At 36.4% G+C, this 144179-nt stretch overlaps 1 protein-coding gene, 2 long non-coding RNA genes and 2 pseudogenes across 5 annotated transcripts; 3 read left to right on the forward strand and 2 right to left on the reverse strand.

The window, feature by feature from the left end:
• Positions 1–11960: 11960 nt before the first annotated feature.
• On the reverse strand, positions 11961–12721 carry LOC138327287 (uncharacterized; annotated as a pseudogene).
• A 25370-nt stretch (positions 12722–38091) lies between these two features.
• Positions 38092–71268, forward strand: LOC138326967 (uncharacterized). The gene is made up of 3 exons (XR_011208992.1): positions 38092–38331; positions 70593–70813; positions 71073–71268. It is a non-coding gene; the product is annotated as an uncharacterized lncRNA (long non-coding RNA).
• On the reverse strand, positions 49052–54119 carry LOC138326722 (uncharacterized). Its single transcript, XR_011208946.1, has 4 exons — positions 53984–54119; positions 53007–53113; positions 52435–52550; positions 49052–51484 (listed from the first exon to the last, which is right to left on the reverse strand). It is a non-coding gene; the product is annotated as an uncharacterized lncRNA (long non-coding RNA).
• LOC138326721 (uncharacterized) lies at positions 54085–60294 on the forward strand. Of its 3 annotated transcripts, XM_069272738.1 has the most exons (6): positions 54245–54378; positions 55674–55835; positions 56027–56112; positions 56401–56492; positions 56780–56889; positions 58181–60294. In XM_069272738.1, the coding sequence occupies exons 4-6, from the start codon at positions 56426–56428 to the stop codon at positions 58502–58504; spliced, it is 501 nt and encodes a 166-aa protein (XP_069128839.1). In that variant the 5' UTR covers positions 54245–54378; positions 55674–55835; positions 56027–56112; positions 56401–56425; the 3' UTR covers positions 58505–60294. The 3 variants fall into 3 exon arrangements, with proteins under 3 accessions (XP_069128841.1, XP_069128839.1, XP_069128840.1); XM_069272739.1 differs by having other exon boundaries at positions 54341–55835; XM_069272740.1 differs by lacking the exons at positions 56401–56492; positions 56780–56889; positions 58181–60294 and having other exon boundaries at positions 54085–54378; positions 56027–56113.
• A 3249-nt stretch (positions 71269–74517) lies between the features above and the next one.
• Positions 74518–76900, forward strand: LOC138327288 (uncharacterized; annotated as a pseudogene).
• Positions 76901–144179: the final 67279 nt, after the last annotated feature.

Consider the following 144179-nt stretch of genomic DNA (forward strand, 5'->3'; position numbering starts at 1 on the left):
GTTCTTTCTCTTCATTTCATACTAATGGAGTTACTTGTCAAATTACTACACGAACGAAGCTGGCATTACATGTGTGTATATATTGTAGTCACTAGTAAATATTTTATATTGCCTATGTAGAAATACAGTTTGAATTTCATTGTTGTGATATTGACAAGGAACGAATTTATTGTGTCTTGGTTCTTTGTAACTTTTAATAGAGATACTTACAATAAACGGTATACGTGTTGAAAGGGGAGCAACCATTATTCATAGAACATTCCATATTTTGCGTCTATTGTATTCTCTCAAGTTCTGATCTCAAAATAATAATCAATCGTTGTAATACGAAACAATCGTGTACTGTTAGCATGCAAATTAAATATTCAAAAACTATGAAGAATAATGGTTACCCCCCTACCAATACGTACATCGCTTATTGGAAGTATCCTTATCAACGAGGCAATTTACCTTTTTTTCATTTGGTTCCTTTTGTCAAGAAGAATACATAAAACGTTTTCTTTTGTAAGAAATAAAAAGAACACATGATTCATATATCCATTCACGCCAATAAAAAAACACAGTGTCTAACAGTAATTCCGTGTGACTCGTGAAACTCTGGAAGTCTTATGACACAGACAACAGAGAGTGCAACGGATCGTGTCAAGTCACGTGGTATAGGCGATACCACTCTGACCATGACAAATCCATTTCTTTCGCCTCTCAATGACCCAACATTTTGTGTAATTATAGTCTTTTTTTTTGCTATAAAACCGGTCATTTTCTTCATATTTTTACACAGAAAGTAAAGAAGACTAACTGAATTGTGATGAAATATTTCGCTTTGTAATTGAGGTCTACGGACGGCGAAATAAGGTAAAGTATTTTTTTCATTCATATAACAAAATAAAGGAACTTTTACGAAAGAAAAAAATCCAGACAGAATTGAATATTATTTTTTCATCTTTATTTATCTAATTACTATTGTTTTTCCCCATTGGATTAACACCTGGATAACCTGTATAAATTTTCATTAAAAAAAACACTATTTCACCAAATGAGTAATAAATACTTTTCTTTATGAACAAAGCAGATATTACATAACTTATATTATTTTACCTTCATGTGGACTGTAGCACTGATTATTCATATGCACTAATCCAATGGGAAAAACACTACGAAACACTATATATCATCCAGTGAATAAACATCCATTAGTTCTTCAATAGTCAATTGGAGATATCTTCTGTGATCTCCAATTTCCTGTTCATGGAAGTGGATCTTGTCCATTAGAAGTTGCTTATAATTCGTCCAGACAATGCTGAAAAAGACAAAAAAGCATTGATAAAAAAGGATATTACGACAAAAAGATGATGAAAGGAAAATCAGGAATTGAATGAAAAATAACATTCATTACTTTTCCGTCCAATGGACTTTGGTATCACACTGCTGGCCTTCTTCCACCATTCCAGCTGGAAATAACATGTCACTGAAAAAAATAAAAATAGCATGTGAAAAAAAACCAAATGTTACTAAAAGGAAAATATCATTATGATAATAAACAGATGATTTTAAAAGATATGAATAAGTTTATAAATACTTACACTGCAGCTTCATTTTGGCGCTCCTCCTCAGTGTCGTCGTCGTAATTTTCATCCTCGTCATCAGATATACTGCAATAAAGAGTACATTGGAGAAATACAATTGATATTTTACAAAGTATAATCATAATCAGAAGATACCATGTGATAACTGAACTCATTACATAACGAAAATGACATTGAAATACCACATAGGGACAAATATACTTACTCGAAGTAATCCATATCGTTTATATATAAAAGGGCACTCGTTTCCTCATCAACAGATACCATTCTGAAGTAAATACAAATGGATGCATATAAGTATACGGAAACAACAGCTGGACATTGCACAAATTATATAAAAAAAATCTTGTTCTCCATAGTATTTACAAATTTCTTTATAGTATGTAAATGTTGCGTGACCTGTAACATGCTTATCATATGTATACATATACTCTGTTATTAATTTAAATGTATTGAGTGTATACATGTAGACTTAATGTATATTATCCTCCTCCGTAACACCGTTATTGGTCCTTTTTCTGAAGTGAAATTAAAGTAAGTATAATAAACTTCAAAAATATAACAGAATATAAAAATAAAGTCAGTAGGAATACCATACCACGTATACTTACACATAGTCTACATAAGCCTGTGCCATTTTGTGCGAGAATTGAAGAATATGATACGAGATATATTCGTCAGTGTAGAATTTTTGGGGGAACCTCGAGCTTTATACCTTCTACACAAAAGCAATGCAATTATTTCTAGCGTTGGGTAGGGGTGGGGGGACGCTACTTAAAAAAAGACAACACAAAGCCCATACAATTATTACTAGCGTTGGTAGGGAACCCCACTTAAAAAAATTCCTACTACAATGTTAAAACCAGAATAAGACGATAGTTGAACCGTAAGGTTAATATTGATAAGTGAGGTAATGGATGAAAAAATCTGTAACACGAAACCTCAAAAGACTCGCTTTCTCAAGATTCATCTTGTCCGTTTACGTTACATGTTGTCCTCTAACGTTACAATAAAATTGACAACGGTGAAACTATAGGTTAAAATAGAATTGCAAATTGATGGCGAAATCCTTAGGGTCAGGATAATTTGGACATGATATCCCCGTGCTAAATAAAATTTCAGAAATACACAGGTAAAACAAAATACAAATATCAAAAAGCGAATAAAGTTTACATTTATAAATGACATGATTTCATTCATCTGTTTCAATTAATCACAACACGAGATGAAATTGCGTAGATTGCCAAAAATGATATTTAAATTAACGGACATCACATGACCAGTCGCTGAATCAGCCTCGTCACAACGAAACAAAAATGGATACCTATAAATGCATCGCAGTAATCGTAGTTATTGGAGCGGTCCACGGATGCGCAACACCCGATGATTGTTGCATCAGCACAGGACTGCAGTCCATCCAATACGATGTCAGCATCGAAGGTTGCAGTTGCATGGACATGAAGACTCTCCACAAAGAGGTGATCTTCATTACACTGAACGAATATGCAGAGGCCATGATGGGGACAGACGGGCTTGATCTACAGGTGTACACAGACGGCATCGATCAGCCCCTATCATGTCAACCCGGAATCACCAAGATATCATGGAGATCGGATTATGTTTCATGCAGTAAGTTTTGTAGCTTGTTTTTCACCCTCTTTATAGCCCAAAAACAATTTTACTTCGTGTTTATTAAGTTGACTGATTTTCCCTCCATGCATTGTCAACTTATCCTATCTCATTTTAAAGACGTATTTAAAGTTATAGTACAACAATCTGTACTCATTTGACTGTACTGGCATTGTAAATATCATGATTTTAGGCAGTACTGTCAAAATTCATTTTGAGCTCATGTGTGTGTGTAAAATCAAAACCTTCACTTTGTAAGTATTTAAAAATGAGTTGAATAACACATTAAAAGCTGCTCTTGATTTAAGAAAATTATTTTTTTTGTGTCATGATTAGCTGTAAGAGATGATCTTTTCCCTTTATAAAAAAATCATCATTACATCAATACAATCAGTTTTCTGAGATTTTGACAATATATCATATATTTATCAGCAAGATCATGTTACACAGCTGTCCAAACTCGCGAGTGCGTCTCCGTTGTTATATTACACACCAAGCGCAAATTAGCCTAATCGGTACACTGATCTTTATGTATACCTGAGAACGAATCCCACTTAAAACGGCCCACTGTAAAAACGGCCCCAGTCAAAACGGCCCCGTTACAAAAATGTTTAAAAAGGGAAATGTTTATTTCAACTGTTTATTCAGCGCTGATTTTGTTTATTTTATTTTTGAAGAATTTGTGTATTATCTTGTACATTATAATGATAGAAAAATACGAAACACGGCACTAATTTGTAACTTATCATTTCATTATATACCTGTAGAATTTATGCCTAGATATTCTACAATGCTTGTTACATTGAAATTGTTTAATATCTTTGATAGTTTTTCTTGCTGTGTTTTGTTCTTTCTTTCGTACAACGTTTTTTTGTCAAATTGGAAACTGTTTATTCTAACAACACTACATTGTAAATTATACACCTCTTTAAAACGTTTCTTTGACAGAATAAATGTTAAATTATGGATACTTTTGTTTCTGATATTTTATTATTAGATCAACGAATGATCAAATTAGACGAAAATAGCCGTGAAATTGGTCAAAGTTCTAGCGATTTGTACATTTAGTCTTTTAACATAGTCAATGAAATATACGTGTTTATCACGGAGACTTAGAACGGACTGTGGGTCATAAACAAAAAAACTTTCGAACACAATCATATTTCATTCGAAAGCTTTAATTTTATTTTCCATAGCCTCGGTAAAAAAACAACTTTAATACAGATAGCTTTTGCTGGATATACTTTCGAATTAACTTCATACAAACATCTTATTATTGCATACATCTCGGTTATCTGCATAAGGTGTGAATATACATGTATATAGAAAGGAGAAGAAATCAGAGAATATTGCATATTTGCAATAACGATAGTGAGGGTGAATTTTATTTCCTTAAAAATGCAAAGTGTATGAAGATTTCATATTAGAAAACCATATTTTGTCCGATATCCCAACATGTTAAAATTGGTTCATTTACTTGTATAATCTTTGTAACTATATTCCATTAGCCCTAGAAAAGAACATTACTGTTATTAAGATTAAGACTAAGTTTTGTGATCTCTTTCTCTACTACTGTACCAGTACATTTCAATTTTATCAAGAATGTGTATTTTTATCAAAGTTGTGTGAGTGTGTGTGTGAAAGCGTATATTGTCGCTGTGATGAAAAAGCCGTGGTCAGTGTATACATAATTATATTTAAGCGTACTCCTCACTGTAAAAACGGCCCCAGTCAGAACGGCCCCACTGCAATAACGGCCCCAGTCGAAACGGTCTCACTTTTATATAGGCAGATATAAGACAAAGCTTCTGACGGAACACATTGAGATTGATTAAAAGTAAATTTAAATGAATGAACGTGTTTGTTCACAATCTTATTAAAGATGGTTGGTTAGGTTAATAATTTATACCTACATATACAAGTAAGTAATGTTGCAAATGTTGATTTTTTTACGTTCACGATCTCAAGCAGCGTTTGATAGATCTAATATTCAAGTAAGAAATCAATTTGAAATGTCCTCAAAATACTTTTTTAGTATTGATTTCTCATCGACTCATGTATGCTTGAGACGAAGATATTGTTGAAAAGGGAAGTTCTAGCATTTAACTCGGAAATTACTTGTACTTGTTTAGTAGGAGTTTTTGATATTTTGACAAACGAAAAAATGTTGAGAATGCAGTTAAAGTAATAAATATATTCAAATCTTTAATTACTGCAATATTTTTAAACATGTTCAGTGTGTTGATTATATACATTGGTCTTCTAAATGTTCACTGTAAAGTATGTGGTAAGTTTTGCTTGTAACATTATCTTACGTACAAAACGAACATGTAGCTCACATTTCAGTATCTAAGAAATTACAAGAAATAAATTATCTTTCTCATCAATTTAGATAGAAAACGTCCAAATGTTAGTATGTGAAACATTTGTTAAACTATTAGAAATCATATGTACATGTGTCAAAAATTTAGTGAATTTGAGCAAAGGTATTGTTCTTAGTTATGAAAGACGTTAAAATAAGTTTTAATTATGTGAATTATGATGACATGCACTGAAATTTCGAAGAGAACGGCCTGTGTTTTAGATGAGCCTACCAGAATGTATGAGGCAGAATTGAATTGTATCCTATATATATATATATATATATATATATATATAAACATGTATTGTTTTACTGATATTCATGATTTGATTTGTTCTTTCCCGTACAGTTTACTGTAATTTTGTGTGATATCAGCGCCTTTTCAATTTAGCGTATCTAATGGTCATTTTTCGCACACACATGACTGTATGTATACGGTCCGTAAGTGCAAATTATGTACAACATATGTAAAATACACAATTTATATTACAAAAGAGAGGGAGAGTGATTCATGATTCCATAGAAATTAAATTTCCTGCCAAACATCTCAACTTTTCAAGCTTTTCTGAACTTTTCTTAATCTTTCATTTTGTTGCTATCGAAACAAAAGGCCTATAAACTACATGTATATGTAACATACACTTTTGATATGCATCTTTTTATAAATCCCGTAAAAAACCTATTGATTGAACATCGCTAATATAATTGTGACATATATCATTGTTTTCTTCTGATGGATTGTATCTTTATTTTTATTGTATTTGATAACTTAATAAATAACTATATACTTGTATGTGTATATTCTTAATCCTTTCGGCTATCCGTTGCGTAATAGGAATTACTACACAGTATACACTATAAAATTACCATTAATTAAATACGTATACACTGACCACGGCTATTTCATTTTTTGGTGACACCTGTCAATCATAACTGGTTATAACTTCATATTCTCTATTTTCTTTGGGTTTACAGCGACAATATACGCTTTCACACACACACTCACACAACTTTGATAAAAACACACATTCTTGATAAAATTGAAATGTACTGTAGTAGAGAAAGAGATCACAAAACTTGGTCTTAATCTTAATAACAGTAATGTTCTTATCTAGGGCTAATGGAATATAGATCTAGTCACAAAGATTATTTTATTTTTTTTTTTGATGCATTCAGAAATTGAACCAACTTAATCATGTTGGGATATCGGACAAAATATGGTTTTCTAATATGAAATCTTCATACACTTTGCATTTTTAAGGAAATAAAATTCACCCTCACTATCGTTATTGCAAAATGCAATATTCTCTGATTTCTTCTCCTTTCTATATACATGTATATTCACACCTTATGCAGATAACCGAGATATATGCAAAAATAAGATGTCTGTATAAAGTTAATTCGAAAGTATAACCAGCAAAAGCTATCTGTATTAAAGTTGTTTTTTTACAGAGGCTATGGAAAATAAAATTAAAGCTTTCGAATGAAATATGATTGTGTTCGAATTTTTTTGTCTATGACCCACAGTCCGTTCTAAGTCTCCATGATAAACACGTATATTTCATTGACTTTGTTAAAAGACTAAATGTACAAATCGTTAGAACTGTTACCAATTTCACGGCTATTTTCGTCTAATTTAATCATTCGTTGATCTAATAAAAAAATATCAGAAACAAAAGTATCCATACTTTAACATTTATTCTGTCAAAGAAACGTTTTAAAGAGGTGTATAATTTACAATGTAGTGTTGTTAGAATAAACAGTTTCCCAATTTGACAAAAATACGTTTTATCAAGAATGTGTGTGTTTTTATCAAAGTTGTGTGAGTGTGTGTGTGTGAAAGCGTATATTGTCGCTGTAAACCCAAAGAAAATAGAGAATCTGAAGTTATAACAAGTTATGATTGACAGGTGTCACCACAAAATGAAATAGCCGTGGTCAGTGTATATAGGTAATTATATGGTAATTATATAGTGTATACTGTGTAGTAATTCCTATTACGCAAGTATATAGTTATTTATTAAGTTATCAAATACAATAAAAATAAAGATACAATCCATCAGAAGAAAACAATGATATAGGCCACAATTATATTAGCGATGTTCAATCAATAGGTTTTTACGGGATTTATAAAAAGTTGCATATCAAAAGTTATGTTACATATACATGAAGTTTATAGGCCTTTTGTTTCGATAGCAACAAAATGAAAGATTAAGAAAAGTTCAGAAAAGCTTGAAAAGTTGAGATGTTTGGCAGGAAATTTAATTTCTATGGAATCATGAATCACTCTCCCTCTCTTTTGTAATATAAATTGTGTATTTTACATATGTTGTACATAATTTGCACTTACGGACCGTATACATACAGTCATGTGTGTGTTAAAAATGACCATTAGATACGCTAAATTGTAAAGGCGCTGATATCACACAAAATTACAGTAAACTGTACGGGAAAGAACAAATCAAATCATGAATATCAGTAAAACAATACATGTTTATATATATATATATATATATAGGATACAATTCAATGCTGCCTCATACATTCTGGTAGGCTCATCTAAAACACAGGCCGTTCTCTTCGAAATTTCAGTGCATGTCATCATAATTCACATAATTAAAACTTATTTTAACGTCTTTCATAACTAAGAACAATACCTTTGCTCAAATTCACTAAATTTTTGACACATGTACATATGATTTCTAATAGTTTAACAAATGTTTCACATACTAACATTTGGACGTTTTCTATCTTATTGATGAGAAAGATAATTTATTTCTTGTAATTTCTTAGATACTGAAATGTGAGCTACATGTTCGTTTTGTACGTAAGATAATGTTACAAGCAAAACTTACCACATACTTTACAGTGAACATTTAGAAGACCAATGTATATAATCAACACACTGAACATGTTGAAAAATATTGCAGTAATTAAATATTTTAATATATTTATTACTTTAACTGCATTCTCAACATTTTTTCGTTTGTCAAAATATCAAAAACTCCTACTAAACAAGTACAAGTAATTTCCGAGTTAAATGCTAGAACTTCCCTTTCCAACAATATCCTCGTCTCAAGCATACATGAGTCGATGAGAAATCAATACTAAAAGTATTTTGAGGACATTTCAAATTGATTTCTTACTTGAATATTAGATCTATCAAACGCTGCTTGAGATCGTGAACGTAAAACAATCATCATTTGCAACATTACTTACTTGTATATGTAGGTATAAATTATTAACCTAACCAACCATCTTTAATAAGATTGTGAACAAACACGTTCATTCATTTAAATTTACTTTTAATCAATCTCAATGTGTTCCGTCAGAAGCTTTGTCTTATATCTGCCTATATAAAAGTGAGACCGTTTCGACTGGGGCCGTTATTGCAGTGGGGCCGTTCTGACTGGGGCCGTTTTTACAGTGAGGAGTACGCTTAAATATAATTATGTATACACTGACCACGGCTTTTTCATCACAGCGACAATATACGCTTTCACACATACACTCACACAACTTTGATAAAAATACACATTCTTGATAAAATTGAAATGTACTGTAGTAGAGAAAGAGATCACAAAACTTAGTCTTAATCTTAATAACAGTAATGTTCTTTACTAGGGCTACTGGAATATAGTTACAAAGATTATTTTATTCTTTTTTTGTGCATTAAGTAAATGAACCAATTTTAACATGTTGGGATATCGGACAAAATATGGTTTTCTAATATGAAATCTTCATACACTTTGCATTTTTAAGGAAATAAAATTCACCCTCACTATCATTATTGCAAATATGCAATATTCTCTGATTTCTACTCCTTTCTATATACATGTATATTCACACCTTATGCAGATAACCGAGATGTATGCAATAATAAGATGTTTGTATGAAGTTAATTCGAAAGTATATCCAGCAAAAGCTATCTGTATTAAAGTTGTTTTTTACCGAGGCTATGGAAAATTAAACTAAAGCTTTCGAATGAAATATGATTGTGTTCGAACGTTTTTTTTGTTTATGACCCACAGTCAGTTCTAAGTCTCCGTGATAAATACGTATATTTCATTGACTATGTTAAAAGACTAAATGTACAAATCGCTAGAACTGTGACCAATTTCACGGCTATTTTCGTCTAATTTGATCATTCGTTGATCTTATAATAAAATATCAGAAACAAAAGTATCCATAATTTAACATGTAAGTATACGTGGTATGGTATTCCTACTGACTTTATTTTTATATTTTGTTATATTTTTGGAGTTTATTATACTTACTTTAATTTCACTTCAGAAAAAGGACCAATAACGGTGTTACGGAGGAGGATAATATACATTAAGTCTACATGTATACACTCAATACATTTAAATTAATAACAGAGTATATGTACACATATGATAAGCATGTCACAGGTCACGCAACATTTACATACTATAAAGAAATTTGTAAATACTATGGAGAACAAGATTTTTTTTTATATAACTTGTGTGCAATGTCCAGCTGTTGTTTCCGTATACTTATATGCATCCATTTGTATTTACTTCAGAATGGTATCTGTTGATGAGGAAACGAATGCCCTTTTATATATAAATGATATGGATTACTCCGAGTAAGTATATTTGTCCCTATGTGGTATTTCAATGTCATTTTCGTTATGTAATGAGTTCAGTTATCACATGGTATCTTCTGATTATGATTATACTTTGTAAAATATCATTTGTATTTCTTCAATGTACTCTTTATTGCAGTATATCTGATGACGAGGATGAAAATTACGACGACGACACTGAGGAGGAGGGCCAAAATGAAGCTGCAGTGTAAGTATTTATAAACTTATTCATATCTTTTAAAATCATCTGTTTATTATCATAATGATATTTTCCTTTTAGTAACATTTGTTTTTTTTTTCACATGCTATTTTTATTTTTTTCGGTGACATGTTATTTCCAGCTGGAACGGTGGAAGAAGGCCAGCAGTGTGATACCACAGTCCATTGGACAGAAAATTAATGAATATTATTTTTCATTCAATTCCTGATTTTCCTTTCATCATCTTTTTGTCCTAATATCCTTTTTTATCAATGCTTTTTTGTCTTTTTCAGCATTGTCTGGACGAATTATAAGCAACTTCTAATGGACAAGATCCACTTCCATGAACAGGAAATTGGAGATCACAGAAGATATCTCCAATTGACTATTGAAGAACTAATGGATGTTTATTCACTGGAGGATATATAGTGTTTCGTAGTGTTTTTTCCCATTGGATTAGTGCATATGAATAATCAGTGCTACAGTCCACATGAAGGTAAAATAATATAAGTTATGTAATATCTGCTTTGTTCATAAAGAAAAGTATTTATTACTCATTTGGTGAAATAGTGTTTTTTTAATGAAAACTTATACAGGTTATCCAGGTGTTAATCCAATGGGGAAAAACAATAGTAATTAGATAAATAAAGATGAAAAAATGATATTCAATTCTGTTTGGAATTTTTTCTTTCGTAAAAGTTCCTTTATTTTGTTATATGAATGAAAAAAATACTTAACCTTATTTCGCCGTCCGTAGACCTCAATTACAAAGCGAAATATTTCATCACAATTCAGTTAGTCTTCTTTACTTTCTGTATAAAAATATGAAAAGAAATGACCGATTTTATAGCAAAAAAAAAAGACTATAATTACACAAAATGTTGGGTCATTGAGAGGCGAAAGAAATGGATTTGTCATGGTCAGAGTGGTATCGCCTATACCACGTGACTTGACACGATCCGTTGCACTCTCTGTTGTCTGTGTCATAAGACTTCCAGAGTTTCACGAGTCACACGGAATTACTGTTAGACACTGTGTTTTTTTTATTGGCGTGAATGGATATATGAATCATGTGTTCTTTTTATTTCTTACAAAAGAAAACGTTTGATGTATTCTTCTTGACAAAAGGAACCAAATGAAAAAAAAAGGTAAATTGCCTCGTTGATAAGGATACTTACAATAAGCGATGTACGTATTGGTAGGGGGGTAACCATTATTCTTCATAGTTTTTTAATATTTAATTTGCATGCTAACAGTACCCGATTGTTTCGTATTACAACGATTGATTATTATTTTGAGATCAGAACTTGAGAGAATACAATAGACGCAAAATATGGAATGTTCTATGAATAATGGTTGCTCCCCTTTCAACACGTATACCGTTTATTGTAAGTATCTCTATTAAAAGTTACAAAGAACCAAGACACAATTAAGTTCAGTATCTTTAATTCGTTCCTAGTCAATATCACAACAATGAAATTCAAACTGTATTTCTACATAGGCATTATAAAATATTTACTAGTGACTACAATATATACACACATGTAATGCAAGCTTCGTACGTGTAGTAATTTGACAAGTAACTCCATTAGTAAGAAAAAACCTCGCATATGGTATTATTAATGTTAGTCCCACTCGGTGATAAAAGTTTTCTTCATAAAATCACTAGTTCAGAACCTGATTTGGATTGCATTCAAAACACCTTAACATTCCTTCTTGGTTTTGATGGTCATCTCTCGTTACACAAAACTCAACATTGTCAAGAGTGTCTCTGATGTATTCAGGCATTATTAACATACAGTCTTTCAATCTTCTCCATTGTTCGAAATTTAACGCCACGCCCGATTTAGTGGGTTGAATTCTTGAATTGTCGTCAAAGATGGGCATGAACCAACGTCGGATGCATATCCAGTCTTCAATGACACATAATTATTACGCCCCAGATGTATCATTAAGTCAATGTCTTCACCCCTAAGGTAATTCTCTATGGCTTCATCAACGTCTTTACAGTGCCAAACCTGTAGTTTTTTTTTCCATTGTTGGGGACTGAGAGTCACGCCTTTCTTTGTAGGAAATAATGTCCCTGATTCTGACGTGTCATACAGCCTGACGTGAATAAGGATTTTCTCTCGGAATTTGTTTGCGACTACATAGCAGTCGTTTCCTAAATCCAATCTGCAATAATCACCATTGGATTGTCTCGATGATCTGTCTGTGTTATCCTGTTGAAATGTTTTCACAGGGTCATCTTCGTCAGTGACCAGTGGAATATTTTCGTCAGTATTTCCACATTTTGTGTCCATGCTTTCAGAGCGCACTAAAACGCTATCTGCCATGTCTTATATGCTTTTTCAGTGATAACTAATGGGTTTTTTTTCCTCAGAGAGAAAATGATGTGTTCATTTAGTAAAGTACGACTTTTATACATCATATAATGACGAAATTCTGTGATCAACCAATGAGATATAAGGCACCATTTTAACATGTGATATGCTTGGTAGTACCATTATAATTATGATGGCACCGAGGAGTACCCTTGTAACTATAACGGTACCGTTATAATTATGATGGTACCCGGGGAGTCGCTCTTACGACTTTTTATACACCATATAATAACGAAATTCTGTGATCAATCAAAGATATATAAAGCACCATTTTAACATTTAATATGCTTGGTAGCACCCTTACAAATGCCATCCTATATGTCAACTATTTGCATTTTTATATCTGATACCCAGCAGTGCTTTTTAAAGCTAGAAGTGCCATTATAATTATGATGGCACCTAGTAGTACCGTTATAATTATGATGGCACCGGGGAGTACCATCATAATTATGATGGCAGTGGTACCATCATAATTATGATGGCAGTGGTACCATCATAATTATGATGGCAGAGGTACCATCATAAAGGGGTACATGCTGCTATTCTTGGTCATATGCAAATTTCTACTATCTGGCAATCGACGACATCGTTATATTAGGATGTGTGATATGGTGATGTAAGAGAAATATTGTTCTAAAGTACGCAATTTCATAACTTTCACCTGGAATTAAAATCGAGATTGGGATGTTTTGTTTTATACGTAAAAATTTATGAATTAAATTGTATTTTGGTCGAATGCAACGTTTACAAGCTGCTCCTAAGACGGTTAGAGTTATCTGCCCTTGGCACCGGTTTCTATCTAACATGTCTGGCTAGCAAGTTCTCGGCGAGGACTTTTTTAAATGTTAAATCGGCAAATATCAGCGAAACATGGCTACATCAGGCGATTACAATTTGAGAGAACAATCCAACAAACTCTTAACTTTTATGCAAACGTGTGATAGAGACGATTCAGAAGGCGAAAAGGATAATGAAGTGACTTTGAATCGATTGACTACACCAAGCGTTGAAACAGTGCGTGAACAGCAGTGTTCGGGGAATTCTACAGACGACAATTCTGAAGCAGAATTAGAAAATGAATTATCTACACTTCAGTCACAAGTTCGTAAAATGTCATTGCGAAGAAAAATCGAGTCGTGTAGAAAAGAAATACACAAAGAACAATTACGTAATGAAACGGAAATGGGGACAGCGCCAGTCAGACCACGTGGTGATGGCGTGTTCGTGAATGGAGTCGGGGGACCACCGCGTGGTGGTAGCATGGTCATGAATAGTGTCGGGGATCTTCATGATGTTATTAGTCAACAACGACAGGAACCCCGTGCAGGTACGGATCTTAATAACTTGATACTACAAACGCTTAATCCCCACAAAACGAGCAAACTTCGTCTCGTACATTAATATCTTTGGCAAGACCCCTTACTGTTAGCAAACGAGGAGGACATGTGTCACTTTCACAAATACAGGTGTCAAAGTCAGTAAAAGATCAGAGAAAGACTACTATAAAATTAGCGTTGAACAGTGGGGCTATGGCAACAGCAAGATACTACAGGAAATGATTGAACATAGAGAAATAGACACACAAGGTATTAATGACTAACTCGAGTACACAGAAACTGTAAACCGTCTGTTCTCCAAATATATGCGAGGGAGTGTACTGCTTTTTGATCGTGAGTATCGAGAGGCCCAACATAAGGAGCAGTTTCGATGGGGTACACCACAGACGGGGATCCAAGACTTTCAGCTCATACTCAAGCCTAACAACATGACGACCCAGGTCCTACAGGGAACAACGACAAAACGCGAGAACTCGTCACGTGTAACAAGAAAAAGTGGTCCATTTACTCCAGATAATCGTGATATATGTCGTAAATTTAATGCCGGCACATGTGACTACAAAATGTGTAAACTGGCTCATGTGTGCTCAATGTGTTACGCTTCACACAGTGCATCATCTCATGAGGAATAGAAAAAGTGACATGTACCCCCACCCGGGGGTTTGGTACTGTTCCTGATAGTGATGATAACAAATGACCAGTGTAAATAGTGTTAATAAAGACAATTGTTTAAACTTTGAGTCCTGGCAAGCCCTTCTCCCTAAAGACGATGTTGATAGAAAATTCATATTGGAAGGTGTGGCCAACGATTTCCACATAATAGATTCTAATATGGTGGATCAAGTTCAACCAGCAGAAGTAGAAAATTATAATTCGTGTAAACAATACTCAAAATTAGTTCAAAAACAGATCAAGTGTGAAATATCAAATTGTAATTATGTAATTACTGAGGAAAAGCCGGTCATTATTAGTGCTCTAGGATCTATACCAAAATCCAAGACTAAAGTTAGACTAATTGACGATGCTAGTCACCCTATAGACAAATGTGTAAATAATTACGTTACCAGTGACTGTTCATGTTCTTATATGGACTTGCGCGAGGCAGCCAAGCACATAACACCTGGGTGATATCTTGCAAAAGTTGATTTGAGCTAAGCTTATAGATCAGTTAAAATTCATCCGTCTAATTATAAAGCCACTGGTTTGAAATATATTTTTGATGGCGATACATCCCCCACTTTTATGTATGATACTAAGCTCCCTTTTACAGCATCAAAAAGACAAAATTGAATGTAGCAAAACAGATTGGTTTTTCACTATGTTATCTTGTCAAGGTATTTCTCTAATGTTAAGGTGTTACTGATCAGTTCAAAATGAACTATAACATTGATTTCATTATTATTGTTATTATTATTTTTTTTTATAATTTTCTTTTTATTCAGGTTTTTCATCATTGCAATTTACAAATTATCATAACTATCAACTCGTTAACTCTCACTCTTATATATACAAGAAATTCACTTACCCATCTGATTCACATAATAGGTATTACATTAACAAGTAGGACCATATACCCATCCGTACAAACTCATGCATGCATGCACACCTACTTTCATACACCTACAAGATGCTTTGTTATATAAATTTTATTCTTGTAAATCTATAAGAAAAGGACCAAGAAAAAAGCCATAGGAAGAATGTTCAGTAAATTGCAATGTTTTAGAAGAAAGAAAAATTAGATAAAGATCAAAGAAATTTAAGAAAATGAAATAGAAAAAAAAGCAAAGAGGTTAGAAGAAGGGAAAGATAGTTGATGACAAGATGGTAGCGACTAGAAACAAAAAATGGAAACTGAAGAACAGATTTCAATATCTAGTATAAATACTTCGGCTTTTGTGGAGGGCTTTATAAAGAAATTGAATTATGAATAAATCAAACTTGTAGCATAAACAAAAGGGCATAACTGCTATAAAGAAAGGTAAAGAAAGATATGTAGTAAAAGAAAAAATTATAACTATAAAATGCACAGTTTTAATATACATGTATCACAAATTATTAAGTGAATTCCATTTGTCCATTCTTTATCAAAATAACTCTAATTGTTTTCGTCCTTACCATAGGCAATATATTTTTGAATTGTATAGTTGTCTTTTATTATGTTTACAAGAGCATTTATATTCAATGAATTGTGTAAACATCTTGTTCTGTAAATATACTGTTTGATGATTATGATTATTTCATTATCTACTCTGTTACTGGGAAGAAAATTATGATGAAGAAGGCCGAAAATAAAATATTGTTTGTTTACTGAAAAGGGGATTAAAAGGACTTCCAATAGTGTATCAAGACTACCTAATAAGTTTTGCACTTCTTCACACTCCCATAAAATATGAGTTATTGATTCTGGTTCAGAGTTACAAAATGTACATAGAGGGGAGACAACTAATCCAATTTTGGATAAAAATGAGTTAGTTGTAAGAATGTGATGATTTACTCTATATTGGAACCACTGAAGCTTTGAATTAGTTGTTATACAAAAGGGCAATTGATGTATTTTACACCAGGTCACTTTGTCTATGTTGTCAAATGTAGCATTCCACTTTCTGGTGCCGGATGGTATTATATCAGATTTAACAAAAATATTGTAGAAAATTTTTGAACCCTTATTATCCCTAAGAAAAATCTGTAAATTGAGAGGTATGTAGGGATAAAAAATGTCGTGTATGTGTGTATTGCATGATGCAATAAAAGTTCTGACCGCTGCGACAAGACCTTGATACTGTAGAAAATTTGTGTTTACTCGATATATTCTAATGAATTCCTCAAATGTGTAAAACAATAATTTGTCACTCTCCTTTATTATGTCATTTATAACAAAAATGCTTTTCTGGTAATAATGTTTATAATAGACAGATCTCCCTCCTACCTTGATTTTACTATTGTACCAAATAGGAGCTTTCAAAATGTTTTTCTCCAGAACATTCTCAAGGTATTTTGAATTTAATAAATACCAAGATTTTAATACATCAATCCAGAATTTATTTTTAGATTTTTAGATTTTGCATGATGCATTAAAAGTTCTGACCGCTGCGACAAGACCTTGATACTGTAGAAAATTTGTGTTTACTCGATATATTCTAATGAATTCCTCAAATGTGTAAAACAATTATTTGTCACTCTCCTTTATTATGTCATTTATAACAAAAATGCTTTTCTGGTAATAATGTTTATAATAGATAGATCTCCCTCCTACCTTGATTTTACTATTGCACCAAATAGGAGTTTTCAAAATGTTTTTCTCCAAAACATTCTCAAGGTATTTTGAATGTAATAAATACCAAGATTTTAATACATCAATCCAGAATTTATTTTTAGATTTATCTATACATATCTTAATATATTCCGAGCCACAATGTGCAAGAAGATCTGTGTCAATATAAGTTTTAAGTGCAATCTGCCATTTCTCATTACTCTGATAAATTCTTCTGATCCATGTAAGTTTAAGTGAGTTTATGAAAGCAACAAGATTGATCATCTTCAAACCACCATCAACATAATTTTCCCCCTCTTTATTTTATCTGGCTTTCCAGCCCACAGGTAATCAAATAGGATTGAATTAAGTTTGTTTATGAATTTAGTATCTGGATTAGGCAATGAGATGAAAAGATGATTAAATTGAGAAACGAGCAATGATTTGATAATGTTAATCTTTCCAATAGGTGTTAATGATCTTCTCTTCCAAATTTTAATTAAAGATTTTAGTTTTGTAAGTTTTTTGTCAAAGTTCAATTTTGGTATTTCGTGAAGATTTACACTAAATTTGATTCCCAACAACGTAAATTTGTCTTTACCCCATTGTAAATTAAGTTCTGGTAAATAACTATCTTCACTATACTTTTTGCTACCAATCCAAATGACCTGAGTTTTATCAATGTTCATTTTCAAACCTGAAATATCTGCAAAATTGTTTAATTCTTTTACCGATTCCCTAAGTGACTGCTCAGAACCATCAAGTATCAGTGATGTGTCATCCGCATATTGCGATAATAAAATGGGGCAGTTTTCAATATTTATACCTATTATATTTCTATTACTTCTTATTTTTATAGCCACGACTTCTGCACAAAGAACAAACAGATATGGTGCAATAGGGTCCCCCTGCCGGCAGCCCCTCCTGATATCGAAAAAAGATGAAATATTTCCCCCCTGATTTATAGCTGAATGAACATTATTATGCAAAGTTTTGAACCAGTTTACAATACTATTACCAAAACCAATGAAATGCAGAACCTTTTCAATAAATAGCCAGGACACTGAGCCAAATGCCTTTTCAATATCAATCATCAGGAGCATGCCAGGTATATTGTTTTCCTCTGTATAGTTCATAATGTCACATATAAGTCTAGTATTAACCCCTATCTAGCAACCCGATAGAAATCCAGTTTGGTCATCATTTATTAATTTATGAAGAACAGTCTTTATCCCATTAGCTAAAGTTCCTGATGCAATTTTGTAAGAAATATTTAATAACGAGATGGGTCTCCAGTTTTTAATGAAATGTCTAGGTTTATCTGGTTTAGGAATACATGTTATTATACCCTGTCTCTGTGTTATTGAAAGTTGTCCTATATTGTAACCAAAATTAATAGATCTTACTATAAACTCTCCCAATTTTCCCCAAAAAACATTTTAAAAACTCTGTAGTAAATCCATCCGACCCGGGGCTTTTATTGTTTTTCATTAGCTTTAGAGTTTTTCCTGACTCTTCATAAGTAATTTCTCCTTCTAAACAATAAGACTCTTCCTGAGATAGTTTTGGAATATCATTATTATTAAGATAACCAGACAAATTCAAATGCTGTATATTGTTGTCAGTATTGTTTGAGACACCATAGAGATTTTTATAGAAAGAGCAGACTTCCTCTAATATATCTTCCTGTTTTGTTATCATGATGTTATTGTCATTTTGTAATTTTGGGATTATTTTTGAGATATAGTTTCGATTTTCCAAATTAAAAAAATATCTAGTAGCCTTCTCTCCTTCTTCTGCCCATCTTGCCCTTGATCTAATAATACTCTCTTTAATCCTATACGATCTTATCTTCTCTAACTCCTCTTTTTTTCTATTAATTACTTCTAGATTAGCATTTTTCTAGGCTTCAAGATCTTGTATTTCTTTTTTAAGGTTATTTTCTAAAGAATTTCTATTTTTTTTCTTATAAGAAGCAGATGAAATTGTTTTTTTATCGAATTTCCATAAGCACTGTTTCCAAGAATAACTGGTCATTAATGGTAAACTGAATTTCAGAATTTGGAATATTTTCAAGATTAGTTATATCATATATTGGTATTGCATACTGTTTCTTCATATCATCAATACAGTTGTTCACAATTTTCAAGTATTCCGAATCGTGTAAAAGCGAATTATTTAGTTTCCATGTCCCTCTTCCTCTTTTAAATTCATTTAACGTTATCAGTATCTTGGGAAAGGAATGATCGGAACGATAGCTAGGGTCTATACCTGTGTAATTAATACTAGAAAGTAAACTCTCTGAAACAACAAAAAAATATAAACTATATAATCTAATTATAAAACATGAAAGTATAAAATTTTGTAAACAAATATCAAAAACAACAAAGACAAATGTTTATTATCACGAAAAGAGATTAAGAATACTAAGTGAAAAAGAAAATATTAATGAAATTGAAAAACAAGAAAAAGATGAACTAGAGACAACCCTAAACAAATTTTATGAAGAAAAAGCGAAAGGATTCCAAATTCGTTCAAGAATCAAATGGGTAGAAGATGGTGAGAAGAATACAAAATTTTCTCTTGGACTTGAAAAATCAAGACAAACACAAAAAATAATACATGAAGTAGAAAATGAAAATGGTCAGGTTGTAAAAGAACCGATAGAAGTAATGAATAGGATTAAAGAATTTTATGAAACTCTATATCGCAGCGAACATCCAGATATAAATAAGATAGATGAATATGTCAATGAAGTTCAAGTTAACACACTGACTGAAAAAGACATAAATTGTTGTGAAGTTATGCTTACATTAAACGAATGCACAGAATCAATACATAAAATGAAAAGAAATAAAAGTCCAGGGATGGACGGCTTAACCGTAGAATTTTACATTAAATTCTGGATAAAATAGGGACGATTGTAACAGAATCTTTAAACGAGGCTCATTTGAAAGGGGAACTAAGCGAAACACAAAAAAATGGATTAATAACGTTGATTCATAAGAAAAACGAATACACCAAGTTAGAGAACTGGAGACCGATAACATTATTAAATGTAGACTATAAGATAGCGGCACATGCACTAGCCACAAGGTTAAAACAAGTGATGCCAAAAATAATACACACGGACCAAAATGGGTATATAAAAATAGATTTATTGGCTTTAATATTAGACAAATTCAGGACATAATAGATTATTCTGAAAAATTCAACCTCGACTCGTGCATATTATTTTTAGACTTCAAAAAAGCTTTCGACTCAATTGAATGGGATTTTATTTTTGCATGCTTAAAAAAATTGGTTTCGGAAACTCTTTCTCACACTGGGTTTCAACTCTTTATACAAATATTAGGGGTGTCGTTAAAAACAATAACTGGTTAACTGCCGATTATCCGATCTATAGAGGAGTAAGACAAGGATGTCCTTTATCCTGCCTACTCTTTGTTATAGCAGTCGAAATAATGGCGATCTAAATAAGAAATGATAACAATATTAGCGGATTCAACATTAGAAACAAACACATTAAGAGCCCAACTTGCGGACGACACTACACTCTTTTTAAAGCATAATGAAGTTACTAAGGCAATTCAGAAAATTGAGCGTTTTGGGATATTATCTGGCCTAAAACTCAACAAAAGTTAAACAGAAGGATTGTGGTTGGGCAGAAATAAGGGAAAACAAACAAATAAATTTGGAATAACTTGGAAGACAATAATAAAATCACTTGGTATTTACTTTGGAACTAACAAAAAGGTATGTAATAATCTTAATTGGGAAAGCAAAAAAACTTCAATCGATGAAATGATTAAAAACTGGAAAAAAAGAAAATTAACTTTACTCGGAAAAATAGTAGTAACAAAGTCACTATTAATCCCAAAAATCACATATCTTGCAAACGTTCAAGCAATAAGTATAGGCTTATTAAAGCAATTAGAAAAGGCATCATTTGAATTCATTTGGGAAGGGAAAAGGGAGAAAGTAAAAAGGAAAACATTAATAGGAAAACATGAATATTCCCAAAGCAATTTATAACACCTTTGGACAAAACTTACTCATATTTAAGATGAACATGGGAAACATAAATAATATTCCTAAACATATGAATATTCCTGACTTCTATCAATCAATTTTGAATTCGTGGTTGAAATTAGGAGGAGGTAGTAAAAAACAGTGTTTAAACTATGCGGATATTCGAAGAGAAATTATCTGGGGGAACAAAAATATGAAATTAAATAATAAAGTGCTAATTAACAAAAATTGGGCAGATAGTGGACTAATAACAGTTGACGATATCCTTAATGAAGAAATGAGGATAGACGAAGTTATTATTTACACAAAATTATTGGATAAACGGAACTGGATTAGTGAAATAACCCAAATAAAGAAAGCAATCCCAGCTGAATGGAAAATAAAATTAATCAGTGAAAACTCTGTAAAAACAGCGTTAAATCATCAAGCAAAATATACCCTGTTTCAAAAAAAAAATACCCATGCCTCATCGAAATTTCAAGTCTAAAAAATAGAGAAATATATGAGATAGGCATTTCAAACAAATTCATTCTCCCTATAACTAATGAATTATGGAAAAGAGACTTTAATATTGAATATACACAACCAGGTTTAGATCTTATGAAATTTATTTTCAGTCAATTAAAAGATAATCAACATAAGATATTTAGATGGAAACTATATCATAATATTATACCATCTAAAACACACTTAAAACAATGGAAGATTGAGGAAAGTAATCTTTGTAATGTATGTCACGTAGAAGAAAACTATCTTCACTATTTCATTGAATGCAAATACTTTGACGAATTTTGGAGTAATATAGAAGAATCAATTAATTCATTTGGATACACAGTAAATTTGAAGAAATTAAAATATATCATAACTGGATATAAAATTAATCAATCAGCCCACTACGAAACCAATATATTGTTTACTCAATTTATAAGGCATTTCATACCAGTATCAAAAACGTAAAAATGTTAATGTAAAAAATGTAATATTTGAAAACGAACTAAGGGTCTTAAGTCATACTACAAAAATCGCACGGAACGGACTGCTTAAATATGTTATATTGAGATTAAGAGTAGGGATTTAGTTATATTAATTTATTAGAGAATATTGTAACTATATATATACCTATGAAGGGGGATTTTTGACCCTCTAGCTTCTACCTGCATTAGGCCTTGATACATACTGTGTATGTACATACAATGTAATGTTATATTTATATGTAACACAAATTAATATGCCATGAGTAGAATGTTGGGGGAAGTGCAATCTGTCGGTAGGGGATCGTCCAATCACTCTTGCACTTCGCCCATCATCATTTTTACTGGATGCTTTTCTTAACTCGTTAATCATACTTTTCATATTATATTAGCCGAATATGGCAAGATCCACCATTGGCTACATTGTACTAAAAGGTCACATAGAAATGAAATAAAAGAACGACGAAAAGCACTATGATGAAAAGAGACTAAAGACAGAAAAGCAAATTTTCAAGGTCAACACATCGAAACATTTAACAATACAAAAGGGGGATAAATGAGAAAAAAACAAAACAAAAAAGAAAGAAAAACGATAAAAAATAGTGGAAATATTGTATGTAAGGTGTTAAGCATGGGAGTATGTGTTTATGTATGAGTAGGTATGAACTCTGGATATAAACGCGAGAGAGAAAACATGAGTGAAAGTGAAAAAAGAGAATATTGAAATTTAAAGAAGATTATTTGTATGAAGTAATTGCTAATGAAAGGGTTGAAGTGAAAAGAAAAAAAAAACAGTAGTGAAAGGAAGAATATTTGAATAAAGATATTTGGTGATGTAATTACTGATACCAATAAAAAAGTTAAATAGCTTATTAGATCTGAAAGTGACGAGAGAAGAGTCTTAATCATATGCAAAAAGGGTGCGAATGACGGACGAGAGTGAAAGTATTGGTACTTAGGGTTTAGACAACGATGCTGACGACACTGAAAACGTCTGACATGTCTGATGTCTCATCTCTGAGTAAAATACCTACAATGTATAGTTCTCTGGATTCTTTATATAATTATGTGTATGGATTGTCCTTCGCCATCTTGTATAGTATAATTATGTGAATTATGATTATATTTAATAACATTGTATTTATATTGATATCTGTATGCTGTATCGCATTTGGTTATAATAAAACTTGTAGCAACTTGAAAAAAAAAAAAAAAAAAATCTAAACGTGCTTGTTTTACTGGGTTCTTTTTCCTCCATGTATATCTCCTAACATTTTCATGTTGTTCTCTAAAAACATCTACAAGACCAAATTTATCAATTATATCTAAAACCTTATCTCTGGCTTTTGGATTATTTATATCTTTATATGTGTTGTCATAGTCGAGTTCGGCTTTCAAAACAAGGTTAAAATCACCACAAATAATAGTATGGGTACAATCAAAGTCTTCTATAACGTCAGATATTTTAGACAAAAAGTCTGCACTATCTTGATTCGGGCCATAAATATTTATAAGTGTAATGTGTGAACCTTCTATTTCTATGTCTAATGCTAAAAAAATTCCTGACATATCTTTTTTTTTCTTTGTGAATTTTGCATTCAAAATTATTATTCAGAAGGATAGCTTCCCCTCGAGAATTTGCAAGAAAAGACGAAATATAAGACTCATACCACCATTCATTCCTAATAAAATCCTCGTTATCCTGTAAGAAGTGTGTATCTTGTAAACAAAAGATATTATAATTGGTAACTCTCAAATATGAAAAAACACATCTTTACGCTTTTCTCTGTTCGAAAGCCCTTGCACATTTGCCGAAATACAGCTTCCACTTTACCGTTGTACAGTTGTAAGTTTAGATTCTACCATCTCGGATCCAAAGGAAGAAATAAGGAGTTAAGAGAAAGAAGAGAACCACAGGGAAAGGAAGAAAGATGAGTAATAGAAAGAACATAATAAATAAAATCATTCAATAAGGTGAGGTCTTTGACCACTACCCAACTCACAATCTATCCTTATTGTGTCGGATCTCCAGCACCCGCCATAACACCGGAAGTCATATACTAACAAAAAAAAAAAAAAAAAAAAAAAATCTACTCGGAACATATCATTAATTATATATGCAACACCTAGATCCTGTCCGTGTTGTTCCGAGTGAGAGAAATTTCCGGATTTTACAACTGATAACTACATGTAATAAAAGAAACATACGCTACAAAAAACCGGCGTTTACATTGATTTTTTAGTAGGAGGATATTACGCTATATTCAGAAAAATATTCTGATTCATATATATATACTTAACAATATGAAGGGATACAACATAAACGCTGACCACTAAGCAGTCAAATTATACAATATACTGTATCCTAAGAAACAATACAATAAATAAATAAGAATACGGTACCGTATTGAGAATAAATTAATGAAATGTACGTAAATATGTACACTTACCGGTTGTGTCAGAGAATTTCCATAATTAATCCATAGGAATCAATCACTATCTCACATTTTTCACACAAAATTAAAACAAACAAGGAAAGAACACGTTTAATATATGAATTATCCGATATGAAAAGAAACTATGATGTTCAATGTACACGGGTTGGCGGCACCTCAAAATGCCTTTAAATGTCTTTACCAACCTTCTTCAAAAGCCAGTTAATTATCTTGAAAACACAATCACAGTCTCCTAAAGTTTCCCTTGTTCATGAGGTATTCCTCGCTCAATGGTGTGTCCATAAAAAGTCTGCGGTTTTTTCCGTTAGTTAGTACCGCAAATAATTTCCTATTAATACTGTATGTATTTTTGACACACTTCAGACGAAACGCGTCTTTCAGTATCTGCTGGTCATTCCGCGTAAGATCCTCAAATATGACTTACCCACTACCCCGAAATTTCTTACGTGCACGTATAATGTCATGTTTTTTCCTTCCTGACGTGAATTTCACAATTATGTTCCTAGGCTTCGTTCGAGTGAAATTTCCCAGTCTGTGAGCTATATTAATGTCATTCTTATTCAGACTGACTTCTAATTTGTCCGTTACAAATCTCACTATTTTCTCGACACATTCTTCCACGGATTCATTTTCTGATTTATCCTCTAGTCCAAGAATTCTAAGTGAATCTTTTCTTCCATGCTGCTCCAGGTCGTTAAGCTTGATTTCTGTCTTATCTCTCGCTGCATGTAGACTTTCTATTTCTTTCTCTAGACTGACCACTGTCTTCAGGAGATCTTCATTGTTCGTTTCTAACTCGTAAATTCTTCCTTCTAGACGTTCAGTGATTTCTTTGTTTTCTGCGTGTATGTCCGTTTTTAGTTGTTTGATCTGCCTATCAAGGTAATTTCGTGTTATCTTTCACTTTGCTACCACATCCACTTTGGCGTTTATCAGGTTTACTTGTAGAACCTCCCCTCGTCGTCATTCCTCCAGCTTTTTCTTGAGTAGGTAGTGGCATAGTTAAGCTGACAATACTCCAAAACAACTTTACAGGTATATAGAGATCCAGGTAAATCTTTGTAGCTACATGTACATGTATAGTGTGAGGTGAGTAGTAGTCACCGTAGCGATTCAGTCCATATTCAAAAAGTTAGTTGCTTCAAATAACACTTTTTAGAATATCACTTCCAAAATCAATCCAATATTCCGAAAGTCTGTTCTACATAACAAAACAAAGCCAAACATGAACTTTTGAAGTCATCTCGAAAAGGTGTTTTGTTATAGTTTTTGCAGAGCAAAAAAATCTTCGACTGTCCACTCACTACGTGACGTCACCTCATCATTGTTATTATTATTATTATTATTATCATCCTTTTCTTTCTCCCATACACCAAACTACCTGGGCTGGGGTAAAGTTATTTGTATTTTTTTTCTCCAATTATATCACTATTACTATCAGGTTGTATTATATACTTCTTGGTGGTTTTGTGGATTTGTATGTACCTTTCTTTTCATTGGTTGAGATAACCTAATAAATGTATCCGCCCAGTTGGTTTGGTATTTTGTTGCTTATTTCTATACATTGGGTGAAGTGATGATCAAAGTGAAAATTTATGAATTAAATTGTATTTTGGTCGAACGCAACCTTTACAAGCTGCTCCTAAGGCGGTTAGAGTTGGCACCGGTTTCTATCTAACCTGGCTGGCTAGCAAGTTCTCGGCTACTCCCATAACATGAGAGTCGACTGGTCAGCCGTGTTTTTATCGGACGTTATTTTGCTGACTGTCGACTCCCATTTCCGAAGGGTCATTTCTTTGATGTAGCTTCCGACGTCAGATGAAGGCGGAATAAAAAGTGCAATAGTATCAATATTTATAGCTCTAACAGTGATAACATTGATGTGTACTTACAGTTTAGGAATTAATTATCCCATTTGTCAAGGAAACTCATAACTTGAGGCCTCATAAAATAGTATTTTAGCGGATTAGATATGATGAATCTTTTCAGTAACATTTTGACCTAGTTTTACATATGGCGGCTGGTTACTACAAAAAACGGAACGTGAATTCAAGCGGGCAGAATGCAAGTAAAAGTAAAGGCAGATCAAGCGTTTTGGGGACTATGCAATTCGTTTTTTCTATTTACCGGGCGGATCGCTTTAATCATGAAGTTTTGTCTGGGTCATGGAAGTTTACGTTAGGAGATGTAAATATTTGTTTTAGATGGATCTTACGGCTGATTTTGCAAAAAAAACTTGTTGATTTATGAAAAAGAGGTAGGTATTTGACATTTATGACGATTTAAATATGATTTAAACGTTTTATATTGTCGCAATCCAAACTTTGAAAATGTTATCAGCATCGGGTAAATGGCCTATCGGAAGTTAGAGGTTAGACACGACGTAATGATCCAAAAGTGTCTCGTCGTGCTATACCTCTAACATTGTTGGAGTAGTTCTCGGCGAGGACTTTTTTTTACCTCCCTCCCGTCCATAGAAATCATAGATCTAAGACTCTAGATTTTATGTAGTTCACAATTGACAGCATTTGGCAAGGTATTTTCATTGTTATACAGACAATCACCACTTACCTAGGTCTTTTCAATAAATGACTAATTTATCTACTCATAGCCATCCATTTTATCATACTTGCACATTCTATGGTGTCAACACAGTAGTTTCTTCTTTGCAACTTTAATTTCCCGTCGTCAGCATTTTCTAATAGTATTTAAAATTGCCTTAATCTCGACGGATTGCTATATTTGGGTAAATGATTATTTCATTTGTTGAAAAAAACAAAGTTAGTGGTGCTTCTCTGTGGTTAGTCTGAATCCGAAATGACCGGCCCGATACCAAACGGTGTCGGCTTATTCCACGTTTTGATATAGCAGTGCACTCCGGCCCTAAACCAAAGGCTTGTGTCAGGGCCAGAGTATCTCGGGCTATTGTTATTACATTTCAATTTTGCTTGTAACGAGCATTTCCATTGGCTGAAAAATTCACTTTATCAGCCCATAAAGGAAAAGATGGCGTCGCCGTTTGTAATGTTGCTTCAGATTAGCAGAGATTACGTCGTAATAACAAATTGAATTAATATGAGGATTAATTTGAATAGATTTTTTTTATTTAGAGAACACTAAGATTTTTGTGTTATAGCTCCATAACAGGAAAAAAATCTATTAAAGTTAAATAATCTTTAATTATACAATGTATTTACATGACCAATCAATATCACCCTCCTTTCAGCTTTCATACCGAATACTAAAGGGTGGCATGATATGAATACTTGAGGTTTGAAATGATATGTGATATACTTACAAATGGTCATGTCATATAATTTTCATTATGCATGTATAGGGTTAGACTATGTTTTTCCCGTCTTACATGTAAAAGCAAAAATTTGTTTGTTTTTTACATAACAAGTAACACCATTTAGTTAAAATTTCTCTACTTGTTTTGCTTGAAAACAGACAATTGAACCTCAAAGATTTGATAATATCGGTATTGTATGTATTGATACGTGTTATTGTATACTTTTCGGTACCCTGCGCGACCATACAGGGGAAATTAGACCGACACATCAAGTCTTTGTCGCTGTATCTCTCTCCTCAATGTTGTCTGGAATTAAGTCTGGATGCCTTACAGCATGCAGAAAACCTTCTTTTAAAGGTAAAAAGTATATAATATATATATATATATATATGTTGACATAGTTATTTTATACATGTTAATAAATTGTTAAATACATGAGATTGTTCAGGTAAATATATTATCAAATCCATAATGAGATAGTAAAGGTAAATAGGTTATCAAATACATATTGGGATAATACAGGTAAATTAATAATTAGATCCATATTGGAATTGTACACGCAACTACATGATCAAATCCTTATTGGGATAGTACAGGTAAATACCGTATTTGACCTAAAGAGGAGGCAGGGTGCGGGTAACTGGTGATTGTGGCCCCCTTACTAAGTTTATTATTTCTTAAGTTATTTGAAACAGACTATAGCCATAAAGCTTGCAGCTAGGCAGTGGTCTCTTCAAAGGGAACTGTCACAAACTTTAAAACATACTATAGCTAGTTTCCCCACGAAAATCCTTTAATGTTTTATAGCACGTGGACCTTGTTGTCTAGATAGAATACTGGAGTGAAAGGGAATGCGTTAACCTGTCAGCCATCACGATGAACCAATGTTTGAAGGTTAAATCAGAGCGATGTTGATGTTGCTCAAGCAGGTTGTGAATGTGTACAACATTAACATTGAGCTATCTGAAAGCCGCGACTCTAACAGAGACTATTGATAATATGGCTGACGACTACTACGTCGACTGTGCCAGTCCAGGTCATTGATATTCTAACTGTTGCAGACTAGCGGTAATGGAACACAAGAAACACTGATTAACCATGCAAGTTCTTTCCTTCCATATCGAACGTCAGGACCAAGAACGAATATGTTCAAATATTATGACGCACCCTGTAACAACATTAAAACTCTAGTTAAGAGAATGAAATACATATACATGGCTAATGAAAGAATAACCATCTGACACACATTACTGACAATACTAATACATATTACATACGAACATTTATATAATTATCTTAATGAACAGGTTGATATATTAAACTGTTTATGGATTTACATACAGGAACGATATAATGTAAGAGTGTATACACTATCTAAGAGTGTATACACTATGTATATAACATAACAGTAAACTATTTGTAATGTAAAACTTATCTCACCTGGTGTGACACAGGGCGCTTTGCCTGTGGCACATGATCAGTACCACTTAGATGTGCCGATACCATATAATGTGTTGGTTCGAATCTACCTAGGATAAAACAAGAATATTCTATTACATTAGGTAAAAGATATACAAAGGGTTACTTTATAAATTACAAATCGAGATAAGGGCATCCTGGTGAGTACACCTGATGGTCGATTATATTTAACAATTAAAGGATTGTTAGATTGCATTTATTGGAGATATAAATGCAATCTGGGTGGCATAAAAATAGAATAGCGCCCGTTAACCTTTCAAGTGCTTCAGTCATTTAACCTCAACAGCCAAGTTCAATGTGATAAAAATAGTCCCTATAAAATTGAAAAGATAACAAAATAACTATGTTTTCCAATAGCTTTTCAGTTTAATTTCAATTATCCAGACATTCAAAAGATTTTTTCATAAGTTTCATCACCAAATTGGTTCATTCGACTACATTGTCAGTTTTCCCGCGCTGACTAACATGGTGTCCGTAAACAAGGCTCACATCTATTTATGTAGATATTACTACGCCAAGTCTAGGCTGCATTTATTGGCTCATAATGCAGATCAAGATTATCATTAGAGTAATGGGAGTCGCAGTGACAAAATGTAAATATATCTTAATATAATGAAAAATGTATAAAATATAATAAATATAAGCATTCACTGTAGATCTTTTTATATCAACATGGAGTGAAATCAGTGTTAAGAGAAATTGTGCCAAAATGGATTATGGGGATCAAATACTTACATGCAGGTTTATATGCTAGTTGCTAGTTTAATTCTGTTCGTCTAATTTAAAAAATGTCTGTTCTATCGCGCGCAACATCTGTCACGTGTCTAAGTGACCAGTGTGACGTCAAGGGGGCACAGGTAAAGGGTGTTAGTAAGTCGTAAGACAGATAACTAAAAGACTATTATATATTCTTAATTAAAACTATGTATATATACAAGTATGTGACTATACAGGACGTACACTCAGAAAATGAAATAGACCATTATACAATGTATAAGAACATTGTAACTTTACAAAGATAGAGTAAATAAAGTTATTGTAACTATACTAAGATAGAGTAAATAAAGTTATTGTAACGATACTAAGATAGAGTAAATAAAGTTATTGTAACTATAATAAGATAGAGTAAATAAAGTTATTGTAACTATAAAAGAGTAAATAAAGTTATTGTAACTATACTAAGATAGAGTAAATAAAGTTAATAAATATAATATTGACGTCATAAAAATGACCCTGCTACAAAACTATCTAATATCGGAAAAATCTGTGGCTGTTTTGCTGTTAGGCTTGGGCTTACGAAGACTTACTAAAGTCTGATACATTACATGAAGTTTTATTGATGTTAACGGCTAGCGTTCTTGTGAATTTAAAAGAAATATGAATGATATACAAAATGAAATAATTCACCTTTAATTTGGCAATTAAGTATCTGGCCATGATTCATTAGTCAAAATTCTTCAAAGCAACCCATTTTAGTTTTCTAAAAAGGAAACCAAAACATACCCGGAAATGTATTTCTAATGTTATATTTTCCCGAAAATATTCTTAAATGTTAAGTGGGTATTAAGATACGGATATATTTTGTTAAACTCGGTTAGGAAATGAAATTCAAAAGAAAGGTAAGCGCTTTGTGTATTTATGATACAAGCTAGACACTGCATCATTTTTTTAAGAATAAAAAAGGCAGGGGTGCCCTTATTACAGCAGGTGCCCTCTTTAGCTCAATTCAGTATATTATCAAATCCTTATTTAGATGCAAATGTTATACGGGTTAATAGATTATAATAGTGAAAGAAAGCTTAACTATCTGGTAAATTATAATGAGTACCTGGAGAATCAAACATTGGTTTATAGCAGTTTTAAGACACCTGTTTTATCAGGGAGTTCAAATTGTCACTAGATGTTGAGATCAGGATGTCGAATTCAAGACTCTGCCCAACTGAAATAACCACGGTGGTGGTATAAGGGTCTCATATGTGTTTGAGGGCAAAGACTTTGAAAAGGGAGGGAAGAGTGTATATAGTGTGATGAGACTGGGTCAATCGTAACCAGTTACATGTAGCTCAGCAGTAGAGCATTCAGCTTCATTTTCTTCTCCCCTGTTACTAAAATAACAATATAAATTGCATAAGTATGGATTTCGGTGTTTTATTTCAGATCCTGGTTGGGAATCCATTACTACCCACAAGACTAATTGAGTGTATAGTTGTAAATTGGTACCTGTATGAAGACTGAGACGAGTCTAGACACGTTTGTCAAGGTAGTATATACATTAGGGGGAACAAGTGTATCACTCACCTGGTATGTGTAATGTTGTGAACAAAACATTGACTGATAGCAATATAAAGGCATCGTTGACTGAGGACAGGTTCATATGTAAAAGAATTTAAATCATATGATTAAGGTGAATAGTCGGGCAATGAAACCAGTCTAAATACATTCGTTGACCTTCCAAAAGTTCTTATATATCAAAACGACCGTCAAGTTCTGCTTACATTATCCAGTTTGACCATTGAAATATAGTTTAAAAAATAATTCTGAAAACAAGTCTGTGTGGGAATGTCAACACAGACATAGCCAGCCGAGACAACGTTTTTTCCTTCGTATGCATAGCGATTTTGATAGGATTTTTTTCCTATTTCAAAACAAATTAAATTGGATATTATTTTAAAATATTTACGAACTTTAGCCATCCTTTGCCCGACTATTCACTTTAGATAAGTTTGAGAAGTAGCACTTATAAGGTGATGAACAAAGAGAGATAAATATGATAGATCAGAATGCTATATTTTTGGGTCACCTGACCTATTCTAATCGCCTTTTGTCCGTCGTGCGTGGTGCATCGTCCGTCTTCTGTCCGTAAACAATTAACATTTTCGACTTCTTCCCCAAAACTGCTGAAGAAATTTCAATAAAAAAATTGCGCAAACCTTCTAAGGCATAAGGCCAATCAAAATTGTGAATTATATGGTCCCCACCCCTTAGGTGGCTGTGGGAGGGGCCAAAAGGGGTAACATTGACCAAAATTTCAAAAGTCTTCTTCTCTACTCATAGATGTAGAGTCAAATACTCTTCATAGATAGAAAGGTCTTAAGGTCCTTTACAAAAAGTGTGTATTATATGACCCTGGGGTCGCTCGTTTCCCCCATAGTTTTTTTTTACACATTTTTGAGCATTATTTGATCATTTGTAATAGCAAATGAGTCAAATGGTGTCAGAGTTATCAGTATGAGATGACCATTAAATCCTATTAACAAATTTTCTATGACTGACCCCCACGGGCCTTAGGGGCGGGGTCATCTTCGTCTGAAATTCTGGAACTGGTATAATCAAATACTTTTCATAGATAGAAAGGTCTTAAAGTCCTTACAAAAATTGTGAATTATATGACCCTGGGGTCGCTCGTTTCCCCCTGGGGAGGGTGACAAGCATACTATAATTTACATAGGTAAAACACATTTATGAGCATTTTGTGCTCAGTTTTCATAGGAAATGAGTCAAACTTGGTTAGAATTATTAGCCTTAGATAGCATTTTAACATCATATCTATATTGGTCCTGGTCGACCCCCTGGCTAAAACTTCAAAAATCTTCTTCTAAAATTTTTGAAATGGTAGAATCAAATACACTTTATAGATGGAAAGGTCTTAAGGTGTTTTATGAATACGGTGAATTGTGAATTATATGACCCTTGGTTCTCTCATTTCCCCCTGGGGAGGGGGTCAAGTTTACTATAGTTTACATAGGAGAATACATTTATGGACATTTTTTGCTCAATTTTCATAGGAAATAAGTCAAACTTGGTTCGAATGATTAGCCTGAGGTAGCATTTTAAAATCAATATAATATCCATATTGGTCCTGGCTGACCCTCTAGCGGCAGAGGGGCGGGGCCAAAAAGGTCAAATAAGCTAAAACTATAAAAAAAATCTTATAAATTTATGGAAATGTTAGAATCAAATAATAATAGATGGAAAGGTCTTAAGGTGTTTTTTTTAAATTCTGAGTTTTATGACCCTGGGGTGTCTCGTAACCCCATTGGGGAGGGGTCAAGTTTATATAGGAAAAAACACATGTACATTTATGAACATTATTTGCTCAATTTTCATAGGAAATGAGTCAAACGTGATTAGAAATATTAGCTTGAGGTATAGCATTTTAACATCCATATCGGTCCTCGATGACCCTCCTGGGGGACCAGAAGGGCGGGACCAAACAGTGTCAAAATGACTGAAGTTTAAAAAAATTCTACTAAGTTCACAGGTTTGATGAAAGCAAATACTCTTCATAGTCTAAAAAGTCAAATTTATAAATTTCATTTTATTTCATTTCAAAATATTTTTATTAAATCATTAGAATTAATAGGGATTGTGCAGCAGGCTATGCCTATATAAGCCCTCTCCCTGTGGATACATACATGTACATCTCCAAATCATATATATAATATATGTAATTTTACAGACAATATTGAAATTAAATATATATATTTAGGATACACTTGTAAGTAATACTATGGTAACACTCCAATAATGAGCAGGTATACAAAGCATGTTAAGTATATATAAATACATGCATATATGCATACCTATGTTTTTGTTTATAGTTAAAATGTGGATACTGTATAGCCAGAAAATGATAAGTTGAAATTTATAATGGATTCATATCAGTTCAATATATACAGTTCCTTGATTTAAATCAGTTGATATTGATTTGAATTTAATTTGAATTTGGATCTCTCAATATCACTCCCGCACAAGCCATTCCTAGTGACCGGGCAGTACTATAAAGTCCATAGTGTTACCACTGAGTACTGATCTTAGTCAGGAATGTCCAGAGAAAGAGCCATACTGAGGGAGTATATTAAAACATATGCATATAAATTAATTATAACATTGGAGAAAATGGGTTTATACATAATGTAATATAAAAAAATGAGTGTTATAAGGGTTTACCTATGATCTACTCCTGTCAAAGAACTTGGTACAGACAAAGGATTAAACTTGTAATATTATATCTAGATAATTCATTATAATAAAATGTAATATCAATAGTTTAATACAAATTTGAGAGACAAATGGTTGAGTTATGGTATGGATATATTTGAGAATATAGTAACCAAGGCATACCTGCAGACAAAATAGTTGAATATACATATCTAAATCCTCCAATACTATTCATTCTTCATATTTCATGAAACAGTTAGATTATGTTTGTATAAGAAGTTATAAACATGTTAATATTCATATAATATTGGATAATACAGTATGGATTATTTTGCTAAATTTTAATATATACTTGTATAAGAGAGGTATAAATGTTATAATGTTAATATAATAATTATGGTGGGCTCAAAGTCTGCCAGATGATTCAATAAAGGTTTGGACACAGGCACACAGGGTTGAATTTATCTCATGGCTAAGGTGATTACTTCCCTTTGTTAGATTGTCAACATTCATATGTAAATGTTGGGAAAGATTCAGGTCTAGATTCAGGTGAAGGTTTAATTGGATGTCAAGTTGTAAATGAGACAGAGAAGTTAACAAGCTCTGACGTTGGACTGCATATCTAGGACAGAAGAGAAAGAAGTGATCAACATCTTCAGTAGAGTATCCACAAATACAGGATGGACTATTAGAAAGATGGTCTTTATAGAGAGCAGAATTTAGCTGACTTGCTCGATTACGAAGTTGACACATAATGATATTAAAATACCTAGTTCCACCATACTTAAAAGCATCAGTACATTTATCATCAACATTGACGGGGATGGCATGACGGGTAAGGCTCCTTTTGAGTTCGCTTATTGAACCCATATCATAGAAGACACAGTCAGGTTTATTCCACCAAGACATCATATAGGGATAAAAACTTTTAAAATACATGGAAGACCTACAAATGGGGGTTTGAAATATACGTTGATGTCTTACATCATGAGACACTTGACTATGATCAATAATAAAAGGTATAATGTGTTCAAGTAGATAGTCACGGGTTTCATGATTAATTATTTTAAAAAATAACAGATGTTGTTGATCAATTCTACGTTTTTTGAGAGTGTCCCAATCAAGTTCATTATAGATAACAGCATGACTAGTACTTCTGCGTAAACCAGAGATGACTCTAGCAGCATCAAGTTGGATAGATTCTAAAAGTTCGGATTCCGTTTGATTGCAATTATTCCATACAACACTTGCATATTCAAGGTTAGGGCGTATATATGATTTGTATAGAATTTCTAATGTTTTCCTATCAAGATTAACCTTAAGTGATCTTAATACATTTATTTTTTGTAGGTATTTTCAAATATAAAATGTATATGGTTAGACCATGTCCCATGATTATTCAAAATAACTCCAAGGTGTTTATGTTTATTTACATTGGTTACAGTATTATTCATGAAAATAAGGTCAGGATGAAGTATATCAGCATTATGTTTATTTGAAATTAAAAGTGCTTCTGTTTTATTTGGGTTAAAAAGAATTCCCCATTTATTCGCCCATATAGATATTCTATTCAAATCATTATTTAGTATTTCAGCTGCAGCTACCTGATCATTATCTATCAGTACAAATAGAAAAGTATCATCTGCGAAAAATTTGACATTTGAATAAATTTCATTTTCCAAATCATTTATATATATGAGAAATAAATATGGTCCAAGTACTGAGCCTTGAGGTACTCCGGCTGTTACAGCTTTCCACATTGATTTATATCCACCAATAATTACTCTTTGCTGCCTATCAACATAATAATTAGAAAGCCATTTTGAATTATTAACATTTATACCATATTTTTTCAATTTATATATAAGTCCGTCATGCCAAACCCTGTCAAATGCTTTACTGATATCACAAAACACTAATCTTGCCTAGTTGAATATATCAATGCAACTGGATAATAATAAATTACCCATCTTTGGAGGTCAATAGTTTGTTTACCTTTTGTTGTTATTGGGCATGATTATCTTTGGATACAGTGTAATATACATGTACACGTTAGCCCTGTGTGCATCACACGTGTGTGTTTTCACCATAATATCGGGTAACGCGTGCACTAGTAGCGGAAACGAAGTAAATAAACAACCAAGTGTTTACATTACGACATAGCGTGTCCATGACCAGCTCATATACATGCCTACGTTACCGGAACTAAATACACAATATTTCCAAATGTGCAGAGGACATTCATTATTTGTACCGTTATTTATAAGTTACATGCGGATTACTAAGATTTTATGTATAATATACACATGTAAAGAAAAAACACCAATAATCATGCATGTAGATATTCCGAATATGATATAACTGATTCTAACATAATATATTCCTGAATTATGACATATAGCTGTACATTTACATATTTCGAAGGGGAGGAGGGGGTGATTTCATACTAATATTATTTATCAACAATAATTTGTGTACATGAGTAAGATTCTATCAACAAAGATTGTGATAAACCTGTATTTATGTAAATATTATATGTGCTTTTATATAAACTTTTTTTGAAACTTTTCAGATGTAGGGTCACTGAAACCATATATACGTAGTGTATAAGTGTATAGTAACGTAATAAATAAGAGCTGGTAATACAGATTTATATATATCTACTATATATTCTAAATCTACAGCCACATGTATCAGCATAATAGTACATGTTGATATATATAAATAAGTTAATGCACATATAAAGGTATTTGGTAAATAATTATGCGAGAAGAAAAAAAATGGTTTACAAATTGTATCATGTATTTAGAAAGTAAAATAATACTTATTCATGTGCATGATTCATTTTGTACATATATTTTATATCAATTTGTATTTTTTTACAGTGACTGAACTGTAGAAAATTAATCAGTAAGTATATAAGTTAGTATCCATGAATTGAATGTAATAGCGTGGAACATAGAAGGCCAATAGTTTTATAGTGCATGTAAGTACATTGAATACATTCTCATACCATTTTATACATTATGTAGTACTACTGGGAATGCATTTATCATACCGTGTCAATAAAATGAATACAAATATAAAACTCTTAAGATGTTTACATCATATTTGGTAAGCTTTTTCTTAGCTTTACACCAGGAATATTTCACATACATAACACTTGTAAATATTTTAGAGTTTGTGAGATGAGGAGCCAGATTTGGCAGGGCGCGATGAGGAGGCAGAGACTGGATTCACTTTAGGTTTATTTGGATTTGGTGCATTCCTTTGTGGGTTCACCAGCTGACTATGTGTTCTCATGTTGGCCACGGTACGAGTTCACAGGTTTGATGAAAGCAAATACTCTTCATAGTCTAAAAAGTCAAATTTATAAATCACTGACCAACTTCAAAGCCCAGTAATAAAGCCAGTATATAGTGTTTACATGTCTTTTATTTGTTTCATTATTTGTTTCTTTATATATTAATATATTCAAACTCAAGTGACCGTTAAGGCCCATCGGCCTCTTGTTAAGTTACATGTATGTGTTTCTTTCCTGCCATGTAGACGTGCAGTGAGACTTTTAAGAGCAACATCGTCGGAGACCCACGGGTGATCGCACTACACTCCGCTACACTTATCAACATTAGTGTATATATCGCCTTGGTTACCGAGAATGTAAGAGCAATAGCATTGTGGGAACTCTTGAGGAGATCTTTGACTAGCTTGGATTTTCTACTGAGGATTGTAGAATAAAAAGCCAGGAGGAAACCTTACTAACGAGACTCAGTCACAGTATCAGTATTCTACCAACTCAGAAAGGTGAGTGTTATATCTGTACATCTCAGGATCAGGGTTCTAACAACAAATACATGTAGGTAAGCGTTATATCTGTACATCTCAGGATCAGGGTTCTAATAACACATACCTGTAGGTGAGTGTTATATCTGTACATCTCAGGATCAGGGTTCTAACAACACATACATGTAGGTGAGTGTTATGTCTGTACATTTCACGATCAGGGTTCTAACAACACATACATGTAGGTGAGTAGTGTTATATCTGTACATCACATGATCAGGGTTCTAACAACACATACATAATGTAGGTGAGTGTTATATCTGTACATCTAAGTATCAGGGTTCTAACAACACATACATGTAGGTGAGCGTAATATCTGTACATCTCAGGATCAGGGTTCTAACAACACATACATGTAGGTGAGTGTTATATCTGTACATCTCAGTATCAGGGTTCTAACAACACATACATGTAGGTGAGTGTTATATCTGTACATCTCAGTATCAGGGTTCTAACAACACATACATGTAGGTGAGTGTTATATCTGTACATCTAAGTATCAGGGTTCTAACAACACATACATGTAGGTGAGCGTTATATCTGTACATCTCACGATCAGGGTTCTAACAACACATACATGTAGGTGAGTGTTATATCTGTACATCTCAGGATCAGGGTTCTAACAACACATACATGTAGGTGAGTGTTATATCTGTACATCTCACGATCAGGGTTCTAACAACACATAAATGTAGGTGAGTGTTATATCTGTACATCTAAGTATCAGGGTTCTAACAACACATAACATGTAGGTGAGTGTTATATCTGTACATCTAAGTATCAGGGTTCTAACAACACATAACATGTAGGTGAGCGTTATATCTGTACATCTCACGATCAGGGTTCTAACAACACATACATATAGGTGAGTGTTATATCTGTACATCTCAGTATCAGGGTTCTAACAACACATACATGTAGGTGAGTGTTATATCTGTACATCTCAGTATCAGGGTTCTAACAACCAGTGCATGAAAGGATGCGTTTACTTGAAATTATATGCATTTATATTTCTTTATACTCCGAGTTTAAAGTTTACAATGAATTTAATTGCATTTATATGTAATATATAATGGGAAATTATACTTTCGTGATACTTGGAGTTTAACAGAATTTTTACTTGAATTAAACTTGAAGTTTAAAGTTTACATCAAATTTTATTGTCTTTATACATGATGTATAATGAACATTTATACTTGCTAGATACTTTGGATTTAATTACAACTAAATTAGAGGTTTACCTTCCGTATTTACAAGTTAACAAAACGTTTATTGTAACGATACATACATGCATTATTTATATACATGTATTTGATATACATCATTCTTCTACATCTTGAAACTTCAGATTACGAGGACAAATGGACAGTTTTATGTACAATTTATGTACATTTGTACATCACACATTAGGCATGTAAATGTGCCAATTGCATATAACTGTATTTGATCATAACCATTATAATACATGAATGAAATTTTCCTGGAGTACTGGCAAACATTTCAAGGCTTCAAGAAAACAGAAAAAAAACACAAGAGAGTACTTAAGCTTAATTAATCAATATCAATTTATTTGTTTTTTTTATCCTCAAATATTACAGTCTTGAAACAAATTATGTTATATATGAGTCTTTGTTCCAATAAGAATCCATTTAAATTTTTATTCATATCTATTAAATCAGATTTTGAATGCATAAAAGTTGATATTTCTATTACAAGCTGCAGGAAACATGTCATTAGGAACAAAACAACATGTAACATATAATTTATACATCTGAATATACGACATGAATGTAAAATATTATATCACAAATTTACATTAATAAATGGTGTTTACAAAATGCTGCTTCATCAGGTGGCACAGGGCGATACACCCTTCCAGAATGGTATTTTGTAACGCGACATTTGTGTTTTACCAAGTGGCACAGGGCGATACACCCTTCCAGCGTGGTATTTTGTAACGCGACATTTGTGTTTTACCAAGTGGCACAGGGCGATACACCCTTCCAGCTTGTTGTTTTGTAATGCAACATTTGTGTTTTACCAAGTGGCACAGGGCGATTCACCCTTCCAGCCTGGTGTTTTGTAACACGACATTTGTGTTTTACCAAGTGGCACAGGGCGATACACCCTTCCAGCGTGGTATTTTGTAACGCGACATTTGTGTTTTACCAAGTGGCACAGGGCGATAACCCTTCCAGCTTGTTGTTTTGTAACGCGACATTTGTGTTTTACCAAGTGGCACAGGGCGATACACCCTTCCAGCGTGGTGTTTTGTAACGCGACATTTGTGTTTTACCAAGTGGCACAGGGCGATACACCCTTCCAGCATGGTATTTTGTAACGCGACATTTGTGTTTTACCAAGTGGCACAGGGCGATACACCCTTCCAGCGTGGTGTTTTGTAACGCGACATTTGTGTTTTACCAAGTGGCACAGGGCGATACACCCTTCCAGCATGGTATTTTGTAACGCGACATTTGTGTTTTACCAAGTGGCACAGGGCGATACACCCTTCCAGCATGGTATTTTGTAACGCGACATTTGTGTTTTACCAAGTGGCACAGGGCGATACACCCTTCCAGCATGGTATTTTGTAACGCGACATTTGTGTTTTACCAAGTGGCACAGGGCGATACACCCTTCCAGCGTGGTATTTTGTAACGCGACATTTGTGTTTTACCAAGTGGCACAGGGCGATACACCCTTCCAGCTTGGTGTTTTGTAACGCGACATTTGTGTTTTACCAAGTGGCACAGGGCGATACACCCTTCCAGTGTGGTATTTTGTAACGCAACATTTGTGTTTTACCAAGTGGCACAGGGCGATACACCCTTCCAGTGTGGTATTTTGTAACGCAACATTTGTGTTTTACCAAGTGGCACAGGGCGATACACCCTTCCAACGTGGAATTTTGTAACGCGACATTTGTGTTTTTTACCAAGTGGCACAGGGCGATACACCCTTCCAGCGTGGTATTTTGTAACGGGATATTTGTGTTTTTACCAAGTGGCACAGGGCGATACACCCTTCCAGCGTGGTATTTTGTAACGCGACATTTGTGTTTTACCAAGTGGCACAGGGCGATACACCCTTCCAGCGTGGTATTTTGTAACGCGACATTTGTGTTTTACCAAGTGGCACAGGGCGATACACCCTTCCAACGTGGTATTTTGTAACGCGACATTTGTGCTTAACCAAGTGGCACAGGGCGATACACCCTTCCAGCGTGGAATTTTGTAACGCGACATTTGTGTTTTACCAAGTGGCACAGGGCGATACACCCTTCCAGCATGGTGTTTTGTAACGCGTCATTTGTGTATTACCAAGTGGCACAGGGCAATACACCCTTCCAGCATGGTGTTTTGTAACGCGTCATTTGTGTATTACCAAGTGGCACAGGGCGATACACCCTTCCAGCGTGGTATTTTGTAATGCAACATTTGTGTTTTACCCAGTGGCACTAGGCAAAATACCAATCATATTTTACACTCTTTAAATACAATATATTATACAAGCTCACTTCAAGCAATGTACACTTCAAAAAATATAATAGATTGAGACACATCTTACCATGCACATGGTGTTTTATCTCAGTGTACAAAATGTATACGTATGGATATAAAATTCTTTTACAAAATTCATTAATATTCCTTACACAAAATTTATTGCTATTCCAAATTTACATATTACATTATGTGAATTTCATATGTTTGTCATTTGATATTTATAAGTCATCAAGTAATCAAGATATACTGTACCAATAATTATAGATGCTTTAGCACTTACAAATGGTATGTTTTCTCTACCAAAAACAGGAAAAGATGAATAAGCATCTTCTTCAGTTACATAAGTTACTTACTTTATACCATAACCACCATTGGAAAGTTTGAAAATTTAATTTAAACTGATTACACATGAATCAAAAGCTAAATAAATGATATGTATGTTTTTGTGTTAATTTGACATATACACTATTAAACATCAATTTGCTTTGTTGGGGGTGGAGTATCTTTCAAAAAACAAATAAAAATAACTTCTGTATCTGGTTTTGCAAATGTTAAGATAGTCTAATAGCAACTGGTAGTCAGTCTTTGATACAAAGTTTACAATTGTAGGTAAAATTTGATCATATACCTAACTTACAACTCAAAGGGAAAATGAAGTGAACCTCTTTTTGTAGCAATTTCCCTTCAGCTCTAACACACTTGCAAAAAATTCGCTGAACAGGAAGAAATGCAGAAGAACCCCAAACATCATACAGATCTTTACTCCAAACTTCAACTGGTTTTCCACAATGATAACGATACAGATCAGGTAATTTCTGAAGCCAATACATCTTAGCAAAAATATGTAGTTTACTCTCACCTCCAACAAGCAAATTGTGGAAAATAAATTCCTGAATAACACCAGGAACTAATTGTCCATAGCCTTCCTCAGTTGCTATGGTTCCTTCACAAGGTATATGCCAATATGCCATTACTACAGAAGACCTTCTATGCCTAGACTTCCAAGACCCAAAAACTTCTTTTCCGAGAGATATTGTGGAACATTTTCTATATGACATTGGCATGTTATTAATGCTGTCAAGTAAATCAGGATAAATTGTTGTGTACATAGCTTTCAGTATTGTGTAGTCATCTTTGTTAAGACACTTATTTGACTGCTTTGAAAATGTATAAGGTTTAGTAAAATTCCATTCCTGATTAACCACTGGTGCACATTTACCGGACATATACACTATTTTCAGTATATCAAAATCTGTAAATATGTCCTTTTCCTGTGTGCATGTTGCTTTTTCTAGAACACTGCTGAATTCATCTTGATACAAATCAGGAAAAGACATTGATGAAACAAAAGAATCTCTATTAAATCTTCGCATCAATTGTATTTCTATTGACCTATTGTTATTAGGGAGGGAACCAAGATGTCCATTGTACCGCTCAAAACTAAAAAGCCAAAATGAGTAAACTGGTCCATAATCTCGAACACAGCTTGCCCAAATGCATATGCATATGCATATTTGGGGTTACATACTGCTTGCCATATTCTGCCTCAAATTCCTTACAGATCTTAAATATGTGCAATTCAAATTCCTTAGCTCACCTGTGCGAGGAAGATTCGATATCTGAGTTGAATAAATTTGTCATAACTGATCATAAATGATACGTAAGCATAAAAAACATAAACAAGAAATGAAATATAATATAGTTATTCATTAAGAATAATGAAAATTTTAACACAATTGTTTGACTGAAGAACAAGAATCTATAAGATGCCCTGTACGAAACAGCGATACTCATCAGAAATTTATAGTAGTAGGGTATTTCCTGACCCAGGACAGCCACTTTCGATCTTACAATATATCGGGCCATGTGCAAATGTATGTGGTACATTTTATTACCTAAATCGTTACCAAAAACCACATGACCAACCTTCTGATTATTAGGATATTCCAACAAACAAAACTTTGAAGGGATATCGCCGTTATTGATGACCACAAGCCTACATAACAGTTGTTATGAACTTACATTGACAGCTGAATTATATGTATGTTACTGTTAACTGCACCAAGGATTCCACGTGCCACATTTATGTTGACAGCATAAGTATATTTTGAAATTTTCTCTTTATTATGCAAAAAAAATATACACAAATAGCATTATTCTATTGACAAATTCGATTGTTATGCTAGAGCAAAAAATCTGTCCTGTTAAGCATATTGAACACAGTATACGTATCAGCAGTCCACAGTGAACATATCATTCACAGTAGATCACATTCAAGTATACCGTCCATTTTTCCACGTATAAAACTAAAGCGTACATACTAAATCATAGGTACCGACCTTCCCCCGCCCCAACATCCACCACTACACATCCATGTAAAAAAGTGTCTTCCTGTAATTATTTTGTAAAGACTTCCCTAATGAGCTTTTAGAAAGTCAATAAACCTTAACCTACCCTTGACCCATTGGCACGACATGTATAAACACTTTTAGGCGAAACTACCTGCCGCTTAAGGACTAGCACAATACCCAACAGTACAAACCCTTTATACCAACATAGTCAAACACGTCAATGACATCAGTATACTCAACAATACTTTGACGTCAAGGTCGCTAAGCAGAAATGAATACCCCCTAGGATTAAAGTGCAAAGAAAAACCATGATAGATGCTTATACACTTATTTGTGAACCCCAAATGTGAATAAAAAGCAATAACACATTACAATCTCCTGTAAACTGCCACCCTTATGCTCAGAGTAACCAGAGTATCTTTTCCAACTCTATAAACAACCACATCATAGCCATTCTATAGTATTATGATTTTCACTTCACTGTAAGCCTGGCAAAAGACTCGTAGCACCCCCTTAGGATACCAACAAAACACTAGATTAATGCACGATGGAAACTGGAATGGTGATTTTGATTTTTTATTATGAAACATTGTAAGAGATTCTAGTACCTTCTGAAAACTTATACTTTATTGGGATGGAAATACCTTACCAAGATTAAAAACAACATCTAATGCATCTCTGCTAATAGCAGTAATAATTAATATTCATACAGCTATTTTAATGATTTTCAGTCTCTAACAAGTTCAAGAAGGCCTTTTGAAATTAGAGTAGTGTAAAATCAAAAAATCAAAAATCTGAGACATGAAATAATTTATTCTACAATATCAGAATTTTTTCTTAACTGTAATGAATCACGCTATAAACACGAAGAAAAACAGCCACCCAGAAGTTTTTACTGGAAGATTAGTGAAGATTGATTGCTAGAATGTATTACTGCCACGTAAAGAGCACCCATATTTCTTAAGTTCAATTAATCAGAAATGGATCATCACAGGGCCTTGGCACAAAATTTTTAACCAACAGTATACATATATAAATTATATTATCATAAATAGGTATACTCAGTCTGTTGGGTAAAAAACAATCCGTGCCAGGTCCCTGTGTCAAGAGTTTTTTTTGTTTTTTTTATATATATATATAAAGGTGCTTTCATCATTTCTTATATTCATTATCACACCTTGGAATTTATACCAAAAGTTTTATCTTTATTAGTCTAAGATCTATTTTTAAGTGTAACTTTCTAAGCTGTAGTGTATTCAATATGAGCAAGATTTTTTTTAAAAAGGTATTTAATTACATACATATAACATGTGTACACATGTATTTATACTTAGTTACTTAGAGTGTACCATACATTTCATTTGATGTTTGTACAACCAGGGACTGCCATTCAAATGTTTTTATGGTTCTGGATGTTTTTTACAATGTTTGTTTTATTGAAAACTTACAGGTACATCAGTTTGGACTACATGTATATGGACATCAGTGGGTGACAACCTTAGGAAGATAACCAATCTCCTGTTATGAAACTGAAACTCAGCCAGTTCATCACCATTTTCCAATCTGCATTATTAAAAATACCATACCTGTATCTGACTTTTGAGTTATTTCTGATTTTAATTCATACAGTTGTGAACTTTTACAAGTTACTGTGTTAAAAAAATAAAACATGACAGACACAATATATAGATACATGCACATGGATATTCTATACATACATAATGCAACCAAAGGCCAAAGATACAAGATATATGTATGTGTCTACAATTCTGACAAGTCACAACACACATGTGCATGTATAGATATACGGACACCTCATAATGTAATACAGTATTGCCCGTAAAAAGAGGTGTCTAAGGCCTGTGGTAGACGCCATATATAAATATATATATATATATCTGCAATATGATCAAGACAACATACATGTACATGTATATGTTTGTAAATACAGCAGTGTATCTATGAAATGGACAAGACATATATATACGGTGCAGTGTCTACAAACTAAACAAGACATATCACAGTACATGTATGTACATTTGTATACATGTATATGGGGATTTAGTGGATGGGGGCTCCTGTCCTATAAATTGTGTTTTAACCACATGGTGTTTTGTAACGCGACATTTGTGTTTTACCAAGTGGCACAGGGCGATACACCCTTCCAGCATGGTATTTTGTAACGCGACATTTGTGTTTTACCAAGTGGCACAGGGCGATACACCCTTCCAGCATGGTATTTTGTAACGCGACATTTGTGTTTTACCAAGTGGCACAGGGCGATACACCCTTCCAGCATGGTATTTTGTAACGCGACATTTGTGTTTTACCAAGTGGCACAGGGCGATACACCCTTCCAGCATGGTATTTTGTAACGCGACATTTGTGTTTTACCAAGTGGCACAGGGCGATACACCCTTCCAGCTTGTTGTTTTGTAACGCGACATTTGTGTTTTACCAAGTGGCACAGGGCGATACACCCTTCCAGTGTGGTATTTTGTAACGCAACATTTGTGTTTTACCAAGTGGCACAGGGCGATACACCCTTCCAACGTGGAATTTTGTAACGCGACATTTGTGTTTTACCAAGTGGCACAGGGCGATACACCCTTCCAACGTGGAATTTTGTAACGCGACATTTGTGTTTTACCAAGTGGCACAGGGCGATACACCCTTCCAGCGTGGTATTTTGTAACGGGATATTTGTGTTTTTACCAAGTGGCACAGGGCGATACACTCTTCCAGCGTGGTATTTTGTAACGCGACATTTGTGTTTTACCAAGTGGCACAGGGCGATACACCCTTCCAGCGTGGTATTTTGTAACGCGACATTTGTGTTTTACCAAGTGGCACAGGGCGATACACTCTTCCAACGTGGTATTTTGTAACGCGACATTTGTGCTTAACCAAGTGGCACAGGGCGATACACCCTTCCAGCGTGGAATTTTGTAACGCGACATTTGTGTTTTACCAAGTGGCACAGGGCGATACACCCTTCCAGCATGGTGTTTTGTAACGCGTCATTTGTGTATTACCAAGTGGCACAGGGCAATACACCCTTCCAGCATGGTGTTTTGTAACGCGTCATTTGTGTATTACCAAGTGGCACAGGGCGATACACCCTTCCAGCGTGGTATTTTGTAATGCAACATTTGTGTTTTACCCAGTGGCACTAGGCAAAATACCAATCATATTTTACACTCTTTAAATACAATATATTATACAAGCTCACTTCAAGCAATGTACACTTCAAAAAATATAATAGATTGAGACACATCTTACCATGCACATGGTGTTTTATCTCAGTGTACAAAATGTATACGTATGGATATAAAATTCTTTTACAAAATTCATTAATATTCCTTACACAAAATGTATTGCTATTCCAAATTTACATATTACATTATGTGAATTTCATATGTTTGTCATTTGATATTTATAAGTCATCAAGTAATCAAGATATACTGTACCAATAATTATAGATGCTTTAGCACTTACAAATGGTATGTTTTCTCTACCAAAAACAGGAAAAGATGAATAAGCATCTTCTTCAGTTACATAAGTTACTTACTTTATACCATAACCACCATTGGAAAGTTTGAAAATTTAATTTAAACTGATTACACATCAATCAAAAGCTAAATAAATGATATGTATGTTTTTTGTGTTAATTTGACATATACACTATTAAACATCAATTTGCTTTGTTGGGGGTGGAGTATCTTTCAAAAAACAAATAAAAATAACTTCTGTATCTGGTTTTGCAAATGTTAAGATAGTCTAATAGCAACTGGTAGTCAGTCTTTGATACAAAGTTTACAATTGTAGGTAAAATTTGATCATATACCTAACTTACAACTCAAAGGGAAAATGAAGTGAACCTCTTTTTGTAGCAATTTCCCTTCAGCTCTAACACACTTGCAAAAAATTCGCTGAACAGGAAGAAATGCAGAAGAACCCCAAACATCATACAGATCTTTACTCCAAACTTCAACTGGTTTTCCACAATGATAACGATACAGATCAGGTAATTTCTGAAGCCAATACATCTAAGCAAAAATATGTAGTTTACTCTCACCTCCAACAAGCAAATTGTGGAAAATAAATTCCTGAATAACACCAGGAACTAATTGTCCATAGCCTTCCTCAGTTGCTATGGTTCCTTCATAAGGTATATGCCAATATGCCATTACTACAGAAGACCTTCTATGCCTAGACTTCCAAGACCCAAAAACTTCTTTTCCGAGAGATATTGTGGAACATTTTCTATATGACATTGGCATGTTATTAATGCTGTCAAGTAAATCAGGATAAATTGTTGTGTACATAGCTTTCAGTATTGTGTAGTCATCTTTGTTAAGACACTTATTTGACTGCTTTGAAAATGTATAAGGTTTAGTAAAATTCCATTCCTGATTAACCACTGGTGCACATTTACCGGACATATACACTATTTTCAGTATATCAAAATCTGTAAATATGTCCTTTTCCTGTGTGCATGTTGCTTTTTCTAGAACACTGCTGAATTCATCTTGATACAAATCAGGAAAAGACATTGATGAAACAAAAGAATCTCTATTAAATCTTCGCATCAATTGTATTTCTATTGACCTATTGTTATTAGGGAGGGAACCAAGATGTCCATTGTACCGCTCAAAACTAAAAAGCCAAAATGAGTAAACTGGTCCATAATCTCGAACACAGCTTGCCAAATGCATATGCATATGCATATTTGGGGTTACATACTGCTTGCCATATTCTGCCTCAAATTCCTTACAGATCTTAAATATGTGCTAAAAATTCTTGGGAGTTAAGGGGTTAATGTCTACTTCAGTAATGTATTTTGATGTTATTGCTCTGCTAGCCAAAACAAAATGCCTCCATATTTCTAAATGTTTGCTTGGAAGAATACCTTTCAATGCATAAATGGAAAAAACGTTAGTCCAATTCATCCATTGTTCTGCAGTAAAACCTCCAAAGGATGAAGCAATCTTCCTCGGAATAGCTCCAACATTACATGCAACATCTACTTCATCAACTTTTGCCTGTATATCTTTTAAGTGATCAATTTTCAAAACATTGAGGTCCATCCAAATTTTTATCATTTTCTTTGCTGTTCCTTGGAACAAATTGTGCATAGGATCTACAACAGACATTCTAATTGGGTCAAAGTATATCAATTCACAAATCTTAGATTTACGAATACCAAATTCGCTTTCCAGTTCTTGTAGCTGAGTCTGAGTTCTTGCAGTACCTAACTGTTCTATCACCCTTCTGTGATGTTCCAAAGAACGTCTTGGCCAGTTTTCTACATCAAATCCACTGTAATCTGTGTGTCCTACTCCACCTGTAAACTCCTTAAAACATTTAGAACAACCAAATTTAGCATTGTGGCCTAAAAATCCACACAATTTCCTTGTTGCAGGAATATCACATCCAACACACAAGAAAGCAAATTTAAAAATATTGGCCTTTTTCTTGCTATTGAAAGATGTCATCCAAAAACCATTATCCCAAGCAATTTTCATCTCATTTACTAAAGGTTCTAAAAAGGAATTCATGCTAGGTTCCCCATTCAGATCTGGTATAATGCTAATAAGGATAACATTTTTCAGTTTAAACCTTTCTTTTCTTGGCAAGTTCATGACAACAGCATATAAAACTCCTACAGAATAACGTACATGATCAAATGGTTGGAACCAATCCAAATTTAGCATAAGTCCATAGTTTCTTTTGGTACATAGAAACTTATTTTTGCTATCACTTTGGAATTCTTTCCAAACTTTTCCATCATAAACATCTGTCAAAAAGCCAGGTTGTTGTTTTCTTTGACGCCATTTCTCACAATCATCCTCAAAATGTTTTTGGTGCACTAGTCTATAAAGAGTTTCTTGAATAGGCTTGTAACAGTAGGTTTTGAAAGGGTAAAGCTTCTTCTTGCCACTTGAAAGAATGACAGTTTTTAATAATGGTTCTCTACATGCTCTCCGCCTTACATGCTGAGGATGATTTGGGAAATTTACCTTGGAACATAATGCAGAAATTTGCTCACCTTCAATAACTTTTATGCATTCTTCAAATTTATACAATGCGTAGCACTTTTTACAAACAACAAACCTTTGAAAATTGTCCTTTTGTAAACCTAATGTTCTCCAAAGTATGTACACTGATGAAGGAAATGTCGCTGCTACTCCAGCAATAAGACCAGATTCTGTTCTTAAAACATTAAAAAAGGCAGACAGGAAAGAGAGTATGGAATTAAGAGCAGTATCAGTAACTAAATTCAGTGCTTGCCAAGTACATAAAAATAAACAAAGCCAAAATACAAGGGATGTGACTTTTGAATTTTGACTTGATTTACCCTGTAATGATTTATCCTTAACAAGATCTGATTCAATATCAAGTTCTGAGACATCATTCCAAATCTCATCATCTGATTCCGACATATCACTAAGTAAATCTGAAGAATGGACATTTGCTCTAAGTTTGTTTTTCAATAAACTCTTCAAATTATGTTTCAAAAGTTCTTCATTACCTTCAGAGCTTGACACATCTGTCTGGGTATCATACAGATCATTTTGCAAATGTTCACTTCTATTCCTATTTCCTAGTACTGGTGAGTTTTTCATTGAACATGTCCATTGATTATGTAAAAAATATTTAGCCACATGGCTTTTATAATACTGACTAGAAAACATCTGCTCACATCCTGGACATTTCTTTCTGGTAGCCTTTTTCTTATAGACAGAATGCACATGGGAGATTTTCCGTTTTGAAGACATTACAAATAATAATACCAAATAAATGAAGTTGGTTATAAATAATTAATAGTTTTTAGATCTCTTTCTATAAAATTTTACAAGGTCTGTACAGTGAAGTGCTAATTGTTGTGCTTTCTTTCTTTTCTCTCTCTCATCTTCTAATTGTTTCTCTAATCTAATAGCATTTGACTTGCTAGCATTACAAAAAAAATCTTTAAAATGTTTTCTTTTATGTATAATTTGCAAAGAGTCATCCCTCAAATTATGTTTAATTTCTTTTTCAGTCTCTGAAAGATGTACCTCCGAGCAAAAGTCCAAACAACTTTCACAGTCATCTTCATCTGATGCACTGAATGGACTTAAGGGTCTCGAAATTTCTGTACTTGACTCTGTGATCCAGTCTTTTGTTTCCTTCAACTTTTGCCTTTGCTTTATTCTTTTTCTTCTTCTTTCCTGTCTTTTCTGTTTTTTTGGTATTTCTTCCCATGCTACTGACCTGACAAAACATATATTGTATGCAATATTTAGAAACAAGAGTTAGGTAAATCACATTTTTTTAATAAAAAATTCCTAGCTAGCTACAAATAGTTATACCTTTGATTATGCTACAGGTTAGTCAATGCTAATGTGTCTAAGACTGAAATCTTTATCAATGATGTATGCAGCATGACAGAAATGAAAAACATGACTTTATAACAAGTCACTTGCGACAACCCCTTCATTAACCATCAAGTGCTTTCTTCCTGAATACAAACTTTCAATATAATATATTACCATTTTTTATATTCAATATTTATCAAAAAAGAGGATACAGTTAAAGCATGTAAGGAAAAGGTAGTCAATAAGTGACATGAGGGATAATGGATTGAGATTATATAATAAAATTACAAATTTCCATTCTTATTAAGCTGAAGTGTTGACATGCAGTGGTTTCCTAGCTACCCATTAGAGCCCTTAGCAAATCTGTCTGTTTTTCAATGTTTCTGGATACCTAGTTGATATTTACACAGCATGATATATATTGTATCATATACCAAATTAAAGATAAATTAACTGTCGATTGAGAGTATTCTCACTGTCACATCTTATACAGTTTGTTAATAATCAGACTTTTTCTGAAATTGGGTAGTGTTATTCACGGTGTTACAGGGATTTAAAACAACACACAAAAAAGTACCAATGGGGAATTAGATATCATTTTATATTACTTAGGTTTTCAGATTAATCGACATATACTAAATGAGTAATTAACACAAGGATATTGAATGCAATTTGCTGGGTATTTCAATCCCTTTCATATAAAACAACTTTTTGTACTATCCGAGTTTGTTTGAGTAGGTTGGACTGTATACAGAGAGGGAAATGTCTATAGAGCCAAGTGCCTGTGTTCAACCAGTTTTGCTTGAATGCTGCAACATTCCAAGTTTGATAAAATATTATAATTACCCTTTGCCATGAGTTTCACAAATAAACTCTAAAAGCCATCTGCCATGATTCAGTAAAGTAGTCTAGACCTTGTACTAAAACTGATGCTGTCAGACCTCAAGACTGAAACTTCATTTCTGAAAGTAGAAAAACAAAAATTGTTGGCTGCATGTACTAAGTGTATATCAGAATACTTATTGCGTGAAATTGAAAATATAAATAAATTCAAATTGAAAATTATAAGCTGTCAAGATTCTAAAATTCATGGTTCAGAAATTTGAATAGCTATGAGACAAAAAGAATATGATAAATACATATTCACGGATCATTTTGGTTGAGAATATGCATAGATTATTTTTTATATTTTGACAATTATCAGAGGGCCATTAATAAAGAAATATAAAGGAATTTCCTGAATCAAAGGGGTCATTTTAGAAAAGTAGGGGCTAATGGCCACAGGGACCACTCCAAAATAATCCCTGCATATTACTTCATCATTTAATTTTCCATTTGTATAACAACTACAAATCAACATATGAATATGTGCAAGGTATTTTGATTGCTGGCATTTTGATTTTACTTGTAATACATACATGTAACAGAGGTATAACATGGTGCATGTGGGAAACCATTCAAATGGCATAATAGGAAACACGGTGGTATATCCAGTAGAATATGTGAGACATCAAATGTTGTTTTCCTGAAAAAGAGAAGAGAATACTAAAATTAAAAAGGAATGATAAATAAGGCTACCATCCCAGCATTTTTTCATGTTGATGTCACATACCTCCAGCTTGGTATTACCTATATTCTATCACAATTCATTGTTTCTGTGTTCTCTAATACATATCTTGGGTTTAATACCTGGTACTCGTTTATGTTATATCCCACATACATTAGTCATGTCGGTTGAGGATGTATCACATACAATTACATGCCATGGCTACACATTTTACACAACTCCGAACTGCAGCTATATATAGGCTACATGTATATGATTATGAAAGGGAAAATAACTTCCATCATGCTGCATTCTGAAGGAACTATATATATTAACAAATGTATTTATGTTACATGTACATGTATGTAACTAATTGATAAAGATTAATGTAAGTATGATATTGTGTACACAAGTCATACATGTGATATTTTAAAATATAAAATGAAACGTAAAACAAGATATAGTTACATGTACATGAAATGTCTGTCCGTTTACAGCTTAACAGTGACACATTTTGTCCGTCTTGACTCTTACGTATATACCCAGTGTCTTCTTAATTTTCGAACCCAAAATTTACACACTAGCCATTCATTTGTCTGCGAACGTAATATGCCCGTGAGCTCGGCGCCAAATATGCATTACATACAGGGACAGTTTCGTATTTAATCTCCACATTTTTTTGCAAGTTTCGTAGGCCTAAAATCCTTTGAATTGTTTACGGAGATCGGTTCTACTGATGAATTCTACACCAAAACAGACTTTTCCTTAGAAGTATTCGATTCATTGCAGGCTTTCAATGTTGGTTATTACACTGTCCGAAACTAATTGCGTAAGAAACATGATACCTACCGCCAAAATTAGACTGGCGCAATTTGACCGGTGCCCAGTCTCCGCAGCATCATCAACAAAGGCAGACCGCATTTCCCACGTTATATTCAACCATCGAACTAATGGCTTCTGGATCATCATCACCAACATATTTCTTCGGCGACTCGATCGCTTATTCCTCTGACACAGGATCTGAGTATGGAGAAGACCTTTCAGTGTTGAAGAGCGGCTCCTCTGGAGAAAATAACATATCCCCTCGGACAGGGAGAACGGCCATGGTGGGCGCCATTATTGACAACGTTACACCATCTGCGCATAACCGGAAACGTCACACAGAGAGGTCGAGCTCGACGATTAATAAAACAACACATGAACTGCAGCCAACAACCCCTTCGTCCAGACTAGGATCTTCCAAGGTAATAATTAGATTCAACAAAATCAATATTTATCGCTTGTTAGGCCTATATATTATAATATCGCATAAATTACGGCTTAATAATTCAGTGACTTGTACAAGTCTATCATAATCTGCATGTAATATAACGAAACCGAAAGTAGATCTAGAGCTGTAGCTAATAATATTAATCGATAAATTTTGGACGACAACAACATAGATGATCACAATCAGTATACAATATTTAGGTTAAATGTAGGAAAAATGTAACAGCGGCCAAACCGTGATTCGAACATGCGATCACCATATGCTAGCTGGATACGCAACCTGTGTGCCAGCGATCAACTATTACATTTTTAATCCTTCCCTGACTCCCCCACTCCACTTTTTTTTCTTCACCCAAACTCAAAATAAAACCCTGGTTCGGATATCCCCTATTATGTGCATCACCAATGCTTGATACAGGGTTTGGTCACGACACAAAATATAGTAGAAATGGAAAAATACAAGCACCATTTTCCGGAATGTTAGGACCTACATCTGCAAATGTTTACCTCCTGTAGTAAGTTTTGGGGGTTTTGAGAACCCAAAACGATGCGGGTAGAGTACACATTTTATCGTCAATACTAGTCTCACCATCTTTCGATGGCTCTGATGAAAGCGTGAGAGGTCTTAGATTGGGAGGAAACCAGAGTGCCCCGAGAAAAGCCATGTGATCAGGTAGGTGACTCCTGACCTTTTTACATCTGTGCCAGGGATTGAACCCTGGCTGACTAGGTGAAATGCGAGTTGCTTAACCTCTACATCATCTGACCACCCAGTCACTTTCTTGCTTAATTTGCTTAAGTGGGAATTTCTATTTACATAATGTATAGCCCAGTGATTGAGCAGTGAACCAGGTAGTCCAGGTTGCAGTTTAAAACCTGGCTGGCGGCACAATACTGACTCACTTTTTTATATTCCTAACATCTACAAAACATACATATGGAGAATGGTAAAACACATGTACACCTCAGTTGAAAACTTGGAACAGGAATCAAACTTGGGTTTCCTCTAAGAATTTGTTCGCTGGAGACCAATGTTCAATTTTCCATGTTCTTCTACATTAATTATTGGTTAATTATTAATTAGATAAACTATGGAAGCTGGTAAGATAACATTTAATTATTTTCAAACACTGAACTGACTCAAATGGTACTACACTAGCGGGCTGTCAAAATATAATTTAAAAAAAATGCATTGATTCTTATTAAAATACACTGTATAAATAATATCAGATAAAGAAATCTTAATAAAAGTTATTCATTTATTTGATAGGAATCCGAGATCCATAATGTTTTGCTGAGAAAGATGGACATGCTAGCAAAGCAGAATGAGCTGATACTCCTTAAGCTGGATGAGGTTCTTGCTGAGAAATCCAAAGAATGTACCGCTCGTATTAGTAAATCTAAATAAGTCAATGTACCAGCAGAAATTAAGGTATGTGTTTAAAGGTGAATTTTTCTAATCAGTAGTTAGTACTTTTGATTTCATACTTTTAACAATAAATAACAATAATAGTCAATACATCATCTAACCATATGTAATTTGTAGAATCAGAATGCTGTGTAATTAAGCTTTTCTTGATTAGTATAATGTTGGTTATTATAACTTATAAATGCATATTATAGTCAGCAGTCCATGATGGCTACAAATGTGGCAGTGAGGCCAAAAACCTGAACTGGACCATCAAAGACAGGAGCGGCAACAGTCTAAAGTAACTATACACTTGTACCTTTGTTAAGAAATCTGACTCAGGTGTTCAAATTTGTAATACGACTCAAAATATTCAACTTCTGGCCTATTCGACTTTTGAAATATTTAATACTATTTTAGTTAACATTTGAAACTTTTTATTTAAAAAGTACAATGTGATATGATGTTTTAACCATTATTAAACTTTTTATATTGGTGTGGCTATTGACCTCAACCCCCAGGAATATTTTGTTACAATTTCAAACTTCCTTTGTTTTTCATTATAACTTTTTTTGGTCATGACTTGCAGGCATAACTCAAACGAAAACAGTCAAATGACAGAGCACATACTGAGTTTTGTCAAAGGAATGTACCCCTCTGCACAGAATGGAGTAATAATGGGTAAGTGAAAATTGATTATTGAAATACTTCTTTAACATCATTCTAATTTCATACCACAGCTTTCATCTATGTAATAAGCCAAGTATATTTACCTCCAATAAATTACCTTGGCTCTTGATATGGCATACAATAATTATAAAAAGAAACAAAACAAACTATTTAAATTACAAGAAATATGAAAAAGAAAAAATAATTTCAAATACATGTACCGATATGCTGTTTTAAAATTATAAATTCCAGTGTTACATATATTATACCCCCCAGTATCTGTATCTTTGAAATTTCAGTGTCCATAGAAAGGTATTTTGAGTCACTAAAGCAGAAAGAGCACAAAAACCTCACGGGGAAAACTGAACACCATAAGGAGAAGATGATGCGTTACAGCAGAAAGAAAAGGGTAAGCTTATCCTATAATCCATGCTTTGACTGCAGTCAGTTCTTAAGGGGATGCTATGACCAAGTGGTTAAATAAGGTTTTTCAACAAATCACCACTAGCTAGTTTTAGTTCAACTCTGATGTGTGGCAGTTTTCAGATACTGACTGTAGGTCAGTGGGTTTCTTCGAGTACTTTTCTCTGTTTATAAAACCTGACGCATCCATAATTGTCAATGTAAAACAATAACAACCATGCAAATACTGGTTATGATTATATATAGATGTACAATATGTACATGTAAATGGCACAAGGCATTTTTATTTATTGCCATAACTGTATAATGCCCGTTTCACAATGCAACTCATTCTCAACTGCATTCTATTTAATGGCGTACAACAGGTGGTTGCCTATTTAAAGTACTCTATATGCCGAAATTAGCGCCCAAGGGCTTAAAATTGTAACAAAGGGGCGCTTATTAATAAACCAACATTTAAGTTGAGGAAATAATATAAAGTTACAGTGTTACAGTGTTTTAAGTTTTAAATTTGAGATGCATTATTATGTTGTGGTTTACATGAGAAAGACTCGCAAGTTCATGTAATATGGGATACAATGCTGATGTTAGAGGCATCATGTGTTGTATAACTTTGTTAAATCCATGAAAAGCAGGCGTTGGCGCTTATAGGGTGCTAATAACATCGAATATGGTATAAACAACAGAACATATTGGCTCTCTATTTATATTTTATGACAGAAAGATATTATGACACAGTATGGTGGTCAGATTCCTAGAATGTAGACGAGAATAGAGATAAAGTTATGGGATTAATAGAATCTTTCACCCTTTTGGGTGAGACAGGAGAATCTCAACCCGAGGGGTAAGATTCTTAAGTTGTGACACAATAGGCTTTGTCAAGTGTTTTACAGTTAAGAATCTTATCCAGAGGGTTGAGATCTCCTGCCTCATCCTCTTTAGGCCTCACCACAAAGAGGGTGAAGGGTTCTTTTAATTCACTTACTCTATGTGAGCACGTGCATTAATTTCGTATGGCGATAGAAAAGTCTCACACCGGTAAAAGTATGGATTTTCCTGTCCGGTTAGGAGAAAAAAAGTTCCCCTATGCGTGACTGTTATTTATCTCATTAGTTTGAAACAAAAATCTTGTCTTTTCAAAATTTGAAAATTTACTAACTCGAGTTTGATGAACATGATAAACAAGTCAAGTCAACTCCATGTAACATATATAAATATATATTGTGTTCTGTATATAAATAGTTGATTTGCTGATATCTTGTTGCATTTATTAACAGAAAACGACATCCAGAATAGCTGCGTTAAATGAAAAGAGGAGCTATTCTGAAGAGAAAAAGAAAAAAGTGAGGGAGGCATTGCGTGTGGACATGATGTCTTCAGAGGAAGAAAACATCTCGGGGGATGAGGCATGCTTCCTGGTCAAGGACATCCCCTGGAGGTCAGAGGAGTTTTCTTCAATTCTAAAAGAACTTGACCAGAAAACAGCAAAAACGCAGACACCAAAGTCAAGGAGGCTTTATGTAAAACGCATCAAAGGAACATTAGTAACAACACGCCCAAAGCCAAATTTGGCAGCAAATGTTCAATGGGCTCTGAAGTAATTGTTTTAATGTTATATATGTTGTTACTGTTCAAAATTTACTACCTACAGCTGGTGCGGTTTTTTTCATCAGGAATCTGTTGACATAGATCTGAAAGTCTTGATACATGATACAATCATCCTTGATAATCCATGGGTTACTATCACTATCGTTATATCCAATGATGGGATATGTCATACCAAAATTTAAGGTAATACAAGACACAGGGAATTTGGTCCTTCAATGTACATAACAAAATCACTGTGGTTGACTGTGATCTTCAAAGGAAGTGTCTACAGGCCTGTGATTGGATAGTTTTTTTTCTAATTAACTGCCTCCAGTTTTACTAAGATATAGTCCATTGGTGGATATAACATCAGTGATACATGTAGTAACCCATGGAGTATCAAGGATGTGATGCAATGTGATGTAAAAATCATATAATGTCAGAGACAACAAATATGCAAGTTGCTTTTTAAGCATTAGTAACACTACAGTTATGAATTTTTGTTTGAAAACCCTTGTTTCTATTATTTTCTAAATGTTTAAATGGGAAAAATATACCGTTACTGGTAGTTATAATTCACTTTCAGCTCTTATTTGAACTTTTGAAATTAAAAGCTATGCACTAATTAATAATGCAGTAATATTGGCAACTTCTGTTACTAGGAGATAGTAACTTTATAGTGACTTTTGATATTGATAAAATAACAAAAGTTCTTTGGAAGTTGTTTCTATTGATGTAATTAATCATCTCTAATCTTCAATATCACTCCTTAAAGATGCTCCACCGCCGACAGAGTATAAATGATATTCATCATTTGAACAATAATTGGTGTTTAATCGTGTATATGTAGGCCTAATTAATACAAAAAATAACAAAAAATAATTGATTTCGCCTTTGGTGCATGCGCAATCATTACTTCATTCTATATAAGATATAGTGCCACGGAATTTTTTCGGGATGCAATTAATTTTTTTTCATATTTTTAATTTGATGTAAAATTAGAACCTCAAACTTTTTAACGGTGGTAATGGTGTAAAATAAGTAAGTTTTGTAACTGAAGAAAAATACAAAATTGTCTGCTCCTGTTTTTGATAGTGAAAAAATACCATTTGTCAGCGGTGGAGCATCTTTAAACTTCTGATAATTTTTTTATAGTTACCAGTGAGTTTTTTTATTTTATGAAATTAAGCTGAAAAAAAGATATAGCTATTGATGAATTTGTGGTTTGAAATCCTTATTTCCATAGTAGATTTATTTTCCATTATAAGTGATTCTGATAAATTCTTTTAGTCTAAACTCAACAGGAAATTTATTTCCCCAAAACATTGTTATAAACATGAAAATCTCAGCAATTACATGATTTTGTGAAATAGAGTTTTTTTTAAAAGTAATAAGTAGAAGTAGAATTATATACCTCTCATTTCTCACTTTCTTTGTATGTATATAAGTACATGTACAGGTTTACATGTTGGAGTATATTTGAAAATATATTGCTGTTTGCGTGCAGAGCAATTTCTGCAATATATGAGGTAATCTTGGAAGCAAAGGAAATCTTCTTAAGTGAGGTTTTAATTGTTCTTTAAACATTTTATTTTATTATTGTTACATGTGACTTTGAAGATTATAATCTAATCTTAAAGATACTGGGTATAAACCAGTTGAAATGTTGATTGATCCAGATGCTTGTATAAGGATGAGAAAAGTATCTGCTATGGTATTTTGTTATGGCATTGCAATATGAGAATGAAGAAATAAGTTTATTTTTTATTTAAATATATCTCTACATCAAATCTCTATATTTAAAACAATCGCTGGGCAATGCCTGACCAAGTAAATATCTGAACCTTGGATTTTTTTTTGTGATTTCTTGTGGGAAGACATTGAATCTTTAGTAATATTGACTTGTTCCAGATTTGCAATTCTTGTAATATATAGAACATTAGGACCTCATTGGGCTTGTAGTTTACAAAACTTTAACATAAGATGATAATATTGAATGGTTTTGTTCCTTTTTGACATTCATTTGTTATTGCAATAGTAATACCAACATTTAACAACATTCTCTTGCGTTTGAACTATTTTACTCTTAAGTTTTGCCTTTTGTTATGCTTCTTATATATTGAAAATAAACATACAATACATAATTTTAATAAGTTAACATGTATTTGTGTTTTTATTCCTTTCGTCTTTCGAGTGGGTATTGCTAAAGTCATCAAACATCAGGTATATCATTTCAAAAAGGTCATTTATTTCGTAACTTTATTCAAGCTATATCAATTAATTCAACCTAAGCAACAATTTATTATTGTATTTGAAGTTTAATAGAGTAAAAAAACATTAAACTTTGAATCAAATGGAGTTTAATTTAGGTTTATACGTGATATTTCAAATATAATTGGATAAAAATGTTAGTTTAAATGCAATTAAATCAGTGATTTAATTACATTTATATCTGCATTTATACTTTAAGTTTAAATTAGTATAAATGTGATTAAGTAAGCATTTAAACTCCATGTTTAATTGCATATAAAGTTCAGTTTATACGCAAGTAAACGTTGAAGTTTACTGGAAGATTAAACTTGAATTATATGTAATTTATTCTTGAAGTATAATTGCCAATTTTATGCAAATTATTCCTTAAACTTTACATATAATTGACAAATAAATTGCAAATAATTGTCAATTAAGCGCATATTTTCATGCAGTGAACACATACATGTTGGTGAGTGTTATATCTGTACATCTCACGATCAGGGTTCTAACAACACATACATGTAGGTGAGTATTATATCTGTACATCTCAGGATCAGGGTTCTAACAACACATACATATAGGTGAGTATTATATCTGTACATCACAGGATCAGGGTTCTAACAACACATACATATAGGTGAGTGTTATATCTGTACATCTCACGATCAGGGTTCTAACAACACATACATGTATGTGAGTGTTATATCTGTACATCTCAGGATCAGGGTTCTAACAACACATACATGTATGTGAGTGTTATATCTGTACATCTCAGTATCAGGGTTCTAACAACACATACATGTAGGTGAGTGTTATATCTGTACATCTCACGATCAGGGTTCTAACAACACATACATGTAGGTGAGTGGTATACATGTATCTCAGCTGTAGCACTACAATGATTGTACCTTCATGTAGAAATGTAAGTTACCAGTTGTAATTTTCACATGTAATTGTAACACATAGCATCATTTAAAGTTGCAAAAGTTATTGGTTATCAACTTACTCAACCTACCACCCACCCCCACCCCCCACCATCCCCCCTCACCCTAAACTCTTGAAATGTGTTTATGTAGGTAACTCGTAGTCTGCATATAACATTTGTAAATTATAACTTTAGATTTCAAAACAAATGCAGTGCATGACACTCTGATCCATAATCATTACTAAGATGTAATATGGAACCTGAATATTTGTTACACTGGCTGAAATAATTAGTCTAACAATACAGACCCATTGGACCTCTTGTTAGGATAGGTCATGCAATACGCGCAGTTTCATCTATTTAATCCTTTAAGCCCTGATGATGCATTAATGCATCATCAGGCCTGGGCCGAATGATGCATTAATGCATCATCAGGCCTGGGCCGAATGATGCATTAATGCATCACGGAAGTGGTTAATTTTTCTGTACGTTTTTCCAGCAAACATACATCGATAATAATATCCCCGGTAACTTCCCTCTTAAATGAGGTAATATTTGGCAATAAACAAAGAAATTAAGCCGGTTGTAAGACTATAAACATTCTCTATTTACGTACTTGTTTTGAACTTCTGCTCACGGCAACTTCCGGTCGGACGGGACAGACTAAACAACTGATTCCCGGAAAAAATGTTACCAAACAAATTAACAGTCTGTGTAAATAAAGCTGGAATCATTCATTGAATTATAACAATATATGTCAATAATTGACAATCCGTTCACGTTCTACACCCTTACAATGTTAAAACACGTACAGAAACTAGGCCTACAATATTACAAAATTACGGTGCAGTCGTGATCGGCGAGGAAGTGTCTGCCCGCTGTTACTTCTCTAACAGTCAATACAGTACTTGTACAATACGTCGAAAGCACGTAACCTAAAACTCCTTCCAAATATATATTTCAAAAGATGAGTTTGTATTTATTTTCAAGATAATGGATTGCGTATTTCCTTGACGAATATACCATCTATTTCACTACAAAACGAAATTACACATTCTGAAACATTTCGTCTCCGCGTGTTCTCCGCTAAAATTAACGCAATGAAGGCAAGTTACACACATATTTTTCATGTATGAATTTATCTTGCTCACATTTTGGATCTATAAATATATCACCGATAATATATTTTGCTGATTAAACGTTTTCTGATCAATTCTGTTGCATATTTCTATCAAAAAACGTATTTTAAACGGAAGGACCAAATCAACCCAGCAATAATCGTAAATTAATTTGTTCCAGGAAAAGCCACGTGCATATTTTCTCAGGACCTAAATACCCATCATGCAATTTAATCAGTGATGAAAGTGTTAAGATATCTATAATATTACATTTTAGATACCGGCAGTTTAAATTTTGTATCTTGAAGCAGCTATCCAAAGACAAGAAAAGATTGGTTAATGTGTATTTCCAACGCATGCTCCATACTAAATAGTCATCTTACATGGTCATCTTAAATAGTAACCCCATGCACTATATAAGACCATGGAATCTTTTGCGTTAGAAGATAAAAATACTGATGCGTCTGCATATGGAATGGATTGTGGGAAAAGCTGTCGAAGAAACAAGATGGATACGATGACTAAAATAAAGGTAGGCGTAGAATAATCATAAATAAAGGATGATTATTTTAGCATTAGCGTATGAACCTTGAGAAGGAATGTGAAGTTTGACACTACAAATGGGATAGGCCTACTTCGATGAACCACTTAACGTGTGACTAAAGCAAAATTAAGTTAGATCTATTATCGACCAATATTGGCCAGATTAATAAAAAAAACGGAAAGAATTATCTCAACATGCTACTGGTCCAGTTTCAAGTCTCTTCCCACAATAGGCCTTTCAGAACTTGACAAGAAGTAGTTCAAAGATTTTAGGAATTTTGGCCCCTGTGATCCCGGATATAGTTCAAGGTCAATCATTTTAACAAGCTTGATAACTATTGATGTCAGCATGCAATATGCCTAATATAAGGTCTCTGGGCCTTCTAGAACTTTATAAGGAGTCATTTGAAGATATTATGAGTTTTTAACCCCTTTGACATTGAATGAAGGTCAATGTCATTCATATCAACAAATTAAACATGGAAGTCATTTACATGTATGTCAACATGCTACAGGCTTAATATTAGGTTCCTAGGCTTTCTAGAACTTCACAAAAAGTCATTGGAAGATTTCAGGTTTTTTGGCCCATGTGACCTCGAATAAAGGTCAAGGTCGTTCATATCAACAAACATGGAAGCCAATTATGTCAGCATGCTACTGGCTTAATATTAGGTTCCTAGGCTTTCTAGAACTTTATCAGAAGTCATTTGAAGATTTTATGAGTTTTTAACCCATTGCACCTTGAATGCTGGTCAATGTCATTCATATCAACAAACATGGTAGTCATTTATGTCAACATGCTACATGCCTAATATTAGGTTCCTAGGATTTCTAGAACTTCACAAGAAGTCATTGGAAGGTTACAAGTTTTTTAGCACATGTGACCTCGAATAAAGGTCAAGGTCATTCATATTAACCAACATGGTAGCCAATTATGTCAGCATGCTACAAACTGTCTAAATTTTAGGTTCCTAGGCTTTCTAGAACTTCACAAGAAGTCTTTGAAGATTTTAGGATTTTTGGCCCATGTGATCTTGAATGAAAGTCAAGGTCATTCATATAAACAAACTTAGTAGTCATTTATGTCAGCATGCTACAGAACTAATATTAGGTCTCTGGGCCTTCTGGAACTCGAAAGAAGATTTTTTAATGATGTTTTTAAAAAAATGCACATTTGAAATGTGACCCATATTTCCAATTGGAAGTTGACATTTTACAGAAAAAAACGTTACCTTGGTTATTTGTTAATTAGGTCATCTGACACAAAATGCATATTTCGTCCGTCCTCATATGCTGTGGGTAAACTCTTCACATTTTGAATTTCTCCTCAAGTTCTTTCGTTGTGATTTAGCTAAAACTTGCAAAAAATGATCCTGACATGGTCCCGTCCAAGTGTTTATATTTTTGAGGTCTATCAAAAATCTAAGATGGCTGACACAGTTGCCATATTGAAATCCCATTTTGAACTTCTTCTCAAGTTCTGCCGTTGGGATTAAGCTGAAACTTGCTTAAAATTATCCTGATATGGTTCCTAAAGAGTGTTTTTCTTTTTTGAGTTGATCAGTAATCAAAGATGGCCATCACAGCAATACAACATATAGTATAAAATTGTAGAAGAGAAGTACATTTAAGATAATAGTTTATTTGACCCCTGTGACCTTTGAATAAAGATCAAAGTCATTCATTTGGGTCATACATACATGTACTTGGTAGCTCTTTATCCCATCATGCTTCATGCCCATTATCAGATCTCTAGGGCTCTTAGTTATTTACAAGATGTTGATTAAAGGTTTTAGCCTTTTTGACCACTATGGCATTGAATGAAGGCCATGGTCATTCATTTGAATAATTTTGGTAGCACTTTATTCAAGCATGCTAAAGGCACAATATCAGATCTCTAGGGCTGTTACAAGGTGTCATTTAGAGAGTTTAGCCTTATTTGACCCCTGTGACCTTTGGACGAAGATCAAGGTCATTCATTTGAACTTACCTATACTTGGTAGCTCATTATCCAATCATGCTACATGCCAATTAGCAGGTCTTTAGGTCTTTTGGTTATTTACAAGACGTTGATTAAAGGTTTTAGACTTTTTGACCCCTTAGACATTGAATGAAGGCCATCACAGGTCATTCATTTGAACTAATTTGGTAGCACTATATTCCAGCATGCTACAGGCACAATATCAGATCTCTAGGACTGTTACAAGATGTCAGTTAGAGAGTTTAGCCTTATTTGACCCCTTTGACCTTGAATGAAGGACTAGGTCATGGCAATTTTTTGAGGTATAAAAGTATAAAGTACATGTACCAATCTTCACACCAGTCTAAGCACCAGCCGTTTTGACCGATCGCCAGGTATAATATAGCCACACCTCGTGCTCACAAACGCACATGTTTCTATTCAATGTCGGAGCAAACATCGTAGCACACGCTATACAAAATACAAAGTCGCGCTCGGTTTGATTGACAGCTGGCGATCTCTCGATTGCTCTTGCGCAAGAATCGGATGCAATAAGAGTTCTGTAAGTGTGTGTGTGTGTGTGTAATCACTTTGGATATGTTCAATTGTGTATACATTAATGTAAGTTGAATATTTTCTAGGGATAGTTTAGATACCTTTGCGAGATCCGGAAATCCGGAAATAATAGATGTACAGGTCAGCTATTTGCTCATTGTATGTTGGCATAGGTTCACCAAAAGAAACCCACTAAACCCTCATCTTTACAATGTCATTCAATGCATCTGATTCTTGCTCAAGTGCAATAGCACTGGTGCTTAGACTGGTCCGAAGATCGGTACATGTATTACTATAACATGGATCCAATATGGGTGAAACTGTGTTAAAGGTAGGCATACAAATTCAACGTAAATTATAAAGATTATGTGTACAAATAATCAAGAGAACTACATTGAAGATATAAAGTAGGCAAAATATATATTCAGTATTATTCACTTCCATAAAATAACATCTTCAACTACGTGAAGCGGTCATTATAGTATTCTAGATCACAGAAGGCTCGTAGCTAGATGTAAGCTTACACTGCACCATTGTAAGCTTATATACCGATAGAAAATATCGGTGACAAGTGTAGTTACAGATAAATATTACGTGTACATTATTTGATGCATTCATATTGATCATGAGATAGCAAGTAACAAGATGGCTCCATGAGCAACTGATCTCGAGCATGGTATGAATTCTTGATTATAGGCTGTACTGACGTGAAACATTCAATAAGACATCACAGCTTTATGAAACAATATATGCAGTACCACCCTTTCAATCATTACCGATTTACCCTGTCATGTGCTAGTGGAGCAAAGATTTTTTGTAGAACTACTCCAATCACTTTTTAACAGTGTCATTTTTACCTGAAACAGTTAAGTAATACACACTTCGGTGGCTATATTTGTAACGCCATCTGATCCATATTTTTCCAGATGCAGTACAGGAGAGGAGAAAATGTAGCAGCAAGAGAGGGATTCAAACCCAGGACCCTCAAACACTAGCCGAATAATGGTCCACCGCTGAAATACCTGGTCATCGATGATCAATCCAGTCCATTCCTACTGCATTCCTCCCTCCCTTTTCAAAGTCTTCGCCTTCAAAGGCATTTTAAGACCACTATATATATATATAACACCATGTTTATGTAGACACTAAATCTAAAACCAGGGGTATATACACATTACACCATGGATAATAGACACCACAACTCTAGCACCAGGGTATATATACACTACAGCCCTAACACCAGGGTATATAGACACAACAACTTTAGCCCAGGGATATATAGACACTACAGCCCTATCACACCAGGGTTATATTGACACTACAGCCCTAACACCAGGGTATATAGACACCACAGGTCTAGCACCAGGGATATATAGACACTACAGGTATAGCACCAGGGTAAATATACACTACAGCCCTAACACCAGGGTATATAGACACCACAGGTCTAGCACCAGGGATATATAGACACTACAGGTATAGCACCAGGGTAAATATACACTTCAGCCCTTACACCATGGTTATATAGACACAACAGCTCTAGGATCAAGGATACATAGACACTACAGCCCTAACACCAGGGTATATATACCCCACAGGTCTAGCACCAGGGATATATAGACACTACAGGTCTAACTACAGGGATTATAGACACCACAACTCTAGCACCAGGGTGTATAGACACTACAGCCCTAACACCAGGGTATATAGACACAACAACTCTAGCCCAGGGATTTATAGACACTACAGCCCTAACACCAGGGTTATATAGACACTACAGCCCTAACACCGGGGTATATAGACACCACAGGTCTAGCACCAGGGATATATAGACACTACAGCTCTAACACCAGGGTTATATAGACACTACAGCTCTAGCACCAGGGTATATAGACACCACAGCTCTAACACCAGTAATATATATAGACCGTACAGGTCTAGCGCCAGGGTAAATATACACTACAGCCCTAACACCAGGGTTATATAGACACTACAGATCTAGCACCGAGGTTATATAGACACTACAGGTCTAGCACCATGCTTATATAGACACTACAGGTCTAACACCAGGGTTATATAGACACTACAGGTCTAGCACCAGTGTAAATAGACACTACAGCTCTAACACAAGGGTATATAGACACAGTAGCTCTAGCACCAGGGTTATATAGACACAACAACTCTAGCACCAGGGTTATATAGACACAACAACTCTAGCACCAGGGATATATAGACACTGCAGGTCTAAAACCGGGGTATATAGACACTACAGCTCTAACACCAGGGTAATATAGACACTACAGCCCTATCACCAGGGTATATAGACACAACAGCTCTAGCACCATGGTTGTATAGACACAACAACTCTAGCACCAGGGTTATATAGACACTACAGGTCTAGCACCAGTGTAAATAGACACTACAGCTCTAACACAAGGGTATATAGACACAGTAGCTCTAGCACCAGGGTTATATAGACACAACAACTCTAGCACCAGGGTTATATAGACACAACAACTCTAGCACCAGGGATATATAGACACTGCAGGTCTAAAACCGGGGTATATAGACACTACAGCTCTAACACCAGGGTAATATAGACACTACAGCCCTATCACCAGGGTATATAGACACAACAGCTCTAGCACCAGGGTTGTATAGACACAACAACTCTAGCACCAGGGTTATATAGACACAACAACTCTAGCAACAGGGATATATAGACACTAACAGGTCTAACACCAGGGTTATATAGACACAACAGCTCTAGGGTCAGGGTAACATAGACACTTCAGCCCTAACACCAGGGTATATAGACACCACAAATCTAGCACCAGGGTATATAGACACTACAGCCCTAACACCAGGGTATATAAACACAACAACTCTAGCACCAGGGATATATAGACACTACAGCCCTAACACAAGGGTATATGGACACAACAGCTCTAGCACCAGGGTAATATATACACTACAGCTCTAGCACCAGGGTATATAGACACTACAGCTCTAACATGTGGGTATATAGACACTACAGCCCTAACGCCAGGGTATATAGACACAATAGCTCTAGCACCAGGGTAATATATACACTACAGGTCTAGCACCAGGGTAATATATACACTACAGCTCTAGCACCAGGGTATATAGACACCACAGCTCTAACACCAGGGTTATATAGACACTACAGGTCTAGCACCATGGTAAATATACACTACAGCTCTAACACCAGGGTATATAGAAACTACAGCTCTAACACCAGGGTTATATCGATACTACAGCTCTAACACCAGGGTAATATAGACACTACAGGTCTAACACCAGGGTTATATAGACACTACAGGTCTAGCACCAGGGTTATATAGACACTACAGGCCAAACACCAGGGTTATATAGACACTACAGGTCTAACACCAGTGTAAATAGGCACTACAACTCTAACAGAGGGTATATAGACACAACAGCTATAGCACCAGGGATATATAGACACAACAACTCTAGCACCAGGGATATATAGACAATACAGCTCTAACACCAGGGTAATATAGACACTACAGGTCTAACACCAGGGTTATATAGACACTACAGGTCTAGCACCAGGGTTATATAGACACTACAGGCCAAACACCAGGGTTATATAGACACTACAGGTCTAACACCAGTGTAAATAGGCACTACAACTCTAACAGAGGGTATATAGACACAACAGCTATAGCACCAGGGATATATAGACACAACAACTCTAGCACCAGGGATATATAGACAATACAGGTCTAAAACTGGGGTATATAGACACTACAGCTCTAACACCTGGGTTATATAGACACTACAGCCCTATCACCATGGTATATATACACTTCAGCTCTAGCACCAGGGATATATAGACACTACAGATCTAACACCAGGGTTATATAGACAGTGACACTACAGCTCTAGCACCAGGGTTATATAGACACTACAGCTCTAGCACCAGGGTTATATAGACACTACAACTCTAACACCAGGGTAATATAGACACTACAGCTCTAGCACCAGGCTTATATAGACACTACATGTCAAACACCATGCTTAATACAGACACTAAAGGTCTAAAACAAGGGTATAAAGACATCACAGGTCTAGCACCACAGGTATATGTTATATAGACACTACAGCTTTAGCGCCAGATGTATACGGACACATCAGGTCTAACACCAGAACACTATATACATACACTTCAGCTCTAGCAGCAGAGGTATATAGACACAATAGTTATAGACACAACAGAGACACTACAGGTTTAGCACCAGAGGTATATGGACACTACAGGTTTAGCACCAGCGGTATATAGAAAAGGGGTATAGGTTTATTCGAAGATATGTAAATTAGGCTATCAATAGCATAATTTTTCTTTGGAAATAGGTTTTAAATGCAAGAAATAAAAGCTAATGAGATAATATTCTAGAATTGTAAGAGGGTATCTTGAGCTATTTCCAACATAAAGCCCGCATTTTTCAAATTTGGTAATAGTATTCACAGATAGCCCGTATTGGCAGATAGTCGCATTAGGCATCTTCTGATGTAAAAAAATTGTATACCCCATGGCCAATACGCAGGAAATTACGGTGAATGATCAAAAATTAGAAACCAAATATGTTATTTTTCATTTCAAATGATAAACTTCCTATAGATTCAATACTATGCTAATACTTGCTAATACATATTTAGTTAAGACTAGTGTGATTTGTAACTTCTTTCTTTTTTTGCAGAGATCATGATATTTGTTGGAATAACGTTGTTTTCTTTGCCTCAAACAACTGCTCCGTTACGAACAACTCTGTGATGACCCACATCAAAGAAAACAACCACATGTTTTTTAAGTTGGATATAAATGCCACCTGGCCAACCTGTGCATTCTAGCAGCTGTCAAGACCCTGCCTATGCCCATTGAGGATCTGTTGGTGGACACCTACTTCCATTTCTATTACAGGTTCATATAAATTATATATATTGTTTGGGTAATTGATTCCAAAATTCTATACTATTACAACTTCAGTTTTAGAAAGAAAACTAATAATATGAGGTATTTGATGTCTTATCATAAAAAGGATAAAGTATCAACCTACCCATCCAACACTGACTGGTATGGGTAGATAAACGGGACACGAACAATTTATTAGGGCTGGCCAGAAGCTTCCTTAATTATTCAATCATTCAACTGAGAAATATGTCAATTTATATATTTAAAGCTCAAGCAGGAAAGAGAAGTACGAAGAATTTACAAAGTTTTGGGATGTAGAGCCAACCAAGATATTGAACATTGTTCTACCCATTGGTTGAGCCTTGAGAAGTGTGTGAAGTGAAGCGACTGCTAGATCACTGGCCAGCCCTCCAGCGCTACAGGTACTTCAATTCTAATGATGAGGTGGCGAAGTCTGGCCGAATCAAGAGGTTAATTGATGGTTAACTATCATCTTCCAAGATGAGAATGTACTACTTGTTTCTGGCTTTCATCCTAGAGCCACTCAAACGGTTCAACACAACTTTTCGTGTATTACTAAAATTCTAATATACAGGGTGTCCCAAAAAACATGTCCCCACTTTGACGGGTAATAAATTTTGCAATACTACACTTTTTTGAAAATTCAAAATGATTTCGAAAGCAGGAGTATCCAAATTTAACTTAATTGGGTACAGATGTACAGATTACATCGTCATTATGCGTGATGACGTCATAATAGAAATGATATCATCGATGATGTTACATTTTGATGACTTTCTAGTACCATGAAGATTTAGGCTCAAGTTATTAAAATCTACAATGCTGTCAGAAAATCCCCTACTTTAGTAAATGAAATTTTATGAAAATGTCACCCAGGTATGCTGTCTATCTCCAGGAAGTAGATTTACAGAATTGTGAGGTGGTGAGGAATTTCAGGGACAGAATTCATCATGTCATCGAAAAGAAGGACGAACACCTCGCGCCCATTCTTTAACTGAAAGTTATTGATTTTCTGAACAAATCGCAAAATTAGCGAAATATGACTTTCTCACAATTTTCAATGTAAGTTTTAACAAAAAGATATTTGTCCGGGTTGTTATATATCATTGTACAGAGCAGATCACTACCTTTCTAATGGTATATAGATCAAATTCATCCGTCTATCAAAACAGTTTTTATTAAGCGTCAAACTCGGGACATGTCTTTTTGGGACACCCTGTAGCAATTATTTTGAAGAAAAATAAGTATGACAGAATAGTTTAATTTGTATATGATCATGAGTATGATTATAGTTCTTGTCAATATAAAGTCTATATTTCTATATGAATGTCACACACTTATGTTTTAATCATTGATAATTTTTAATTATTTTACACAACAATTTTTGGACATTGGACCACTATGCCTGAGGCATAGGTAGTCGACAATGAGGACAGCATTTCCTCATCCGTGATCAATAGATTTTTTGTGTAAGTTAAACAATATATAGGGATTGGATTGCGCTTTTATGTTAACCATGCTTGTATGGAGCAATCCCTCTAAGAATATATTCTATGGGGCGCGTTATTGAATATTTTTTAGAGGAATTGCTCCATACAAGCATGGTTAACATAAAAGCGAAATCCAATCCCTATATTTACACTCATACGACTTTTTATATATATTTTATGCTATAAAATCGTCATTTGAATTTGACGTAATTATTCAATAAAAGTCGGTCAAAAGTGGCAGGAGCTTACTCAATCGAAAAGCGAAAGATGACTCTTCACGTAAGGTAGAATTATTCATCCGCGACGACAATAAAGTTCACTATTTCATTGTAAAATAAACATGACAAACAAAGTAAATTTCAGAGAAAATTTTATTTCATCTGATCAGAACTTTAAGTATATATTCAATTTTGCTAAAAGTTAATATAGCGTAATAACATAAAGAGTTTGTACTCGGCCACATGTGTGATCTCGGTGACCGTTTTTGTGCAGCCAGGCGAAGCTGACGCACGCTTACACACTGGAGTTTGCCGAAGTTGTCAAAACACCGATGTTCAAGTAGCTCAACGTGTTTGAGATAGTCGTCTGACTTGACGATATTACATCCTTGGGAGCCATGTGATTATACAATCTACGCTTAGCTCCATCGCCATATACAGACGGAACATATTCACTTGTGTTCGATGGGTAGGCCTACAATCAATGTATTTGTGGTGACGCGTAACTGTCAACACGTGGATTACTAGCGGTGCATATTTTATAATACACATGATTAAATTATCAAAGAACAAAGACAAGAGGATATGTTTATAACTGACCTCTGTCAGAGGGTCTCACGCCCGTCTGTCACGCTCGCATAATGAAATAAATACTTTAATACCTGTTTCGTGTTGTTTTTGTATGGATTGAGTGCATAGGGTTAGTAATTTGTGTAGTGCGACCTATAATGCGGAACTCACTATCAGGTAAGTAGGAGAGAAGATACCCGAGAGGTACCGGGTAGAGACATACATGGATATGGCGGCAAGACGTACACAGTTATGATTGTGTCCAGAGATAGTATTGCATAGGCCGACCAATATTTGGAGCACAGAAAGCCGACTGTGGTAAGTGTTTGCCCTTGTATTATTATTACGCGATTCCATTTTGTATTGTGTCCGTTTGGATTGTATACTTTACCTGATGGGGACCGGTCAAGCATTCATAGGCGTTGCGGTCCACTCGTGCGTGACTGAGTTGTTTACGTGTACGTTCCATTTATATGTAATCTTTTGCTTATATTTATTTTAAATAGTACATAAATGCATTTATACGGTATATGTTGGATTAAGCTATATATTCAGTATGTAATAGTTTTGTAGAACCTGTTATTATAGAGTAATTGATCGTATATATAAGCGTATGCGTTTACTATGAGTATATGTATGGAGGCCCATAAATAGTATACAGGTTCGGTGTATATTGTTCGTATTGGACCCGCACGATTGTGTAATATATCTTTTGCTTATATTTAGTTTAGTATTGAGGATTAAGAGTATTATGAGGAATGTTATTATGTAATTATTGTTAATTTAGTATAATTTCAGTAATTACTATCTTCAGTTTGTTAGAATAATAAATGTATGGAAGCGTATGTGAGCAATAATTGATAGGTTTGACATACCTGCGGAGACATTATATTAATATGGAATTAGGCGGATTTCAACATATTTTGTCCTGTTTTCTGTACCTACCAGCTTCTTATCCATGGAATGGGATGACAGACCAGCCAACACATCAGATGTGACTATGACAGAGTCATATATTTGTGGCTACAGTGGCGGTAAAACAGGTCCCATGGCACTCAGCGGTGCAGTAACCCCGAGTGAGACGACTTACGTATGAGTCCACGGTCTACGACTGATGACCGATTGTGATACTTTATTGTTCCACCAGTGGCCAATGGTGGGCTTGTGACTTTTACATGACACTAAGGTGTCTACCATTGTTTGCGGTTTACGCTAGATGTACACATGTAACTCATAGCTGGAATTAGACGGACATATCATCATCGACCAGAGGAGTGTTTGTTGTGCATAAGAAGAGGACAAGACAATATCAGTGACTTTCTAGTGGTGTGTGGTGAATGAGAGAGAGAGTGAATGTATATGTATATTGATTCTATTATATAGTTTTTATGTATATATAGTGTAAATAAACTTGTATATATTGTATAGAATGCATCATTGTGTGGTTTTTCCCGAGTAAGGCTGCGTCGCTCGTTCCACAGTTACAAATTTGGTGGCAGCGGTGGGATGACTGGTGCTAGTCTGCTCGGAAAATGATTTCATGATATGCATTCTATCGGGTAATGCTGGAAAGGTTTTCCTCGGGCAATTTAGTGTTAAGGGGGTTCCTTTTTTCTCTACAGCAGTCTGATAAGCTTGTGAGTGAGTCAAGTATATCCAGGTAAGTGAGTTAATAAGGAACACGTTTTCTATCTGGACGGGATACATGCCTTTTGCACGGATTGGGGTAAGTAACTAAGTAACTAGTTTTATCTCTATTGATTGTATGTTGATTGTGTTTGGTGTATGCTCTTTGTTTTTGTGTTTCAATTATGGCGACGGTTCAGGATCTCATTTCTTTAGGTAAAGAAATTGGTTTATAGGGCCAGGAGTTACGCCAGTTTGTGGCTGAAGAGCAAGCTAAGGCCAGAGATGAAAGGGAAGAAGCCAGAAGGGTCAGATTGCGAGAACTTGACGAGAAAGAGAAGGAACGTCAATTTCAGAAGGAAATGTTAGCAGAACATGCCAGAGAGGAGAAAGAGAAAGAGGAGAGAGCCATTGAAGAACATAGGAGACAGATGGAATTGCAGGCGGCACAATCGAGACCAGTGCGAGATGGAACAGGAGTACGGGGTCCTAAGCTTCCTGCTTTCGAAGATGGTAAAGACAACATGGATTCTTATTTGCAGCGATTCGAGAGGTATGCAACCGCTCAGAACTGGGATCAGCATAGTTGGGGAGCTAACCTTAGCGCTCTGCTCAAAGGTAAGGCGCTTGATGTCTTTTCTCGCCTTCCTGTCGACCAGGCTCTTGATTACCAGGAACTAAAGAAGGCTTTGCTCAAGCGGTTTGAGAAGACGGAAGACGGTTTTAGGAAGGCATTTCGTTCTTCAAGACCAGAAGGCGGTGAGACTTTTACACAGTTTTCCCTGAGGTTAGACAACTATTTCGAGCAATGGGTTGAGATGACCAGGACTGAGAAAACCTATGAGCGACTGAAGGACCTAGTGATCAGGGATCAGTTTATTTATTGTTGTGGAAGGGAATTAGCGCTGTTCTTGAAGGAAAGGATTCCTTCATCCTTGCAAGAGATGGCCAGACTTGCTGACCAATTTGCTGATGCTAGAGGTAGCAGGAATAATTTGATGACGTCGAGAACAAACAAGCATGGGGATGTGAAGCCACAGCAGAACAGCAGTGCTCATATTACTGACAACTTGCGTGGGAAAGCAACTGTACCACAGAAGGAGAGGAAATGCTATTCTTGCGGGAAACCTGGACATTTGTCATTTGAGTGTCGCAACAAGAAGTCGTCCAGCGTTGCTGCTGTTTTAGGCGAGTCAGCGAAAGGACAAGGAAATTGGTTTACTAGACACAAAAGATGTGAGGGTAGAGGAAGTCAAGCACTAACGAAGAAGTCCACAGCTGCTAGTTGTCCTCCGACACTGAGTGAGTCATGCAACATAAGGATGGCTGGGGCTAAGGGCATGCCAATCGCAAGTGGATATGTCGGTGATCATTTCGTCACAGTATTGAGAGATAGCGGCTGTAGCGGTGTTGTCGTGAGGAAGGATCTTGTAGACTCCTCTAGGATATCTGACCGGCGACAGGTTTGCTCGTTAGCAGATGGATCAAGGATCCAGGTGCCGGTAGCAGAATTGGATATTGACACGCCGTATTTTAAGGGAACAGCTGATGCATGGGTATTAGAGACTCCTCTATATGACTTGATAATTGGGAACGTGGACGGTGCTAGACCCCCTAATCAGCCAGATGATGAGTGGCAAAGAGATGATGGCACAGTTCAGGCAGTAGAGACAAGGGCACAGAAGAAGATTAAGGAGAGTGGGTACCGGCCGTTACATGTAAGGGATACAACTGACATAGGAACCATGGAAGATATTAGGAAGGAACAGCAAGTTGATCCTACTCTGTTGAAGTTCAGGGACATGGCGAATAATGATGACCAGCAAGACCGACAGGACGGAGGAGTTTCAGTGATATTTTATCACAAGGGTCTTCTATACAGGAAATTTCGGAGTCCAAAGGTAGCAAATGGAAAGGAGTTTCGTCAGCTGGTAGTTCCGGGTAAATTTCGTCAGGCAGTCTTGGACCTTGCACATTCATCAATTATGGCTGGACACTTGGGAGTCAAACGGACATCAACTCGTGTTCTATCGGAATTCTTTTGGCCTGGTGTCCAAGCGGATGTTGGAAGGTACTGTAGATCATGTGACATATGCCAGCGAACTATTTCCAAGGGGAGAGTTCCTGTTGCACCTCTAGGGAACATGCCGCTTATAGATTACGCCATTTAAGAGGGTTGCAGTAGACCTTATCGGACCTATTCAACCGGCGACAGACAGAGGGAACAGATACATTCTGACGGTGGTAGACTACGCGACTCGCTATCCGGAGGCAGTGGCTCTACGAGGAATAGAGACAGAACGTGTGGCGGAAGCGTTAGTCGATATATTTAGCAGAGTTGGAGTTCCAGCGGAAATGCTCTCGGATCAAGGGGCACAGTTCACTTCTGATGTCATGCGTGAAGTTGCCCGACTGCTATCAATGAAGCAATTAACGACGTCCCCGTATCATCCTATGTGTAACGGATTGGTTGAGAGATTCAACGGGACACTTAAGCAAATGCTTCGGAGAATGAGCGCGGAACGACCAAAGGACTGGGACAAGTTCATCAATGCGTTACTTTTTGCATACCGTGAAGTTCCTCAAGAGAGCCTCGGATTTTCTCCATTCGAGCTACTATACGGCAGATCAGTTCGCGGCCCCATGATGATATTGAAGGAGTTGTGGACCAAGGACATGCCGCATGAAGATATGAAGTCTACATACCAGTATGTGGTGGACTTAAGGGAGAGATTGGAGGAAACTTGTCAGTTGGCAAAGGAACATCTAGAGAAGGCAAAAGGTAAGCAGAAGAAGTACTTCAACCGCAAAGCGAGGATAAGAGAATTGAAAGCGGGAGACAAGGTGTTGGTACTCTTGCCGACCAAGGCGAACAAACTTCTTATGCAGTGGCGTGGACCATTTGAAGTATTTGAAAGGGTTGGACCTTCGGACTACAGAATAAATCGTGATGGTAAGATCAAGACACTTCATGTGAATCTCCTGAAGAAATATGTTGAACCACAAAGCAAGAGTAAAGATGCAGATTCTAGCGGAATACTTGGGTGTATAGCTACGGCAGTGTTGCACGAGGATGAGGACGACTGTAATGGTGACACAGAGCTGGAGACACTTCCATCCAAGGCAGGTAAAGAGGGTGTGGAGGATGTCGTCATAGCGGAGGAACTGACATCATCACAGTTGGAGGAAGTCCACGAGTTACTTCATTCGTATACAGATGTGCTTACGGATATGCCTGGACACACAAACCTAGCCGTACACGACATACACACGACAACATCAGAGCCGGTTCGTGTTAAACAGTATCCATTGCCATACAGTACCAAGGAAGTGATTATGGATGAAGTCAAGAAGATGATTGACATGGACATCATAGAGCCATCAGAATCACCATATGCAGCACCCGTCGTTATGGTGAAGAAGAAAGACGGAACCAACAGATTCTGCATTGATTTCAGGAGGCTGAACCGCGTGACAGTCTTTGACGCTGAGCCGATGCCCGATACGAACAACATATTCGGTCGTTTGGCAGGAGCACGTTTCTTTTCAAAGTTGGACTTGTCTAAAGGGTACTGGCAGGTGCCATTGGCAGAAAGTGCGAAGTCGAAGACAGCGTTCATCACACCGCAGGGACTTTACCAATTTCGGGTAATGCCGTTTGGATTAGTAAACGCGCCTGCGACGTTTAGTCGACTAATGAGAAAACTATTAGCCGGAATGGATTGTCTGGATAATTTCATCGATGACATTCTTATTTTCACGGACACTTGGGAACAACATTTGGAAGTTTTGAGGGAATTGTTTGGGCGATTGAGGAAAGCGAGACTAACAGCACGCCCAACGAAGTGTTCGATTGGTTTCAAATCATTACCGTGCCTGGGATATGTGGTAGGAGACCAGCGACTTCGACCAGACCAGGAGAAGATCAAGGCTATCGAGGAAGCGCCGAGACCGGAAACAAAGAAACAAGTTCGTTCGTTTCTAGGACTGGCCAGTTTCTATCGGAGATTCATTCCGAATTTCTCAGCCATAGCCATACCACTGAGTGATTTAACCAAGAAAGGCCTTGCGAACAAGGTGGAATGGAACGCGAATCATGAGAAGGCGTTTTTGTCACTGAAGAAGATGTTAACCAGTAGCCCAGTACTGAAGCTACCGGATTTGTCTCAGGAGTTCATTCTTAGAACTGACGCATCCGATACGGGTATCGGAGCTGTGTTACTTCAGGAGGAGAACGACAAGGCGATGCCAGTAGCATACGCTAGCAGGAAACTTCTTCCGCGTGAGAAGAACTATGCCATTATTGAACGTGAGTGCCTTGCAATCGTTTGGGGTATACAGAAGTTTGAGCCCTATCTGTACGGACGCGAGTTTGTATTGGAAACGGATCATCAACCGCTGACGTATCTGAACCGGACGAGGACAGCTAATGGAAGGCTGATGAGATGGGCTTTGTTGTTGCAGCCTTACAGGTTTCGCTTGCGGGCTATCAAGGGTTGTGACAACGTTGGAGCGGATTATCTCAGCCGGGTGTAGTGACCTATATTGGATATAGAGTGGGACGTTGCTGTCGTCAGTTTGGAAAGATCGCCAGTCTTCCAGGACTCCAGTTGGAATTTTTTTTTAAATGTTGTGTACTTTCCTTTTGTAATTTTGTATTGCGAGGTGAATATTTCGTGAAATTGGAACAATTTCATCTGAAACGGGGGGATGTGTCACGCTCGCATAATGAAATAAATACTTTAATACCTGTTTCGTGTTGTTTTTGTATGGATTGAGTGCATAGGGTTAGTAATTTGTGTAGTGCGACCTATAATGCGGAACTCACTATCAGGTAAGTAGGAGAGAAGATACCCGAGAGGTACCGGGTAGAGACATACATGGATATGGCGGCAAGACGTACACAGTTATGATTGTGTCCAGAGATAGTATTGCATAGGCCGACCAATATTTGGAGCACAGAAAGCCGACTGTGGTAAGTGTTTGCCCTTGTATTATTATTACGCGATTCCATTTTGTATTGTGTCCGTTTGGATTGTATACTTTACCTGATGGGGACCGGTCAAGCATTCATAGGCGTTGCGGTCCACTCGTGCGTGACTGAGTTGTTTACGTGTACGTTCCATTTATATGTAATCTCATAAATAAGTGTTTAAATAGTACATAAATGCATTTATACGGTATATGTTGGATTAAGCTATATATTCAGTATGTAATAGTTTTGTAGAACCTGTTATTATAGAGTAATTGATCGTATATATAAGCGTATGCGTTTACTATGAGTATATGTATGGAGGCCCATAGATAGTATACAGGTTCGGTGTATATTGTTCGTATTGGACCCGCACGATTGTGTAATATATCTTTTGCTTATATTTAGTTTAGTATTGAGGATTAAGAGTATTATGAGGAATGTTATTATGTAATTATTGTTAATTTAGTATAATTTCAGTAATTACTATCTTCAGTTTGTTAGAATAATAAATGTATGGACGCGTATGTGAGCAATAATTGATAGGTTTGACATACCTGCGGAGACATTATATTAATATGGAATTAGGCGGATTTCAACATATTTTGTCCTGTTTTCTGTATTTACCAGCTTCTTATCCATGGAATGGGATGACAGACCAGCCAACACATCAGATGTGACTATGACAGAGTCATATATTTGTGGCTACAGTGGCGGTAAAACAGGTCCCATGGCACTCAGCGGTGCAGTAACCCCGAGTGAGACGACTTACGTATGAGTCCACGGTCTACGACTGATGACCGATTGTGATACTTTATTGTTCCACCAGTGGCCAATGGTGGGCTTGTGACTTTTACATGACACTAAGGTGTCTACCATTGTTTGCGGTTTACGCTAGATGTACACATGTAACTCATAGCTGGAATTAGACGGACATATCATCATCGACCAGAGGAGTGTTTGTTGTGCATAAGAAGAGGACAAGACAATATCAGTGACTTTCTAGTGGTGTGTGGTGAATGAGAGAGAGTGAATGTATATGTATATTGATTCTATTATATAGTTTTATGTATATATAGTGTAAATAAACTTGTATATATTGTATAGAATGCATCATTGTGTGGTTTTTCCCGAGTAAGGCTGCGTCGCTCGTTCCACAGTTACACCGTCCACCCCAAAGACGCAATCGTAGGACGAACACAGACACAGAGGTAATGTTTACATTTGACAGCATATATAAATATAAAACATACATGTATTGTTTAGATTTTTCCAAATTTCTATGAAAAACAATAATATACACGTAATGTTGCACCAAAATGTAAACAAAGCCATGTGTTTCTCTAAAAAAAGTAGCCCCTTTACGTTGCATAGAACATTTCCATACGCAAGTTCAAAGTTCAATGTTACCATGCGGTTGTGGTAAACAAAATCGGCTAGTAGTTGCGTATAGTGAACAAGCCTAGCAAGTGTAAATATAAGTGTATAAAACATGAATATGTATTATAAATAACTTGTAAACATTTTAAAATGATTAATCAAGGATATTTCAAATTCTGCACTTATCTGAATTAAATGTATTGCTAGGAGGATAATACCAATGATAGAAGTTTGTTATGATTTATTATCAATAATAATTACTTTAAAGAAATTTCAATTCATTTGTGATAACCTACCAAAGAAAAACTTGACACTAATTGTTTTCTTTTTTATTCTAATAGGTCTGTCAGGAAATTCTATTGCACTGTTGTCGACAAGATGATTAAGATGTACACATCTGAGAAGTCAAAATTTTCTTGTATTAAACTTTTTTTCTCATATAGATTTTTTGAAAAAGGAGTTCATACCATAAAAGAAAATGGAATAAAAAACATATGTCCGTATGCTCGTTTTTGAGCTTTTGTCACTCAAAGATACCTAGTTGACAAAATATTGGATTTTATGGGAATTTTGCCGTTTTGACCATATACACAAGAGATTAAAGCCATAATTTCCTAATGAGGTGTGTGATAAGTATGAATGTTTGTAGAATTCATTCTCTGGTAGTCTTTTTTAAAAATATACCAGTTTTTATCAATTAGACTAATATTTTTTCTCAAAATAACAACATATGCTACCCCTACCCCTTCATTTTGAGCTACAAAATGCACCATTTTCAGCCATTTTTGCCAAATTTAACCCTTTATAGAAAAAGTTCTGGTATTAAACTTTTGTTATTATTTTGCATATCAATAGGAAAACGGCTGTTCTTTCTAAATCAGGAAGAAAAATTGGGGGTCCGTGTGCTTACTTTTTTGCTCCATTTGAATTTTTGTTATTTTTCAGTATTTTAGAGTAAAAAATAAAAGTGCCCAAATTACCATTAAATGTAAAAATAAAGTCACAAAAGTGTATCAATACACATATTAATGCTCAATATTTTAATTACTACGAACCTAGTAACAATTTGCAGCAAAAAGTAGCTCAATACAGCTAAAAATGCTGGCGCAGTGATGATTTAAGTAAAAGCAATTTCAGTAAAAAATGGTAAAACTGTGGCTCTACTTGAAGCGAAAAAAGACACAATTTCAAAATGGCCGCCAAATGGGCCATTTCTTAAAACCCCCGTATAAAAAATTCTCCTAAAAATAGAAATGTAATTTTTTGACAAAAATTTGCATCTGGCAACTTGCTACAGATACTGATAAATTGTATTCGAAAATCTCAAAACTTCTTTGATCTATGTTGAAACGAGACTTCAACGGGACTGAAACCTCAGAAGAATAGATGATTAAGAAGTTTCCATTTGAGGCATAGTCGTCACCAAGTTGAGTTACCTTAACCCTGCTACAAGATCAGATGAAACACCAATAGATGTGATGGCCATTGCCAGGAAGTTCCCAGGAGGACTTTCCCAAACTAGAGAGTGTCCTGGGCTCCGTTATAACTGTAACAAGGACATTAAGGTGGTTAAACCCCATCAATCAATCAATTAACCAAACTAGAGGATGAACTGACTGATTACACTTGAATTCTGAACTTCCTAGATTGGTTCCTGGTAATGAGCCAGTATGGGGAAATACATCACACTGATGACTTTGCTGTACCTTTTAACCTATCCAGGAGATCTTGACGCTGATAAACACAGTAATAAGAAAATATAATATGTGTCACTTATCTTCAGATTTCCAAATGGAATTGAGAGAATAATTAGTGCTTGAATTTAACTTGTACTATGATTTGTTCATATGAAATGATCTGTGTTGTGTTCTTACATGTATGTGACTTGATCACGAACAGTTGGTATGTATTTATTAGTTGTGTTTGTCAATTTAATTGTTTAAAAAACAGTTGATACTGTTTCAGAATAAAAAAAGATATATGAATATTTGGTGTCATTTGCAGCTTGTCAGCTATGTTTATTTAAGAAAATGAAATGTTTAGTTGAGATGTTTGTTAATCATTTGAAAATAGTTGCTATTGTGTTTTTATTATGTCAACATCTTTTATGACCTTAAGGTGACAGAATCAGTTTGGAGTTTTTCATAAAACATGAATTTATAGAGTTCAAGTTATATTTAACATAAAATGTCATTCATGAATATGACTACAATACTTCTTTTTTATTTAAGTAGTATTTATTTTCAATTAATTTGGTAGAATAAATATTAATAATGGAGACAAGCTTGGCATAAAATGCATTCCATATGATTCAGTTGTTATTTCTATTGAAAGTTTATTGTTATAGGTATTCTGTGGACATTTGTAACTTATATATAATAGTTGTTGTATTTATTTTACAAAGAAGAGTAATATGTATGATCAGATGACATTTGTGAAATCGATACGAAGTAGTTCCTATTTTTAAGTCATCTGACCCAAAGTGTCAGAATGACCTATTGTCACCATGCATCATCCGTCATCCTGCACCATCCTCCGTCCGCCATGCGTAAATTTTTGATTCAAATGACTTCTCACGTTTGTTCAAATGAATGACTTTGACTATCATGCAAGGTCACAGGGGTCAAGTAGGCAAAAATCTTTAAATGACTTCTTGTGAATAACTAAGAGGCCAAGGGACCTGATTTTGGGCCTGTGACGTGGTGGGATGAAAGGCTACAAAGTTTATTCAAATGAATGACCTTCATTCAAGGTCACAGGGGTCAAGTAGGCTAAAATCTTTAAATGACTTGTGAATAACTATGAATTCTAGAGACATGGTATTGGGCCTGTGACATGCTGGGGTGAATGGCTATCAAGTTTGTTCAAATGATTGACCTTGACCTTCATTTAAGGTCACAGGGGTGTAAATAACTAAGAGTCCTAGAGACTGGATATTCAACTTCTAGAAAGGTGGGGATCAAGGGACTTTCATTCATGGTCTAATTCATAAAATATATCAGAACCTGAACTTTTCCTATTAAAGATGTCTTTGTATTGCCTTAATTGTTTGTTGCCTGTTGTTTTTTGCTAAACACATATTGCTTCTTATCAATTAACTTAAATTTATCCTAGAATCATGTGAAATCTTGCAAGATGTTAAGTGTTATGGAATTTATTAATAAATAAGAATAAATGATATAGTTGTTTTAAACTGTTTTCAAGTTATCTGTACTGTATAGTGTGTTAAAAAATATCTAGATTTACTTCAATTAAGACTTTTATTATAAATACGTCATGTCGAAATTGTCATAAAAAAATCAAATCTAAATCTTCATCAATGCTTTTTCCTACCTATTTATCTTTTTTAATCGCTTTTACTAGTAGAGCATATTGAATTTCTCTGCATGGAGATGTGAATTTTAATAGCTGTATTGTCCGCAAAAGACATGTAGAACATTCAATTAAAAGCTCATCAGTAATATCGTTCAGAAAGATAACAAAAAGAAGAGGACTGAGTACTGAGCCTTGAGGAACTCCAGCCTTAATCCTACCTATTTCAGAAAATGAATTATTGATAAATACTTTTTTTTTCGATTACTAAGATAACTTTCCAACCATAACAAGAAATTTCATGAAATACCATGGCCATATGATTGTAATTTTACAAGTACACCTTTGTGCCAGACCTAGTCGGAAGCTTTTGAAATATCACAGAAAACTTACATGTGTATTTTTTCTCCTCCATATCTATACAAATTTCTGTCTATCTTTTTGTTTCTATGTTTATCTGGCGCTGTGCTGTGCTTGTCTTTCTGTCTATATTTGTATGATATGTCTATGTGTAACAGGGTATTAGAATTTTGTATTATCAAGATAAGATTGGATAAATAAAAACAACTGACAATGAAAAAGATGGTGAATGATAGTGAGTTTTCATGTCAATATATGCTATATTCACAAAACTGATATGAAAGAAATAAAATTGCCATCCAACATACAACTTTATTTATAAACATCTAATTTCTATAAATATTTACTGCAACACTTTACTAAAAAGCTAAGACAACTGTGACACTTCATAAATCTAATATTGGCAATACATTAAACATTTAATAAGGAGAACACAGGTACTGTACGAACCATATCTGAGAACCAGAAGTCTAGTGATATACATATCTGGATACTATAACACAAGCACCTTACATATCTAGGTTCTATGTCACTAGCAACACACATATCTGAGTACTATAACACTAGCACCATATATATCTGGGTACTAGAACACAAGCACCATGCATATATGGGTACTATAGCACTAGCAAAATACATATTTAGGTTCTAGCACAAGCAACCATCGACACCATACATATCTAGGGACTAGATCACAACACTAATACCATACATATCTGGGTACTATAACACTAGCACCATACATATCTAGGGACTAGAACACAACACTAATACCATACATATATGGGTACTAGAACACAAGCACCATACATATATGGGTACTATAGCACTAGCAAAATACATATTTAGGTCCTATAACAAGCATTATGTATATCTGGGTACTAGATCACAAGCACCAAACATACCTGGATACTCTAACACCAGCACCATACATATCTAGGTTCTATAACACTAGCACCATACATATCTGGTTAGTAGAACGCTAGCACCATACATATCTGGATACTAGAACACCAGCACCATATATATCTGGGTACTGAAATACTAGCACCATGCATATCTGGGACCATAACATTAGCATCATACATATCTTGGTACTGAAATATTAAAACTATACATATCTGGGTATATAACACTAGCCACAGACATATATGGGTACTGAAATACTTACAACATACCTATCTGGGTACTATGACACTAACACAATACATATCTGTATACTATAACACTAGCACCATACATATCTTGGTACTGAACAACTAACACCATACATATCTGGGACGTCAGTATTTGATCATAATAAGGTATGTATACCACCACATCGACTTGTCATCACCTGACAATGTCTGTATTTGATCTTAATAAGGTGTGTATTCCACCACATCGACTTGTCATCACATGACAACGTCTGTATTTGATATAAATAAGGTGTGTATTCCACAACATCGATTTGTCACCACATGAGGACGTCTGTATTTGATCTTAATAATGTGTGTATACCAACACATTGACTTGTGTCACCACATGATTACGTCAGTATTTGATCATAATAAGGTGTGTATACCATCACATCGACTTGTTACAGCATGACAACTTCTGTATTTGATCTTAATAAGGTGTGTATTCCACCACATCGACTTGTCATCACAAGACAACGTATGTATTTGATATAAATAAGGTGCGTATTCCACCACATCGAATTGTCACCACATGACGACGTCTGTATTTGATCTTAATAATGTGTGTATACCACCATATCGACTTGTCACCATATGATTACGTCAGTATTTGATCTTAATAAGGTGTTTATACCACCACATCGACTTGTAACCACATGATTACGTTAGTGATTTATCTTAATGAGGCGTGTATACCACCACATCGACTTGTTACAACATGACAACGTCTGTATTTGATCTTAATAAGGTGTGTATACCACCACATCGACTTGTTACAAGATGACAACGTCTGTTTTTGATCCTAATAAGGTATGTTTACCACCACATCGACTTGTAACCACATGACAACGTCTGTATTTGATCTTAATAAGGTGTGTATACCACCACATCGACTTGTCACCACATGAAAACGTCTGTTTTTGATATTAAAAAGGTATGTATACCACCACATCGACTTGTCACCACATGACAACGTCTGTATTTGATCTTAATAAGGTATGTATACCACCACATCGACTTGTCACCACATGACAACGTCTGTATTTGATCTTAATAAGGTATGTATACCACCACATCGACTTGTCACCACATGACAACGTCTGTATTTGATCTTAATAAGGTGTGTATACCACCACATCGACTTGTTACAAGATGACAACGTCTGTTTTTGATCATAATAAGGTATGTATACCACCACATCGACTTGTCACCACATGACAACGTCTGTATTTGATCCTAATAAGGTATGTTTATCACCACATCGACTTGTTACCACATGACAACGTCTGTATTTGATCTTAATAAGATATGTATACCACCACATCGACTTGTCACCACATGACAACGTCTGTATTTGATCTTAATAAGATGTGTATTCCACCACATCGACTTGTCACCACATGACAACGTCTGTATTTGATCTTAATAAGGTATGTATACCACCACATCGACTTGTCACCACATGACAACGTCTGTATTTGATCTTAATAAGGTGTGTATACCACCACATCGACTTGTCACCACATGACAACGTCTGTATTTGATCTTAATAAGGTGTGTATACCACCACATCGACTTGTCACCACATGACAACGTCTGTATTTGATCTTAATAAGGTGTGTATACCACCACATCGACTTGTTTCCACATGACAACGTCTGTATTTGATCTTAATAAGGTATGTATACCACCACATCGACTTGTCACCACATGACAACGTCTGTATTTGATCTTAATAAGGTGTGTATACCACCACATCGACTTGTCACCACATGACAACGTCTGTATTTGATCTTAATAAGGTGTGTATACCACCACATCGACTTGTCACCACATGACAACGTCTGTTTGATCCTAATAAGGTATGTTACCACCACATCGACTTGTCACCACATGACAACGTCTGTATTTGATCTTAAAAAGGTGTGTATACCACCACATCGACTTGTTACCACATGACAACGTCTGTATTTGATCTTAATAAGGTGTGTATACCACCACATCGACTTGTCACCACATGACAACGTCTGTATTTGATCTTAATAAGTGTGTATACCACCACATCGACTTGTCACCACATGACCACGTCTGTATTTGATCTAAATAAGGTATGTATACCACCACATCGACATGTCACCACATGACAACGTCTGTATTTGATCTTAATAAGGTATGTATACCACCACATCGACTTGTCACCATATGATTACGTCAGTATTTGATCTTAATAAGGTGTTTATACCACCACATCGACTTGTAACCACATGATTACGTCTAGTATTTTGATCTTAATAAGGCGTGTATACCACCACATCGACTTGTCACAACATGACAACGTCTGTATTTGATCTTAATAAGGTGTGTATACCACCACATCGACTTGTCACCACATGACAACGTCTGTATTTGATCTTAATAAGGTATGTATACCACCACATCGACTTGTCACCACATGACAACGTCTGTATTTGATCTTAATAAGGTATGTATACCACCACATCGACTTGTCACCACATGACAACGTCTGTATTTGATCTTAATAAGGTATGTATACCACCACATCGACTTGTCACCACATGACAACGTCTGTATTTGATCTTAATAAGGTGTGTGTATACCACCACATCGACTTGTCACCACATGACAACGTCTGTTTTTGATCTTAATAAGGTGTGTATACCACCACATCGACTTGTCACCACATGACAACGTCTGTATTTGATCTTAATAAGGTATGTATACCACCACATCGACTTGTCACCACATGACAACGTCTGTATTTGATCTAAATAAGGTGTGTATACCACCACATCGACTTGTCACCACATGACAACGTCTGTATTTGATTCTAATAAGGTATGTATACCACCACATCGACTTGTCACCACATGACAACGTCTGTATTTGATCTATATATGTGTGTATACCACCACATCGACTTGTCACCACATGACAACGTCAGTATTTGATCTTTAATAAGGTGTGTATACCACCACATCGACTTGTCACCACATGACAACGTCTGTATTTGATCTTAATAAGGTATGTATACCACCACATCGACTTGTCACCACATGACAACGTCTGTATTTGATCCTAATAAGGTATGTATACCACCACATCGACTTGTCACCACATGACAACGTCTGTATTTGATCTTAATAAGGTGTGTATACCACCACATCGACTTGTCACCACATGACAACGTCTGTATTTGATCTTAATAAGGTATGTATACCACCACATCGACTTGTCACCACATGACAACGTCTGTATTTGATCTTAATAAGGTGTGTATACCACCACATCGACTTGTCACCACATGACAACGTCTGTATTTGATCTTAATAAGGTGTGTATACCACCACATCGACTTGTCACCACATTAAAGATGACAACGTCTGTATTTGATCCTAATAAGGTATGTATACCACCACATCGACTTGTCACCACATGACAACGTCTGTATTTGATCTTAATAAGGTGTGTATACCACCACATCGACTTGTCACCACATGACAACGTCTGTATTTGATCTTAATAAGGTGTGTATACCACCACATCGACTTGTCACCACATGACAACGTCTGTATTTGATCTTAATAAGGTATGTATACCACCACATCGACTTGTCACCACATGACAACGTCTGTATTTGATCTTAATAAGGTATGTATACCACCACATCGACTTGTCACCACATGACAACGTCTGTATTTGATCTTAATAAGGTATGTATACCACCACATCGACTTGTCACCACATGACAACGTCTGTATTTGATCTTAATAAGGTGTGTATACCACCACATCGACTTGTCACCACATGACAACGTCTGTATTTGATCTTAATAAGGTGTGTATACCACCACATCGACTTGTCACCACATGACAACGTCTGTATTTGATCTTAATAAGGTATGTATACCACCACATCGACTTGTCACCACATGACAACGTCTGTTTTTGATCTTAATAAGGTATGTATACCACCACATCGACTTGTCACCACATGACAACGTCTGTATTTGATCTTAATAAGGTGTGTATACCACCACATCGACTTGTTACATGATGACAACGTCTGTTTTTGATCTTAATAAGGTATGTATACCACCACATCGACTTGTCACCACATGACAACGTCTGTATTTGATCTTAATAAGGTATGTATACCACCACATCGACTTGTCACCACATGACAACGTCTGTATTTGATCTTAATAAGGTGTGTATACCACCACATCGACTTGTTACAAGATGACAACGTCTGTTTTTGATCTTAATAAGGTATGTATACCACCACATCGACTTGTCACCACATGACAACGTCTGTATTTGATCTTAATAAGGTGTGTATACCACCACATCGACTTGTCACCAGATGACAACGTCTGTTTTTGATCTTAATAAGGTATGTATACCACCACATCGACTTGTCACCACATGACAACGTCTGTTTTTGATCTTAATAAGGTATGTATACCACCACATCGACTTGTCACCACATGACAACGTCTGTATTTGATCTTAATAAGGTGTGTATACCACCACATCGACTTGTCACCACATGACAACGTCTGTATTTGATCTTAATAAGGTATGTATACCACCACATCGACTTGTCACCACATGACAACGTCTGTATTTGATCTTAATAAGGTGTGTATACCACCACATCGACTTGTCACCACATGACAACGTCTGTATTTGATCTTAATAAGGTGTGTATACCACCACATCGACTTGTCACCACATGACAACGTCTGTATTTGATCTTAATAAGGTATGTATACCACCACATCGACTTGTCACCACATGACAACGTCTGTATTTGATCTTAATAAGGTATGTATACCACCACATCGACTTGTCACCACATGACAACGTCTGTATTTGATCTTAATAAGGTGTGTATACCACCACATCGACTTGTCACCACATGACAACGTCTGTTTTTGATCTTTATATGGTGTGAATACCACCACATCGACTTGTACCACATGACAACGTCTGTCTTTGATCTTAATAAGGTGTGTATACCACCACATCGACTTGTTACAAGATGAAAACGTCTGTTTTTGATCTTAATAAGGTATGTATACCACCATATCGACTTGTTACAAGATGACAACGTCTGTTTTTGATCTTAATAAGGTATGTTTACCACCACATCGACTTGTCACCACATGACAACGTCTGTATTTGATCTTAATAAGGTGTGTATACCACCACATCGACTTGTCACCACATGACAACGTCTGTATTTGATCTTAATAAGGTATGTATACCACCACATCGACTTGTCACCACATGACAACGTCTGTATTTGATCTTAATAAGGTGTGTATACCACCACATCGACTTGTCACCACATGACAACGTCTGTATTTGATTTTAATAAGGTGTGTATACCACCACATCGACTTGTCACCACATGACAACGTCTGTATTTGATCTTAATAAGGTATGTATACCACCACATCGACTTGTCACCACATGACAACGTCTGTATTTGATCTTAATAAGGTATGTATACCACCACATCGACTTGTCACCACATGACAACGTCTGTATTTGATCTTATAAGGTGTGTATACCACCACATCGACTTGTCACCACATGACAACGTCTGTATTTGATCTTAATAAGGTGTGTATACCACCACATCGACTTGTCACCACATGACAACGTCTGTATTTGATCTTAATAAGGTATGTATACCACCACATCGACTTGTCACCACATGACAACGTCTGTATTTGATCTTAATAAGGTGTGTATACCACCACATCGACTTGTTACAAGATGACAACGTCTGTTTTTGATCTTAATAAGGTATGTATACCACCACATCGACTTGTCACCACATGACAACGTCTGTATTTGATCTTAATAAGGTGTGTATACCACCACATCGACTTGTTACCAGATGACAACGTCTGTTTTTGATCTTAATAAGGTATGTATACCACCACATCGACTTGTTACCACATGACAACGTCTGTATTTGATCTTAATAAAGTGTGTTTACCACCACATCGACTTGTAACAAGATGACAACGTCTGTTTTTGATCTTAATAAGGTATGTATACCACCACATCGACTTGTCACCACATGACAACGTCTGTATTTGATCTTAATAAGGTGTGTATACCACCACATCGACTTGTCACCACATGACAACGTCTGTATTTGATCTTAATAAAGTGTGTTTACCACCACATCGACTTGTAACAAGATGACAACGTCTGTTTTTGATCTTAATAAGGTATGTATACCACAACATCGACTTGTCACCACATGACAACGTCTGTATTTGATCTTAATAAGGTGTGTATACCACCACATCGACTTGTCACAACATGACAACGTCTGTATTTGATCTTAATAAGGTATGTATACCACCACATCGACTTGTCACCACATGACAACGTCTGTATTTGATCTTAATAAGGTGTGTATACCACCACATCGACTTGTCACCACATGACAACGTCTGTATTTGATCTTAATAAGGTGTGTATACCACCACATCGACTTGTCACCACATGACAACGTCTGTATTTGATCTTAATAAGGTGTGTATACCACCACATCGACTTGTCACCACATGACAACGTCTGTATTTGATCTTAATAAGGTGTGTATACCACCACATCGACTTGTTACAAGATGACAACGTCTGTTTTTGATCTTAATAAGGTATGTATACCACCACATCGACTTGTCACCACATGACAACGTCTGTATTTGATCTTAATAAGGTGTGTATACCACCACATCGACTTGTCACCACATGACAACGTCTGTATTTGATCTTAATAAGGTGTGTATACCACCACATCGACTTGTCACCACATGACAACGTCTGTATTTGATCTTAATAAGGTATGTATACCACCACATCGACTTGTCACCACATGACAACGTCTGTATTTGATCTTAATAAGGTGTGTATACCACCACATCGACTTGTCACCACATGACAACGTCTGTATTTGATCATGTATGTTCCACCACATCGTCACCACATGACAACGTTGTATTTGATCTTAATAAGGTGTATATACCACCACATCGACTTGTCACCACATGACAACGTCTGTTTTTGATCTTAATATGGTATGTATACCACCACATCGACTTGTCACCACATGACAACGTCTGTATTTGATCTTAATAAGTTGTGTATACCACCACATCGACTTGTTACAAGATGACAACGTCTGTTTTTGATCTTAATAAGGTATGTATACCACCACATCGACTTGTCACCACATGACAACGTCTGTATTTGATCTTAATAAGGTATGTATACCACCACATCGACTTGTCACCACATGACAACGTCTGTATTTGATCTTAATAAGGTGTGTATACCACCACATCGACTTGTCACAACATGACAACGTCTGTTTTTGATTTTAATAAGGTATGTTTACCACCACATCGACTTGTCACCACATGACAACGTCTGTATTTGATCTTAATAAGGAAGGTGTGTATACCACCACCACATCGACTTGTCACCACATGACAACGTCTGTATTTGATCTTAATAAGGTATGTATACCACCACATCGACTTGTCACCACATGACAACGTCTGTATTTGATCTTAATAAGGTATGTATACCACCACATCGACTTGTCACCACATGACAACGTCTGTATTTGATCTTAATAAGGAATGTATACCACCACATCGACTTGTCACCACATGACAACGTCTGTATTTGATCTAAATAAGGTGTGTATACCACCACATCGACTTGTAACCACATGACAACGTCTGTATTTGATCTTAATAAGGTATGTATACCACCACATCGACTTGTCACCACATGACAACGTCTGTATTTGATCTTAATAAGGTGTGTGTATACCACCACATCGACTTGTCACCACATGACAACGTCTGTATTTGATCTTAATAATGTGTGTATACCACCACATCGACTTGTCACCACATGACAACGTCTGTATTTGATCTTAATAAGGTATGTATACCACCACATCGACTTGTCACCACATGACAACGTCTGTTTTTGATCTTAATAAGGTATGTATACCACCACATCGACTTGTCACCACATGACAACGTCTGTATTTGATCTTAATAAGGTGTGTATACCACCACATCGACTTGTCACCACATGACAACGTCTGTATTTGATCTTAATAAGGTGTGTATACCACCACATCGACTTGTCACCACATGACAACGTCTGTATTTGATCTTAATAAGGTGTGTATACCACCACATCGACTTGTCACCACATGACAACGTCTGTATTTGATCTTAATAAGGTATGTATACCACCACATGACTTGTCACCACACGACAACGTCTGTATTTGATCTTAATAAGGTGTGTATACCACCACATCGACTTGTTACAAGATGACAACGTCTGTTTTTGATCCTAATAAGGTATGTATACCACCACATCGACTTGTCACCACATGACAACGTCTGTATTTGATCTTAATAAGGTGTGTATACCACCACATCGACTTGTCACCACATGACAACGTCTGTATTTGATCTTAATAAGGTATGTATACCACCACATCGACTTGTCACCACATGACAACGTCTGTATTTGATCTTAATAAGGTGTGTATACCACCACATCGACTTGTCACCACATGACAACGTCTGTATTTGATCTTAATAAGGTGTGTATACCACCACATCGACTTGTCACCACATGACAACGTCTGTATTTGATCTTAATAAGGTATGTATACCACCACATCGACTTGTCACCACATGACAACGTCTGTATTTGATCTTAATAAGGTGTGTATACCACCACATCGACTTGTTACAAGATGACAACGTCTGTTTTTGATCTTAATAAGGTATGTATACCACCACATCGACTTGTCACCACATGACAACGTCTGTATTTGATCTTAATAAGGTGTGTATACCACCACATCGACTTGTCACCACATGACAACGTCTGTATTTGATCTTAATAAGGTGTGTATACCACCACATCGACTTGTCACCACATGACAACGTCTGTATTTGATCTTAATAAGGTGTGTATACCACCACATCGACTTGTCACCACATGACAACGTCTGTATTTGATCTTAATAAGGTGTATATACCACCACATCGACTTGTCACCACATGACAACGTCTGTATTTGATCTTAATAAGGTGTGTATACCACCACATCGACTTGTCACCACATGACAACGTCTGTATTTGATCTTAATAAGGTATGTATACCACCACATCGACTTGTCACCACATGACAACGTCTGTATTTGATCTTAATAAGGTGTGTATACCACCACATCGACTTGTTACAAGATGACAACGTCTGTTTTTGATCTTAATAAGGTATGTATACCACCACATCGACTTGTCACCACATGACAACGTCTGTATTTGATCTTAATAAGGTGTGTATACCACCACATCGACTTGTCACCACATGACAACGTCTGTATTTGATCTTAATAAGGTATGTATACCACCACATCGACTTGTCACCACATGACAACGTCTGTATTTGATCTTAATAAGGTGTGTATACCACCACATCGACTTGTCACCACATGACAACGTCTGTTTTTGATCTTAATAAGGTATGTATACCACCACATCGACTTGTCACCACATGACAACGTCTGTATTTGATCCTAATAAGGTGTGTATACCACCACATCGACTTGTCACCACATGACAAACGTCTGTATTTGATCTTAATAAGGTATGTATACCACCACATCGACTTGTCACCACATGACAACGTCTGTATTTGATCTTAATAAGGTGTGTATACCACCACATCGACTTGTCACCACATGACAACGTCTGTTTTTGATCTTTATATGGTGTGAATACCACCACATCGACTTGTACCACATGACAACGTCTGTCTTTGATCTTAATAAGGTGTGTATACCACCACATCGACTTGTTTACCACATGACAACGTCTGTTTTTGATCTTAATAAGGTGTGTATACCACCACATCGACTTGTCACCACATGACAACGTCTGTATTTGATCTTAATAAGGTGTGTATACCACCACATCGACTTGTCACCACATGACAACGTCTGTATTTGATCTTAATAAGGTATGTATACCACCACATCGACTTGTCACCACATGACAACGTCTGTATTTGATCTTAATAAGGTGTGTATACCACCACATCGACTTGTCACCACATGACAACGTCTGTATTTGATCTTAATAAGGTGTGTATACCACCACATCGACTTGTTACAAGATGACAACGTCTGTTTTTGATCTTAATAAGGTATGTTTACCACCATATCGACTTGTCACCACATGACAACGTCAGTATTTGATCTTAATAAGGTATGTATACCACCACATCGACTTGTCACCACATGACAACGTCTGTATTTGATCCTAATAAGGTATGTATACCACCACATCGACTTGTCACCACATGACAACGTCTGTATTTGATCTTAATAAGGTGTGTATACCACCACATCGACTTGTCACCACATGACAACGTCTGTATTTGATCTTAATAAGGTGTGTTTACCACCACATCGACTTGTCACAAGATGACAACGTCTGTATTTGATCTTAATAAGGTATGTATACCACCACATCGACTTGTCACCACATGACAAACGTCTGTATTTGATCTTAATAAGGTGTGTATACCACCACATCGACTTGTCACCACATGACAACGTCTGTATTTGATCTTAATAAGGTGTGTATACCACCACATCGACTTGTTACAAGATGACAACGTCTGTTTTTGATCTTAATAAGGTATGTATACCACCACATCGACTTGTCACCACATGACAACGTCTGTATTTGATCTTAATAAGGTGTGTATACCACCACATCGACTTGTCACCACATGACAACGTCTGTATTTGATCTTAATAAGGAATGTATATACCACCACACATCGACTTGTCACCACATGACAACGTCTGTTTTTTGATCTTAATAATGTATGTATACCACCACATCGACTTGTCACCACATGACAACGTCTGTATTTGATCTTAATAAGGTATGTATACCACCACATCGACTTGTCACCACATGACAACGTCTGTATTTGATCTTAATAAGGTATGTATACCACCACATCGACTTGTCACCACATGAATGTCTGTGACAGTGTACATACCGTACTAGTCATCTGTCTGATGAAGGTGACAGTGTACATATCGTACTAGTCATCTGTCTGATGAAGGTGACAGTGTACATATCGTACTAGTCATTTGTCTGATGAAGGTGACAGTGTACATATCGTACTAGTCATCTGTCTGATGAAGGTGACAGTGTACATATCGTACTAGTCATCTGTCTGATGAAGGTGACAGTACACATCGTACTAGTCATCTGTCTGATGAAGGTGACAGTGTACATACCGTACTAGTCATCTGTCTGATGAACTAGTCATCTGTCTCTGATGAAGTGACAGTGTACACATCGTACTAGTCATCTGTCTGATGAAGGTGACAGTGTACATATTCGTAACTAGCCATCTGTCTGATGAAGGTAACAAGGTACACATCGTTCTAGTCATCTGTCTGATGAATGTGACAGTGTACACATCGTACTAGTCATCTGTCTGATGAAGGTGACAGTGTACATATCGTACTAGTCATCTGTCTGATGAAGGTGACAGTGTACATATCGTACTAGTCATCTGTCTGATGAAGGTGACAGTGTACATATCGTACTAGTCATCTGTCTGATGAAGGTGACAGTGTACATATCGTACTAGTCATCTGTCTGATGAAGGTGACAGTGTACATATCGTACTAGTCATCTGTCTGATGAAGGTGACAGTGTACATATCGTACTAGTCATCTGTCTGATGAAGGTGACAGTGTACATACCGTACTAGTCATCTGTCTGATGAAGGTGACAGTGACATATATCGTACTAGTCATCTGTCTGATGAAGGTGACAGTGTACATATCGTACTAGTCATCTGTCTGATGAAGGTGTCAGTGTACATATCGTACTAGTCATCTGTCTGATGAAGGTGACAGTGTACATATCGTACTAGTCATCTGTCTGATGAAGGGTGACAGTGTACATACCGTACTAGTCATCTGTCTGATGAAGGTGACAGTGTACACATCGTACTAGTCATCTGTCTGATGAAGGTGACAGTGTACATACCGTACTAGTCATCTGTCTGATGAAGGTGACAGTGTACATATCGTACTAGTCATCTGTCTGATGAAGGTGACAGTGTACATATCGTACTAGTCATCTGTCTGATGAAGGTGACAGTGTACATATCGTACTAGTCATCTGTCTGATGAAGGTGACAGTGTACATATCGTACTAGTCATCTGTCTGATGAAGGTGACAGTGTACATACCGTACTAGTCATCTGTCTGATGAAGGTGTCAGTGACATATCGTACTAGTCATCTGTCTGATGAAGGTGACAGTGTACATACCGTACTAGTCATCTGTCTGATGAAGGTGACAGTGTACATATTGTACTAGTCATCTGTCTGATGAAGGTGACAGTGTACATATCGTACTAGTCATCTGTCTGATGAAGGTGACAGTGTACATATCGTACTAGTCATCTGTCTGATGAAGGTGACAGTGTACATACCGTACTAGTCATCTGTCTGATGAAGGTGACAGTGTACATATCGTACTAGTCATCTGTCTGATGAAGGTGACAGTGTACATATCGTACTAGTCATCTGTCTGATGAAGGTGACAGTGTACATATCGTACTAGTCATCTGTCTGATGAAGGTGACAGTGTACATATCGTACTAGTCATCTGTCTGATGAAGGTGACAGTGTACATATCGTACTAGTCATCTGTCTGATGAAGGTGACAGTGTACATATCGTACTAGTCATCTGTCTGATGAAGGTGACAGTGTACATATCGTACTAGTCATCTGTCTGATGAAGGTGACAGTGTACATATCGTACTAGTCATCTGTCTGATGAAGGTGTCAGTGACATATCGTACTAGTCATCTGTCTGATGAAGGTGACAGTGTACATATCGTACTAGTCATCTGTCTGATGAAGGTGACAGTGTACATATCGTACTAGTCATCTGTCTGATGAAGGTGACAGTGTACATATCGTACTAGTCATCTGTCTGATGAAGGTGACAGTGTACATACCGTACTAGTCATCTGTCTGATGAAGGTGACAGTGTACATACCGTACTAGTCATCTGTCTGATGAAGGTGACAGTGTACATACCGTACTAGTCATCTGTCTGATGAAGGTGACAGTGTACATATCGTACTAGTCATCTGTCTGATGAAGGTGACAGTGTACATATCGTACTAGTCATTTGTCTGATGAAGGTGACAGTGTACATATTGTACTAGTCATCTGTCTGATGAAGGTGACAGTGTACATACCGTACTAGTCATCTGTCTGATGAAGGTGACAGTGTACACATCGTACAAGTCATCTGTCTGATGAAGGTGACAGTGTACATATCGTACTAGTCATTTGTCTGATGAAGGTGACAGTGTACATATTGTACTAGTCATCTGTCTGATGAAGGTGACAGTGTACATATCGTACTAGTCATCTGTCTGATGAAGGTGACAGTGTACATATCGTACTAGTCATCTGTCTGATGAAGGTGACAGTGTACATACCGTACTAGTCATCTGTCTGATGAAGGTGACAGTGTACATATCGTACTAGTCATCTGTCTGATGAAGGTGACAGTGTACATACCGTACTAGTCATCTGTCTGATGAAGGTGACAGTGTACATACCGTACTAGTCATCTGTCTGATGAAGGTGACAGTGTACATACCGTACTAGTCATCTGTCTGATGAAGGTGACAGTTTACACATCGTACTAGTCATCTGTCTGGTGAAGGTGACAGTGTACATATCGTACTAGGTCATCTTTCTGATGAAGGTGACAGTGTACATATCGTACTAGTCATCTGTCTGATGAAGGTGACAGTGTACATATCGTACTAGTCATCTGTCTGATGAAGGTGACAGTGTACATATCGTACTAGTCATCTGTCTGATGAAGGTGACAGTGTACATATCGTACTAGTCATCTGTCTGATGAAGGTGACAGTGTACATATCGTACTAGTCATCTGTCTGATGAAGGTGACAGTGTACATATCGTACTAGTCATCTGTCTGATGAAGGTGACAGTGTACATATCGTACTAGTCATCTGTCTGATGAAGGTGACAGTGTACATATCGTACTAGTCATCTGTCTGATGAAGGTGACAGTGTACACATCGTACTAGTCATCTGTCTGATGAAGGTGACAGTGTACACATCGTACTAGTCATCTGTCTGATGAAGGTGACAGTGTACACATCGTACTAGTCATCTGTCTGATGAAGGTGACAGTGTACACATCGTACTAGTCATTTGTCTGATGAAGGTGACAGTGTACATATCGTACTAGTCATCTGTCTGATGAAGGTGACAGTGTACATATCGTACTAGTCATCTGTCTGATGAAGGTGACAGTGTACATATCGTACTAGTCATCTGTCTGATGAAGGTGACAGTGTACATATCGTACTAGTCATCTGTCTGATGAAGGTGACAGTGTACATATCGTACTAGTCATCTGTCTGATGAAGGTGACAGTGTACATATCGTACTAGTCATCTGTCTGATGAAGGTGACAGTGTACATATCGTACTAGTCATCTGTCTGATGAAGGTGACAGTGTACATACGTACTAGTCATCTGTCTGATGAAGGTGACAGTGTACATATCGTACTAGTCATCTGTCTGATGAAGGTGACAGTGTACATACCGTACTAGTCATCTGTCTGATGAAGGTGACAGTGTACATATCGTACTAGTCATCTGTCTGATGAAGGTGACAGTGTACATACCGTACTAGTCATCTGTCTGATGAAGGTGACAGTGTACATACCGTACTAGTCATCTGTCTGATGAAGGTGACAGTGTACATATCGTACTAGTCATCTGTCTGATGAAGGTGACAGTGTACATATAGTACTAGTCATCTGTCTGATGAAGGTGACAGTGTACATATCGTACTAGTCATCTGTCTGATGAAGGTGACAGTGTACATACCGTACTAGTCATCTGTCTGATGAAGGTGACAGTGTACATATCGTACTAGTCATCTGTCTGATGAAGGTGACAGTGTAACATCGTACTAGTCATCTGTCTGATGAAGGTGACAGTGTACATATCGTACTAGTCATCTGTCTGATGAAGGTGACAGTGTACATATCGTACTAGTCATCTGTCTGATGAAGGTGACAGTGTACATATCGTACTAGTCATCTGTCTGATGAAGGTGTCAGTGACATATCGTACTAGTCATCTGTCTGATGAAGGTGACAGTGTACATATCGTACTAGTCATCTGTCTGATGAAGGTGACAGTGTACATATCGTACTAGTCATCTGTCTGATGAAGGTGACAGTGTACATATCGTACTAGTCATCTGTCTGATGAAGGTGACAGTGTACATATTGTACTAGTCATCTGTCTGATGAAGGTGACAGTGTACATATCGTACTAGTCATCCGTCTGATGAAGGTGACAGTGACATACCGTACTAGTCATCTGTCTGATGAAGGTGACAGTGTACATACCGTACTAGTCATCTGTCTGATGAAGGTGACAGTGTACATATCGTACTAGTCATCTGTCTGATGAAGGTGACAGTGTACATATCGTACTAGTCATCTGTCTGATGAAGGTGACAGTGTACATATCGTACTAGTCATCTGTCTGATGAAGGTGACAGTGTACATATCGTACTAGTCATCTGTCTGATGAAGGTGACAGTGTACATATTGTACTAGTCATCTGTCTGATGAAGGTGACAGTGTACATATCGTACTAGTCATCTGTCTGATGAAGGTGACAGTGTACATATCGTACTAGTCATCTGTCTGATGAAGGTGACAGTGTACATATCGTACTAAGTCATCTGTCTGATGAAGGTGACAGTGTACATATCGTACTAGTCATCTGTCTGATGAAGGTGACAGTGTACATACCGTACTAGTCATCTGTCTGATGAAGGTGACAGTGTACATACCGTACTAGTCATCTGTCTGATGAAGGTGACAGTGTACATATCGTACTAGTCATCTGTCTGATGAAGGTGACAGTGTACATATCGTACTAGTCATCTGTCTGATGAAGGTGACAGTGTACATATCGTACTAGTCATCTGTCTGATGAAGGTGACAGTGTACATATCGTACTAGTCATCTGTCTGATGAAGGTGACAGTGTACATATCGTACTAGTCATCTGTCTGATGAAGGTGACAGTGTACACATCGTACTAGTCATCTGTCTGATGAAGGTGACAGTGTACATATCGTACTAGTCATCTGTCTGATGAAGGTGACAGTGTACATATCGTACTAGTCATCTGTCTGATGAAGGTGACAGTGTACATACCGTACTAGTCATTTGTCTGATGAAGGTGACAGTGTACACATCGTACTAGTCATTTGTCTGATGAAGGTGACAGTGTACATATCGTACTAGTCATCTGTCTGATGAAGGTGACAGTGTACATATCGTACTAGTCATCTGTCTGATGAAGGTGACAGTGTACATATTGTACTAGTCATCTGTCTGATGAAGGTGACAGTGTACATATCGTACTAGTCATCTGTCTGATGAAGGTGACAGTGTACATATCGTACTAGTCATCTGTCTGATGAAGGTGACAGTGTACATATCGTACTAGTCATCTGTCTGATGAAGGTGACAGTGTACATATCGTACTAGTCATCTGTCTGATGAAGGTGACAGTGTACATATCGTACTAGTCATCTGTCTGATGAAGGTGACAGTGTACATATCGTACTAGTCATCTGTCTGATGAAGGTGACAGTGTACATATCGTACTAGTCATCTGTCTGATGAAGGTGACAGTGTACATATCGTACTAGTCATCTGTCTGATGAAGGTGACAGTGTACATACCGTACTAGTCATCTGTCTGATGAAGGTGTCAGTGTACATATCGTACTAGTCATCTGTCTGATGAAGGTGTCAGTGTACATATCGTACTAGTCATCTGTCTGATGAAGGTGACAGTGTACATATCGTACTAGTCATCTGTCTGATGAAGGTGACAGTGTACATATCGTACTAGTCATCTGTCTGATGAAGGTGACAGTGTACATACCGTACTAGTCATCTGTCTGATGAAGGTGTCAGTGTACATATCGTACTAGTCATCTGTCTGATGAAGGTGACAGTGTACATATCGTACTAGTCATCTGTCTGATGAAGGTGACAGTGTACATATCGTACTAGTCATCTGTCTGATGAAGGTGGACAGTGTACATATCGTACTAGTCATCTGTCTGATGAAGGTGACAGTGACTAACTATCATCTGTACTAGTCATACGTTAGTCACTGTCTGATGAAGGTGACAGTGTACATATCGTACTAGTCATCTGTCTGATGAAGGTGACAGTGTACATATCGTACTAGTCATCTGTCTGATGAAGGTGACAGTGTACATATCGTACTAGTCATCTGTCTGATGAAGGTGACAGTGTACATATCGTACTAGTCATCTGTCTGATGAAGGTGACAGTGTACATACCGTACTAGTCATCTGTCTGATGAAGGTGACAGTGTACATATCGTACTAGTCATCTGTCTGATGAAGGTGACAGTGTACATATCGTACTAGTCATCTGTCTGATGAAGGTGACAGTGATACATATCGTACTAGTCATCTGTCTGATGAAGGTGACAGTGTACATATCGTACTAGTCATCTGTCTGATGAAGGTGACAGTGTACACATCGTACTAGTCATCTGTCTGATGAAGGTGACAGTGTACACATCGTACTAGTCATCTGTCTGATGAAGGTGACAGTGTACATATCGTACTAGTCATCTGTCTGATGAAGGTGACAGTGTACACATCGTACTAGTCATCTGTCTGATGAAGGTGACAGTGTACATATCGTACTAGTCATCTGTCTGATGAAGGTGACAGTGTACATATCGTACTAGTCATCTGTCTGATGAAGGTGACAGTGTACATATCGTACTAGTCATCTGTCTGATGAAGGTGACAGTGTACATATCGTACTAGTCATCTGTCTGATGAAGGTGACAGTGTACATATTGTACTAGTCATCTGTCTGATGAAGGTGACAGTGTACATATCGTACTAGTCATCTGTCTGATGAAGGTGACAGTGTACATATCGTACTAGTCATCTGTCTGATGAAGGTGACAGTGTACATATCGTACTAGTCATCTGTCTGATGAAGGTGACAGTGTACACATCGTACTAGTCATCTGTCTGATGAAGGTGACAGTGTACATATCGTACTAGTCATCTGTCTGATGAAGGTGACAGTGTACATATCGTACTAGTCATCTGTCTGATGAAGGTGACAGTGTACATATCGTACTAGTCATCTGTCTGATGAAGGTGACAGTGTACATATCGTACTAGTCATCTGTCTGATGAAGGTGACAGTGTACATATCGTACTAGTCATCTGTCTGATGAAGGTGACAGTGTACATATCGTACTAGTCATCTGTCTGATGAAGGTGACAGTGTACATATCGTACTAGTCATCTGTCTGATGAAGGTGACAGTGTACATACCGTACTAGTCATCTGTCTGATGAAGGTGACAGTGTACATATCGTACTAGTCATCTGTCTGATGAAGGTGACAGTGTACATATCGTACTAGTCATCTGTCTGATGAAGGTGACAGTGTACATATCGTACTAGTCATCTGTCTGATGAAGGTGACAGTGTACATATCGTACTAGTCATCTGTCTGATGAAGGTGACAGTGTACATATCGTACTAGTCATCTGTCTGATGAAGGTGACAGTGTACATATCGTACTAGTCATCTGTCTGATGAAGGTGACAGTGTACATATCGTACTAGTCATCTGTCTGATGAAGGTGACAGTGTACATACCGTACTAGTCATCTGTCTGATGAAGGTGACAGTGTACATATCGTACTAGTCATCTGTCTGATGAAGGTGACAGTGTACATATCGTACTAGTCATCTGTCTGATGAAGGTGACAGTGTACATATCGTACTAGTCATCTGTCTGATGAAGGTGACAGTGACATACCGTACTAGTCATCTGTCTGATGAAGGTGACAGTGTACACATCGTACTAGTCATCTGTCTGATGAAGGTGACAGTGTACATATCGTACTAGTCATCTGTCTGATGAAGGTGACAGTGTACATATCGTACTAGTCATCTGTCTGATGAAGGTGACAGTGTACATATCGTACTAGTCATCTGTCTGATGAAGGTGACAGTGTACACATCGTACTAGTCATCTGTCTGATGAAGGTGACAGTGTACATATCGTACTAGTCATCTGTCTGATGAAGGTGACAGTGTACATATCGTACTAGTCATCTGTCTGATGAAGGTGACAGTGTACATATCGTACTAGTCATCTGTCTGATGAAGGTGACAGTGTACATATCGTACTAGTCATCTGTCTGATGAAGGTGACAGTGTACATACCGTACTAGTCATCTGTCTGATGAAGGTGACAGTGTACATATCGTACTAGTCATCTGTCTGATGAAGGTGACAGTGTACATATCGTACTAGTCATCTGTCTGATGAAGGTGACAGTGTACATATCGTACTAGTCATCTGTCTGATGAAGGTGACAGTGTACATATCGTACTAGTCATCTGTCTGATGAAGGTGACAGTGTACATATCGTACTAGTCATCTGTCTGATGAAGGTGACAGTGTACATATCGTACTAGTCATCTGTCTGATGAAGGTGACAGTGTACATATCGTACTAGTCATCTGTCTGATGAAGGTGACAGTGTACATATCGTACTAGTCATCTGTCTGATGAAGGTGACAGTGTACATATCGTACTAGTCATCTGTCTGATGAAGGTGACAGTGTACATATCGTACTAGTCATCTGTCTGATGAAGGTGACAGTGTACATATCGTACTAGTCATCTGTCTGATGAAGGTGACAGTGTACATATCGTACTAGTCATCTGTCTGATGAAGGTGACAGTGTACATATCGTACTAGTCATCTGTCTGATGAAGGTGACAGTGTACATATCGTACTAGTCATCTGTCTGATGAAGGTGACAGTGTACATATCGTACTAGTCATCTGTCTGATGAAGGTGACAGTGTACATATCGTACTAGTCATCTGTCTGATGAAGGTGACAGTGTACATATCGTACTAGTCATCTGTCTGATGAAGGTGACAGTGTACATACCGTACTAGTCATCTGTCTGATGAAGGTGACAGTGTACATATCGTACTAGTCATCTGTCTGATGAAGGTGACAGTGTACATACCGTACTAGTCATCTGTCTGATGAAGGTGACAGTGTACATATCGTACTAGTCATCTGTCTGATGAAGGTGACAGTGTATATATCGTACTAGTCATCTGTCTGATGAAGGTGACAGTGTACATATCGTACTAGTCATCTGTCTGATGAAGGTGACAGTGTACATATCGTACTAGTCATCTGTCTGATGAAGGTGACAGTGTACATACCGTACTAGTCATCTGTCTGATGAAGGTGACAGTGTACATACCGTACTAGTCATCTGTCTGATGAAGGTGACAGTGTACACATCGTACTAGTCATCTGTCTGATGAAGGTGACAGTGTACATATCGTACTAGTCATCTGTCTGATGAAGGTGACAGTGTACATATCGTACTAGTCATCTGTCTGATGAAGGTGACAGTGTACATATCGTACTAGTCATCTGTCTGATGAAGGTGACAGTGTACATACCGTACTAGTCATCTGTCTGATGAAGGTGACAGTGTACATACCGTACTAGTCATCTCTCAGATGAAGGCGACAGTGTATACATACCGTACTAGTCATCTGTCTGATGAAGGTGACAGTGTACATACCGTACTAGTCATCTGTCTGATGAAGGTGACAGTGTACATACCGTACTAGTCATCTGTCTGATGAAGGTGACAGTGTATACATACCGTACTAGTCATCTGTCTGATGAAGGTGACAGTGTACATATCGTACTAGTCATCTGTCTGATGAAGGTGACAGTGTACACATCGTACTAGTCATCTGTCTGATGAAGGTGACAGTGTACATATCGTACTAGTCATCTGTCTGATGAAGGTGACAGTGTACATATCGTACTAGTCATCTGTCTGATGAAGGTGACAGTGTACATATCGTACTAGTCATCTGTCTGATGAAGGTGACAGTGTACATATCGTACTAGTCATCTGTCTGATGAAGGTGACAGTGTACATATCGTACTAGTCATCTGTCTGATGAAGGTGACAGTGTACATATCGTACTAGTCATCTGTCTGATGAAGGTGACAGTGTACATATCGTACTAGTCATCTGTCTGATGAAGGTGACAGTGTACATATCGTACTAGTCATCTGTCTGATGAAGGTGACAGTGTACATATCGTACTAGTCATCTGTCTGATGAAGGTGACAGTGTACATATCGTACTAGTCATCTGTCTGATGAAGGTGACAGTGTACATACCGTACTAGTCATCTGTCTGATGAAGGTGACAGTGTACATATCGTACTAGTCATCTGTCTGATGAAGGTGACAGTGTACATATCGTACTAGTCATCTGTCTGATGAAGGTGACAGTGTACATATCGTACTAGTCATCTGTCTGATGAAGGTGACAGTGTACATATCGTACTAGTCATCTGTCTGATGAAGGTGACAGTGTACATATCGTACTAGTCATCTGTCTGATGAAGGTGACAGTGTACATATCGTACTAGTCATCTGTCTGATGAAGGTGACAGTGTACACATCGTACTAGTCATCTGTCTGATGAAGGTGACAGTGTACATATCGTACTAGTCATCTGTCTGATGAAGGTGACAGTGTACATATCGTACTAGTCATCTGTCTGATGAAGGTGACAGTGTACATATCGTACTAGTCATCTGTCTGATGAAGGTGACAGTGTACATATCGTACTAGTCATCTGTCTGATGAAGGTGACAGTGTACATATCGTACTAGTCATCTGTCTGATGAAGGTGACAGTGTACATATCGTACTAGTCATCTGTCTGATGAAGGTGACAGTGTACATACCGTACTAGTCATCTGTCTGATGAAGGTGACAGTGTACATATCGTACTAGTCATCTGTCTGATGAAGGTGACAGTGCATATATCGTACTAGTCATCTGTCTGATGAAGGTGTCAGTGTACATATCGTACTAGTCATCTGTCTGATTAAGGTGACAGTGTATATATCGTACTAGTCATCTGTCTGATGAAGGTGACAGTGTACATATCGTACTAGTCATCTGTCTGATGAAGGTGACAGTGTACATATCGTACTAGTCATCTGTCTGATGAAGGTGACAGTGTACATATCGTACTAGTCATCTGTCTGATGAAGGTGACAGTGTACATATCGTACTAGTCATCTGTCTGATGAAGGTGACAGTGTACACATCGTACTAGTCATCTGTCTGATGAAGGTGACAGTGTACATATCGTACTAGTCATCTGTCTGATGAAGGTGACAGTGTACACATCGTACTAGTCATCTGTCTGATGAAGGTGACAGTGTACATATCGTACTAGTCATCTGTCTGATGAAGGTGACAGTGTACATACGTACTAGTCATCTGTCTGATGAAGGTGACAGTGTACATATCGTACTAGTCATCTGTCTGATGAAGGTGACAGTGTACATATCGTACTAGTCATCTGTCTGATGAAGGTGACAGTGTACATATCGTACTAGTCATCTGTCTGATGAAGGTGACAGTGTACATATCGTACTAGTCATCTGTCTGATGAAGGTGACAGTGTACATATCGTACTAGTCATCTGTCTGATGAAGGTGACAGTGTACATATCGTACTAGTCATCTGTCTGATGAAGGTGACAGTGTACATATCGTACTAGTCATCTGTCTGATGAAGGTGACAGTGTACATATCGTACTAGTCATCTGTCTGATGAAGGTGACAGTGTACATATCGTACTAGTCATCTGTCTGATGAAGGTGACAGTGTACATACCGTACTAGTCATCTGTCTGATGAAGGTGACAGTGTACATATCGTACTAGTCATCTGTCTGATGAAGGTGACAGTGTACATACCGTACTAGTCATCTGTCTGATGAAGGTGACAGTGTACATATCGTACTAGTCATCTGTCTGATGAAGGTGACAGTGTACACATCGTACTAGTCATCTGTCTGATGAAGGTGACAGTGTACATATCGTACTAGTCATCTGTCTGATGAAGGTGACAGTGTACATATCGTACTAGTCATCTGTCTGATGAAGGTGACAGTGTACATATCGTACTAGTCATCTGTCTGATGAAGGTGACAGTGTACATATCGTACTAGTCATCTGTCTGATGAAGGTGACAGTGATACATTGATATGACGTACTAGTCATCTGTCTGATGAAGGTGACAGTGTACATATCGTACTAGTCATCTGTCTGATGAAGGTGACAGTGTACATATCGTACTAGTCATCTGTCTGATGAAGGTGACAGTGTACATATCGTACTAGTCATCTGTCTGATGAAGGTGACAGTGTACATACCGTACTAGTCATCTGTCTGATGAAGGTGACAGTGTACATATCGTACTAGTCATCTGTCTGATGAAGGTGACAGTGTACATATCGTACTAGTCATCTGTCTGATGAAGGTGACAGTGTACATATCGTACTAGTCATCTGTCTGATGAAGGTGTCAGTGTACATATTGTACTAGTCATCTGTCTGATGAAGGTGACAGTGTACATATCGTACTAGTCATCTGTCTGATGAAGGTGACAGTGTACATATCGTACTAGTCATCTGTCTGATGAAGGTGACAGTGTACATATCGTACTAGTCATCTGTCTGATGAAGGTGACAGTGTACATATTGTACTAGTCATCTGTCTGATGAAGGTGACAGTGTACATATCGTACTAGTCATCTGTCTGATGAAGGTGACAGTGTACATATTGTACTAGTCATCTGTCTGATGAAGGTGACAGTGTACATATTGTACTAGTCATCTGTCTGATGAAGGTGACAGTGTACACATCGTACTAGTCATCTGTCTGATGAAGGTGACAGTGTACATACCGTACTAGTCATCTGTCTGATGAAGGTGACAGTGTACACATCGTACTAGTCATCTGTCTGATGAAGGTGACAGTGTACATATTGTACTAGTCATCTGTCTGATGAAGGTGACAGTGTACATATCGTACTAGTCATCCGTCTGATGAAGGTGACAGTGACATACCGTACTAGTCATCTGTCTGATGAAGGTGACAGTGTACATATCGTACTAGTCATCTGTCTGATGAAGGTGACAGTGTACATATCGTACTAGTCATCTGTCTGATGAAGGTGACAGTGTACATATCGTACTAGTCATCTGTCTGATGAAGGTGACAGTGTACATACCGTACTAGTCATCTGTCTGATGAAGGTGACAGTGTACATATCGTACTAGTCATCTGTCTGATGAAGGTGACAGTGTACATATCGTACTAGTCATCTGTCTGATGAAGGTGACAGTGTACATATCGTACTAGTCATCTGTCTGATGAAGGTGACAGTGTACATATCGTACTAGTCATCTGTCTGATGAAGGTGACAGTGTACACATCGTACTAGTCATCTGTCTGATGAAGGTGACAGTGACATATCGTACTAGTCATCTGTCTGATGAAGGTGACAGTGTACATATCGTACTAGTCATCTGTCTGATGAAGGTGACAGTGTACATATCGTACTAGTCATCTGTCTGATGAAGGTGACAGTGTACATACCGTACTAGTCATCTGTCTGATGAAGGTGACAGTGTACATATCGTACTAGTCATCTGTCTGATGAAGGTGACAGTGTAATATCGTACTAGTCATCTGTCTGATGAAGGTGACAGTGTACATATCGTACTAGTCATCTGTCTGATGAAGGTGACAGTGTACATATCGTACTAGTCATCTGTCTGATGAAGGTGACAGTGTACATATCGTACTAGTCATCTGTCTGATGAAGGTGACAGTGTACATATCGTACTAGTCATCTGTCTGATGAAGGTGACAGTGTACATATCGTACTAGTCATCTGTCTGATGAAGGTGACAGTGTACATATCGTACTAGTCATCTGTCTGATGAAGGTGACAGTGTACATATCGTACTAGTCATCTGTCTGATGAAGGTGACAGTGTACATATCGTACTAGTCATCTGTCTGATGAAGGTGACAGTGTACATATCGTACTAGTCATCTGTCTGATGAAGGTGACAGTGTACATATCGTACTAGTCATCTGTCTGATGAAGGTGACAGTGTACATATCGTACTAGTCATCTGTCTGATGAAGGTGACAGTGACATATCGTACTAGTCATCTGTCTGATGAAGGTGACAGTGTACACATCGTACTAGTCATCTGTCTGATGAAGGTGACAGTGTACATATCGTACTAGTCATCTGTCTGATGAAGGTGACAGTGTACATATCGTACTAGTCATCTGTCTGATGAAGGTGACAGTGTACATATCGTACTAGTCATCTGTCTGATGAAGGTGACAGTGTACATATCGTACTAGTCATCTGTCTGATGAAGGTGACAGTGTACATATCGTACTAGTCATCTGTCTGATGAAGGTGACAGTGTACATATCGTACTAGTCATCTGTCTGATGAAGGTGACAGTGTACATATCGTACTAGTCATCTGTCTGATGAAGGTGACAGTGTACATATCGTACTAGTCATCTGTCTGATGAAGGTGACAGTGTACATACCGTACTAGTCATCTGTCTGATGAAGGTGACAGTGTACATATCGTACTAGTCATCTGTCTGATGAAGGTGACAGTGTACATATCGTACTAGTCATCTGTCTGATGAAGGTGACAGTGTACATATCGTACTAGTCATCTGTCTGATGAAGGTGACAGTGTACATATCGTACTAGTCATCTGTCTGATGAAGGTGACAGTGTACATATCGTACTAGTCATCTGTCTGATGAAGGTGACAGTGTACATATCGTACTAGTCATCTGTCTGATGAAGGTGACAGTGTACATATCGTACTAGTCATCTGTCTGATGAAGGTGACAGTGTACATATCGTACTAGTCATCTGTCTGATGAAGGTGACAGTGTACATACCGTACTAGTCATCTGTCTGATGAAGGTGACAGTGTACATATCGTACTAGTCATCTGTCTGATGAAGGTGACAGTGTACATACCGTACTAGTCATCTGTCTGATGAAGGTGACAGTGTACATATCGTACTAGTCATCTGTCTGATGAAGGTGACAGTGTACATATCGTACTAGTCATCTGTCTGATGAAGGTGACAGTGTACATATCGTACTAGTCATCTGTCTGATGAAGGTGACAGTGTACATATCGTACTAGTCATCTGTCTGATGAAGGTGACAGTGTACATATCGTACTAGTCATCTGTCTGATGAAGGTGACAGTGTACATACCGTACTAGTCATCTGTCTGATGAAGGGTGACAGTGTACATATCGTACTAGTCATCTGTCTGATGAAGGTGACAGTGTACATATCGTACTAGTCATCTGTCTGATGAAGGTGACAGTGTACATATCGTACTAGTCATCTGTCTGATGAAGGTGACAGTGTACATATCGTACTAGTCATCTGTCTGATGAAGGTGACAGTGTACATATCGTACTAGTCATCTGTCTGATGAAGGTGACAGTGTACATATCGTACTAGTCATCTGTCTGATGAAGGTGACAGTGTACATATCGTACTAGTCATCTGTCTGATGAAGGTGACAGTGTACATATCGTACTAGTCATCTGTCTTATGAAGGTGACAGTGTACATATCGTACTAGTCATCTGTCTGATGAAGGTGACAGTGTACATATCGTACTAGTCATCTGTCTGATGAAGGTGACAGTGTACATATCGTACTAGTCATCTGTCTGATGAAGGTGACAGTGTACATATCGTACTAGTCATCTGTCTGATGAAGGTGTCAGTGTACATATCGTACTAGTCATCTGTCTGATGAAGGTGACAGTGTACATACATATCGTACTAGTCATCTGTCTGATGAAGGTGACAGTGTACATATCGTACTAGTCATCTGTCTGATGAAGGTGACAGTGTACATATCGTACTAGTCATCTGTCTGATGAAGGTGACAGTGTACACATCGTACTAGTCATCTGTCTGATGAAGGTGACAGTGTACATATCGTACTAGTCATCTGTCTGATGAAGGTGACAGTGTACATATCGTACTAGTCATCTGTCTGATGAAGGTGACAGTGTACATATCGTACTAGTCATCTGTCTGATGAAGGTGACAGTGTACATATCGTACTAGTCATCTGTCTGATGAAGGTGACAGTGTACATATCGTACTAGTCATCTGTCTGATGAAGGTGACAGTGTACATATCGTACTAGTCATCTGTCTGATGAAGGTGACAGTGTACATACCGTACTAGTCATCTGTCTGATGAAGGTGACAGTGTACATATCGTACTAGTCATCTGTCTGATGAAGGTGACAGTGTACATATCGTACTAGTCATCTGTCTGATGAAGGTGACAGTGTATACATACCGTACTAGTCATCTGTCTGATGAAGGTGACAGTGTACATACAGTACTAGTCATCTGTCTGATGAAGGTAACAAGGTACACATCGTACTAGTCATCTGTCTGATGAAGGTGACAGTGTTCACATCGTACTAGTCATCTGTCTGATGAAGGTGACAGTGTACATATCGTACTAGTCATCTGTCTGATGAAGGTGACAGTGTACATATCGTACTAGTCATCTGTCTGATGAAGGTGACAGTGTACATATCGTACTAGTCATCTGTCTGATGAAGGTGACAGTGTACATATCGTACTAGTCATCTGTCTGATGAAGGTGACAGTGTACATATCGTACTAGTCATCTGTCTGATGAAGGTGACAGTGTACATATCGTACTAGTCATCTGTCTGATGAAGGTGACAGTGTACATATCGTACTAGTCATCTGTCTGATGAAGGTGACAGTGTACATATCGTACTAGTCATCTGTCTGATGAAGGTGACAGTGTACATATCGTACTAGTCATCTGTCTGATGAAGGTGACAGTGTACATATCGTACTAGTCATCTGTCTGATGAAGGTGACAGTGTACATACCGTACTAGTCATCTGTCTGATGAAGGTGACAGTGTACATATCGTACTAGTCATCTGTCTGATGAAGGTGACAGTGTACATATCGTACTAGTCATCTGTCTGATGAAGGTGACAGTGTACATATCGTACTAGTCATCTGTCTGATGAAGGTGACAGTGACATATCGTACTAGTCATCTGTCTGATGAAGGTGACAGTGTACATATCGTACTAGTCATCTGTCTGATGAAGGTGACAGTGTACACATCGTACTAGTCATCTGTCTGATGAAGGTGACAGTGTACATATCGTACTAGTCATCTGTCTGATGAAGGTGACAGTGTATACATACCGTACTAGTCATCTGTCTGATGAAGGTGACAGTGTACATATCGTACTAGTCATCTGTCTGATGAAGGTGACAGTGTACATATCGTACTAGTCATCTGTCTGATGAAGGTGACAGTGTACATATCGTACTAGTCATCTGTCTGATGAAGGTGACAGTGTACATATCGTACTAGTCATCTGTCTGATGAAGGTGACAGTGTACATACCGTACTAGTCATCTGTCTGATGAAGGTGACAGTGTACATATCGTACTAGTCATCTGTCTGATGAAGGTGACAGTGTACATATCGTACTAGTCATCTGTCTGATGAAGGTGACAGTGTACATATCGTACTAGTCATCTGTCTGATGAAGGTGACAGTGTACATATCGTACTAGTCATCTGTCTGATGAAGGTGACAGTGTACACATCGTACTAGTCATCTGTCTGATGAAGGTGACAGTGTACATATCGTACTAGTCATCTGTCTGATGAAGGTGACAGTGTACACATCGTACTAGTCATCTGTCTGATGAAGGTGACAGTGAACACATCGTACTAGTCATCTGTCTGATGAAGGTGACAGTGTACACATCGTACTAGTCATCTGTCTGATGAAGGTGACAGTGTACATATCGTACTAGTCATCTGTCTGATGAAGGTGACAGTGTACATATCGTACTAGTCATCTGTCTGATGAAGGTGACAGTGTACATATCGTACTAGTCATCTGTCTGATGAAGGTGACAGTGTACATACCGTACTAGTCATCAGTCTGATGAAGGTGTCAGTGCACATACCGTACTAGTCATCTGTCTGATGAAGATGACAGTGTACATACCGTACTAGTCATCTGTCTGATGAAGGTGACAGTGTACATACCGTACTAGTCATCTGTCTGATGAAGATGACAGTGTACACATCGTACTAGTCATCTGTCTGATGAAGGTGACAGTGTACATATCGTACTAGTCATCTGTCTGATGAAGGTGACAGTGTACATATCGTACTAGTCATCTGTCTGATGAAGGTGACAGTGTACATATCGTACTAGTCATCTGTCTGATGAAGGTGACAGTGTACATATCGTACTAGTCATCTGTCTGATGAAGGTGACAGTGTACATATCGTACTAGTCATCTGTCTGATGAAGGTGACAGTGTACATATCGTACTAGTCATCTGTCTGATGAAGGTGACAGTGTACATATTCGTACTAGTCATCTGTCTGATGAAGGTGACAGTGTACATATCGTACTAGTCATCTGTCTGATGAAGGTGACAGTGTACATATCGTACTAGTCATCTGTCTGATGAAGGTGACAGTGTACATACCGTACTAGTCATCTGTCTGATGAAGGTGACAGTGTACATATCGTACTAGTCATCTGTCTGATGAAGGTGACAGTGTACATACAGTACTAGTCATCTGTCTGATGAAGGTGACAGTGTATATATCGTACTAGTCATCTGTCTGATGAAGGTGACAGTGTATACATACCGTACTAGTCATCTGTCTGATGAAGGTGACAGTGTACATACAGTACTAGTCATCTGTCTGATGAAGGTGACAGTGTACATATCGTACTAGTCATCTGTCTGATGAAGGTGACAGTGTACATATCGTACTAGTCATCTGTCTGATGAAGGTGACAGTGTACATATCGTACTAGTCATCTGTCTGATGAAGGTGACAGTGTACATATCGTACTAGTCATCTGTCTGATGAAGGTGACAGTGTACATATCGTACTAGTCATCTGTCTGATGAAGGTGACAGTGTACATATCGTACTAGTCATCTGTCTGATGAAGGTGACAGTGTACATACCGTACTAGTCATCTGTCTGATGAAGGTGACAGTGTACATATCGTACTAGTCATCTGTCTGATGAAGGTGACAGTGTACATATCGTACTAGTCATCTGTCTGATGAAGGTGACAGTGTACATATCGTACTAGTCATCTGTCTGATGAAGGTGACAGTGTACACATCGTACTAGTCATCTGTCTGATGAAGGTGACAGTGTACACATCGTACTAGTCATCTGTCTGATGAAGGTGACAGTGTACATATCGTACTAGTCATCTGTCTGATGAAGGTGACAGTGTACATATCGTACTAGTCATCTGTCTGATGAAGGTGACAGTGTACATATCGTACTAGTCATCTGTCTGATGAAGGTGACAGTGTACATATCGTACTAGTCATCTGTCTGATGAAGGTGACAGTGTACATACCGTACTAGTCATCTCTCAGATGAAGGCGACAGTGTACATATCGTACTAGTCATCTGTCTGATGAAGGTGACAGTGTACATACAGTACTAGTCATCTGTCTGATGAAGGTGACAGTGTACATATCGTACTAGTCATCTGTCTGATGAAGGTGACAGTGTACATATTGTACTAGTCATCTGTCTGATGAAGGTGACAGTGTACATATTGTACTAGTCATCTGTCTGATGAAGGTGACAGTGTACATATTGTACTAGTCATCTGTCTGATGAAGGTGACAGTGTACATATCGTACTAGTCATCTGTCTGATGAAGGTGACAGTGTACATATCGTACTAGTCATCTGTCTGATGAAGGTGACAGTGTACATATCGTACTAGTCATCTGTCTGATGAAGGTGACAGTGTACATATCGTACTAGTCATCTGTCTGATGAAGGTGACAGTGTACATATCGTACTAGTCATCTGTCTGATGAAGGTGACAGTGTACATATCGTACTAGTCATCTGTCTGATGAAGGTGACAGTGTACATATCGTACTAGTCATCTGTCTGATGAAGGTGACAGTGTACACATCGTACTAGTCATCTGTCTGATGAAGGTGACAGTGTACACATCGTACTAGTCATCTGTCTGATGAAGGTGACAGGTGTACACATCGTACTAGTCATCTGTCTGATGAAGGTGACAGTGTACATATCGTACTAGTCATCTGTCTGATGAAGGTGACAGTGTACACATATCGTACTAGTCATCTGTCTGATGAAGGTGACAGTGTACATATCGTACTAGTCATCTGTCTGATGAAGGTGACAGTGTACATATCGTACTAGTCATCTGTCTGATGAAGGTGACAGTGTACATATCGTACTAGTCATCTGTCTGATGAAGGTGACAGTGTACATATTGTACTAGTCATCTGTCTGATGAAGGTGACAGTGTACATACCGTACTAGTCATCTGTCTGATGAAGGTGACAGTGTACACATCGTACTAGTCATCTGTCTGATGAAGGTGACAGTGTACATATCGTACTAGTCATCTGTCTGATGAAGGTGACAGTGTACATATCGTACTAGTCATCTGTCTGATGAAGGTGACAGTGTACATATCGTACTAGTCATCTGTCTGATGAAGGTGACAGTGTACATATCGTACTAGTCATCTGTCTGATGAAGGTGACAGTGTACACATCGTACTAGTCATCTGTCTGATGAAGGTGACAGTGTACATATCGTACTAGTCATCTGTCTGATGAAGGTGTCAGTGTACATATCGTACTAGTCATGTGTCTGATTAAGGTGACAGTGTACATACCGTACTAGTCATCTGTCTGATGAAGGTGACAGTGTACATACCGTACTAGTCATCTGTCTGATGAAGGTGACAGTGTACATATCGTACTAGTCATCTGTCTGATGAAGGTGACAGTGTACATATCGTACTAGTCATCTGTCTGATGAAGGTGACAGTGTACATATCGTACTAGTCATCTGTCTGATGAAGGTGACAGTGTACACATCGTACTAGTCATCTGTCTGATGAAGGTGACAGTGTACATATCGTACTAGTCATCTGTCTGATGAAGGTGACAGTGTACATATCGTACTAGTCATCTGTCTGATGAAGGTGACAGTGTACATATCGTACTAGTCATCTGTCTGATGAAGGTGACAGTGTACATATCGTACTAGTCATCTGTCTGATGAAGGTGACAGTGTACATATCGTACTAGTCATCTGTCTGATGAAGGTGACAGTGTACACATCGTACTAGTCATCTGTCTGATGAAGGTGACAGTGTACATATCGTACTAGTCATCTGTCTGATGAAGGTGACAGTGTACATATCGTACTAGTCATCTGTCTGATGAAGGTGACAGTGTACATATCTTACTAGTCATCTGTCTGATGAAGGTGACAGTGTACATATCGTACTAGTCATCTGTCTGATGAAGGTGACAGTGTACATATCGTACTAGTCATCTGTCTGATGAAGGTGACAGTGTACATATCGTACTAGTCATCTGTCTGATGAAGGTGACAGTGTACATATCGTACTAGTCATCTGTCTGATGAAGGTGTCAGTGTACATATCGTACTAGTCATCTGTCTGATGAAGGTGACAGTGTACACATCGTACTAGTCATCTGTCTGATGAAGGTGACAGTGTACACATCGTACTAGTCATCTGTCTGATGAAGGTGACAGTGTACACATCGTACTAGTCATCTGTCTGATGAAGGTGACAGTGTACATATCGTACTAGTCATCTGTCTGATGAAGGTGACAGTGTACACATCGTACTAGTCATCTGTCTGATGAAGGTGACAGTGTACACATCGTACTAGTCATCTGTCTGATGAAGGTGACAGTGTACACATCGTACTAGTCATCTGTCTGATGAAGGTGACAGTGTACACATCGTACTAGTCATCTGTCTGATGAAGGTGACAGTGTACACATCCCGTACTAGTCATCTGTCTGATGAATGTGACCAGTGTACACATCGTACTAGTCATCTGTCTGATGAAGGTGACAGTGTACACATCGTACTAGTCATCTGTCTGATGAAGGTGACAGTGTACATATCGTACTAGTCATCTGTCTGATGAAGGTGACAGTGTACATATCGTACTAGTCATCTGTCTGATGAAGGTGACAGTGTACACATCGTACTAGTCATCTGTCTGATGAAGGTGACAGTGTACACATCGTACTAGTCATCTGTCTGATGAAGGTGACAGTGTACATATCGTACTAGTCATCTGTCTGATGAAGGTGACAGTGTACACATCGTACTAGTCATCTGTCTGATGAAGGTGACAGTGTACACATCGTACTAGTCATCTGTCTGATGAAGGTGACAGTGTACATATCGTACTAGTCATCTGTCTGATGAAGGTGACAGTGTACACATATCGTACTAGTCATCTGTCTGATGAAGGTGACAGTGTACACATCGTACTAGTCATCTGTCTGATGAAGGTGACAGTGTACACATCGTACTAGTCATCTGTCTGATGAAGGTGACAGTGTACACATCGTACTAGTCATCTGTCTGATGAAGGTGACAGTGTACATATCGTACTAGTCATCTGTCTGATGAAGGTGACAGTGTACATCGTACTAGTCATCTGTCTGATGAAGGTGACAGTGTACACATCGTACTAGTCATCTGTCTGATGAAGGTGACAGTGTACACATCGTACTAGTCATCTGTCTGATGAAGGTGACAGTGTACATATCGTACTAGTCATCTGTCTGATGAAGGTGACAGTGTACACATCGTACTAGTCATCTGTCTGATGAAGGTGACAGTGTACACATCGTACTAGTCATCTGTCTGATGAAGGTGACAGTGTACACATCGTACTAGTCATCTGTCTGATGAAGGTGACAGTGTACATATCGTACTAGTCATCTGTCTGATGAAGGTGACAGTGTACATATCGTACTAGTCATCTGTCTGATGAAGGTGACAGTGTACACATCGTACTAGTCATCTGTCTGATGAAGGTGACAGTGTACATATCGTACTAGTCATCTGTCTGATGAAGGTGACAGTGTACACATCGTACTAGTCATCTGTCTGATGAAGGTGACAGTGTACATATCGTACTAGTCATCTGTCTGATGAAGGTGACAGTGTACACATCGTACTAGTCATCTGTCTGATGAAGGTGACAGTGTACACATCGTACTAGTCATCTGTCTGATGAAGGTGACAGTGTACACATCGTACTAGTCATCTGTCTGATGAAGGTGACAGTGTACACATCGTACTAGTCATCTGTCTGATGAAGGTGACAGTGTACACATCGTACTAGTCATCTGTCTGATGAAGGTGACAGTGTACACATCGTACTAGTCATCTGTCTGATGAAGGTGACAGTGTACACATCGTACTAGTCATCTGTCTGATGAAGGTGACAGTGTACACATCGTACTAGTCATCTGTCTGATGAAGGTGACAGTGTACACATCGTACTAGTCATCTGTCTGATGAAGGTGACAGTGTACACATCGTACTAGTCATCTGTCTGATGAATGTGACAGTGTACACATCGTACTAGTCATCTGTCTGATGAAGGTGACAGTGTACACATCGTACTAGTCATCTGTCTGATGAAGGTGACAGTGTACACATCGTACTAGTCATCTGTCTGATGAAGGTGACAGTGTACACATCGTACTAGTCATCTGTCTGATGAAGGTGACAGTGTACATATCGTACTAGTCATCTGTCTGATGAAGGTGACAGTGTACACATCGTACTAGTCATCTGTCTGATGAATGTGACAGTGAACACATCGTACTAGTCATCTGTCTGATGAATGTGACAGTGTACACATCGTACAGGTCATCTGTCTGATGAAGGTGACAGTGTACACATCGTACTAGTCATCTGTCTGATGAAGGTGACAGTGTACACATCGTACTAGTCATCTGTCTGATGAAGGTGACAGTGTACATATCGTACTAGTCATCTGTCTGATGAAGGTGACAGTGTACATATCGTACTAGTCATCTGTCTGATGAAGGTGACAGTGTACATATCGTACTAGTCATCTGTCTGATGAAGGTGACAGTGTACACATCGTACTAGTCATCTGTCTGATGAAGGTGACAGTGTACACATCGTACTAGTCATCTGTCTGATGAAGGTGACAGTGTACACATCGTACTAGTCATCTGTCTGATGAAGGTGACAGTGTACATAACGTACTAGTCATCTGTCTGATGAAGGTGACAGTGTACACATCGTACTAGTCATCTGTCTGATGAATGTGACAGTGTACACATCGTACTAGTCATCTGTCTGATGAAGGTGACAGTGTACACATCGTACTAGTCATCTGTCTGATGAATGTGACAGTGTACACATCGTACTAGTCATCTGTCTGATGAAGGTGACAGTGTACATATCGTACTAGTCATCTGTCTGATGAAGGTGACAGTGTACATACCGTACTAGTCATCTGTCTGATGAAGGTGACAGTGTACACATCGTACTAGTCATCTGTCTGATGAAGGTGACAGTGTACACATCGTACTAGTCATCTGTCTGATGAAGGTGACAGTGTACACATCGTACTAGTCATCTGTCTGATGAAGGTGACAGTGTACACATCGTACTAGTCATCTGTCTGATGAAGGTGACAGTGTACACATCGTACTAGTCATCTGTCTGATGAATGTGACAGTGTACACATCGTACTAGTCATCTGTCTGATGAAGGTGACAGTGTACACATCGTACTAGTCATCTGTCTGATGATGAAGGTGACAGTGTACACATCGTACTAGTCATCTGTCTGATGAAGGTGACAGTGTACACATCGTACTAGTCATCTGTCTGATGAAGGTGACAGTGTACACATCGTACTAGTCATCTGTCTGATGAAGGTGACAGTGTACACATCGTACTAGTCATCTGTCTGATGAAGGTGACAGTGAACACATCGTACTAGTCATCTGTCTGATGAAGGTGACAGTGTACACATCGTACTAGTCATCTGTCTGATGAAGGTGACAGTGTACACATCGTACTAGTCATCTGTCTGATGAAGGTGACAGTGTACACATCGTACTAGTCATCTGTCTGATGAAGGTGACAGTGTACACATCGTACTAGTCATCTGTCTGATGAATGTGACAGTGTCATCTATCTAATGAATGTGACAGTGTACACATCGTACTAGTCATCTGTCTGATGAAGGTGACAGTGTACACATCGTACTAGTCATCTGTCTGATGAATGTGACAGTGTACACATCGTACTAGTCATCTGTCTGATGAATGTGACAGTGTACACAACGTACTAGTCATCTATCTGATGAAGGTGACAGTGTAACATCGTACTAGTCATCGGTCTGATGAATGTGACAGTGTACACAACGTACTAGTCATCTGTCTGATGAAGGTGACAGTATACACATCATACTAGTCATCTGTCTGATGAAGGTGACAGTGTACACATCGTACTAGTCATCTGTCTGATGAAGGTGACAGTGTACACATCGTACTAGTCATCTGTCTGATGAAGGTGACAGTGTACACATCGTACTAGTCATCTGTCTGATGAAGGTAACAAGGTACACATCGTACTAGTCATCTGTCTGATGAAGGTGACAGTAAACACATCGTACTAGTCATCTGTCTGATGAAGGTGACAGTGTACACATCGTACTAGTCATCTGTCTGATGAAGGTGACAGTGTACACATCGTACTAGTCATCTGTCTGATGAAGGTGACAGTGTACACATCGTACTAGTCATCTGTCTGATGAATGTGACAGTGTACACAACGTACTAGTCATCTGTCTGATGAAGGTGACAGTGTACACATCGTACTAGTCATCTGTCTGATGAAGGTGACAGTGTACACATCGTACTAGTCATCTGTCTGATGAAGGTGACAGTGTACACATCGTACTAGTCATCTGTCTGATGAATGTGACACAGGTCATCTGTCGTACTAGTCATCTGTCTGATGAAGGTGACAGTGTACACATCGTACTAGTCATCTGTCTGATGAATGTGACAGTGTACACATCGTACTAGTCATCTGTCTGATGAAGGTGACAGTGTACACATCGTACTAGTCATCTGTCTGATGAAGGTGACAGTGTACACATCGTACTAGTCATCTGTCTGATGAAGGTGACAGTGTACACATCGTACTAGTCATCTGTCTGATGAAGGTGACAGTGTACACATCGTACTAGTCATCTGTCTGATGAAGGTGACAGTGTACACATCGTACTAGTCATCTGTCTGATGAAGGTGACAGTGTACACATCGTACTAGTCATCTGTCTGATGAAGGTGACAGTGTACACAACGTACTAGTCATCTATCTGATGAAGGTGACAGTGTACAAATCGTACTAGTCACCGGTCTGATGAATGTGACAGTGTACACAACGTACTAGTCATCTATCTGATGAAGGTGACAGTGTAACATCGTACTAGTCATCGGTCTGATGAATGTGACGGTGTACACAACGTACTAGTCATCTGTCTGATGAAGGTGACAGTATACACATCGTACTAGTCATCTGTCTGATGAAGGTGACAGTGTACACATCGTACTAGTCATCTGTCTGATGAAGGTGACAGTGTACACATCGTACTAGTCATCTGTCTGATGAAGGTGACAGTGTACACATCGTACTAGTCATCTGTCTGATGAAGGTGACAGTGTACACATCGTACTAGTCATCTGTCTGATGAATGTGACAGTGTACACATCGTACTAGTCATCTGTCTGATGAAGGTGACAGTGTACACATCGTACTAGTCATCTGTCTGATGAAGGTGACAGTGTACACATCGTACTAGTCATCTGTCTGATGAAGGTGACAGTGTACACATCGTACTAGTCATCTGTCTGATGAATGTGACAGTGTACACATCGTACTAGTCATCTGTCTGATGAATGTGACAGTGTACACATCGTACTAGTCATCTGTCTGATGAAGGTGACAGGGTACACATCGTACTAGTCATCTGTCTGATGAAGGTGACAGTGTACACATCGTACTAGTCATCTGTCTGATGAAGGTGACAGTGTACACATCGTACTAGTCATCTGTCTGATGAAGTGACAGTGTACACACGTACTGTCATCTGTCTGATGAATGTGACAGTGTACACAACGTACTAGTCATCTGTCTAATGATTGTGACAGTGTACACATCGTACTAGTCATCTGTCTGATGAATGTGACAGTGTACACAACGTACTGGCCATGTAGTGGCAACATGAAGCAGATAGACACAGACAGGCTGTTTTGCTGGTCCTCCCAAAATACGACCTTCATCTGCGGGTTCTGACACGATGACATACATTAATCATTGTTTGATGCAAATATTTACATTGAAATCAATTACACAAAGTCATTCATGCGATTTGATAGTTTTATAATTGTTATCTATATTAATATGCAAAAAAGTATATTTTTATTCAACATCAACGCATGCTGTTTGTATTAAATCGCATCTTATTAGGTATGTTAAAGTAAACTAAATTTCGACTGAAGGTATGTTTAATTTTCAAATCAAATTTAAATATATGTTATGAAAAAAAATTAAATGAAATTGAAATAGTAAGGTAACGAGTGCACACAAAATCATGCATTTTAGTGAAATAAAACCCCGCAGATAATTTCGGTATAGGTAAACCTTCAAATAAAGATAAATATTAGAATTTGCAATTTCTTACAAAAATATTTTCTATACTGTTAATTATTGTATTTTAGCGTATACAATATTTCAAGTCTTCGCATTTTCAACAGATTTGCGAAAGCATTAATTCTCGTTCAAGGTCTCTTACTGACGTCCGTGCATCCATACATTGTACATGCGTTTTATACAATACTACAATCGCGGAATTTTGTATTTAACGTTGAAGCTGTGTTATACGAAAATGTGCACCTCACGAAAAGAAAGTGTTTTGCAGTAATTAACCCTCCGTATTATTCTATTACTACATTAAACTAACATTTGGTTTCAATTATGAATCTAGACTAACTGCTACATGAACGAGGATAACAGAGCCTATCAATGATTGAATTCTGGAGCTGCAAATTCCAAAATCATCGAATGCTACCCTCGTGTTAAGGTCAGTGGGATAATTAGAGTTCATTTATAGTTTATCAATTATAGTCGCTACCTTAAAAAATTATAGTCTGGATTCAGGAGTAATTGTAAGTGGCGTGATAATTACGCATGACTTAATTATTTTACGTCAGCATTTCATGCGGGGATAATATTTGTAATTTGGAATGAAGTTTATTCGACGTCCTAATGGTGTTTGAACTGAACGTGTGCGCTTAGTGGTAGCAACACACGTTGCACTTTTACAGTAATTAAGATCAAACGATATCTTTAGAGGTACTTAAGATATCCGTATCTAGATGTAATTAAATTAATTAGTTTATCATCTGGCTGATGGTGGATGGTAATATGATGCATTCTTCGGAAATAAAACCATAATCCCAAATATGCAATTGACCGAATTCATTATTCATAAAATTCAGTTTTTTTCAATTTTGATTTAATGACAAACTTAAAGCTTCAAACGCATAATATATTGTCTTTAACCAGCTTTTACACTACGTTTACAATACAAACTGTTTAAATCTGACAATTTAAGTTAATTTAAGTTATATAACATTCATGTTGGGATTGGTTTTCTTTCAAATGGTTTGCTAAAGACTTTGTATATAGGTCATCGTCTTAAAGAACGTTGATGGCCACTTTTCATTTATGGAACCTAGTCACCAATATTGGTAAAGCTTGATATAAATAGAACAGTCTTTTCAACCCAATTGTCAACACTGAACCAGCCTTTACAATGGTAACCAGGTACCGTAAAACAAAAGTGGTCATACTTTCATCTCAAAAGGAATTTTTAAACTTCAATTTGGTTTTAGGTTAAATCATAGCGTACTTTTTGTAAAGTTTACTTCCGCTCATAAAAACTGTTATTGCATTTGATTATTTTTGTGAGCCAGGGTGGTTGAATGTCTATGATACATATGTGTAGCATTTTACCATTCCAAATTGATTATCATACTCACACATACATGGGTACATAATTTTGTTAGAATTGTTTACATGTACACTGTATTATCATTTTTATTAATTTGTTTTTTTTCCAATTGTTAATAACAAACTTTGTTCTGATTATGTTATAACATTACACAGCTACTTCTTGAACAATTGACTCACTGATGCAACATATCACAATGGCTTGTACATTTTGACATTTTCGATGCACTGATGTTGGACATAATGCAACTTGAAATTTCAAATGAAGATTGCATCGAGTGCGATCACCAAGGTGGGCATTTGTTGCCATTGTATAGCTGGTTAGTATTGGGAAAGGACAGTTTCGCGAATACTGTAAACCAATTTCGTTTGCTTGTAATTTAATTTCGTGACACGAGTAAATTCGTCATAGTTTATCACCGCGAATGAATATCTGCTTCTTTTATATTGATAGGAATTTTCATTCAATGTTTCATTCTGCGAATGTTAATCCTCGCAAACTTGTTTTGACAGGAAAATCGGGAAAATTAGTAGCTGCGAAAAAAATTGGTTTACAGTTTTGTTATGATCGTAAAAATGTGTTCCGCAAAATATAGAAAAATGGTTGACTCATACATGTACCCTGTAAGCTTAACCGTTATTATGTGTGTCTGCTAGAATTACATTTTCTCGTTGTCACTAAGAAAACGCGAAAATTGCGATTCGTGTAAGTAACTTGATATATGGTTTCTAAAGTTATATTGAAGTTAACTTTGAAAAGGTGTAAACAGCGCATCCGAACTTTGGTACAATACTCATGAACAGGTGTATAGACGCAGATGTTGCGGGCGCTCCGACACGTTATACAAGACACACAAATGACTCATAAACGCTGTCTCACCATGTACTGATTACGAAACCATTTTAAAATAACCGATTTCAAGGTAGATAAATAGTCCACTTGTCACGATGTGCATGTTATAGATTAATTACTGATAACTTAGATAAGGGTATGTATAATATATAATATAGTATATATATAATTATGTTATGTCATGCGCGTACTGACACATTGGTTTTGTAACTCATATCAAATAACAGTTAGCTATAAAAAGATATTCCTCCAAACTCGCTTTATTTTACTCATTCGAAAACTCTGCGAATAGTTTGTGATTTTTTGTGTGAAAAAAGTCCGAAGTGACGTAATGATAATTTAATATGGGGGAACACAGTCGTTTCTACGTTGTCAGCATTGACGAAATATGTTCAATAGTGGATGATTGGGATTCCAAGACCGATTCTGTTGTAAGCTGGTACGAGACGGAACATCTGCAAGGGATAGAGAGGATTTTACTTGGGTGGCTACGTGATATGCAATTTATCAAATGATTCAATACTTTGATATACCATGAGTTTTTAGGCGAGTGGCATGTCAAATTATTTCAAGAGTTGGATAAATTTCATATTGCATAGTCATGACTGTAAGATTCTGTTTATCACATAACTTCTATTAATATAAATATAAGTAAAACATTTAATTTCGTCTCTATATAAAACAGTAGAAATCCGGTTCATGTCACGTCATTTTTCCTGACGTCATATGATTGTTACTGTCTTGGCGTCATTATGAAATTTCACCCAATGAAATTACATATGTAAAATATTACACAGACGAAATCACTGGATATCAAGCAGAAAATGTGATAAATCATATCTCTTTCTCTTCAAATGGAGGAGGCGAAAGAGTGTGAAAACTAATACAGAAAAAATATTAAATTTATTTGCGTTATCTCAATCAACTTTCCTTTCATATTCTACTCATACTGCATCAATTTTGTCATCTTTATTCAGTAACTAAGCATCTAGCTGCATCCTTGTCGTCAGTCATATAAAGTAGATTCCAGGTCATCGCACTTTTTTTCTATTGTACAGTAACCTTAAATTTTTGCCTATTTTCGCCGACCTCATTTTCATACCATTTTATAGAAGTTTAATATCAAGATTAAATGTCATTTACCTTTTGCTGACGTAAGAGTTTCGATAAACGTTTCAATGGATGTCATAAACATCCGACTTGTAATGTCAATGATCGTTCAATGGGAAATGCTCGGATATAACTAAACTACATGACCTGGAACGTGATACGAGAACGTCAATTTTGGAACTAAAGCACAAATCTCATAAACAATATACACAAGGCACTAACTCGAAATGGCAATGATCCCACTAGCTTAAATAACTCGAAGTGTCAGTATGGTACCGCTGATTCTACCTAGAATTGCATCATAGTACCGCTGATCTAAATTTACATCATGGTACCGCTGTTTTAACTAGAAATGCATCATAGTAGCGCAGATGATAACTAGAAATGCATCATGGAACCGCTGATTCTAACTTGATTTGCATCATGGTACCGCTGATTCTAACTCGATTTGCATCATGGTACCGCTGTTTCTAACTAGAAGTGCAACATGGTACCACTAATTCTAACTAAAATTGCAACATGGTCCCGCTAACTCGAATAACTCGAATTGTCATTATGTTTTACTTTATTTACTTAGAAGAGTTTTCCTACATATATTTACATTACGAGAAATAATAATTGCAATCGAATAAAAAAAACTTGAAATAACCACTCGCAATTTTACGTTCCATTACGATGCTTTACGAATCGTACAAGTTTAATTTAATTGCATTGCAGAATGAATGGAAGCGTCATTTCTATGAAATTTACCGAATTCCGCCATCATTCTGTTCCACTTTTTTGAGGTCATTCTCTTGAGCCTGTTGTACTAGCGTGGAAATTTCTCTAAAATTGACATCATATCAACGGCAGCGAATGATTTACTGTTTTGTAAAGGTAGGATCGTTTTCCGTTCATGTATTCCTCAATCCTCAATTCTCAATACATACCTGAAAACTTGCTGGTAAAATAATTACATACCTCATTAGCAACTGGTATCATAATTGCATACCTCATTAGTGACTGTTAACATAATTACATACCTAACTAATGTCTGGTATCATAACATAACTAACTAGTGACTGGTATCATAACATACCTAATTAGTTTCTGGTATCACAATACATACCTGAAAACTAGCTGGTAAAATAATTACATACCTCATTAGCAACTGGTATCATAATTGCATACCTCATTAGTGACTGTTAACATAATTACATACCTAACTAATGTCTGGTATCATAACATAACTAACTAGTGACTGGTATCATAACATACCTAATTAGTTTCTGGTATCACAATACATACCTGAAAACTAGCTGGTAAAATAATTACATATTTCATTAGCAACTGGTATCATAATTGCATACCTCATTAGTGACTGTTAACATAATTACATACCTAACTAATGTCTGGTATCATAACATAACTAACTAGTGACTGGTAACATAACATACCTAATTAGTGTCTGGTATCATAACTACATACCTGAAATTGGCTGGTATCATCATTATATACCTTATAAGCAACTGGTATCACAATGGAATACCAAATTAGTGTCTTGTATCACAAATACATACCTGATTATTAGCTGGTATCATAATTGCAATCCTAATCACTAATCAGTACCTAGTATCATAATTACATACCAAAGTAGTGTCTAACACATAATGATATAAGTGTCTGGTATTATAATTACTTACCTAATTAGCGACTGGTATCACAATTACTTACCTAATTAGTGTCTAACACATAATGATATAAGTGTCTGGTATCATAATTACTTACCTAATTAGCAACTGGTATCATAATAACATACCTAATTAGTGTCTAACACATAATGATATAAGTGCCTGGTATCATAATGATATAACTAATTAGTGTGTAGTATCAAAATTACTTACCTAATTAGTGTCTAGTATCACAATTGCATACCCTATTAGTGTCTGGTATCATAATTACATACCAAATTTGCTTCGGGTATCATTAGAACATACCTATTTAATGTCTGGTATCATAATTACATACCTGATTATCAGCTGATATCAAATTATATAGTGCCTGGTGCTATAATTACATACCTGATAATTAACTGGTATCATAACATACCAAATTAAAGTCTGGTATCATAATTACATACCTAGTGTCTGACATCATAATTTTATATCTATTAAGTGTCTGGTATCATAATTACATACTTAATTAGTCACTGGTATTATAATTCCATACCTAGTTAGCAACTGGTATCAAATTATATACCTAATTAGCAACTGTTTATCTTAATTACATACCTAATTAATCACTGGTATCATAATTACATACCTAATTAGTCGTTGGTATCATAATTACATGCTTATTTAGCAACTGGTATCAAATTAAATACCTAATTAGCAACTATTATCATAAATGCATACCTAATAAGTGTCTGTTATCATAATTTCATACATAATTAGTGTCTGGTATCATAATTACATGCCTAATTATCAACTGGTATCATAAATGCATACCTAATTAGTGAATAGTATTAAATTACATACTTAATTGGCATTATGTATATTTATTATCACAATTATATACAAACTACCATTTAGATTTACTCCTACAATGAAACCAAATTATGCATTTGTACATAGCTTTACTTATTTTTTGTTTTCATAGAATATACCTACATATATAGTTTTGTAAGAAATTAATAGTTTGCTTCTGTTGTCTGAATAACATTCCCATCTTTAGATGCAACAAAAAAAAATATATATGTATATATAATTTCAACATTTTTTTTCTTCTCCTTTTTATCTTTGTTAAAATTAGTTATAACAAATTGTAAAAAAAAATAATATAAATGCCTGTATAAATCATCCACTACAAAAAAATGTCAGCAAATAATAAGTTTACAAATAAGTGATAATTTTTTTTTTTTTTTTTTTTTTTTTGTAATTTGTCATTCGTATATGCGTACATGTAGCTTTAAAAATCAATTGTCTCACCACCACCTAACTTTTAATTAACTGTATGTTTGTGAACGTTTGTACTCTGAAAATACGGGTTTTTCCTTTTGAATATCTTATCTATACAACTTATGAACATCTCCTGTTTTCTCTATAAGTTCTTTCTCTTTACTATAAACCTTGACCTTCCTTTCATGATCCCTGTTTCTTTTTTTCTAAAGCCTGAGTGCCCTGATTATAATATATATATATGTATGGTAAATTCAGCCGGTTACCGCCCCATCTGTAGCTTGTTATTTGATGATCATGGGTAATGATTTAGTACAATATTGGGCGGCAATCGGTTGCTTCTATCAACGTACTCATTTTTTATTCATGTCACAAAAATTTGTTTACTATATGAAATTGACCGATATTTATAGTGGCTGCAGGTCTAAAGCAACTTTCATGTTTAAAAAACTTGTAACACTTATTAATGTGTTAATGAGATGTTTGACCAATAATTCTAGTTTCCTACTGATACTACACCTCCTCCTACTCTCATGTAATGATGTACATCCAAACCCAGGTCCTCCAGATCAAAATTATACTATTTCTATCTTTCATTTGAATATCCGTAGTTTAAGAAATAAACTATCCCAATTAGAAAATTTAACTTCTGATAATGATGTTATCTGCGTCGCTGAGACTCACCTTGATAATTCTGTAGCTGACACTGATTTACTACTGGGTGGTTATGAATTATTACCGTAAGGATAGGGGAAGTCCGGGAGGGGGGTTGGCTGTGTATACATCCAGTCTCTTGTGCACCCCATCGTAGAGCGGACTTAGAATTTCGAGTGGGCGAAGTGATATGGACAGAGATCCAGTATCCAAGAAAGAAATTTCTCCTGTGTACATTGTATAGACCTCCACACGCTTCAAACACCTTTTGGGACCAATTTCATTTTTCTATAGACACTGCCTTCCAAGAAACTCCACACATCATTATAGTTGGCGATATAAACGTTGACCTTTTAACCGTCGGAAATTCACACAAAATCTACGATATTATCCACACATTTCACTTCACCAATGTCATTGATAGACCGACACGTGTAGCGCGCACGTCCTCCACACTACTTGACCCAATTTTACATACTTAATTGGCATTATGTATATTTATTATCACAATTATATACAAAATACCATTTAGATTTACTCCTACAATGAAACCAAATTATGCATTTGTACATAGCTTTAATTACTTTTTGTTTTCATAGAATATACCTACATATATAGTTTTGTAAGAAATTAATAGTATGTTTCTGTTGTCTGAATAACATTCCCATCTTTAGATGCAAAAAAAAAATATATATGTGTAACGGTACAAAAATAGTAATTTTTATATTTCAAACATTTCAGTATAAATTGTATTTCAAATATAGGAGATAATTATAGTTGGTTTGTATTAAGGATTTTGGAGCTAAGACTAGATAATTGGATTTGAATAGTGTTCATTAGTTCGAGTTGACCAGTGACCAGTCTTGGCATGTTAAGGGAGTCGACAGGTGACCATCCCCTAAGCTTGCTCAGCCAGTCTAATTGTAATTAGTAAAATAAACATGTCCATTTAATTTGGGTTCTATTGTACAATGTTGACCATAGGCATTTACTGTAAGGGCATATTAGAATATCACTGTAATGTAAGATTTTTAGGGTAACTCCGCCCACTAATTAATTGTATAGCCAATCAAAGTCTAACTTTCTATCTTTAGTAATTAATTGTAACATAAGGGATAATGATATGGAGTGTGTTAGTTAGTTAGAAAAAGAGTGTGGACCCGAGAGCAAGTGGTGTGCTGGCCTGTGCACAGGACCAATGGACATTTTAGACCAAATTTATAGTTCAGGCCAGCATCCCAATATGTAATGTGTATTAGAATGACAAGAATGGAAAATAAATACTGAAGAGGAAATCAACTGTGTTTTGTTAATCATCAACAAATCAAATGAACAGTTCACCAAGTGCGTAGACCAAAAGGGAGGTTTCAGAAGGGTGTGGCTTATGCGATACCACGCTAATTCCCCAAACTAAATAGCCACATCCTGATGGACCTCCGAATCACAGAATTGGGGAAAATACCCAAAACCCCAGCAAACCACTTGGTGACAGATGGTGCAGAATTCCGGACCGGACCTCAAGCCAAGTTTTACAGCAAAGCAGGACAAGGACATAGCTATCAAGAAAGGATGAAGAGGACAAGACAAGACCCAAGTGAGTACAACCACTTTCTTTGTGCTTTCCTTTAGACACATGTTACAAAAATATAAACATATGCTTTAAATTAAATGGTTTGATTCAGTTTAACACTACGTAAGACATTATTATGGCCAATAGGAATAGGAAAAGTTTTTGTAGGAAAGATATCTGTAAAGAGGTCAGTAGAAAAATTTCAAACATTTCAATAGATGACAATGTTAAAATACACAGTACACCAATAGTTGGAAACAAAATTTTTGTAAAAATAGGAAGTCAAAAAGTACAAGCTTTAGCGGATACAGGAGCAGACATATCCTGTGTCACAAGTACATTTGTCAGACAATCATGTTTAGGAAAACATATCAAGCCTTCTTCTTTGAAATTAGTTACTGGTGTATGTGGTGAGCATCACAAAGTTATGGGTCAAATAGAAGTTCCAATCAAAATTGATGGTCTTATTCTATATCAAAATTGTTACGTTCTAGAGAGATTGCATTCAACTGTTATATTAGGCATAGACTTTCTAAAAAGTCACCAAGCAAACCTTAATTTCAACAACAATACATTAGTGCTTAAAAATGGTTTTGCTCAGATTTCACTTATTTCCAAAGCACCAGAAAATAAAGCCAAGCTCACAGATAGTGTAACTATCCCACCTTTTGTTGAGAAAACTGTAAAAGTTAACATATTTGGTGTCCCAGAGAAATGCTCAGTTTTATTAGAACCAAGTCAGTGTTTATCTGTTAGGTACAATTTAGCTGGCAGTAAGTGTGTAACATATGTAAATCAAAGGGAAGGTTTTTATCAGTTATTAAATCCAACAAATACTGAGGTGCATATACCAAAATTCACAGCAGTCGCCCATGTTGCATCGGAAGTAGATGATAATTCCATCACTATAGTATCAAATGCCATTGCTCAAAGGCATAGCGATAGCAGTCAAAGAAAGCAAGACATTGATGCAGCTACAGACCTAGGGATTTCATTAAGGGATGCAGACTTAACAGAACACCAAAAACAGGAATTGCTAGCACTTATTGGGAAACACAGGAAGGCTTTTGCAAAAGATTTATCAGAAATCGGGAAAACAAATTTGGTTCAACATCGTATCGAGACAGGAAACGCAAGACCGGTAACGTCATTTTGTTACAGAAAAACTCCTCAGCAAAGAGAGATAACAGAAAACCTTACAAGTGACATGTTGAGACAAGGCATCATTGAGGAATCGTAAGTCCCTGGCATTCTCATGTAGTCTTAGTCAAGAAAAAGAAACTCTCTCCGGACCAACCACAGGAATACAGGTTCGCTGTGGATTTCAGAAAACTGAATGCTGTGACAGAGGGCATGCATTTTCCTCTGCCGCGATTAGATGACATCCTAGACACAATAGGGGATTCAAAAGCTACATTGTTTTCAACGCTGGATCTCGCAAGCGGGTTCTGGCAAATACCATTGGACCCAGAGACGAAACACAAGTCAGCTTTTGTCACTCATCAAGGGGTGTTTCATTTTAATCGCTTACCATTTGGACTAAGGAATGCACCAATGTCTTTCCAAGCCTTAACGAACAGAGTTCTGCGAAATCTAAACTTTAAATCAGCTTTAGTGTATATTGATGACATTTTGGTTTACAGCAGAACATTTCAGGAACATTTGAAACATTTAGAATTGATATTTACGATTTTAGAAGAGGCCAAGCTCACTTTAAAATCTGCGAAATGTAACTGGGCAGCAAAACATGTCCGGTACCTCGGCCACATCCTCTCAAAGGATGGGGTCAGTGTCGATCCAGAAAAACCCAGCGCAGTTGCAGAATTCCCGGTACCAAAAACTACAAAACAGTTAAGGAGCTTCCTTGGGTTATGCAACTACTATCGTAAATTTGTAAAGGATTACGCTAAAATAGCCCAGCCTCTCAATGAACTGTTAAAGAAAGACATCAAATTCATTTGGACCAAGCACTGTGATCGTGCATTCAAACCCCTAAAGACATGTCTAACAACAGCTCCAATATTGGCATTTCCGGACTTCAAGAAACAATTTATTGTATCAACAGATGCTTCAGATTTCGCCATTGGTTACGTGCTGGGACAAATGGATGATGAGGGAAAGCATGAGCATGCTGTAGCTTATGGAGGCAGATCACTTCATGCAGGTGAGAGACGATGGAACATCAACGAAAAAGAGGGGCTAGCTTTGGTAGAAGCCATCAATACATTTAGGCCATATTTGGAAGGAGGAAAATTCACAGTTTACACAGATAATGCCACAGTAAAATGGATTCAAAACAACAAAAAGTTAAACAGCAAAGTGGCACGATGGGCTCTACAATTACAAGGATACAATTTTGAAGTAAAACACAAGGCAGGTCAAAGGAATCTTAATGCTGATGGACTTTCCAGAAGAGAGAACAAGGAGGCTGAGGAATTACAGACCTCAGTACACATAGAGAAGGACCCAGAAGTTCCTGGTTATGACATTGGAGCTAACTTGATCAACGCAGAGAAAACAGAGGAGTCCCAAAAGGAATATATTACAGCTACATTTCAATATCACTCTGACACAACAAAATCAGCAAACATTAGTAATATTGACACTCAGAACAATGAAGAGGATGCAGACAATGAGGAAATACATACAGACACACAGTTATCTGATTTTCATGCAGAATTCCAAACCGACCCAGTTCTTTGTGAGCTACAACAACAATGTCCAGATTTTGCTGATATTTTTAGCTACAAGAGGGATGGATTGCTGCCAGAAAACCACATTACGGCCAGAAAAGTAGTAGCAGAATCATACAACTTCGAACTTACAGATGGCATATTATTCCATATCTTTCAAAGAAGATTTAAGAACAAGGACGCTACAGAGAGACTTATATTTCAAGTTGCTGTTCCTCAATGTCTTCGACATGAAGTACTTTTAGCGTATCATGACAGCAAAGTAGCAGGTCATCAGGGACATGAACGAACGTATGAATCAATTAGGAACAAGTATTACTGGCCACGTATGTACCAAGAGATTAAAGACTACGTCCAGGGTTGTGAGACATGTCAACAAACTAAGAGAAATGCCAACAGTCATCCTACACCACTAAATCCCATGCCAGTAGAAGAAGTTTTCAGTAGATGGCACATGGACATACTGGGAGGATTACCGACGACTCAAGACAAGTACAAGTACATACTATTGGTGGTAGACAGTGCATCAAAATGGTGTGAGGCATTCCCGCTGAAAACTCAGTCTGCAACAGAAATAGCAAATGTCTTATTTAGAGAAATTTTTACGCGATATGGTGCGCCACGGACCTTAATATCGGATCGAGGAAAGAACTTTATGTCCACTCTCATCCAAGCATTATCAGAGATGTTCCAAACCAAGCGGGTCTTCACAAGCTCATATCATCCACAAACAAATTCTGCCTGTGAAAGAATGAATTCAGTAATTCTACAACAACTCAGGATTCATTGTAACGAAAAACAAGACACATGGCCAGATGTTTTACCAGCAATCATGATGTCATATCGAATGACACCAGCTACACAGTCCACATTGCATTCTCCATACTACATGCTATTTGGACAGGAGATGCGGATGCCAATCGATTCAGACCTCATTCCAAAACCAACGCTTCCACAGAATTTTCGGGTTCATCTGTCACAACATTTGAAAAATTTAGACATTGCTAGAAATTTGGCAAAAGAGAACATGAAGATTGCACAAGATAAATACAAAAAGCAATATGACAAGCATGCCAAACCTACAGAGTTTGTTGTAGGAGACAAAGTGTGGTTATATTGCACACAAGTCCCTGTTGGAACAGCACCCAAACTACACAGAAAATGGGTAGGACCCTACAACATCATACGAAAAGGACCAAAAGACAAGTTTAAACTCAGAAGATGCAGTGATAACAAAGATGTCCGTTCCCTAATACACGCTGTTAGACTGAAAACATATGATCCTGAAAGAAGGCCAATCCATCCTCCGGAGCAGTATGAGGACGACACAGAGGAGGCAGAACTTAATGCTGAAGAACTTATTGAGCAGGAGGAATCACAGGAAAATGAAATCCCACCAGTCAACAACCCACCGAGACCACAGCTACAGCAACAGACTAATGATACGGCACAAACTCCACTACAAGACAATATTTTACAATCTCAACAGGCAACACAAGGACAAACTCAGAAACAGGCTGATATACAGAAAAACCAGGACAGACAAAGTCAAGCACGACACAAAGAAAAGAAATTGATTTCCAAAATTATATCGGCAAAACGCACAAAGGACACACTGTATTACTATGTACAATACAAAGACAGGAATATACCTAATGCATGGCTATTTCAGAGTATGGTTCCTGAAGACCTAAGAAAAGAATTCCATGACCAAAAGAACATGGACGAAAGAAAAAGAAAACGTCCTCTGAAAAATCACAAATTTTTCAACAAGCAAGATGAGGACAAAAATGCTGCAGTTGTTGCATCAACTCAAAACCATCGTCCACCTCGGGACAAGTATTTTTGTGATCCATACAACAGAGACCAAGGCTGTACTACCACTGGATACAAAGACGCTGACTGTATCACAAGGATAGCTTACTCAAGACATCGCCAGACTTTCTATTGCAAAGTTAGATACTCATCGACAAAGGAAGAATCAGCATGGATCCCTTTGGTACATGATGAAACAGTCAACAGTAGTGTAGGACCTACACTCATACTCAACTATGTAATACAGGAACAAACAAAAATAAATAAAGACACAAGGAACAGATATCTAAGTACTGACCAGCTGTATCAAAGGAACAATGCATGGATGTTGGAAACAGCATATGATGGAAGGACCACTTCCTATTTACTACAACTTCCAGGACAACAGCCTGAGTGGACCCAAGATGTAGTCATGGCACAAGTTGCTGTTAATCATGCCCTCAATATAATGTTGGATGTAGTATGTAGATCAGTAACAAAAATACCAGAACTTTGGTATAGGCCCAAAGAGGTTTTTACTTATAATTACTAAAGAAAACCAAATATAATGCCAGTGTAATAAGCAGTTGAGGACAATCAGATAGTTTTAAAACAAATAAGAATTATCACTGTAGTAAAATGTGGTACCTTAAATTACCATGAGTCTTTCATCTATTTCGATCAACATAAACAGAAATTTTATTGAGAGCAAAGATGAGATATTACTTGCCTATAGTGTTTTAAATTGTTTTGTTTAGCGATACACTTTTGTGTAATGGCCATACACTTAGTGGAAATTCTAAAAACTTTCATTACATTATAGGTGACTAAATTTGGATGAGAAATAAAAAAAAAAAAAATTGTAATAGTGGCAGGGTAGTTAAAAAATCCCTTTACTGTACTAGAGTGTTTGCGAGTGAGCTAGCCGAGCTGGTAACATTTACCAAAGTTTGCTCTTAAACTGCTAGTAGACAACACAGTATAGTGGGATATCTTTAATTACATTTTTTTTTCTCTCTAAAAAAAGTCTTAGTTAGTAAAGTACATTTGTATATAGGCTTTCATTATTTCAAACCTTAAAAATATATATATATACATATATAACAGTTGAAATAAAATATTTATATCAGAATAAGAAATTAAATAGAAGAAAATATTTCAAGTAAAAAAAAAAGTTACATGTGTCTTTTAGGAAACAACAGCACGTGTTTATATGTGGTTGTACAGAAACTTGAAAATCTATCGGCCAGAGAAACAATATTATTCAACTTATACAACGAAGTGATGAAGATACAGACAATCATGGAATGAACATATTTAGTGATGAACTTTAATTTTCACCAATGTAATTATCTATTGATGGACATATCAATGAACAATAATGAATTGACCTATGAAGTACAGACAGTGATGAGTTTACCTATGAAGTATAGACAGTGATGAATTTACCTATGAAATAGACAGTGATGAGTTTACCTATGAAGTAGACAGTGATGAATTTACCTATGAAATAGACAGTGATGAGTTTACCTATGAAGTACAGACAGTGATGAGTTTACCTATGAAGTATAGACAGTGATGAGTTTACATATGAAGTAGACAGTGATGAGTTTACATATGAAGTAGACAGTGATGAGTTTACATATGAAGTAGACAGTGATGAGTTTACATATGAAGTAGACAGTGATGAGTTTACATATGAAGTAGACAGTGATGAGTTTACATATGAAGTAGACAGTGATGAGTTTACCTATGAAGTAGAGACAGTGATGAGTTTACATATGAAGTAGACAGTGATGAGTTTACCTATGAAGTAGACAGTGATGAGTTTACCTATGAAGTAGACAGTGATGAGTTTACCTATGAAGTAGACAGTGATGAATTTACCTATGAAATAGACAGTGATGAGTTTACCTATGAAGTAGACAGTGATGAGTTTACCTATGAAGTAGACAGTGATGAATTTACCTATGAAATAGACAGTGATGAGTTACCTATGAAATATACAGTAATGAATTTACCTATGAAGTAGCCAGTGATGAATTTACCTAATGATGAAGGAACCCAGTGATGAATTTACCTAATGTTGCATGAACCCAGTGAAGTAATGAAAATATTTAATGAATGAACCAGTCATGTGATCAACATATCTAATGATGAAAAGTCTGTGTATAGACATGCTAATGAAGATTCCAGTGAGGGAAACACAATAAACATTTCCAGTAATGGACATTCATATAATGTAACGTACATATCAAGTGATAAATGGAGTGACTATAATAATGAACATATATATTGATGAATTTAGTGAAAATAATTTGTATATTGAGAATTTAATGGAGACAGTCAAAGATGAAATATAGTCATAATGTGTTTTGTTTATAGCTCCTTGTGTCAAGATTTTTTTCCTCCTATAATACGACAATCGTGTCTATAGCCTGATCACCTATATTCATGAGCGTTGTTTTTGTTAGTCTGTTATGACTTGATCAATCATGCAGACTAGCATTATTTCATATAGTTAATGCATTTTATTTGTTTAAAAACAAGTTCTGTAGGTTAATTTTTTTTTTTCTTATGTATATATAATTGTATTCTGTAAAAGTATTGCTTAAATTTGTCAAAAAAAAAATGTGTTATCATAAATTAAGCATTTTTGTTATTAAAAGCTTTTAAAGTTTGCGGAGCAAACTTATGGGGAAGGGAGGAATGTGTCACGGTACAAAAATAGTAATTTTTATATTTCAAACATTTGTTCAGATATTTCAGTATAAATTGTATTTCAAATATAGGAGATTATTATAGTTGGTTTGTATTAAGGATTTTGGAGCTAAGACTAGATAATTGGATTTGAATAGTGTTCATTAGTTCGAGTTGACCAGTGACCAGTCTTGGCATGTTAAGGGAGTCGACAGGTGACCAGCCCCTAAGCTGGCTCAGCCAGTCTAATTGTAATTAGTAAAATAAACATGTCCATTTAATTTGGGTTCTATTGTACAATGTTGACCATAGGCATTTACTGTAAGGGCATATTAGAATATCACTGTAATGTAAGATTTTTAGGGTAACTCCGCCCACTAATTAATTGTATAGCCAATCAAAGTCTAACTTTCTATCTTTAGTAATTAATTGTAACATAAGGGATAATGATATGGAGTGTGTTAGTTAGTTAAAGAAAGAGTGTGGACCCGAGATCAAGGGGTGTGCTGGCCTGTGCACAGGACCAATGGACATTTTAGACCAAATTTATAGTTCAGGCCAGCATCCCAATAAGTAATGTGTATTAGAATGACAAGAATGGAAAATAAATACTGAAGAGGAAATCAACTGTGTTTTGTTAATCATCAACAAATCAAATGAACAGTTCACCAAGTGCGTAGACCAAAAGGGAGGTTTCAGAAGGGTGTGGCTTATGCGATACCACGCTAATTCCCCAAACTAAATAGCCACATCCTGATGGACCTCCGAATCACAGAATTGGGGAAAATACCCAAAACCCCAGCAAACCACTTGGTGACAGATGTATATATAATTTCAACATTTTTTTTCTTCTCCTTTTTATCTTTGTTAAAATTAGTTATAAAAAATTGTAAAAAAAAATAATATAAATGCCTGTATAAATCATCCACTACAAAAAATGTCAGCAAATAATAAGTTTACAAATAAGTGATAATTTTTTTTTTTTTTTTTTTTTTTTTTTTTTTTTTGTAATTTGTCATTCGTATATGCGTACATGTAGCTTTAAAAATCAATTGTCTCACCACCACCTAACTTTTAATTAACTGTATGTTTGTGAACGTTTGTACTCTGAAAATACGGGTTTTTTCCTTTTGAATATCTTATCTATACAACTTATGAACATCTCCTGTTTTCTCTATAAGTTCTTTCTCTTTACTATAAACCTTGACCTTCCTTTCATGATCCCTGTTTCTTTTTTCTAAAGCCTGAGTGCCCTGATTATAATATATATATATATATGTATGGTAAATTCAACCGGTTACCGCCCCATCTGTAGCTTGTTATTTGATGATCATGGGTAATGATTTAGTACAATATCGGGCGGCAATCGGTTGCTTCTATCAACGTACTCATTTTTTATTCATGTCACAAAAATTTGTTTACTATATGAAATTGACCGATATTTATAGTGGCTGCAGGTCTAAAGCAACTTTCATGTTTAAAAAACTTGTAACATTTATTAATGTGTTAATGAGATGTTTGACCAATAATTCTAGTTTCCTACTGATACTACACCTCCTCCTACTCTCATGTAATGATGTACATCCAAACCCAGGTCCTCCAGATCAAAATTATACTATTTCTATCTTTCATTTGAATATCCGTAGTTTAAGAAATAAACTATCCCAATTAGAAAATTTAACTTCTGATAATGATGTTATCTGCGTCACTGAGACTCACCTTGATAATTCTGTAGCTGACACTGATTTACTACTGGGTGGTTATGAATTATTACCGTAAGGATAGGGGAAGTCCGGGAGGGGGGTTAGCTGTGTATACATCCAGTCTCTTGTGCACCCGTCGTAGAGCGGACTTAGAATTTCGAGTGGGCGAAGTGATATGGACAGAGATCCAGTATCCAAGAAAGAAATTTCTCCTGTGTACATTGTATAGACCTCCACACGCTTCAAACACCTTTTGGGACCAATTTCATTTTTCTATAGACACTGCCTTCCAAGAAACTCCACACATCATTATAGTTGGCGATATAAACGTTGACCTTTTAACCGTCGGAAATTCACACAAAATCTACGATATTATCCACACATTTCACTTCACCAATGTCATTGATAGACCGACACGTGTAGCGCGCACGTCCTCCACACTACTTGACCCAATTTTACTGTCTGACACGTGTATCTCTAACTTTTCTGACGTAATTGATATTGACGACGAAATTTCTGACCACAAAGCGACGACTGTAGAAATTAACGTAGAAACAGCTATCTCCAGAACATATAAACGAACAATAAGATGTTATAATCAAGCAAATTATGAGACGTTTAAAAATAAATTAGATGAGACTGACTGGCTAGATTTTTTTTCCGACAGCAAACTCCCCAGACGACATGTGTGAAAAATTTACTGACAAATTTCTAGATATAGCTGGGGAGTGCATACCAACTAAAACTATTACTATTCGGCCTAATGACAAACCGTGGTTCAATTCTGACCTTAGACGAGAAATAAGAAAACGAGACAGACTTTTAAAGATTTTTAAACGACATCGAACAACGTTAAATCTTACCAATTTTCGGAAACAACGTAATCATGTAAACAATTTAAAAAAGCAGACCAAAGAAATTTTTTATTCAGATATAAATGGCATTTTAGATCGTCACTCGAATTCAAACCCTAGAAACTACTGGAAAATCATTCGAAGATTATTAAAAACCTCGGACACTACTAACGCTATTCCTCCTCTATTAAACGATGCAGGGCAATCTGAAATGACGGATGTAGGTAAAGCCAATTTATTAAATGATTACTTTGTTTCCATATCAACGATTGACGATTCACAAATTGACGTTCCAGAGGTAGAGATTAGGACTGACTCTAATATAACCGACATACAATTCCAACCGACCGACATTATAGACATTCTTAAATCCTTACCTATCAATAAAGCAGTAGGACACGACGGAATCAGCCATAACATGCTAAAACACACAGCATCTTCTATTGCATTACCCTTATTTCTAATATTCAGATCTTCCTTGGATACTGGTATCTTCCCAAAACAGTGGAAATTAGCTCTAGTCATACCTTTCTTTAAAAAGGGAGATAAGCATAATTCTACTAACTATAGACCTATATCTCTCTTAAGTACAGTAGGAAAAGTTTTTGAAAGATTGGTAGTCAAATATCTAAACAATTACTTACTTGATAATTCGCTCATATATAAATATCAGTCAGGTTTTCAACCTGGACATTCTTCATCTCACCAACTTATTGAAATCTACCATTCCCTATGTGAAAATATTGAAAAAATGCACTCAACATGTTTAGTTTTCTGTGATATTTCGAAAGCATTCGATCGTGTGTGGCACAAGGGACTGAATGTTAAACTATCAAATTATGGTATAGGCGGAAAATTGCTAAATTGGTTAGAAAATTACATCAGTAATAGGAAACAGCAAGTTTTTGTAGGAAATAGTAAATCTTTCGTCAAATCTACAAATTCTGGTGTCCCCCAAGGCTCAGTATTAGGTCCGTTCCTTTTTATATTGTATATTAATGATATTTCTGACAACCTCGAAAGTCTTTCTAAATTATTTGCTGATGATACTTCTTTGCTATGCTCTGGGCCATCAAGTTTAGAAATAGAAAC

This window comes from Argopecten irradians, chromosome 7, assembly GCF_041381155.1.
Source record: "Argopecten irradians isolate NY chromosome 7, Ai_NY, whole genome shotgun sequence".
In the NCBI taxonomy this organism is placed as follows: Eukaryota; Metazoa; Mollusca; class Bivalvia; order Pectinida; family Pectinidae; genus Argopecten; species Argopecten irradians.

What these genes read in the sequence shown, in the direction of transcription:
- LOC138326721 (XM_069272738.1), top strand. Translation starts at nt 56,426, where the DNA reads ATGACAGAGCACATACTGAGTTTTGTCAAAGGAATGTACCCCTCTGCA. An exon ending in ACAGAATGGAGTAATAATGG is followed by an intron (nt 56,493 to 56,779) that starts GTAAGTGAAAAT and finishes TTGAAATTTCAG; the next exon opens with TGTCCATAGAAAGGTATTTT. An exon ending in GTTACAGCAGAAAGAAAAGG is followed by an intron (nt 56,890 to 58,180) that starts GTAAGCTTATCC and finishes ATTTATTAACAG; the next exon opens with AAAACGACATCCAGAATAGC.